General features: G+C 46.9%; 3 protein-coding genes across 3 annotated transcripts; 2 read left to right on the top strand and 1 right to left on the bottom strand.

Annotated features, from left to right (window-relative positions):
* The first annotated feature begins 65,341 nt into the window (after positions 1–65,341).
* LOC119464574 (protein tincar-like) lies at positions 65,342–74,808 on the top strand. Its single transcript, XM_037725593.2, has 5 exons — positions 65,342–65,417; positions 68,707–69,111; positions 70,072–70,346; positions 71,277–71,714; positions 72,429–74,808. The coding sequence occupies exons 1-5, from the start codon at positions 65,378–65,380 to the stop codon at positions 72,573–72,575; spliced, it is 1,305 nt and encodes a 434-aa protein (XP_037581521.1). The 5' UTR covers positions 65,342–65,377; the 3' UTR covers positions 72,576–74,808.
* A 4,705-nt stretch (positions 74,809–79,513) lies between these two features.
* LOC119464024 (uncharacterized) lies at positions 79,514–132,495 on the top strand. The gene is made up of 11 exons (XM_049655466.1): positions 79,514–79,699; positions 91,250–91,407; positions 95,074–95,171; positions 101,234–101,341; positions 103,795–103,866; positions 109,978–110,209; positions 110,989–111,148; positions 114,323–114,438; positions 125,606–125,744; positions 127,052–127,216; positions 132,292–132,495. Exons 1-11 carry the CDS (start codon positions 79,562–79,564, stop codon positions 132,493–132,495), a joined length of 1,590 nt encoding a protein of 529 aa, XP_049511423.1. The 5' UTR covers positions 79,514–79,561.
* A 5,884-nt stretch (positions 132,496–138,379) lies between these two features.
* Positions 138,380–143,130, bottom strand: LOC125940211 (uncharacterized). Its single transcript, XM_049656034.1, has 2 exons — positions 142,673–143,130; positions 138,380–139,295 (listed from the first exon to the last, which is right to left on the bottom strand). Exons 1-2 carry the CDS (start codon positions 142,970–142,972, stop codon positions 138,939–138,941), a joined length of 657 nt encoding a protein of 218 aa, XP_049511991.1. The 5' UTR covers positions 142,973–143,130; the 3' UTR covers positions 138,380–138,938.
* Positions 143,131–144,179: the final 1,049 nt, after the last annotated feature.

Below are 144,179 nucleotides of genomic sequence, written 5' to 3'. Positions count from 1 at the left end.
ATCACAAGAATACTAAGTTATATATTAGTTATTGCAGGCATTGTTATTATTAACAGGCACTCTTGATTACATGTTTACTGTGTCTTCGTGTTCATGTGGCATTTGTGTATGCGCACAAGACTGTTGTATATAGAGCACAGCATTCAAGAGGGACCTAATTCGCAAGTGCCCAACATCTTTGTGAACTTGGTATTGAGAACATTTATGGTTTGTGAACTCATGTATTGTGTGTGAACACTTCAGTGCTGTGAGTATTTATGTTATGTGAACTATTGTGTAGCGCGAACATTTATTTATATTTCAGCTAAGACTTTGTACGTGAATGTTTGTACATGTGGTTATTAGTCCAGTTTGGTGATATTTGACAACATTCCGATGACAACTACCATGCAAGAGAAGAGGAGTAGCCGGCGCCACATATAGGCACCAACCTCTCCTTAAATACATTTATTAAAAAAAAGCCATTACAACTGGGCCACCACCCACAGTCAGAGTTTAGTTTGTTAAGTTGTATCATCCACCGAGCACTGAACGTTTATTTTTAAACGTCAGTAGACAGCCAGCATGTGATACAGCGTTGATATTAGAGAGTTTAAGTATAGCGTAAGTGGTACTACGCTATACACAAAGAAATAGCGTGGTCAAACTGCGCATGCGCCAGACGCAACTGCGGGAATGGCGCGAGCGGCAGTGGGCCACAGTGCGTTTGTTGCTATTAGTCACCTGAGGTCGCTGGTTCCGAAAGCGCTGCAGCCGATTTGTCTTTGTGTGACAGTAAGTGCGTCTTCTTTAATGCGATGACATTTCAGATTACAAAAATGTACCACGGCGATAATTTAGCTAGAGCACCCTGCGGCATCGTCTGCTTCACTGCAGTTGCAACGTCGTGCAGCTGGCCGAGCTTTTTTCTGCGAGATGTGCCTTACCATACACGTTATTTAGGGCTTGAGGTATTGGATGAAACATACTAGACGACACTTACTACAGTATACCTTGTTCTTTTAAACATGAGTGTCATAATTGTGCCACGCGCAACTGCCATACATTGTGCTTTCATTTTTACGTTGCTTTGTCATCTCGATCGGCGCTTGATTTTAGCATACAGCGATCGATATGAGTAGAATAAAGTTATATTCTATGTTTGGCAAGCTGCACGCAGTTGCAGGGACAGCTGTAGCTCGTACGTGTTTATGTAAGACTTCATTCGACTCGAAGCAAGTATGAGGAGAATTTCACACTGACAACGGACGTATAATTGGTAGGCCAGTGTAGCGTGAGCGAGATAGAAGCATTACACTATATATCGCGCGTGCTGTCAGTTACAGGCACTTTATTGTTTCCTCCTTCGCGGTCAATTCAGAACCTACAATATTTTGCATATTCATGTACGACATCGCTGAAGGGGGCACCAGCTCTGTTAGGCATGCCTCAACATGCTTCTCGTGTGGCCGAGTGTGAGCATCGCGTAACTGCGTACGCTCTGCACAACTCTTTATTCATTCAAGTATCAGCGGAGTTAGGCGATGAGTGGCTTGCGATGAGCGGCTTTCTATCTCCTTTCGTATCCGCTAGACGCTGGAAGCTAGACATAGGATGTGGCACGGACACAAGGCTCCGCCCACAAGTTGAGCATCTTACTGGCGAGATATAGTTATCCGTATAAGCTGCCTTTGCCTTAAAGGGAGCATATACAGTAACTTTCCGGCGACAGGTGTCGTCGCGCCACTTTGTGACGGCCACGGCATTTACTCTGCGCAGCCTGCTGCTGCTATCTCGGAGGCTACGCACAACACTCGTGTGTAGACCGGAAGTGCGAAGATGAAATGATTTTCCTGTCTTTTTGAGATCGCAGACGTTTGCATTTTTAACCCTTTAACTCAAAATTGGCAATAATTGTATCACTGAGAATGTTCTCGCGATCACGAAATCAGCTAATAGCTGTTGGGCTGCAGGGTCCAGCTGCTTGTAATGACGCTGCATGAGGACATTGCGGAAGCGAGAGCAAGCGATCTTTCACTGATTTTGAGACGAGATTGTTAATTTCCTGCTGCATGAAGGGTAATTATGTTTGGCTCGTACCTTCATAGGGGCCTCTACTACAGATTGGCAAGGTGGGTGCCTAGGTACTCACAATTCGTGCTCGGACGTCGCTGCATTTAATTTCGCGCAGCTTCAATGTTTGCGTGGTCAATTTGCTTTACGTATCGATTGATTTACGTATTTTAACAGCGGAGCTGTTTAAGTTCTTTGTTAGGCCACGTAGTGCCAACAAAAAACGGCGCCGGGCGGTGACGTCACCACGCGTTGCCTAGCAAGTCCTCGCACAGCTGGTGTTAGGTGTCGCTAGGCGACGCACGTGACGTCATCGCTCGGCGAGGCTAGCACCCTCTCCCAGGTTACTCTCGCCACAGCGCGAGGCGCGGCCGACGTATCCGGCAAGGTCGATTCACATAGGTCGCGAAGCTTCGGGCGAAAAGCGGTTCACCCGCCGCGGTGGCTCAGTCAGCTAAGGCGTTGCGCTGCTGAGCACGCGATCGCGGGATCGAATCCCGGCCGCGGCGGCCGCATTTCGATGGAGGCGAAATGCAAAAACGCCCGTGTGCTTGCGTTGTAGTGCACGTTAAAGAATCCGAGGTGGTCAAAATTAATCCGGAGCCCTCCACTACGGCGTGCCTCATAATCAGAACTGGTTTTGGCACGTAAAACCCCAGAAAGAAGAAAAGCGGTTCAGAACGAATTGTCACCGACATCAGCAAGGGTGCTTATGGGAGCAGCGATTGAAGCGCGACTATGTTTGGAGGGAACAAACATTGGGAAAGAAAAAAGCGTTTTATAATTAAAGAGAGACACAGAGATTCATTCAACGAAAATAAGGTTCCTAATCAATTTTAATACGCATGGCAAGAAATAAAGTGACAATTCTGTTTTACTTGATCATTATCAATAAATACCAATATCAATAATATATCAATACCAATATCAATAATATCAATATCAATAAATAAAAAGTGATAGCGGCGGGCGTTCACGCCGCTATCACTTGCAATGCATTGCAGCTCTTGAAGTGTGCAGAAAGGTTCGCTCGTAAAGCTCACCTGTTACAACACGCCCCCCCCCCCCCCCTCACATGTTGTGTTGTTTTGCTTATCTACGTTTGGCTAAATTGGGTGACGCGGGTAGTTGCATTGTTTTTTAACCTGTTCAGTCAAGAGCAGTAAGTTGCAACTGCCAGATAATTGTTTAATTTAGTTGTTTTCGTGCGACAGTGCTGGCCGACGGGCTTCGCGTCCGACGAAAGGACGAGCACTGTACGCCCAAAGCGTTCGCCGGCCTCCAAAGAAAGTATGTTCCGTGTAGCGATGCGATTTCGACACCCGTACAGCTGACCTTTTCCTGCATCGCTTTCCACGCTGAAAGCTCGGAACGCCCATCAAGTCGGATGGCGGGACATTTGAATGTACAGCTCTAATGGCAGGCCTCCGAAAACAAATTTCGCGCCTTTAAGAACAAAATGACGTCACTTCTGTTTTTAACGGATATGACGTCACATTATTTTTTCTTCCGCCGGAAGTGTTCCCTCCTCACACAGATGGCGCTAAGCCCCATGAACCGCTAGAATCACTAGAAAAAAAATGTCACAGTTTCGCCCTAAGGGCGAAGCAATGAATGCGATAGCAACACGGCAATGTCATACGAAGTAAGGTGAGCGGCTTTGGTAGCAATATGAATTGTAGTAAACATGAGCTGATTAAGCAAGCAGGTGTCCTGCGGCGGAAGTAGACCGACATGAAGAGAGACTCGATGACCACGAGAATGCGCGTGTGAAACGGCGGTGTTGATGAGAAGCGCTTCCCGTGGGCAGCGCGTGCGAAGGGACACACCTGTAGCGCTGCACTGCCGATCCGGGCAGCATTGCATGTGTAGCGTGCATTGGAAAATATGGCACGACTATTACTAACTGTGGTGTGAGCGCGCACAAGCAAACATAAATAGATCACACTGAATGACCGCAGACAACGACTGTCAAAACGCTGGAAGCAAGCGCATATACGTCGCAGCGGGCGAAGGTACGTGCGGTCTATCGCTTCAACGGAAACTGAGCGGCGAATGCACGGCGCATAAAGGTCAGAGCCGTGTGGAGATAAGAGACGGTGCGAGCGAGCGACGAGCGCGGTTGTTGGCAGAGTGGAAGTGCGCCCCCCCCCCCCCCCCCTCCGCTCCCTCCGGCGCTGGCTTCCCGCTTCCTTGCTTGCGCGTGGGAGATTGAGTGCGTGCATACGGCACGCGGCGAAGATTTTATCTATAAGGAACCTCACGGCGACGGCGACGGTGACGATGACGGCGACGACGACGGCGACGCCGACGGCAGAAATCCGGTTGAAGTGTCCATATAATTGCTATCGCAATAAAATTTTAGAGTATCGCATTTGTTTTCCGCGCGCCGCCGCCTGCCGCGGCCACCGGTGATTGGGGTGCTCGTGTCACGTGACCTTTTGCCGCCATATTTCTTCCAAGCCCTTTCAGTTGGCACGTCGAACCCGTAGCGTACGCAGCGCGCACGGAGAGCACGTCGCCGTTTCGTTCAACGCTTGCGTTGCGCTTGCGAACACAGGCGTCAGAAATAACCCATCATCATGCCTGGTTGCTGCGCCTTCGGGTGTAGCAACCGAACGGAGTCCGGGAACGCATTTTTCTGTATTCCGTGCGGGAAGGACGCCGGTGAACGACGTTCTGCGTGGCTCCGCAGAATTGACCGCAAAAACTTCGCGCCCCCGAAAAACACCCGCTTGTGCGAGGTAAGTTTCTTGAATGACTAGTTTGCTGCACAGTTATTGATTTCAGGTGACTGTACTTGCGTGTGACCGCTAAACTTTACCTGTCCAGTTCACGCTCATCGCTCTGGGTGCGGCTATTGAACACTATGTAGCTAGCACACGTGGTTTTGAGTGAGCTGTTCTGTTCGCGTGGCTCGCTTTGTTTCAGGCTATTGAAAATCGCCGAGTACCTATCTTTCAAGTAAGGTCTCCGGTTCGCGCGGCCCGCTCGGCTTTGCGCTATTGTTTCCAGTAAACTGTTCGGTTCGCGCGGCTCGCTTTGTTTTGCGCTATTGAAAATCGCCCAGTACCTATGTTTCAAGTAAGCTCCTCTACTTAGTGCTGTTGAAAACATCGCAGTACGAACTTTCTAGCAAGCTCTCCACTGTTTCATTCGGTTTGCGCGCCGCGTTTGAAGAAAACGTACATACATGTCAAGCAAGCTGCAGTGCTTGATTCGCGCGGCTCGATGGAAACAAAAATGCATTTCAAGTGAGCGTGTTGTGCTACAGAGTAAAAGGAGGCGGTTCCCATGAATAACGTGTTTTAAACAAGCATCAGGTCTATACAGAAAATGTTGCTTCAAAATGTCTTCTATAGATTTCCTGACTGTTTTTTGCGACTACTTACACTTTAGATATTTTAAGCACTGTCACAGGGTAGGGTTAATAACATTCCTATTTTTCTTTGTTTTCTCCATGGACAAACTATAGGACCATTTCATTCCTGATGATTTTGAGAAACCAAGAGTCGAATCGGAAGACCGGTATGCTGTTGTCATGCTTGACGAAATAAATTGTTGTTGTGACTGTTGTGAAATAAATATGTTGCTTGCCTCCACATCTTACTTTGTGACTGCATGCTGTTCTGAAAATGCGAATTTTTCTGACAGCATGAAGCAATTCGGGGACAAATGGTATGGTGTCCCTTATACAGGGAGACTGTAAAATAGTAATTTTTATTGCAAACCTGCTACAGCATGATTACGAATGCTTGTCAACTGGCACAGCACCTCTATAAACAGCCTCATACATCTTTTTATGCCGTGAGTGCAGTGCCAAGAACATCATTTAAAAAATAGAAGTGCTCAATGTTACAATTCCGTTTCAGAAACCTAGTTTTTACCGTGTCATCGCAACTTTTTTTTTCATATACGTCTTTTTGTGTTAATGATCCGATTCACATAAAGGGTATACAATAAAAGGAGCATGACTGGCAATGTCAACACAATACTCCAGAACACAGTAACAGATTGGAAATAAGTGCACTAAAAGGTTGACATTATCAAAGGCACAAAAAAAAAAAAAAAAAAAACGTTCGTACACATTCTTTATAGCCGTATGCGGATACCTGCTTGAGTTTCGCGTGAATTAAAAGCTCTCAACCAGTCGTTTACAACGTTACCTTCAGAGCGCTAATTTCACAAATCGACGAGAGCATTACAAGCACGCATTCGCAAACACGCCAGTAGCCGCAAGACGCGAAGCTTGCTTGCAGAGGCTGCTGGCGTTTTATCACTGATACGTGACAGGCAACTTTATAAATATACATAAAAATTACTGCTTACACTTCGCTCCCATTGTACAGATAAACAAGTGCAGCAGTAAGCTGTTTACATTTGCCTGCTTTTGTACTTCGAAAGGACACGAACGAGCACTATGAAGGCAACCTGAACACCCACTGCACATTCCATCAGCTGTCAAGCTGCGTTTTTAGCGCAAACACAACCTCAAGGCCCAGTTTTCATGAAAAAGACGTTTCAAGCGAATTAACTGGGCGCATGCAAGTATGCTTGCAGCAGCTCTGCACATAGCACTTGACACAAGACGAAGTCCAAAAGCGACACGTAGAGCATCGGAACCATCGCCGCACATTTTATACGTTCCGTCGCTTACCGCGCAGTACGTTCATTTCCGTCGATATCTTGATGTCACTTGTGGCATACACTTGAAGATAAACACAAAAATAATCCAGTTTCGCGAAACTGGACTCGAAATCTAGAGGGGAAATCCGTCAGTTAAGTCAACGCTACTCAATGCATGCTGGCACCGCTACAGCGTGTCGGCGGTCTGGAAGGAACATGGCCGCCGCCACCCAATGTTGCCGGCATGCCGCGTACCTTTGTGGTACTCTGTTTTTCCAGTGACTCTATGAACCGCTAAAACCCCTTGATGTTAGAAAGTAGCGACACGCTTTGATCTACGCCGCAACACCCTCGCCGGCGTGGTCAACCTCCTCTTTTTCTCCCCCTCTTTCGCGGAGGCAGCGCATCCGCCACGCTGAATGGCTGCAGCGCTCGAGACTACCCCGTCAGGTGACCCTGACGTCACGAAAACGGCGCGAAACTTGCTTTCGCGCGCCTTTAGTTTCTCCCGCTCGCCATGAGCAGTCCAAGTGGTGGTCGCCCTGCCGCTCCGAACGTGTGTTTCCCAAGTTTTTCCATCCTTTCGTAGGAATGTGAGATTCGTTCTCCGTGAAAATGCCTTGCTGCTGCGCGTTTCAATGCAGCAACAGGCCAGAGAAAGGGCAAGCCTTATTTTATATCCCCCGAGGTGAACGGAATGTCGTGAGTCGGAAGCAGTGGCTTCATAATCAATCAATCAATCAATCAATCAATCAATCAAATCTTTATTTACAACATTTTGTTGCAATTTGTTGGGGGTCCTTCAGGCGAAAAGCTGTGTAAACAGCTTGAAAGTGCCTGAAGGCCCTTTATGACAGCACTACAGACAGCGTACAACAAAATAAAGCATATAAGCGTATATGAGTTGTAATAATCAAAACATATTAGATATCAGTTTGTGCACAACAGTGGCAATTTGACAGAGTTATTGAAAAGTAAAAAAGCAGAAAAAAAACACAACTTCATGTCATAATGAGAACTAAAGTAAATACCATAAGTATACAAAGAAAGATAGCGATACATTAACAACAGTTTATTAGATCTGCGCGCTTGTTTTCACGCACAGGCGTCATGGATCACTGGAAAACAAAAAATGACGTCTAATTTCTTTCCGGGTTAATGCATGAACGTCAATACCTTCGTTTTCATATTTATTGAAAAGAGAAGGGACATTGTAGACTAGTGACTGCATTAGGTAATTAGTACGCCTTATCGGGACAAGCCATTTGTCCTGGCTACGGGTGCGTTGGTCACTTAACTGCCGTTGTAGTCCTGACAGCGATTTCAGAAGTGAGGAGAACTTTTTAGAGGAAAATAAGTATGAATACAGCAAACGAAAGTAATACACCTCAGTAACTCTAATTATGTTAAATTTGGTGAAAAGGTGTAATGTGTGGAGATATGGAACGTTGGCTATAATTCGAAGTGCACGTTTCTGAAGAACAAGAAGTTTGTGTATGTTAGTATTTGTAGTGGTGCCCCACACTAGCGTGCAGTAGTTAATATGTGACGCAAATAGTGCCTGATAAATTTGCAATTTCACGTTTTCCGGAAAGAAATGGCGACATCGTGACAAGGCACCTGTTGCTGATACCAAGGATTTCGACAACATGTCAACATGGGGTGTCCAATTCAGTACAGTATTGAAAATGACACCAAGTACCTTATGTTCGCTAACAATCTCAATTGGTACATTATCAAGCAGCAGTTCGTCGCATAGATATACCTGTCTACCCCTGGTCCTAAACAGGATTGCTTTGGATTTTTTGTTAATAATTTTGAGGCTGTTGCGGCTGGACCATTCTAATAAAGTGGAAAGGAACGCGTTCGCCTTACGAATGACCTCGTCAGCCACTGGACCAGAGACAAACAGGCTGGTATCATCCGCGTATAGAACGATTGTTGCATCGTTCAGCGTGTCTATCATGTCGTTAATGTAGATGTCGAACAGAAGGGGGGCCTAAGACGCTGCCCTGTGGGACACCTGACCCTATTGCCCTGCTGGAGGAAATACTATTTCCTATGACAACGCTCTGCCTGCGATCAAGCAGATACGAACACATCAGAGAATGAGCCACTCCGCGTACACCGTAGGCCGTCAACTTTGTTAAAAGAGTTTTGTGCTGTAGACGGTCAAATGCCTTACTATAGTCAATAAATATTCCGAGAACTAAGTTTCCTTTTTCTAGGCTATTGATAATTAATTCCTTCTGGATAAGCAGTGCGGTTTCGGTAGAGCGTCCTTTGCGGAAACCATGTAACATCGGGAGAAGGGATTTCGCCCTTTCCAAGCACGCCGTTCTTTGCGAGGTGAATGTTGCAGCTTTCCTCATATTTGTGGATGAAGTTGCATGGAGATTTTAATGCTCTTCGCATAGCCGGACTCTTCGTTCCGTTTAATACAGAGCACCGATAACTGTGCTTACACTTTTTTTTAAAGTGAGTCGGCTGAAATTTTCGTTGACTCTGCGAGCCGTGACAAAGCTTTTTGTGTTTTCGTGCGTGCGTTAGTTTTCAAATGTATGTAATTTGTGAGTTAATGCCTGTAACTCATATTTTGTAGTTGTGTGCGTGTGTGTGTGCGTGTTTGTGTATGTGCGTGCGTGTGTGCGTGCATGTGTGTGCATGTATGTGTGTGCGCGCGCGCGTGTGTGTGTGCGTGTGATCCTTGCGCCTGATACTTGTGAAGCCAAGGAACTATTTTACTCTTATTGCGTGCTTATTGTATCTTTGCAAATTTCAATACTGCGAGCATTTTTTTTTCTTTATGTACTTTATGTTGCGAAGGCATGAACCGCAATATATAGATAGATAAGTGGTATTATGTATTATTCGCGCTTGCTCATTAAGTACAAGCCACACGCTTCCGATAATCTCCCTCAATTCTGATAAACTTGACATCTTGAAGTCTGTAAGTTAATTATCAAGTGCCAGTCTTAGCAGTTTCCGTGTAAGCAATCAGCCTTTCTTTTTGAGAGAGAGACTTAGGTTACTCCCAGAGGTGATGGAATGTAATTTCTCGTCGTTTCATGGTGACGGAATACAGGCGCGTGTGTAAAGTTCTATGTTGGCTGTTTCGCAAACACAGCACGTATTTCACACAGTGGCATTGGTGCAAAGGCTTTTGGCCCACTCATTTGGGCGAATTCACTTTAAGCAAACTATCACATTTCTTCTTGGTCACCTTCTCTGAGCCTTTTAAGAGCGAAAATTGTGAACCGAATTCTCGTTTATACTCTACGCTGCTTATATTGTATGCACCCAATACACCTCCGCGTTACGGACAACCCAAGTGGCGACGTAGAGGTAAACAACTCAGCCACTGCTTGGTACTCATTTTTTCGGAGCGCATCCGCTTGTATTTATCGAAGCGTCCTAAAAAAATGGCACGACGTTCTATCGGAAGCGTACTTTCGTCATGACAGTTTCACAAGGAATAAATGCCCATACAACGCTTCAAAGGGCCGAATAAATAAGCGCGCGCATTGATTCTAATGCGGCTGCAGCGAGCCACTGGAGGGTTCAGCGCCGCCCCGGCCCGGTGAGGGGGAGAAATCCGAGGAGAATTGAGGAGAATGAGTTTCAGGATGATACGAAACTGCGAACTCGCTGCACGTGCCGGCACCAGCATCCATCAGCCTATCTTGCTCGACGAGACGCGGATGCGGTCCATTCTGGGTGACGAGGCCGGCGCGAAATGCAGCATGTCGCATCGATCTCGACGGCGACGAAGGCCGGATATGTCGGCCACGCCTCGCGCCGGAGTGCTGCGCTTTCGCTGGCGTGGCGTCCCCGTGCCGGGCGCGCTCGCGCGTCAACGCTACGTCGGACTATAAAGTCGCCTTTAGAAGACTGCGCGTCGAACCGAGTATCGTCCCGATACTCGGGGTCGGCTAAGTTTGGATGAGAACCAGCCAAGCCAAACCAATTTAAGCAAAGGAAAGCAAAGTTAAAGCTATGTAAGGGCCACCAGCTTCGCTGTTTGCCCACTCTTCGCACCACTTAGTGTGAAGCTGCCCCTAATTTTTGTTTTAGAGCGAAAGCTCCACTACGCCATGTCTCAGAAAGTCATTCATCGCGTCGCAATGACCTTGAGCCGCCGGAGCCAAATCACCGCAGCCAAGTCAAACCAAATCTTTCGTGCTAAGCCAAGCCAAAGTTTTGAAAACAATAGGACGATTTTACTTGTTCTTACATTCACGAGTAGCATAGGGTAGGAAATGTCAGTATAGTGATAGCCCTATACAATAGGGCTATAGGGCGTACAATAGGGCTTGTACGCGCCGCCATGCAATGAAGGACATACGCCCGTTTCTCGCCTTTGTGCGTGTTGCCGCGAAGGCAGCGCCGCTTGTAAAATCTAACTGCATTTTTTAATCATAATGCGCATGTGAAAGAAGCGCCATGCGCCTATCTCGAAGTCTGTATTGAGAGTAACAATCAACTATATATTTTTTGTGCTCTAGTCTGAAAGGGGCACAAGAGTGGGTGTTTGGTTGTACGTGACGCGATCTTTCTTGCAATAACTGATGGTCATTTGACATCAACAGGTTACATAATCTAACCACCAGTACGATAAACAATATGACAGCACACGATGTCTCGCTTCTTCCACGTGCGATGATATAGTTAGAACAAAAAATTAGGCTACATGTTTGTAAAACGTTAAGGCGAAAGCCTGATTGCACCTTTGGCAAACTTCTTGTCACGATTAAGAAACGTTTATAAAGAATTGTGTTAACTGTGTGCCAAGTGTGCAATCAGGCTTTCACCTTCACGTTTTAGAAACGTGTAAAACTTGGTTAATATTTTTGTACCATCTCCTTCGAAGGTTCGTATATTGAAGCGCACGACAGAACTCACCGAAGTCACCGCACATACTGGTAGTCGACTAGTTCCGTCAGCGCCTTCGCAGAGGGAGAGGCGGTATGAGTACGCTGCCATGATGAGCGACATCGGAGCCAGCTACTTACCGGTCAGGTGCTTGGACTTGTGAAGGAGTATTTGAAAGGTTTTCCTTCCAACCCAGTATTGTAACTGACGCCTCTCAGAGGTATGAGAGTGGTATTTGCCCTGCAGCACTGCCATGAGTTCAAGTCAAGATTTAGAAGTATGTGTAGCATAAAATTGCGCTCACTGACTGTCTCTGTTCGTAAGGCACTAAAAATAGAAATGATTCATTTATGAATTGTCGCAACATTTCTTCTTTATTCGATCTTAAAGAATTTTCTTTTTTTCTATTCCTGGTAATTGTCGAGTTGCACACATTGAAGTTTCGTATAGTATGGCAAAAGCGTTGCATAGTGGGCCTGTAGTTCTTTTGGTATTGAACCTTAACTCATTGACTAGCCAAATTCTGTAAACAGTAACAGTGAATTCATCCTTGCCGTAGTGGATTAGAAGTATTCCGCATTTCCTTGGAATATCTGTTCCATGTTGCTCACAACAGTACACGGTGACATTTGCTTTTCTACAATGTCCAATTCTGCACTTACACCTTCACATGAACAAGTGTAGGTTCCTGTTGCGACGGAAAAACCAACATGAGTGCTTCTTGAATGGTCTTCGTCGCCTGGCTGGTGTCTTCTTCAATGTGCGAGACTTGCTTGTAACAATATTGTTGAGTGTTTCATGGGTCGATATGGAATACAATCACTTTCTCCTTTTCCGCTGAAGGTGTTCAGCCAGAAAAATGTTTGACAGCTTGGCTACCTTTTTTGCATGTTTGCCTTAGCTTCTTGTAGATAATGGTGTGAGCAGCCTGTGTTGTGCCTGAAGAGTAATGTTAGTTTGTGCATAATCATATTGTTGCTACTGGCAGGATGACGTCTTAAACACCTTTTTCATACTGTTAACACAAATTCTTCCATCCTTCCTCTTGTGTGTCGATCATAAGTAGTCCTGTTCGCTTCTTAGTTACTTTGTCATTTATTTTTGTAACTATCAGTATTATACACTATCAAGTTTGTGGGGATATGAAGTCATCTGACGTTGTATTCATAGAGAATCCTGGCCAATCCCTCGTCATAGGTATGTGTCATATTTCACAAGAAATAGTCATAAAGTCTGTCTTCTTGTGGCAAGAGCACATCCCAAAGTCCATTTTGGATGCTAGCAGAGCAGTTGAGACTTACAGACATCAATGCCAGCTGACAAAGTATCTCATACGGCAATCAGCCAGCCCCCTCCGCCAATGGGGAATTCTGCACTTTCCAATCATACTGTTTCGTTTGTCCTTGGCAGAGGTTTTGATTATTGGCAACTTAAGGTTGTCGACTCCAGCACACAACAAGAGTACAAACGGGATTAAATTGAAGGTCCATAAAAAGATAACGTGATGCCAGTGGCTATACGGCTGAAATCACAGCAGATTACCACTGCTATTAGCTCAAGCCCTGCTAAAAGTTCTCGGGATGTAAAAATTAATAAAGTGCTGGTTTTCATACGATATAGCTGCTATGTGCACTAAGCTCACAACTGCTTTCTGGGCAACACCATCCAGAAGTTCCCTCTCGAAACACTCTGTCACGTGCACTTCAACAGCATCTGCTTTGATCCACTTAATTGCATATCAGTAAAATGGGCCTAGTTCACTGATAATGGACTATGGTGCATTCGCAAGGAACGGAACACTCAGCCCAGCAGGTTTCGGGAACATTTACTTTGGCAAAATGACAAAATAAAAATTATTTGAAATCAGTGATGCCCCGCTGATGAGGATCGGGTATGAAGTTCAACATGCTTTGCCTTCATTTCCTCTAGTCATAGCAAACGTGCCAAATACACAGATGTCTTGAACGAATGCTTCACCAGGCTCAACTATTTTGTTGTTGCCCTATTTGTTCCTATAGGAACAGTGCACGACAAAAATCTTGTGGCTTCCTGTTGTCTTAACACCCCATAATTGCCTTAGACGTAGGGAATTTGAAATTCACCAATTAATATTTACACGGGATTTAGATGATGCCTTTAACAAGTGTCCCTCGTGCTTAAATGTAAAAGAGTACTGACATTAAAGTGTTGTGCTTAATTTTTTACGTTATTCGGGTTTCCCATGCTAACATTTCAGATTTCACTACGCCGCTGAAAGCTGGGTGGGCTTTGAGCGATTCTAATCGTGTATTAAGTCCTGCTTCACATAATTAAATAATTGTTTCCATCCTTCTCAAACATCTAAATTAAAATTAACTTAATTCTGGTGTTATATCTGTCACAACCATGATGCGATTACGAGGCATGCCTTAGTTGCGGACTCCGGCTTAATTTTGATTGCCTGAGTTTTTTAATGTGCAATAAATCCACAGTACACAAGCATTCTTGTATTCCGCCCCCAACCGTACGCGACCGCCATGGACAGGATTGAACCCGCGACCTCAGCAGAAGAATGCTTCTCAGACATTTCTTTGCATCAAGCACAAAATAAGTCTGCAATACCAAGTTTCCTACGGCCACTTCTCAGGGAACATAGAGCATCACCCTCACCTTCCAAGTAGCGCCTCCCCTCACATGTCAAATGTGCTCCAAGACAAAAAGGAAACGCCAACGTTGTGGTGCAGATAGGGTCTAACATGCTTGGCTTTTCAATGGCCTAATGGCCTAATAATCAATGGCCTAATAATCGCATGTCTCAGGAATAATAGAGCACCACCCTCATTTTCCAAGTAGCTCCCCCCATCGCATGTCAAATGAGCCCAAATACAGAAAAGAAAGGCCAACGTTATGGCGCGGACAGGGCCTAACACGCACGGTTTTTCAATGGCCTAATAATTTCATGACTTGCATGGCTTACTCATGAACAAATAGAGCATGCATCATTTCATTGTGGTCTACCATGCCATGGTGTCACCAGATCATGCAGCCAGAGTGCCTTTGGCACATAGTTAGATGTTTGTGTTAAGGATAATATATTTGTTGTGCACAGAAGAAATTTTAAGCTCCATAGTGTAATTAACTGATTGATAGCTACACGCGAATAAAAAAATACGCCAGGATAAATTAAACTTTGCAACGTTTAAATGAGCTTGACCCACTCTTGCGATTTTACACATTTCGGATGACTACAGGGAACTCATTACAGTTGTGCCAGCTTTTGTAGTGTTTATATCTGCAATTGTTGCCCTGGTTTTATACAGCGCCCAATCGTAGCCACACTACACCATGTTACTCAAAAAATGCCGAAGTAAATTTTAGTAAGATGGGGTAAATTTCAGTAAACCTGCACCTGCTTCGAAAAGGCATCCAGAAGACTCCCAGGTACTCAGCACTGGGGGCCAGAAAAACGCACTTTTCGCGCTTGAGCTTGAGACCGGTGTTGTGCAATCATGCCAGGACGTTGTGCAGTTCTGCAGGCGGTCCCAGTCGTCGGTGCCGGTAACCAGGATGTCGTCCAAGTACACCGACACGTGCCTCATGCCCCTGAGAGTTTGTCCATCTCCCTATTAAAAAGGGCCGGGGCCGAGGCTGCGCCAAACGGTAAGCGCGTGTACTGGAATAGTCCCAAAGTTGTCGATATCGTATACATACTTCCGGGAGGCATCGCGGGGCACCAGGTGTTGGCAAGCGTCTCTGAGGTCGAGCTTGGTGAACTTCTGTCCACCAGGCAACGTTGACCATAGATCTGCAATCCGGGGCAGCGCGTACTTCTCGATGGTTGATGGTAACCTTGAAATCCCGACAGATCCTGACACTGCCGTCTCGCTTGAGGACTGGAACGATGGGAGCGGCCCACTCAGACGTCTTGATGGGCATCAGGATGCCCTCTCGCTGTAACTGTTGCAGCTCCTGGGTGACCCCGTCCTTCAGGGTGAACGGCAGCGGGTGAGGCTTGAAAAAACGACACCGAGCTCCCTCAGGTATATAGATGCCGGCCATCGTGCTGGCGAATGTGCCCACCTCCGGCAGGAACATGTAGTTGAAATCGGTCAGGAGGCTTGGGACGTTTTTCACCACATGCAGGATGGCTTCTTGGTACTCCGGCAGACGAACACCCAGTGCGTGAGTCCAGTTTCGGCCCAGCAGCATTGGTGACGACCCCTTGGTTAAGAAAAGAGGAAGAAGAAAGAAAAGCGAACGTTGACCTGGGCCTGACCCTGGACCTGGGAGAGCAGTCCGGAGTAGCTGCGCAGCATGACGCCCGAAGCCTCGACTGGCAAGCCGGGGAAGGCACGCTTGAACAGTTTCCCGGCCATGACCGACACGCTGGCGCCTGTGTCCATGGAAATGGTGTGCCCGCAGACTTCGACGGTCAGCATGTACGGCGGCACAGACGACGGAACAGGGTCTGTGTGCCACATGTCGAAGATCGGCGGGTCCTCGGCCACGACGTGGAGCCTGGCCACGGAGGAACACCAGACTGCTGCCGCACGTCCCGGCCGTGTACCCTTGCGATGGCTACCCTGGCCGCGGGCTTGTGTAGAACCTGGGCTTGATCCATGCTGCTGCTGCTGTCCGCTGTTCGTCCTCCTCCCTCGGCATACCCCTGCAAAGTGCCCAGTCTTCCGGCACGTGCAGCATTGTACTTGGGAGAACTGGCACTGTGAGGGGGAGTGGGCATCATCACAGCGATTGCCGGCACTGCCCTTTGTCGCCATCTTGTTGACCGCTTCCGCTAACGGTGAGCCGGCCGCACATGCAATCTCGCCGGCGTCCTTGGCCTCAGCGTCCATCGCCTGCGCCGCCTTCGCGGCATCGTCCAGCGAGAGGTCGGGAAGCTCCAGGAGTTGTGTCTGCATGAAGGGGCTGTTTATGCCGCAGACGAAACGGTCCCGGAGCAGCGAGTCCAGCTAGTCCCCAAGGCGGAAGCACTCGCTAACCCTCGTAGCGCAGAGACGAACTGCCCCAGGGGCTGTCCTTCCCGGCGGTTCCGGTTGTTGAAGCGGAACCGCTCCCTTAGTGTGGACGATGCCGGGCTGAAATGCGAGCGCAGTGCGGTGACCAGCTCACTCAGCGTCTTGAGATGCGGTGTGGCCGGCTTGAGGAGGTCGAACAGGAGACTGAAGACGCGGGTCCCGCAGCTGGCCAGAAAAATGTCCCGCTGTTTCGCCTCGGGTGTGTCGTTTGCCCGGAACAACACGTAGACTTGCTCCTCGTACACACTAACCTTTAAAAAGGTGCACATTTTCATAATTTTGTGCACCTATAACTTAAAAGTTACATCAAAGTAACTTTTACATTTGTAACCTTTGTAACGGTTACAACTGTAAATGTCACTTTTGTTTATATAGGTTACACGCCTTTTTTAGGAATGTACCCTTTGCAAAGGCATACAGCCTTCAGAAAGACATAGGTTACTTGCTCCAACATGTGTAACCTTTGTACGGCGCAATGGTTCGGGTAAAACGTACTTTATTAAAATGTACTTGGTGTTTGCTCAAGGTCACAAAACAACTATCCTAGACTGTGATTTGACCCGTACGAATATAATCCAAACAGGAAAAGGGTGCACAAACAAGACGAACAAAAATATCCGTGTGGTATTCAAAAATGCTCATGGACTTCAATGATAGACACAGGTGCACAAAGTGGCGCTATTTCCTGGGTCTTGGCTGTACCAAAGAAAACTTACGTTATATGAATGATGCACACATGTGGTCAAGGTGCTATAATCCTAGAATAGTTTTCATATATAGTGAACAGGTAAAAAATAAATTATGGGGTTTTACGTGCCAAAACCACAATCTGATTATGAGGCACGCCGTAGTGACGCACTGCTGAGCAATTTGGACCACCTGGTGTTTTTTAAACGTGCACCTAAATCAAGGTACACGGGTGTGTTCGCATTTCGCCCCCATTGAAATCCGGCCGCCGTGGCCGGGAATGATCCCGCGACCACGTGCTTAGCAGCCTAACTCCATAGCCACTAAGCAACCACGGCAGGTATAGTGAACAGGTACCAAAGCAAGTATCTATCACAGTAAGTGCGCTGTATATGGCTATATTAGGCATTGTGCAATCTTAGCTCATATTTGTGTTTGCACGGTGAAAAGAAGAACCAGGATGAACACGCAGTTCAATAAAGGAAAAAGCTCACATGACATCTCAATTCCAAAAAACTTGTCCACAACAGATTACGCCTTACAATGTGAAGAAAAAATAGGCATTGTTATCATGGTACAAAAATATGGAAATAAAAAAAGGCACAATGGTGTAAAACGAGGTGTCAAGACAGCTTAACTGCTGCAGCCATATACAGAAACAAAGGAAGAGGGCCATCACTGTAAACATATGGGCCAAATAGCATTTATGGCAGATGCACACACCTGCAGTTCTAACTCGATAGCGTTAAGGGCCCCGTATCGCAGAAAATCCGGCGTCGGCGTTGTCCGTGGCGGAATAAATCATTCATAACCACCGACCGCGCAGGCCCTTCGTTGTGGTGCAGGGTTTTGTTGAACAAAAATTGAATTTCTCACAGTGAAATCCGCCAGAAAAATGGTAAAGTACAACTTAAACACAACCTACAGATATGGTGGCGTCGGGCTGTTATTTCAATGTACGAGAAAACATAATTTTGTTACGAGGAAACTCAAACACAAACCTCTTTTGCCAGCATTTCTACTATAAAAACATCGGCTCACTCGGGAAGCCTACTTGCGAAAATCTTATCCCGATGGCGCTGGCATCCTCGGCAGGGTAGGGAGCTACGGCCGGGCAAATTGGGACTTGGCCGGCCAAATGCCTTTTGGACACGCGCCGGGGCAATAGCAAACAATTAATAAAAGAACTAAAAAAGGTGCTATAGGGCCTCCACATTTTATTATAAAACGACCTATATTACCCCTGGAAAAGTCTTCCCAGCAATGCATTTCTGTTTATATGCGAAGCCGACTTTAAAGGGATCGGTGTAAGCTTGTTCTTTGTAAGCTGGCTCTCCCACGTTTTGTGTTGCAGTGATTGAGGCCTACTTGCCGGTTGCGAATGATGCGATGCGAACGGGTCCCGATAACGCTATCGCGTTCTACTCTTAAAGGCGAAGCTTAATCCTCCTCTATTTTTTCAATGTATCACTTCAGGAAAGAGAGCACAAATCGCCAAGAGTATATCAACATATGGCTGCACTATAAATGCCATAGTAAAATCCTCATACCTCCAATCACCTCAAGAAAGCATAATGAGATCAACTTGAAACTAACTGCTCTATAAGGTGGGAAACATTCACTGCAAAACATGAAGCAAATATACCGTAGTTCAGAAAAAAAGGCACTGCATCCATCTGTAGAGAACATACTTCAGCATCTTCGAAAGTAAGCTATCATAGCACAGTGGTTTCGTGAGCTTAGCACAGATTCCTTTTCAAGAACACGAGAAGATTCTTCAGGCAGTTTGTGAGCAGTTCGCGAGGCACTGTTTTGTCCGGCAGGCCAATCTTCTGCAGCAGGACAAACATTGGTGCGAATGCATGCGGGTACTCAAGGTTTTTGATGTAGTGTGTCCGCAGGCAGAAAGTGAGGGCCTGCTCTATATTTCCATTCCGATCCAGACGATTTGTTCGCGCACTTCCAGCATCAACACTAGTGTGCTCACTGGAGGTATACACATGAAGTGCGGGGATTTGCAGGTCATTAGGCAATGAAATCTGCGGAATGTCACATTAGAGCCATTAGAAAACATACATCTACAAAGCATGGTGAAAATGTTCACCACAGTGAAGTGATAGGTTCATAGAAAACACAACGTGATTTTTGAGCATTCGTATATTACTCAGACGTCATTGAAAATGAATTTTAAATCCTTAGAAAGCACTTGATGCCACAGTAACTGATAGATGTCTGCATAATAATAATTCCACAAACCTCTTTGATGAGTGCGTGCCTTGAATGGCCTTGTAACTGCTTGAAAATGTCGACGAATGTGCATTCACGTTGTTCTTTGCATGAAAACGCTTCCGACACTGCTTTCAGTTTTCTCTCTAGGTCACCAATGTTGCTTTTAAACCGGAGCTCGACTTCGATGCAAAGCTGGAGAAGTGTAGCTACGATGAAGCAAAACTAGTCATTAATACTAACCACAGAATCAAACTTTCTTCTGATATCCCTCATGCCATGAGGGCATAAAGCAATACAATATCATTCTTAACCACTTCATAACACTTGATCACTGCACAAGTCTTTATTAAAGACGATCGTCTTTCTTGGGGAACCTAAACGCTGAAAATTTGGTCGGTCGGTCGGTCGGTCGGTCGGTCGGTCGGTCGGTCGGTCGGACTCAGTGGAAACCCTATTTGAGCTCGAGCATCGAGCTCAACGTCAGTAGAGACGTGCAAGTTCGACGTGTGATTTTGATCAGAACTTGCCGAGGTTTTAGATATCCCACGGCTGCCATCTGAGGGAAGCGAACTCTCTTTGGTATTATGGCTTACGCCTTCTGGTGCTGTTAGCTTACAAGTTACAATAAGATTGGATGGGGTTATATTTATGAGGTTAGCCATCTGAGCACTTATTAGCTGGCATAAGCATTCGAGAGGCAGGCCGCTAATTGACCCTTGCTTTTGTCATTGCCTTTTCAACTATGACTTCAACGGTCTGCGCAAAGGTCGCATCCGTGAAAGAAGGCTGGCGTGTGGTCGCTCCAGCATTTCCCTGGGCCCTCTCCTTTACAATCGTCATAGCATCTCATCCTAGGGCACCTCCTCTTATCTATAACTTCGAGCACTTGGTCTTCTTGCGCAAGAACGGGACAATTTGCATAGTCCGCTGTGTGTGAACTTTCACAGAGGCAACATTTCTCATCTTGTGCAATGCAGTCGGTATTAGAGTGGCCCTCTCCACATGTGCAACAGCGCAATGCGAATTTGCACCCACCTGCACTATGACCGAATCTCCAGCAATTGCAGCCTTGTAGGGGGCGTGAAGCAAGAAGTTCAACCCTGAAGACAAGAAGCCATGTTTTTATTTATGACGGGCACGATGTACCAGCGAAAGTCGCATTAACGGACTCAGTGGGGACCCTAAGGTTGTCCACGATGCGGTTACAGCGGTTAACTGCTACAACTCCGGCCATGGCGAGCTTCTCCGGGGTTTCGGACGGGATTAATTGAGGGTCAACTCCGCGCACGATTTCCTTCGTATGTGCATGGTGTGGTGGTATAAACGAACTCACCGGGACAGAGGCAAATGATGAGCACTTCAGTAGATGCGCTATGCAAGCCTGGTTTGGCAACCTGCAGACTGTGCCACCGTGACCGAACTGCCGGACATCGGTGATGCTCTGGTAATGAGGAGTCACGGCACGAAGTTGATCTTGAATTATTGCTTTAGGGTTATTCAGCCTCATAGAGCCATTACCCGAGGGCACCAGCGCGACGGGAATGGTTCTCACGCCGCTGCGGAGAAAGGTATGGTATGGTATGGTAAAACTTTATTACGGTCCCTCGGAACGCGCGTCAGCACGTAGCGGGCCGCTCCCACGTCGGCACAGAAAGGTCGAGCCTCTCTGCTGCGTCGCGGGCCCGATGGACAGCCCATAGCTGTGCTTCAAGATCGGGGCTGCTGAGGGCAGCCTCCCATTTGGTCGACGTGACATCGTCGCCGTCGTGTAACGCGGGGCACCGCCAGAGCATATGTTCCAAGTCAGCTAGGTCTGAGCATAGCTCGCAAGCATTGGTCGATTGTATGTCTGGGTATATTCTGTGTAACAGTGCGGGGTTAGGGTATGCCCTGACCTGGAGTAATCTGAGTGTCAACGCCTGTGGTCTGTTTAGTTTCCTATGTGGCGGAGGATATCGTCTCCGTCCCATGTAAAAATGTTTGGTAAGTTCGTTATATGAGGAGGGAGGGTCCCGAATGTCCATAACCTCAGCGTCGCGCCACCCGGTAGCTACGCGGTCAACGACTCCTCGCGCAGCTGTGTGGGCCGACTCGTTGAGGTTGGGCGGGGCGCCCTTGATCTGCCCCATGTGTGCAGGGAACCAGATGATCGTGCGGAGAAAGGTCTCCAAAGGTAATTCATCAGGATTGAGAGAGGCTGTCCAGGTGGAACGCCCCTGGCCAGGAGAGTTCCTTAAGATCAGAGTGGCTTCAGATGAGTCGCTGCAAATAAAACTGACGCAAGCTTAAATGCGGCAGAATTGAAAGCAGGAACGAAAACTAACAAAAAACTACCCTGTACTTAACCAACCAGGCGTAGTGTGAGGACAAGCCAAACAAGGCAGGAGCGTCAAACAGGGCTGCGCGCGGCCGAACAAGCACAGCAAGCGTTCATCGGTGTTTATTTGGCGTGGTGAACAATGTTGCCCACCGAACTTGGCGGGCCACCAATCCTTGCGGGCCACCGAGCCTAGCGGGTCAACGGAGATTATAGCCGAGAGGGCGTCACATGCTCGTCACAATTTGTAAACAGACATTTTCTGGTAACGATATTGCAATTTTTTCTAAAATTTGGTATAAGTTAGAGGACGTTTTCACTGTGCTTGCATACAATTTTTTTTGTGTGTACTGGACTCTTAAACATAGCGGAGGCGTTTCAAGGCTGATGTTCTGAGAAATCCACTGCTAAAGGCTTTCAGAAACGTCTTTCATAACTTATAATTGTGGCGTTATAACATTACACTTCCCGTTATCGGTTTCTAGAAGGTGATGTTCTGCAGTTTCCTTCTTTCATAGATTCTCTCTTGGAATTTCTCAATGAATACAAGTATAATTTTAACACGGGCGGTGACTTCCGCGTTAGCTTTCTGGCAAATAGCGCTGCAAAAATAGAACACGAATCGTTATTAAATATTCATGGCTGCCATAATGTCATCGCTACATCAACAAGAGTCATTGAAAACGCAGAAACATTTGTTAAATTTGTTTATCAGAAAAAATAATAGGTGCAGAATAAAAGCTGATATGACTATACGCGCTCTTTGTGACCACTGGCCAGGCTGTTTATCTGTAAATCAAAGCCTCACTATACTGAAACGCATATAAAGGACTCCCCTACATCTCAGAAGAATAATAAACAAATTCGGGCAGAACTCATCTTTGGTGACTATCCAAGTATGCGAATATCCGAAACGCGTCATGAGTGAGGCGTGTACTGCAGCTGAGCTCCACTCTCGTGCTTCGCTCCGGAAATGCTCCGCCATCTACAGGCACATCTACAGGCACCAAGTTTGCGCATAATCAATGAACATACCCAGGGACCCAAGTTGGCGCAAAAGAGGTTCACTCAAGTTTGGCATACGCCCATAGCCCATCATAACACGGAAACAGCCCACATTTGTAGACAGCATTATCTTCGGGATCACACCATACTTTTTGTTAGGTTAGATAGCCGGAAATAAACTGGTCTTACAATGATAAGGGTACTATTCGCAATAATATATTGTTTCACTTTCGCGAAAGCTGACTCATGTACACTGAACTTCGACATGAAGCTGGCGCGAATAGAGGGCACTACTTGTTCAGGGCCCTATTTTTAAATATTTACAGCACTTTTTCATCCTTAAATCTTCTGTACGACCACGTAAAGACCGTAAATAATGGTCTACGCATAAATTTGCTCGAGATAGGAATAAAAGCGGCAAACTTCACAGGAAATTCCTTGAGAACACGTGACTCAAGGTACTGACGAGCATTGCAGCTTTCAGGAGTTGTGTTACGAAGGAGCTTCATCTTCTAAAAAGGCAGCATTACACTAATTAGTTTGTTCCACTTGACGAACAATCAGAGCACACATACGGGATGATCATTTTTTTTTGGTTTTACAAAATTTTTAAAAGTCGCCTGTTGCATATAACATAATTTTAGTCCTCCAGTTGGATTGCTCACAGTTCCCATGACTTGCACAAAAATGTAAACACATATTCTACGAAATGAAATTCATAATTAACTTGTTAATTAATTACTTTGGGCCACATGCTGTAATTTACAATCTTGAAAGCAATCTGCGTTGGGGCCAGAGTCTGGGTGTACTGATGGTTCATACCTTCGCGGTACGATGTTCTCGCCGCTCAGTTTACGTTGAAGTGACAGACAGCACGGAGGTCACTTCGCTCGCATCTGCAACCGCGCTTTCTCACGCAAGCGTTTTGACAGCGAGTGTCCGCGGTCATCGAGGGTGGTGTGTTAATCTTTGCCTGTGCGCACTGACACCATGCTTGGTAAAACGACGCAGAGAGACTTCACCCCGGAGAGCCAGTCATGCGTGCTGAGGAAAATGTAGTTCCCATGGAGCTGCTCTTTCAGCTTACACTGTGACTGTGCGCGCAGGCCTGTGACTTTCTTCTATTTAGATTAAGTTTATTATACATGTAGAGAACTGCGGAAAATGTACTAGCGAAATTTTTATTTAAGAAACAGTTGACTTTGCATTTATTAGAGGGTACAAAACAGAGAGAAAATGGGAAAAATGTAGACATGACATGACAAGAACTTTATTCGAGTCCTGAGGAACTGAGGTCTTGGCGAGCCGAAGGCTCCCCCAGATTAAGTCGGTGGCTCCGCCCACGATGGGACCAGGAGACCAAATCCCGTCGCGATGTCGTGGGCCCTCTGGGCAGCCTGGAGTTGAATTTGAAGATTGCTGCTCTTGAGGGATTCCTCCCATTGCTGTTTCGTGATGGGTGGAGAGGCGTTAAGGGCTGTGCACAACCAGAGCATGTGATCAAAAGAGCATGAGTCATGACCACATTTGGAGCATGACTGTGAGTGGTCCTGTTAAGGGACCGGAGAGTGGGATACGATCGGGTTTGCAGAAGTCTGAGTGTGCGAAGTCTGAGTGAGTGATAATGAATTTTTCTCTACTGTATTCTGTAACAAGTTGTATTTGGTGTGTGTTTTTTGTTAGTCCAGAATTACTTTCACCTGCCCTTTGTTCGTATGTTTTGTTTTTGGTTGTATGCAGATATAGAGATGTGCAGAATTTTTATTGTACAATGTCATGTTTTCCGTTTCAGTTTGTGATGGCAAAATAAGTACAGAATGTGAACACCATGTGAAGTAGGGGGCACAGATCTCCATTAAGGCGAACTTTAGCGGCCTTTTGTTTTTGTCCCTGGCACCGTGAGACATGACTCCGAACGAATGAATTAATGCTGTGGGTTGGTAAGCTGTCGAATTGGTGAGGCCCGTTGGCAGCTGACATCATTGGCGTTTTGAAAGCAGTTATGTATCGTTGATATTCAGTTGATATGACTTGAAGCAGCCACTTGACAGCTGAGTTTGGTTTTGAGGGAAGTGATGGTGACCGGGGTTCACATTTTCATGGAATATGGGCAGTATTACGGGTGCCCCTTTGGTGTGTTTGCACTTTGGTGGAGAAACCGATAGCAATATTTCCATGTGTAATAATTCCTGATTGGTAACGGTATTCGTTTGCGCTTGCATGATATTATGCGTTGGCGCCCGGATAGAGGCGTGGTGATGGATGGGAACAGCCCTCCTGATTGATTTGAAGAAAATTGGTACTGTAATCAGCAGTATGCAGTCAGAGTCACGAATGAATAGCGCCCGAAGTCATGACTACCGGTCGATCTGGTTATCCTTTATTATTATCCCACAGTTCCTCGTGTCAAATCAAGATCACCTAGTTTATTGACTCAAATCATCACACGGACTATGCGAGGTACCGAGGTGGGGCAATCCGGATCAATTTCCGCATGATGTGATTCTAACGTGCACCTAAATATAAGTAGACGAGTGGTTTGCATTCCGCCCACGTCGTAATGCAGTCGCAGTGAGAAGGAATCGGGCCCCCGACCTCGTGCTAAGCCCCCTCGTGTACGCCAATGGTATCTCAACCACTTCTGTACGTATGCCGTCTCTGGTCGCTACACAGTGTTAGCTCAAATCAGACCTTCGCATTTTCTGCTGCTTGTTCTGGCAGACGAGAACTTACGTGGCTCATGATCCATGCCATTTCATTCATTTCTATAAATGTTCCCTGGCAAAACGTGTGATTTGTAGCAAGCAAAATAAACAAGTTGCATCGAAAGCACGTCAGTGGTATCACGTCCGCCCTTTGTGTGCCGTTCGTGTGTCGACAACCCCGCTATGTATCCGCGAAATGGCAATGGTCGCTTTTGTAACGTCTTGCCTCGAGCAGTACCATACATCATCAAAATGAAGACACTCGCAAAAAAAGAGTACTTGCGTTAGGAAGGTATATTTAGTTTTGTAGCTGATGAAGCCTCTGGTATGAAGTTTTTTTCTTGCTATACCGGGTGTTCAAAATTAGGCTTTACGGAATTTCAAAAATCGCCTGTGGCAGATAGCATAATTCTTATCGTTCATCTGGGTTATTCGAAGAGGCGGACGTTAGCAGCACGAGAAATCGAAACACATATTCAACTAATTAACAAAACATTGACTAATGAACTTCTTAGTTAATTGCTTTACGACACGAATTGCAATTTACGAATTGTAGTGGGTAAATTGGCAAGACGCATCCACTGGAAATGAATTTACAGGATGACACCAGTTTCGGGATATTATTTCCCACAGTGTGGGACGAAATACAGTGGCGTTCCAGCTACTCTTGCACTTCAATGTATAAAACTGTGTTTTAATAAAAAAAGTCGGACAATAGCAAATTTTTATGGCGAGTTTGATATTCGAATAGTGAATTCTCGAATCGAATATGAAGTAAAGATCCATTTACGAATTGTAGTGGGTAAATTGGCAAGACGCAACCACTGGAAATGAATTTACAGGATGACACCAGTTTCGGGATATTATTTCCCACAGTGTGGGACGAAATACAGTGGCGTTCCAGCTACTCTTGCACTTCAATGTATAAAACTGTGTTTTAATCAAAAAAGTCGGACAATAGCAAATTTTTATGGCGAGTTTGATAGCCCGTATCTACAAACTGGTGTCATTGTGGAAATTCATTCCATCTGGATCCGCCTGGCAAGTTCACCGGCTACAATTCCTCAATGGCAATATGTGTCGTAAAGTAATTAACTGAGAAGTTAATTAGTGATTTTTGGTTGCTTAGTTGAATATGTATTTCGATTTGTCGTGCTGCTAATGTCCGCCTCTTCGAATAATCAAGCTCAACGATAAGAATTATGCTACCTGCCACAGGCGACTTTTAAAAATTCCGTAAACCATAATTTTGAACACCCGGTATATATTTATATGAATAAGACAATATATTGTACGAATGAATCAAAATAATAAGGGTGCGCGAATATTCAATATTTCGAATATCAATCGAATAGTCTTTGCTCTTTACTTCATATTCGATTCGAGAATTCACTATTCGAAATTATCGAGTATTCCTTTCCGTTCGAATATAAGCGATAAGCTTATTGGTGCCTCGGGTGAGAAAGAGTCTGCTGCAGCACACCTACGGATGCAGCAGTTACCATTTAACGCAAATAACTGCCAATATGTTTGTCATTCACAAGCTCCTTGGTTAATCGGACGTCTAGCTGCGAGTGCCATCAGATGCGTGCATTTTAGGTGATTAATTTTTTTACCAGGCGGAATCCATGCAAACTTCATATTTCAAGTTGTTTAGAATTGACAAGATATTCAACAATAAAATTAGGTGTTTCTAAAATATTCGTATTTGATTCGATAAAGAAATTTCCCTATTCGAACACCCCTATAGTTACAGGATCTATATTTTTAAGCAGGATGGCGTTACAGGCTCTTCTATGTCGTAGTCTAGGGTACGTGCACTAACACGATTTCGACCATGAGTATAGGTCGACATGAAAAGCAGTGTTCTTCCAACCGAACTAAAAAATTGGAGATGGAGGAAGCTGTCAGTTAAGAGTATAAGTTCAATCTAGCAAAACTGACAGGAAAACTTAAAATCGCTCCGACTCTAAAGCCTCGACATGTTCAAGTGGAATCAGTGAGAAAAGATATTGTGACAGAAGTAGAGAAAGAATGCGCTGTTCGTCTATGTCTTCAATGTTTATGCCGTCAATGAGTATAATTTCATTCTAGCGAAAGTGACAGTAAATTTTTAAATAGCTCACACGCTAAAGCCTCGGCAGGTTCACGTGGAATCAGTGAGAAAACAAATTGTGACAGAAGTAGAGAAAGAATGCGCTGTTTGTCTATGTCGCCAACGTCTATGCCGTCAATGCGTCTTTGACCTCTAGAAAAAATGTGCACGCATCAATAGACACGTGGACTTCATGACTAAAGGTACAACAAACTGTTCTGCCGCGAGAACGGTAATTTGCCTCATGCCTCCTTCCAAGGAAGCAAATAGCCGTTCCTGCGGTAGAAAAGACGATCCGAGAAATAAACATCAAAGAGGAACAGCGACTCCTAAAAACAACCTCTCACTCCCCTGTTAAACTGTCTCCAATACTGAGGACACTGATTACACGGCGACAGTGAAAATGTACGCCAAGTTATACGAAGAGATTTCTACAGACGGGAAACGGTAAATCTAATAAACCTGAACAAAGTCTGCCAGATATGAATCTTAATGTGGTCCTATACCACCCTGAGGGCGTGGTGGAAAAGCACAGTCCACGCGGATAGCGTAGCATACGCTGCTGTGAACATCTCAGCCAATATTTGCGGTCGTGCGTGGTGCGTGGAGCTCCCAAGCGGAGCGCAAAGTCACATACTTCTCATACACTTGCTTTTCAAGTAAACCCTTCTCGTCAACCTTTTTCGAACTGCCGGTGGCTGCCATATTTTGTCATTTAGCAGGCTCCCTTAGACGGTTGCTATTGGCCGATAGTTGACATCAATCACGTAGGGCATTCGGATCATTACGTTTCTTCCTACTGTTATCGTGTATATTCATTGAGGCAGTTACCTAAATTGGCTGAAGCCAGAATCAGCGTTTCGAATTTCGATAAGAATTGCGTACTTCCGCAAGAAGCCGGCTATCGTCTGTTCAAGCTCGATCGCGGCCGCCTGTGTAGTAATTACCCTATGGCCACGCTGCTTATCGGTGTCTGGCTAATTTCGATTAGTTTTGAACACTCGGCGAAACTCAAGGTCAGACCACACACACTCTCGCATTGAGCCGTTGACAGCGCTTCCAAATGCGTCAATTTGGATGTGGCTACAATCTGTCGGTCAAGCTGGCGCAGGACAAAGCCGGTTCGCACCACATAGCGTGGCCAGACAGGAGTTAGTGAGCGCGAGCACGCACTTCAGCCCGGCCTTGCACATAGCAGACGATGCGATGTACTGCAGTTGTATGTCCTGCGAGACTAGGCACCCTCGCAGGTATTCAAGGTTCATTTATTTGTCCAAGAGAAAAAGTACCGGGACAAAAAGCTGCCTCGAAGCAACTTGACGGGACCCGGAGCTCATGTACAAAATGGGAGCAAGGAGGAAAATGAAAAAAAAAAGTTCGTTCAATTTCACGTATAGATCATGAAGCAAGGATCAATACACAACGTAGAATTACAAGTAAACTAAATGTGAAACAAAGTTGAAATTAAGATATGCAATGCACTGAGAAGTAAAGACAACGGTATAGGAGAAACAGACGGTTTAAAACATAATTGCAATTCCACACTACGATATAGTAAATAGAGTTCAAACAAAATGCATTGCAGTCGTTTTACTTTTATGCAGTGGCTAATGAAAAAAAAAGTAATTTGGGCTTCAGCCCACCACATGCTTAAGAAATTAGTGAACAATTGTGTTTTTTTTCTTTGCGTGGCTTCACATTTTCTGTGTAGCATTTGCTAGCGTTGAGGGTGTTAGGTACCAGGAAATGCAACATTTGGGAGCCATCAGTTGTGCGAAGTCGAGGTAGATTCCATTTCTCTTTGCGTCTGGTTCTTGTATGAGTGTGCGTTAGTGTCACCGATTATAGTTGGAATAGGAACTTACCCCGAGGTAAGTTCAAGTTATTTATAGCACGAGAGAGAGAGAAAAAAAAGGTAAAGGAAAGACAGGGAGGTTAACCAGACATTATCTCCGGTTGGCTACCCTGTACCGGGGGAGGGGTAAAGGATAGCACGAAGTATGGTAAAGGTCACTATAGATGATGGATGGGAGATATTGTATGCTTATTTCTCCGGCAGTCTCATTCGGCGCGCTCCCAGCCGAAAAAATTTGAAGGACGCTAAAGCTTCGCCTTTAGGAGTGGAACGTGATACCATTCAAAGATCCCTGAATGCTTGTCAAGCTTCCTGGAAACTGCACCTTTCTTTTTCTCTACCTTCGCCTATGCGCGCCGTTACTATTTTACGCTGCCGAGGAGGCGAGCGCCATCTAGATAGTGTTTACGCAAGTAACCTACCTGGGTGCGCTGCTGTTGGTATGGTAGATATGCTGGAGAAGTGGTTTGTGTTTGAGTTTCCTTGTAACATTATTATGTTTTCTCGTACATCAAATGACAATCCGACGTAATCATGTGTGTCGGTTGTGGTTAAGTCCTACTTTACAACTTTTCTGACGGATTTATCTTTGATAAATTCTATTTTGTTCACTACTGTCCCCTCGCAAGGCTCCGTGGGGAGAGTAGGGAGGGAGGGGGGGGGGTCTACGCCGTGCGTGGTCGCTCGCGCCACCGTATCTTGAAAAGCCGCCTGCGTCGGAAACAACAATCCGCCCTACGCTGTGTTTTCGCGGCGTAGTTCTCTTTGATGCGTGCGCCGTTATAAAGGTCAATTCTCTCGCTGCTGCGGCGGCGCTTACTCACTCCAGCGTTTTGACAGCGAGTTTCCGCGGTCACCGAGTGAGATGCGTTCATGTGTTCTTGTTCGCGCGTGACACCATGCTTGTTAATTTATTTAGTATGCATACGTTTAGAAGTCTACATGGCCGATAAATCTACTATCCTTAATTCGTATAGGTGTCCACTAATTTGCTAGCGTAATCGCTGCTTCAACTTTCGAGCGTAATGCGACTTTTTAAAATTTTGACATTGCAATATATGTGGGATTGTTCAACGAAAATGACCAAATACACACAAAAAAACAGGGTTACACGGAAACGAATGTGTATCGGGCATGCGCTGTTTGCGCTACCGTATCAGGACAGCACTGATATCACGCGTGCGTTTGCCTATATAACAGCGTGCCAATAAACTCTGCATTGCTTCTTGTTCCTGCCATCGCGTAGTTGCCTCGATCTTTACCAGACACACGTCATGGTGCACGAAGTGTTCACTTCGGGTCGAAGCGTGGATCCGGCGGAGCCCCAACGATGGAACTGATGAAGTCACCGCCACCCTTGCAATTGACCGGCACTAGAGTGTTTTAGCTGAGCACTTGCTGTCCGCTCCGCTCAGACCGGCATATGCTAGCAAATGCCGCATAACCGCTTAGTGGGAACGCTATTGCGCTTGCGCACAACGCTCGTACCGGCAGCGGAACGAAGACCGCATCCCTCGCTCCGCTACAAAGCCGACTGAGCGGAGCGTGACAGCGTGTCTACTTGGCCTCTTCGTCGTTTTGCAGTCGAGTTGATAGCGCGTCGCTCGCGTCTCGGCAAGGCGCGCTTATCAAATGCGAAATCTACGCAGTTCCCTGCAGTATCTCAGAGCGTGAAATCTGAGCGTAAGTGGTACTCTGCTACTAATATCTCTGAGCAATGGAAGCGCTTCAAACAGAAGTTTGACCTGTTCGTAGTGGCGACCACGACGAAGGAGCAACCCCGCACTGAAGCTGCAAAAGCGGGATCCTTCTGAGTGTGGCTGGTGACGAAGCACTTGACGTGTTCAACACGTTCAAGTTTGAAGCACAAGAATCCAAGGAAGACAACGCAACAATCGTTGAAAAGTTCGAGTCTTACTGCTCTGAGGTAAGTAACGAAGTGCATGAGCGATATCTGTTTCGCTAGAGGATGAAGGCAGATGGGGAATCGTTCGAAAAAGTTTTTCGAGACCTAACAAAGCACGCTGTGCAGCACAATTTTGGAGAACAGCGTGATTCAATGGTCCGGGATTATGTAGTGTTCGGCACGAATAACTCAAAGTTGCGGGAAAAAAATGCTTCGCGAACAACAGTTGACGTTAGGGAAGGCGGAAGAATTTTGCAAGATTGCCGAATCTGTGGCGCAACGAAACGAGGTCTGGAGGGCCACATTGCGGGGCCCGCAACTGTACCGAAAAGCAGAAACGCCCAAGATGGCCACAGGCAGTACCGCTGCACAAAGTGCGACTGGCAGCACAGACCAAGGCAGTGTCCTGCATACGGAAAGAAATGCAACGTATGCCACGTGCCCAATCATATTGCGGTGTGCTGCCGAGAAACGTCCAAAATTGCCGAAGTCAGCAAAGACGACTTTGACGATAAGTTCGACATCCTAGAAGTTGGTGTTGGGAACAAAAATACCAAAGACTGGATAGTGGTAGCTGAGGTCAAGAAGGTCTCCTTCAGGGTAGACACCGTGTCACAGGCCAGCTCACTGCCGTTTTCGGCGTACAGGAAAATGCGTGTGGCGGGACCGTTGACTGCTGCTACCTCGGTACAACAGGCCTACAACGGAGGCGTCATGACACACTTAGGAGTAACGTCGCAGGAGGTGACGGTAGGAAATACTTCCGCCACAGTTCAGTTATTTGTCGTCAAACACGGCAGTCAAGCCATACTACGACTGGAAGCGAGTGAAGCCTTAGGCCTTTTTCAACGCACAGTGGCCATTGTAAGCGCCTCAACAGACAACGAAGCAGTGACGAATTTCCAGCAACTCTTCCAGGGATTAGGCTGCTTGACCATACAGCGTGGTCCTGCAACCAACAGCGGTCCCTGTCGTTCAACTAGCGCTGTGTATTCCCCTGTCCCTGCGGGGCCATCTTCAGGAAGAGCTGCGAAGACTGGAGCGCGAGGCCATCATCGTAAAAGAGAACGACCCCAAGGACTGGGTAAGCCATTTGGTTACCGTTAAGAAAAAGGACGGCAGAATTAGAATTTGCATGGACACCCGGAATATTAATGAGCACGTATAAAAAGACAACACTTCCAGCTCCCAAGGCGCGAGGGTATGGAAGGGGAATTGGTCGGCGCAACTGTATTTAGTTGCTTGGACGCAAACTCCGGCTTCCACCAGATCGCACTTCACGAGCAGACGTCGAAGATATGCACCTTTGCTACCCCTTTTGGCAGGTACCGTTACCTCCGGTTGTCCTTCAGCATGGCCTTAGCACAGATCGTGGTTTTGGCACGTAAAACCGCATAATTCAATTATTTCTGAGCGGAGCGCTTCTCCGAGCGCTTATCAAAACACACGCAGCGTTGGAGTGGACTGACAACCATAGAAAAGAGTGAAAAGGTATCACTCAAATTCTAATCACGACACCCGTACTCGCCATCTTTGATCCCCAAAGGCAGTCCACAATAACATGCGATACATCAGAAGATGGCGTCACGATGATGATAAGTGGCGCCCAGAGGCATATGCATCCCTTGCGCTAACACAAGCTGAGCAGCGTTACGCGCAGATTGAAAAGGAGACTCTCAGCATTTCGTTCGGCTGTGAGAAGTATCACCACTTCGTGTACGGGCACAAAGTTTTATTGAGACTGACCATAAACCGCTCCTATCAATTGCTGCGAAAGGGATCTGCGACATGCCTCCCCGCCTTCAGACGTTTTTTCTAAGACTTCTAAAATATGATATCGCTTTGCAGTACGTACCAGGAAAACCCCTCGCCTTGGCCGATGTGCTGTCAAGATCGTCTCCGACTAGTCACGAGGACATCGCTGGCGCCGCTGATGACGTTGAAGTGCACACAGTGCAAGTCCTGGGCTTTTTGGTGACGGACGCTACGCGACAGAAGCTGGTGCAAGAAACTGCGCGTCACGGTTACTTGAGCACTGTCATCTCCATCTTGTCAAGCGGTGAGAGCCTGCAGGGTGAACTAAAGCCGTTTTCGTCAGAGCTTTCCGCCGTGAACGGTATATAGCGCTATGTTTGATAGGTATGGAATACCTCTGGAGGTGCGCACAGACAACGTGCCGCAGTTTTTAAGTTATGAATTTGCAGAATTCGCAAGAAAATATGACTTCACTCATGTCACATCAAGTACGCATTTCCCACAGTACAACGGTCTGGCAGAGAAAGAGGTACAGATTGTGTAACTGCCTCCTGAAGAAAAGTGAAGATAGCACGCGAAGACTTTTGGCTAGGCTTCTTGGCCTACCGCTCTACACTGCTTGTGGACGGCCGATCACCTGGAAAACTTCTTCAAGGCAGGCGTCTCAGGTCGAATGTACCAGACTTTGGTGACGTGCAGCCTACGTCAGTCAAAAAAGATCGTCATAACAACGGCGGAAAGCCTTTGCCTTTATCACCCTTGGATAAAGGGTGCATCGTAAGGCTTAGGGACGCAACATGGTCCCCGAAAGTAGGGAGCCTACATGCAACGCCGTTTTAAAACGGCGTTGCATGTAGGCTTCCTGCCCGAAAGGTATTGTGATGGATAGAACGTCTCCGAGGTCCTAGGACGTGGAAAGAGAAGGTGGTCGGGTGTTTAGACGTAACAGACGGCATCTCCTTCAGACTCACGAACAGCAGACGAGAGTGATGATGATGATTTCGGTTCGTCCGAGGGCATGTTCGCTGACTCTAGTGCAAGTAGCTCAGTGGATGTTACACCGTGCCAGCCTACGCCGCAGATGGCTTTTCAAGATACGGTGGCGTTGGCGCTGAGCCGTGCTCCCTCAAGGACTGCAGAAGATAGCGCCAACCTTTCCCTTTCCCTCAAGAACCACTTATCATACGGTGGCGCGAGCGACCGCGCACGGCATAGAACGCCCCCCCCCCCCCCTCCGTACTCTCTCCACGGAGCCTTGCGGGGGGAGAGTAGCGAACAAAATAGAATTTCTCAAAGTAAAATTTGTCAGAAAAATTGTAAAGTGGGACATAACCACAGCCTACAGACATGATTATGTTGGATTGTCATTTGAATCTACGAGAAAACAAAAAAAGTTGCAGTTTCGCCCGCAAGGCGACGCATCACTTGCGATAGTAAATTAGTAGAGAGCTATTCGGAGTAGGGGTCGTAGTTTTTATCTGCTGCATCAACTTGGACACATCCGCTGACTAACTGAATTAACAAGCGTGGTGTCAGCACGCACAAGCAAACATGAATAGATCACACTGAATGACCGCAGACAATGACTGTAAAGACTCAAAACGCTGGCAGCAATCGCAGCCGCCGCAGCGGGCAAGGTTCGTGCGGTCTATCGCTTCAAAGGAAACTGAGCGGCGGATGCACAGCGCATACTAAGGTCAGAGGCGTGTGGAGATAAGAGACCGTGCGGGCGACGGCCACAGCCGGGCAAAGTACGAACGGAGTTGTTGGCAGAGTAGAAGCTGCCCCCGCCTCCCTCCCGCGCTGCCTTCCCGCTTTCTTGCTTTCGCGTTGGGAGATTGAGTGGCAAGTTCCCCTTACGCCCGATTGCAAGATACGCCTTTGGTGCCGGAGGCACAACGTCGCCCTGCCTCCCTCCCTCCCTCCCATACCCCCACGGCCTTTCGCGCGACGGTCGCGTTTGCTTTCGGCCGTGCGTTCGCTCTCCGTGATAGCGCGCGCGTCCCCCGCGCGCTTTCGCTCACGCATACGGCGCGCGGCGACGATTTTATCGCCCTTGGAATCTATGCGGACCCTCACGGCGACGGCGACGCCGACGGCAGAAATCCGGTTGAAGTGTCCATATAATTGCTATCGCAATAATAATGTTACGAGGAAACTCAACCACAAAGCCCTTTTCAAACATTTCTGCCGTACCAACAGCGGCGCACCCGGATAGGTTACTTGCGTAAACACTATCTAGATGGCGCTCGCCTCCTCGGCAGCGTAAAACGGTAGCGGCTCGCAGAGGCGAAGGTGGAGAAAAAAGAAAGCTGCAGCTTCGGGGAAGCCTGACAAGCATTCACGGATCTTTGAATGATATCGCGTTCCCCTAATAAAGACGAAGCTTAAGGGTCCTCATATTTTTTTTTGGCTGGGAGCGTGCCGAATGAGACTGCCGGATCAATAAGCATAAAATATCTCCTATCCATCATGTAGTGACCTTTACCATGTAGTGACCATGTAGTGACCTTCGTGTTATGAATAACTTGAACTTACCTCGGGGTAAGTTCATAATCCAACTCTAATCGGCGACACTAACGCACACTCATACAAGAACCAGACGCAAAGAGAAATGGAATCTACCCCAACTTCGCACAACTTATGGCTCCCAAATGTTGCATTTCCTGGTACCTAACACCCTTAACACTAGCAAATGCTACACAGAAAATGTGAAGCCACGCAAAGAAAAAAACACAATTGTTCACTAATTTCTTAAGCATGTGGTGGGCTCAAACCCAAATTACTTTCTTTCATTGGCCACTGTATAAAAGCAAAACGACTGCAATGCATTTTGTTTGAACTCTATTTACTATATCGTAGTGTGAAATTGCAATTATGTTTTAAACCCTCTGTTTCTGCTATATCGTTGTCTTTACTTCTCAGTGCATTGTATATCTTAATTTTAACTTTGTTTCACACTTAGTTTACTTGTAATTCTGCGTTGTGTATTGAACATCGATTCGTGATCTACGTGAAATTGAACGAACTTTTTTTTTATTTTTCCTCCCTGCTGCCACTTTGTATATGAGCCCCGGGCCCCGTCCAGTTGCTTCAAGGCAGATTTTTGTCCCGGGAATATTTCTCTTGGACAAATAAATGAATCTTGGATTCATTTATTTGCAACTGCAGTACATCGCATCGTTTGGTATGTGCACGGCGGGGCTGGAGTGCGCGCTCGCGCTCACTAACTCCTGTCTGGCCGCGCTACGTGATGCGAACCGGCTTTGTCCTGCGCCAGCTTGACCGACGGATTGTACCCACATCCAAATTGACGCAATTGGAAGCGCTGTCAATGGCTCAATGCGAGCGTGTGTGTGGTCTGACCTTGAGTTTCGCCGAGTGTTCAAAACTAATCGAAATTAGCCAGACACCGATAAGCAGCGTGGCCATAGGGTAATTACTACACAGGTGGCCGCGGCCGACCTTGAACAGACGATAGCCGGCTTCTTGCGGAAGTACGCAATTCTTATCGAAATTCGAAACGCTGATTCTGGCTTCAGCCAATTTAGCAAACTGCCTCAATGAATATACACGATAACAGTAGGAAGGAGCGTAATTATCCAAATGCCCTGCGTGATTGATGTCAACTATCGGCCAATAGCAACCGTCTAAGGGAGCCTGCTAAATGACAAAATATGGCAGCCGCCGACAGTTCGAAAAAGGTTGAGGAGAAGGGTTTACTTGAAAAGCGAGTGTCTCAGAAGTATGTGACTTTGCGCTCCACTTGCGAGCGCCACACACCACGCACGACCGCAAAAATTGGCTGAGATGTTCACAGCATCCTATGCTATGCTATCCGCGTGGACTGTGGTTTTCCACCAAGCCCGAAGGGTGGTTAAGGACCACTTTAATATTTATATCTGTCAGACTGCGTTCAGGTTTACTAGAGATTTACCGATTCCTGTCTGTAGAACTCTCTTCGTATTAGTTGGCGTACATTTTCACTGTCGCCTTGTAATCAGTGTCCTCAGTATTGGAGACAGTTCAAGAGGGGAGTGAGAGGTTGTTTTTAGAAGTGGCTGTTCCTCTTTGATGTTTATTTCTCGGATTGTCTTTTCTACAGCAGGCACGGCAATTTGCCTCCTTGGAAGGAGGCATGAGGCAAATTACCGTTCTTGCGGCAGAACAGTTTGTTGAACCTTTAGTCATGAAGTCCACGTGTCTATTGATGCGTGCACATTTTTTCTAGAGGTCAAAGATGCATTGACGGCATAGACGTTGGCGACATAGACAAACAGCGCATTCTTTCTCTACTTCTGTCACAATTTGTTTTCTCACTGATTCCACTTGAACTTGTCGAGGCTTTAGCGTGTGAGCTATTTAAAATTTTCCTGTCACTTTTGCTAGAATGAAATTATACTCATTGACGGCATAAACATTGAAGACATAGACGAACAGCGCATTCTTTCTCTACTTCTGTCACAATTTGTTTTCTCACTGATTACACGTGAGCCTACCGAGGCTTTAGCGTGTGAGCTATTTTAAATTTTCCTGTCACTTTTGCTAGAATGAACTTATACTCTTAACTGTCAGCTTCCTCCATCTCCAATTTTTTAGTTCGGTTGGAAAAACACTGCTTTTCTTGTCGACCAATACTTATGGTCCAAATCGTGTGAGTGTACGTACCCTAGACTACGACATAGAAGAGCCTGTAACGGCAACTCGCTTAAAAATATAGATCCTGTAACTGTAGGGGTGTTCGAATAGGGAAATTTCCTAATCGAATCAAATACGATTATTTTAGAAAGACTTGATTGCAATATTGAATATTTGGTCAATTCTAAACAACTTGAAATATGAAGTTTGGATAAATTCCGCATTAAAAAATGTTCACATGAAATACACGCATCCGATGGCGCTCGCAACCAGACGTCCGATTAACCAAGGAGTAGTGAATGATAAACATCTTGGCGGTTAGTTGCGTTAAATGGTAACTGCTGCATCCATAGGTGTGCTGCAGCAGACTCTTTCTCACCCGAGGCACCAATAAGCTTATCGCTTATATTCGAACGGAAAGGAATACTCGATAATTTCGAATAGTGAATTCTCTAATCGAATATGAAGTTAAGAGCAAAAACTATTCGATTCATATTCGAAATATTGAATATTCGCGCACCCTTATTATTTTGCTTTATTCGTATAATATAGTCTTATTCGTATGAATATATACCGGGTGTTAAAAATTAAGCTTTTTCGGAATTTTTAAAAGTCGCCTGTGGCAGGTAGGATAATTCTTATTGTTGTGCTGGGTTATTCGAAGAGGGAGACATTAGTAGCACGACAAATCGAAACACACATTCAACTAATTAACACCCGCCGTGGTGGCTCAGTCAGCTAAGGTATTGCGCTGCTGAGCACGAGATGAAATGCAAAAACGCCCGTGTGCTTGCGTTGTAGTGCACATTAAAGAACCCCAGGTGTTCAGAATTATTCCGGAGCCCTCCACTACGGCGTGCCTCATAATTAGAACTGGTTTTGGCACGTAAAACCCCAGAAAGAAAAAGATAACTTATTAACAAAAATTCGCAAATTACCTTCTCAATTAATTACTTTACGACACATATTGCAATTTTGGAATCGTAGCCGGTGAGTTTGCAAGACGCATCCACTTGAAATGAATTTCCAGAATGACACCAGTTTGGAGATATTATTTCTCAAAGTGCGGGACGAAATACATGGGCGTTCCAGTTACTTTTTCATATTGTTTCGTGGTGCGCGTGGTTCAGAAAAGGGCCATTATATAGTTAGTGTTCCCCCTCAGTGATATGAAAAATTTTAACCCCCCCCCCCCCGTCTTTTTTTTTTTTGATCGCCCGTGCCTGGGTGCTGAAACATGCGGCCTATGGGGCATTTCGGAACTAGTAGGGTTGGAAGCTCCGCATATGTATGGACAGTTAGATTGAAGGGACGTAGGCTGAACACACTTTCTGAATTTCTTTCAACGACAATGTGCGAGCCAATACTTCTATCAATACAAAACTTCATCTTTAACACGATGCTAATTATGAATCAGTTGATTTGACAGCTTTATTTCTTTATTTAAATACCTTCAGAGTCCGAATGGCGTTGCAGAAAGGAGTAGTTTTGTTCAAACATCGTAAGAAATACTGCAAAGACCAACGAGTTTAACTACAAATACTATAAATCTCCTTCAAGAGCAATGGACCGCACTTTGAGGAGGAAATGGAGTCGGTTCAAGACACTTCTTTTTGCGAAACTGCATTACTACCATTTACATTTGTAGAGCCCCCACTAAGTAGAGGTGTGCGTGGCGATTTGGTTGCGCATAGTAAATGTGAGATTGTTGATTTGGAAGAGTACTTTCTTCTACTAGTCTATGGTGGAGAGTAGTCGACGTAATCGGGCTGGAAACTACATTTTTTTCGAGCATGCACAACATCACTTTTGCAAATGGTTCAATCGCTCATACGCCATCATCTGCAAAATAAGCCTTTGCTTCGATGCACCGTATCCTGCCGCCTGCAGAAGTGCTTGAAATGCAAGTTGGGGCTTTGAAAACAGGCGTTTTGAAACACTTTTAATTTTTCATTTTGTTCCGTGGTTGATGGTTCAAAAAAGGGGCGCTTTCTATATAAAGTAAGCCTTGACCCCCCCCCCCCCCCTCCCAGTGATATGAAAACGGGGAGACACCCACGTTTTCCATGGCGATAGCAATTATATGGACACTACCAGCGCATTTCTGCCACCGTCGTCGCCATCGCCGTTATGTTCCGCATAAAGTCCAAATACGATAGCATTGTCGCTGCGTGCCCTACGCTGCATGTGCGATGAAAGCTTGCGAGGGTCAGACGACAATCTCTGCTAAATTTCGTGCGCGCGAGGGACAAAGATGCCAGGCGCCAAAGATGCCCCGTGCCTCGCGCTCAGTCCTCTGGGGCGCGCGAGTCACGGGAAAAGGGGAGGGAGGGAGGGTGGGGGGCGTTTCAATCGGGCGGCGGCTGCTGCTTACGGCGCGGCCGCGCGGGCGCCGTATCTTGACAGCGTTCTGCGAAGTGCACAAAGTGCGCGCCCGCGCGTGCGTCATCTTCAAAGCGATCTGCGATGTGGACAACCGTACGCCCAGTGCCGCTAGAATCGTATGCTCTGTGCTTTCGAAGTTCAGTTCGCACTGAAGCGAGACAGCATGAAGGTCAATTCGCTCGCTGCTGCGGCCGCGCTTCCGGACTGCATCATTTTGACAGCCAGTTTCCGCGGTGATTGAGCGAGATGCGTTCATGTTTACCTGTGCGCGCATGACGCTGTGCTTGTTAATTTAGTTAGGGAGCGAATGTTTACAAGTTTATGCGGCCAATAAAATTAATATTGTTAATTAGTATAGCTGTCTATCAATTTGCTAACGCAATCGATGCTTTCGCCTTTCGGGCGATATTGCGACTTATTTTAATGCGTAGTTTTCTTTGGCGAGTGAATTTGGAGGGGACATTGGGATGGGCCTACCTGAATTTGGGGGTGACATAGGGGTGGACCAACCAGTATTTCGTGGTGACATAGGGGTGTGCCAACCATAATTTGGGGTGATATATGAGTGGGCCAACCTATATTGGATGGTCATATAGGGGTGGGACAACCTGAATTTGGGGGTGATATAGGCGTCCGTCAACCTGAATTCGCCTGTGACATAGGAGTGGGCCGAGCTGAATTTAGGGCAGATATAGGGGGCGCCAACCTGAATTTGGAGGTGATATTGGCGCGTGCCAGTTTGAATTGGGGGTGATATAAAGGTGCGCCAACCTGAATTTTGGGTTGATATACGGGTAGGTTAACTTACATTTGGGGGTGATATTAGCTGGGTCAGCCTGAATTTGGCTGTGATATCGGGGTTGACCAACCTCAATTTGAATGTGATATGAGGGTGCACCAGCCTAAATTTGGGAATGGGCCAACTTGAAGTTTGAGGTGGGCCAACAGGGAAAGAAAAATGTAAACTAGGCCGTGCTTGTTGACGAGTGTAGGCTGAACTGGAAGGAGCGGAGCTTGTGAGGGCTTGCGGAGCATAATGGTAGTATTTAATCACGTGATGTTGAGGATTTTAAACTCCCTATGAATCGCTAGTATTCACGTTACCTAAAACTCCATATGTTGTTAGTCGGTGAATGACATCATTTTACTACGTTGCTTAGAGGGGTTAGTAAAACGATGTAATGTAGAGCATTTTCCTACAGCATTCCAGAGTTTTCAAAGCGCATGAGTGGCGAAAACTCCAATCTCAGCAAATTTTTGCTAACAGTGCACAAGCTCATTGCGGACGAGGACAAGCGCATTGTGAACAAGCGTATTGCGGACGTCGGCTGCTGCTCACAGCGCGGCCGATCGGCCGCCGTATCTTGAAAGCATTCTGCGATGCGGGGACAAGTGCATGCGCCGATCGAGTGCCGGTAGCTTCGTATGCGCTCTGCTTTCGACGTTTCGTTAGCGTTGAAGCGAGACGAGAGATAGCGCGAAGGTCAATCTGCCCACTGCTGGTGGCGCGCTTTCTCACTCCGGCGTTTTCACAGCGAGTTTCCGCGGTCATCAAGCGAGATGTGTTAATGTTTACCTGTCTGCGCGTGACACCGTGTTTGTATATTTAGTTAATAAGCGAATGTTTAAAACATTATACCACCTATTAAACTACTTGCGTCGGATAGCCCTCTACTAATTTGCTGCCGCAATCGATATTTCATCTTTCGGGCGATACGTCGACTTTCCATTCAACCAGAAGCGATAAGTTGATTATTTAGAATAGAGAATACTCGAATCGAATACGAATCGAACTGTGAGGACTCTCCCATTCATGTTCGAAATATTGAGTATTGGTACGCCTCTGTTCCTGTTTTCATCTTATTCATATTTCGTATTTTCTCACTTTTCATTACTTTACAAAAATAGGCTTACACAATTTGTGTGTCCAAGCACCTTGCATTTGTAGAACTTAATTTCTTGAACGTGAATCCATTCTTCGCAGGACTTGTATGTAATCTGGCGCCTCAATCAGACTCTAATTTAACGTGCAGATCTTGTGGACATACAGTTAGCTTCACTTGATATCATGCGCGGTCATCTTCTCGTGTAATTGGGTGAACTCAACGACACAAGAAATCGCATGGTATTCAACAGTAGTTAAGGTGAGTGAGAGAGCCTCTTTGCCTTAAGACCTTCACGAGGCATTGGACGAGGGCAGGTGAGAAAACAGGACGTCGTCGCCATCTGCAGTTGCCTTGTTTGTGTTGTGCTCTGCTTGCTTGTCCTCTTCGTACGTGAGACCGATGGCTGTGGAGGGCCTGGTTTGTGCTGCACTATTGACTGCTGCGGAGTACAATCAACCTCTGTGTATGGCTTTCATAGATTATCAAAAGGCATTCGATTCAGTAGAGATACCAGCAGTCATAGAGGCATTGCGCAATCAAACAGTACAGGAGGGATACGTGAATATCTTGGCAAATCCCTAGAAGGATTCCACAGCTACCTTGGTTCTCCGCAAGAAAAGTAGAAAGTTACCTATCAAGAAAGGGGTCAGACAAGGAGACACAATCTCTCCAATGCTATTCACTGCATGCCTAGTACAAGTATTCAAAACTTTAGACTGAGAAAGCTTAGGAGTGAGGATCGACGGCCAATATCTCAGCAACCTTCGGTTTGCAGATGACATTGTCCTATTCAGCAGCAATGGAGACGAATTACAACAAATGATAGAAGACCTTAATCGCGAAAGTGTAAGATCTGGGTTGAAAACGAATATGCCTAAGACAGAGATAATGTTCAATACCCTGGCAAGGGAACAAGAATTCATGACCGCCAGTCAGCCTCTAGAGTCTGTAAAGGAGTACGTTTATCTAGGTCAATTACTCACAGGGGACCTTGATAATGAGAAAGAAATTTACAGAAGAATAAAATTGGGTTGGAGTGCACACAGCAGGCATTGCCAAATCCTGACTGGGAGCTTACCACTGTCGTTGAAAAGAAAAGTGTACAATCATTGCATTCTACTGGTGTTAACATATGGGGCAGAAACTTGGAGGTTAACAAAGAAGCTCGAGAACAAGTTAAGGACCGCACAAAGAGCGATGGAACGAAAAATCTCAGTACTAACGTTAGGAGACAGGAAGAGAGCGGCGTGGATCAGAGAACAAACGGGGATAGACGATATTCTAGTTGACATTAAGCGGAAGAAATGGAGCTGGGCAGGACATGTAATGCGTAGGATGGATAACCGGTGGACCATTAGGGTTACAGAATGGATACCAAGAGAAGGGAAGCGCAGTCGAGGACGGCAGAAAACCAGGTGGGATGATGAAGTTAGGAAATTTGCAGACGCAAGTTGGAATACATTAGCGCAAGACAGGGGTAATTGGAGATCGCAGGGAGAGGCCTTCGTCCTGCAGTGGACATAAATATAGGCTGATGATGATGATGATGATGATGATGATGATGATGATGATGAATGACTGCTGAGGGCTCGCAGCCACAATTCTTGTTTTGGTTCAGAAGTAAGTTCAGTGCATCTTAAGTAAGTAGAAGAAATTTCAGCTGCGTACCTAAAACAAGAAATAAAACTTAATTATGAAAATGATCCTAAACCTAGGCAGACCGCTTTATGATTGATCTTCCTATAATTAACCTAATGCAATATTTCTTTGTAATAATTAGCATGTTACTAGAATAGTCATTAAAACAGCCTGATACATTTAGCTCGTTTTCGCATAAAGCAGCCAAGTTAGAGGGAGCCATAGTCGACTGCTTACGCACAACACTTTAGCCGATCATGCGTTTCCGCAAATTTTACGACGCAGGCCTTTATTGTACAATTTCCATTTGAACTTTCTGTGCACTCACACTTGTGAAGTGTGTATAAGTCTTGTGGCTGCGCAAATTCATTTACAGACTGTTTGAATGTTATTGCCTTTTAATACTTGCCACAAATGTGAGTTGACATATAGGATAAAATACATATCTTGTTATACACAGTAGAAGAACGCATGACGTAAATCTAACTTTGAGCACATACGGACCGTTGGAACACTTTCGTTTATTATATTCTGCTAAAATTCTAGCAAGCCAATCTCAGCGCTTAGAAAATAAAGCAATAAAAAACAAAAACAAAAGAAACGTTTGGATAATGAACAATGCATTTCGTCACTTCGTACATATAAAACGCCCTCCGACACAGGGAAGCATTGCATTAGGGATTCCCAGTTTGAAAGCACCATGAAGAAGCAAGCTTATGCCGCACTGATTTTGGCGGCTATATTCAGTATTTCTAGTGCAGAAGACTATAACAACTCCAAGTATGATATAAAAATGGTATGTTTATTTTGCATATTTACTTATAAGTGAACCTTTATTCTCGACAACAGTGTAAGTCTTGAGTAACTTGTGTTAAAACTTAAAAATTCTCGAAATGCACAAGAGATATGAAACGTTTGTAACATAAACATATTGACAACAAAAACAGTTTTGATTTTAGTTGTCATAGTTCAGGTTCGTGCAAATTCCTTTAAGCACAACAGTTTAAACATACTGCCTTCCTTATATCCCTCCCCCTTCCTCACTCCAAGTAAAATACATAATTATGGCAGGCGCTGTGATATCCTCTTTAGACCCGAGCACAATATATGTGATATAATCGCTCTACAAGGTGGTTTTTATTGTCTACTGTTATGTTATGAACTTGAAAACCAATTTTAAAAATTTTAATACCACGGTTAGGTTCCAAAACTGCGTCTCCGTGTGCGTGAACAGCTCCTCATCTTTCATGTTTGCTATCGGAAAAACTGCAGTTCATTGCTTAAACGCAGATATGAGGATGGAATTACGTGTAGTACATTGCCATGTTGCTGGTGCGTCCGGTATTTTCACGCAATCTCAGTGATTTCAAAACACACTTTTGCTTTCGACTGTCTGGGACGACAACGAGGTCTAGATCAATTGAGTGTCAAATTCTTCGAAAGCAGATGACAAGAATATGAGTAAACAACTTATCTACAGTTACACGTGCACCGTAATTTATACCCGGAATGAATATTTTGCATACTCACTTGCGAGTGAATTTATAAAAAATGTAAAAGGGCAATGTCTTGTACAAGAGGTCTTTGGAGGATATACCGCATATCACGGGGGCTCCGGAAAAATTGACAGTCACTTAAGTGTCCTTACGTGATCTGAATGCGAAACCATAACTTCCCTAATTGGTTACGTTAATGATACGTGAAGTCATTCATTGCCACGTGTCCTTCACAACTCCACCTTAATCCATATTGCTCTAATTTTTACCCACCTTCATCCACGTTCATTCACTTTACTTCCCCTTAAATTACTTTACTCCACCTTAAGTCACCTTACTGTAACTTGTTCTAGCTTTAATTCACTTTACTTCACTCTAATTAACCTTAAGTCACATTATTACCCATAATTACTACTGATTAACTTTGTTATACCATTTCTTATCTTCTGTATCACTAGTGACGTTGTACAAGATGCTGATGACGTCACATTAATTTTTGGTACAACTTGTTGCGGACAACGCCGGCTCTTCTGCCTCACGGGACATATAATGATTTCGCAATAATAATTTCTACCACCTTTTTTCTTTAACTTAGAGCTAATTTTAGAAATGAGAGTGTTCTTGAATTTCACGCCCGCATAAATGCGTTGGCTGTGGCCGGGAATTGAATCCAGAGTCTACGTGCTCAGAATCAAAATGGCATAACCACTGAGCCACCAAAGCGTGTCATGCCCATTTCTAAACTTCACTTCCAACTCCGGGCAATCGTCTGGGTTAATTTGCTGACGCGGCACCAGCTAAATGAAAGTTTACGACGATGCTTCGTGGCATATCGCTCGTAAAAAGTGTCGAAATGAAAAATGCTCCCTTAACATGTCGCTCTTTGGAAACGTCAATTTTGCGATTGTTTTCCTAGTGTATCGCTAAAAACATTTAAAATGAACGCAGAAATAAAGCGGCATTTTATAACTTGTGATTGTACGTGTTAGATGACGTGAAAGTCAGGTGACCTACACATTTTTTTTTATAAATCATGGTGTCTTCCGAAACACTGAGCCCGTGGAGAGTTTCGCTATTTGTATGACTGCAGAGCTCTGTATCTGTGGGCATTTAGGGTGAAGCAAAGTAGGTTTCACACATTTGCGTTATTTGCTTTAATGGTGACGTGTGAGCAAACCGTTCGAGCAAAGTGCAACGCATCATACAAAAAGTATCAATACGACGGCGTAAATTCTAGGCTGTGTATGTTATTGTTGCAGTGTTTTAGCAACCTCAAAGGATTCCCGTGCGGAAAGTATTAGAAACCTTGACAAAATTCGCTGTTTAAAATGTTAGCAATTAGTCATTTATTGATCAGCATTTATGCCAATTTCCAGCAGCGTTATATCGTACTCTGGGAGCAATTAGATAGCCCAAATCTACATGTGGACAGTGCACGTGTTTGAGCAAATTTACCGCTGAGTGTCATGGTCGGTAGGAAGACTAAATTTTTTTAATCCCTAAAAGATACACAGAAACGACGAAATGGTGTAACTTCGTATTTTAAAAACTGAAATGTCGTATTCTGTTCACTATGGGGTTCACGCTGACCTTTAGAACGTGTAGCTATTTTTATGTACTTTGCAAACGTCCAATGAACGGAAGCAGTGCAGCGGGATGTTGAAAACAAGGCAAGCTTTTGAAATCCTGTGTACGCGAAGGCGAGCAGTGGTTTGTTTTGTTCTTGATCTTGATTGTTTGGGTGTCACCTATACCTGAGAAAGCGCACCGCACCTCAAAGTGTTTACATACCGAGCTGACCACTGCCATGACAGAAAGTTTTGCGGAACAGTTTTGATCCGTGGGGCGATCAAAGGAGGGTTAATTACTACATTACATCAAACTTATTATTAAGGTTCATTCTTATTGAAGCGTGGGGCCATTGCCAAAATGACCTGCGGAAATAGCCAAGTCGCAACGGTGTTTTTGTTGCTGACCACAAGGTCGTGGATTCGATTCACGGCTGCTCTGGAGGCGTTCTGATCGGAAAGGAATGCAAAAACACTCGTGCACTCGAATTAAGGTGCAAAATAAAGAATCCAGGAAGTCTAAATGATTCCAGAGCATCCCTCGCAATCCATACGGTATCTGTCGTAGCCAGTGCGTTTCTAAATTTAGGGCGTAGGGACAATTTCCGGCATGTCTGAACCTCGAAAACATGCCTTGCTGTGCGCGCTACAGAGCTCAGTCGTAACGTTAACCGACTGCATCTTTCTAACAGGAACTCTTACCCTCCAAAAAGCCGTATACGTATACGACAACTTACTGCGATATCCAATGAGGAGCGAAAGTAACCAACCTAACCTAGTCACCTCGCCGGAAGCACCACAGTAATTGTCTTGTATTTGTTTTTAATAAACATTTCCTGCTCTCTATCTCTTTGGAGCGTAAACCCTATTATTTAGTTTTTCTTTTTTTGTCAGGCGCAATATTCTGCAGTTGCCCTTTCTTCCTGATTGCGCATATGGCTCATCATACCACATCTTAACGTTCCGTATCTTAAAATAAGTGGGGAGAGAAGTGAGTTTAAACAGCACTTGTATATAGGCCACTACCTTGTTCTGCCTGTTTCAGTTTATGAATACATCATGGCGAATATGGACGTATAATATGACAGCACATGATGAATATTCTTGCAAAGTGTATGACGTGGGGAAGGTAACTGAACAATCCGTGAACTTCAGCATATCTTTTCTGACCTCGGAATGGTAAGCAGCGCCTAATATACAATAACGAAGTAATCGCACCTTATTTCACCTAACCTTTCTCCAATGAATAGGGAAACATATAGCATGGAAGGAACGTTCGATAAAAATAACTCCAGCACAGTGCTCATTGGTGTCCCAGGTAAGTTATGAACTGAACCAGATTTTACAATTCTCAACATTTCATCTTTTGATTTGTTTTCGCGAGAGCCTAGTGCTGTCGGGAATTATTATCCAACTATTATTAACGCCTTAGCTGGTAAAGGTTTTTTTAACTCTTTCAGAAACAAGCTCTTGGGCAACCCCATACACTGCACAACCGTCACACTTACATTCCATGAGGAACCATTTCAATGATTAGAGGTGTCCGTGCCCTGAGACCTTATTTCGAATGACGAACCGTATGTTTCGGTATTAAATAATCAAGTCAAAAGATTTTTAATGCTATTGTACGTTTTGATTAAAAAATTGAGAGTTTTACATGCCACAGCCACGATATGATTATGAGGCACGCCAGAATGGGGGACCTCAGAATTAGTTTGGCCACCTGGGGTTCTGTAATGCATACCTAAATCTAAGTTCACGAAGTTTTTGCGTTTCGCTCCTATCGAAATGCGGCCACCACGGCGGGAATTGAACCCGCGACCTCATGATTAACATCCCAACACTATTGTCGCTGTCGACACAGAGGGTTATAGTCTTCGAAAACTTTCAAATATCTGACAAATAACTACTTTATTACTTCCAGGGCCAAGTTATTGCTATGGGCCCAAAATATATCGCTGTATAAATGTTTTTACCATTTTTAGCATCACTAAAAATAGCCACTACAAAGTTGGCTCTAATTTCTGAAGCTTTAGGTTAACGTGATGTCCTCGTAAATGTGAACTCCATGCATTAATTTAATTGGAACACTGTACTCTTTCTACACTGACTGAATCTACTGTTTGATGTGAAGTGCACTTGGAAACAATAACGCAGTTCAGATGCATTTGAATGATTTATTTGATGATTTATTTGAAGCAACGAATAGAATATCGTATACATGATCGGAAGTTTTACAGAACGAAGTCATGAGAAAAAAACCATCAGAAGGCCTCCTAAGAGAAAATGCTTCAATGCAGTGTATAGTTAGTTCCACAAATGGAATACATATGAAAAATGGAACAATGGCGAGAATACATTATAACCGTGACAGCGTACGCAAAGGGTGTGACAGAAAAAGAAACGAATAAACAACACGTAAAAAGCTGAAATGAAGAATAAAATTTTGATTATAGCTACTCAAATCTCATTACTTTTTTAGGAGAACAATAAAAAAAATGTGAAAAGAATTTTTATTGTCGTCCAACCATCAAAAATTTTTAGTTTGCGTTTAGTGGCTTTTATAAGTACTTTATAAGTACTATAAAAGCTACTACTTATAAAATAGTAGCTTTTAAAAAGTACTCAACCTTTGTTGTCTATCTTCACGCGTTAAAGGAGGTTAACACTTAGTTTTCCAGGTGTCCTCAGTGAAGTAACCTTGTCTATATTTGGCTGACATAAAACGCACCTTGATCAGCCAACCTAGGTCAGACTCAATGATAATAGGTAAAACATTGGGGGAGTTGTTGTGTTTCTTGTGACTTATTTTGTGGCCATCGTGCCAGTTTTATGTTATCAATATTCGGCCATGCTGTCCACCTGTGTCTTCTCTCTTTTCCTCGACCACTGATAATCCTCCATTTTCTATTTTACCACAATAACTAGAAATATTATCATGTGCTTGATCATTTTCTGGATGAAGTTTTCTGTGGCATAAATATCTGTTTGGTATGCATTCGTAATGTACAATACTGTGTTAAAAATTAGGCTGCTTTTCTTGTGGATCAGGGAGGGGGGGCAGGGTAGGGCATGGAAATATTGTAGTTCCCGAAGACTGCAAAAGTTTATAAAAAGAATGCGTATTACAGTTAACCTTGTTTATTACAGCCTTGAGCATGTCTCGATTCTTCGAATCGTGTCATGGCGGTCTTGAAGCAGGGCAGAGACGCTTGAGAAGAATAAGAATCGGGTTTATTCGACCCAATCTCGACACCTGTCAAAATACGTGCGCAGACTTAAAAATTACAGCCGAAATTCCCTTAAGGGGAATTATCGTGGTGTGTAGCCATGTAACAGGGTGCTAATTTGTATGTTTCCCGTAATTTTTAAAAATCGCCTCTGGCAGAAAGCATAATTCTTTTCATTGAGCTATATTATTCGAAGAGGCGGACATTACTAACAGAAGAAATTGAAACACATATTCAACTAATAACGAAATGTCCTTAATTACCTTCCTAATTAATTGCTTTACGGCGCAGATTGCAATATACAATTGTACTTTGTGAGTTCGCAAGACGTATACACTTGATATGAATCTCAAGGATGACACCAGCTTCGAGACAATATTTCAAAAGTGTGGGACGAAATACATGAACATTCCAGTTATTTTTGTGCTTTAATGCATAAACGAGCGTATTGTTACATAAGGTGGGAGATCCTACGCCCTGTGGGAATCGATGTTATGCAAAGCAGTGGCGGGGAGCCTACCAAGTTAACGAGACAACCATGAGAGCTCCAAGACGTAGGCGGCTGTTTCATGACCTACATGACACACCTGTCATCACATTCTTGGCATGACCTATCATTTATGTTCGTCATGCACTCTTGTCATACTATGCCAATTTTGCTACACACCAAGTTAACGAAACGACCATGAGAGCACCAAGCCATAGGCGGCTGTTTTATGACCTACATGACGCATTTGTCATGATATTCATGTTATGCCCTGTAATTTATCTTCGTAATACACTGTTGTCATAGCATGCCAATTTTCGTGCATACCAAGTTAACGAAACGACCATGAGAGCACAAGACATAGGCGGCTGTTTCATGACTTACATGACAGGCATGTCTTGACATTCATATCATGACCTATCATTTATGTTCATTCTACACTCTTGTCATAGTATGCCAGTTTTCGTACATACAAGTTAACGAAACGACCATGAGAGCACCAAGAAGTAGGCGGCTAGACAGACAGACAGACAGACAGACAGACAGACAGACAGACAGACAGGACAGACAGACAGACAGACAGACACAGACAGACAGACAGACAGACAGACAGACAGACAGACAGACAGACAGACAGACAGACAGACAGACAGACAGACAGACAGCCGACAGACAGACAGACAGGACAGACAGACAGACAGACAGACAGACAGACAGACAGACAGACAGGACAGACAGACAGACAGACAGACAGACAGACAGCAGACAGACAGACAGACAGACAGACAGACAGACAGACAGACAGACAGACAGACAGACAGACAGACAGACAGACAGACCAGACAAGAACAGACAGACAGACAGACCAGACAGACAGACAAGACAGACAGACAGACAGACAGACAGACAGACAGGACAGACCGACAGGACAGACAGACAGACAGACAGACAGACAGACAGACAGACAGACAGACAGACAGACAGACAGACAGAAGACAGACAGACAGACAGACCAGACAGACAGACAGACAGACAGACAGACAGACAGACAGACAGACAGACAGACAGGACCAGACGACAGACAGACAGACAGACAGACAGACAGCAGACAGACAGACGACAGGACAGACAGACAGGACAGACAGACAGACAGACAGACAGACAGGACAGACAGACAGACAGACCGACAGGACAGACAGACAGACCGACAGACAGGGACAGGACAGACAGACAGACAGACAGACAGACAGACAGACAGACAGGACAGACAGACAGACGACAGACCGACAGACAGACAGACAGACAGACAGACAGACAGACAGGACAGACAGACAGACAGACAGACAGACAGACAGACAGACAGACAGACAGACAGACAGACAGACAGACAGACAGACAGACAGACAGACAGACAGACAGACAGACAGACAGACAGACAGACAGACAGACAGACAGACAGACAGACAGACAGACAGACAGACAGACAGACAGACAGACAGACAGACAGACAGACAGACAGACAGACAGACAGACAGACAGACAGACAGACAGACAGACAGACAGACAGACAGACAGACAGACAGACAGACAGACAGACAGACAGACAGACAGACAGACAGACAGACAGACAGACAGACAGACAGACAGACAGACAGACAGACAGACAGACAGACAGACAGACAGACAGACAGACAGACAGACAGACAGACAGACAGACAGACAGACAGACAGACAGACAGACAGACAGACAGACAGACAGACAGACAGACAGACAGACAGACAGACAGACAGACAGACAGACAGACAGACAGACAGACAGACAGACAGACAGACAGACAGACAGACAGACAGACAGACAGACAGACAGACAGACAGGACAGACAGACAGACAGACAGACAGACAGACAGACAGACAGACAGACAGACAGATGCATACGACAGACAGACAGACAGACAGACGCTCTTACAGTGGCAAATGTTCGCCAAGAAATGCTTCGCATTTAAAAAGTTGAGAAACAGTGCGTTGTTACGGCGAGTTTGATGGCGCATATCTCCAAACTGGCGTTCTTCTGGAAATTCATTCCAAGTGGATAAGCCTGGCAAACTCACGGCTAGAATTAGTAAATTGCAATATGTGCTGTAAAATTAATTACGATGCTAATTTCTCATTTTCTAATTTGTATGCATATGTGTTTCGATCTATCTGGCAAATAATGTCACCTTCTCTGAATAATCCAGCTCAAGGGCTAGAAATCTGTTATCTGCAACAGACGATTTTTAAAGATTCCGGTAAGCTTAATGGTCATAATTTAAAGAACGCTCCTGATTTGTGCGTTTGCGACATAAAGATTCTTGCTTATCTTTTCCAGTTAGATTAGGGTAGCGCTGTCTATCCTTGGCTGTTCGGGCGCACGACGTAGAAGCAACGCACCCCTTCTTCAGTAGACATCGCTTCCATCCATGTTTGCTTTAATGACGAATATTGTTGGAGTGTCTTTCCACTTTATTGACTCTTGTGGCCCTTCAGTGCAAGGTCTTAGTGCAACTGCAAAATAATTTAACACTTGGAAAATTTCGTACCACTCCAGATAATTACGCAGGCCTCATATGCCAACGCGAAAGGTTCAATACGAAACTAAGCGAAATGCATTATTTAACACTTTCAGGTATGAAGAGTTTCTTCGCGGAAACTTTGCAGTTTGCGAGCAGTGACTACACGTGCGGAGTGTTTTTAGTTGATTTTTTACCTGGTATGTATAAGTGCACTGTTATTATTTATGAATGCACATATATGCAGCTTTTGTGTTTTTCACTATGACGTCATTGGGGGCGGTGATGTCTAGCAGTTTAGACGAACTTCTTTCTGGGTGATTTGGTGCATAGCTGTATCGGGAAGGGTTGCGCATACACACGGACAAACACAGGAAAAAAGAGACGTAAACGGACAGAGCGCAAGCTGTCAACTTTTTTTTTCTACCAGTCTTTTTCTTCTACCAGTTGACTACGAGTCTAGCAATCGTAGACACCTGGTTGAAGTTCGTGAGCAATAAGCTTAATAAAATAAGTGCCTGCAATTTTATCAAAAAACGAGTTCATTGTTTCAAGGAGTTTTTAGCGTCGCGAAAGTAGAACTCGAGGGCGATACACATGCAATGATGGACATGGACAGACAAATGTGACTGCATAAGCTAATTTATTCTCTAGTACGACGGTAAATATAAAGTTATGCAATGTAGGGCCTCGTAAAATTTTAGTTTTTACTATTCCGTAATGATATTTGATGTCATAAATGTTTACCACATTTCTGTTGGTTGGATGCTCATTTGTGTTTTTTTTTTGGTTCAGCTTATAAGTTTTCATGGAATCTCGGCTGGCATGAACTCAGGTTTAAGGATGTCAATGAAACCGGAACGCCAGACAAGGAGTGCGTCGACCATTTCAACTCTATTGGCGAAAAAGGCGTTGTTATTTATGGAGACTATTGCAAAACTTTGCCGTGATGTAAGGATACGGCACAAAGTCACGCTGCCTTCAAATCTGGGATGGCATGTGCGTTGAAGAGCGGTGACTAACAGATAGAATTATTCTTCAAACTTGTATGCAATAAGTTCCTTCATCGGGGATAATAAAATTCATACGTTTTGTCATTTCGCGCCACGTGTTGTATTTCCCGGAAGTCCTACACGTACGGGAAAGTCTCGTCAGTAGAATACCGCCATATAGACTAAAAAAGAAACAAACCTAAACAAACTGGCTACGGGAGACATGGTAGCGAAAGGCACCATATTAATTTCGATTTCATTAGTTTCTTTAACGGGTGCATAAGTTTAACTACACGAGTGTTTTTGCATTCCGCCTCCATCAGCACCTGGCCTCCGCGGCCACATTTCGAACCCGCGACCTCGTGTTCAGCACAAGAAAGCCATTGCAACTGGGCCACCACCCAGAGTCAGAGTTTAGTTTCTTAGGTTATATGATCCACCGAGCACTGAACGTTTATTTTTAAACGTCTGTACACTGTTAACATTTCATACAGCGGCGATATTAGAGAGCTTTAGTATAGCGTAAGTGGCACCACGCTATACGCAAGCAAATAGCGGGGTCGAACTGCGCATGCGCCAGACGCTACGACAGCTTTGCGCTTTGCCTGGCTGCGCTATTTTAGGCATTTAGCGTGAGACTCGAACGCTCGCAAAAACGGCTTTGCGTGGAAAACATGGCGGTGCCTTCGGGACGAGAGCCGCCCATATCCTCGGCGCCGCCCGCTTCAGACCTAAGTCATCTTGACGCGCCGCTTGGTCCATTCCTTCCCAACTTATGTTTGTATTTGTTTTAGATTTGTGTCGTGGTGGCTTCGACAGCAAAGCATTAATGACAACACGGCGATGTTTCCGAAGTCCTCATTTTTTCGGCACTTTAGGCTTGACAAGAGTGACTGCACCATGTACTATCGGCCACAAAATTTACGGACCAAAGGATCTGACAAAAAGCTGAATTTCTCCGCAGCCTCAAAACGCAGCCCGGTATTCCCATTTCCAGCCTCTACTGGTATATGCGAACAACAGTGTGATGTACGGTTTTACTGGCTACTTTTGAAAGCTGCTCGGATATTTAGCGTTTTCTCAGATCCCGTGGTCCGTAGACGTTTTTGGTCGATAGTATACATGGCCTCTGAGAATTGGCGGCGCGAACTACAAGTCACACGCGCAGCTCGACCTCAAGGACAACAGATTACGAATCCTTGTAGGTTTGTTTATCGTGAAGGCCATAGCGTTTCATACAATAATTACTAGAGGCAAAACTGGCGCTAGTATCTACAGGGGCTGCAATCAGTCAGCTTCAGTCAGCATAGAAATAATGGGAACTACACGGATTTCGCTGAACTTCGCCCTGATGGCTTCAAACGGCTTTGTGGCTTTGTAAACTCGTCATTTTCAACGAAGTATCATCATCGTCAGTCTATCTTTATGTCCACTGCAGGACGAAGGCCTCTCCCCGCGATCTCCAATTGCCCCTGTCTTGCGCTAGCTGATTCCACTTTCCGCCAGAAAATTTCCTAACTTCATCACCTCACCTTGTTTTCCGCCGTCCTCGATTGCGCTTCCCATCTCTTGGCACCCATTCCATAACTCTAATGGTCCACCGGTTATCCATCCTACGCATTACATGGCCTGCCCAACTCCATTTTTTTTCGTTTAATGTCAACTATAGAATGTCGGATATTTCGGTGCGCCAAAATCGGTAAGGCATTTTAAAGATGGCCGCATCAGCACTGCTGCTTCAGCCGCGGAGTTGTCGCCCTCAGACAGCCGCGAGTGATGCCAAGGAGGATGCCGTTGATGCAATCATCAAAGAAGAGTGGCGAGTAACAATAGAAAATACAGCGTGAGTGCATTCAAACGAGGCACAGTGAAATTCAGGAGATGAATGAAATCTTTGGCTGCCAGGGAAAAACAATTACGGCAGCAACCATCCTCGATTATTTTCTAAGTCAATGTGAAGTATTTCTTCCCTGAACGACCCAGTTGAAAAACAGAACAGACAAGTTCATTTTGCCATATTTTGGGACGTCCTGAGGCGCTAGAATGTAAAGCTATTCCAAACTCTTCTAGTCCATTTCTGCAATGAGCCCTCCACGACTGGTCAAACTTTTTTCGGGACACCCCCACTTCGTTTGTCTGTCACGCGACGTCTGGAAAACAGCGAAAACTCTTCATCTGATATGACTTATATGCACTGATTATGCATGATTAGACCAAACAAAAGAAAATTAATTATTTCCGATTCTACGCCTTGTTCACCATCAGCCCTCCACTACTGACGAAAAGTTTTCATGCTGTGCCCACTTCACCTGTCGATAATGCGACTTCACAAAACCGCGAAAACTCACCACGTCAAAGTGACACGTACGCATTAAAAATGCATTCATGTGCCGAACAAGAACTGAATTTACACCTTCGAATGAGCAAATGCAGGTTCCTATTGCGACGGAAATAACAACGTGAGGGCTTCTTTAATTTTCTTCATCGCCTTGCTGGTGTCTTTCATGTGCGAGAATGGCTTGTAACAATTTTTTTACGCGTTTCATGTGAGAATATGGAATAGAATCACTTTCTCCTCTTCTGCTGAAGCTATCCAACCAGGAAAACATTTTTACAGCTCAGCTACCCCTTTTCCATGTTGCTTAGCATCTTGTAGATAATGGTGAGAACAGCCTGGGATGTGCGTGGCGAGTAATGTTAGTTTGTGCATAAACATGCTGTTGCTACTCGGAGGATGACATCTTAAACATCTTTTTATTGCGATAGCAATTATATGGACACTCCAAAGCAGATTTCTGCCGTCGCAGTCGCCGTGAGGTTCCGTATGACGTCAACGGCGATGAAATCGTCGCCGCGCTCCGGACGCTGTATGTGCGAGTGAAAGGGAACGAGGGACGCGCGCTTTCACGGGGAGCGAACGCACGTCGGAGAGCAAACGCGCGTTCTGCGCCGTGCTCCCTGAAGGGCTGCAGAATCAAGCGTCTCTTTCCTCCTTTCCATATATAGAGAGCAAACGCAACTTTTCCCGTCACGCGAAAGGCTGTGGCGGGACGGGAGGGAGGGAGGGGAGGCGACGTTTAGCTGCGGCACCAAATACGTATTTATATAAAAACGCCGCGCGCGTTCGATGCGAACGCGGGCAAAACGCCACAGTTGTGCGCGTTGCTGGTGCTGCTGCATCATCCAAGTTTATACAGCTGATAAAACTACTATCCTTACTCCGTTTAGCTCTCTACTGATTTGCTATCGCAATTGATGCTTCGCCTTTCGGGTGAAACTGCGACAAATATTTTCATACTTTAACACAAATTCTTCCATATTTCCCCTTGTGGCGAAATCATAAATAGACCTGTCGCTTTTTAGTTATCTTATCGTTTATTTTTCTTACATATAAGTGTTATACACTATCAAGCTAGTTGGAATATGACGCTATTTGATGTTGTATTGATCGTGAATCCTGGCTAGTCCCTCGTCAAAGCTATGTGCCATATTTCGCAGGCTCTTCTTGTGGCTTCTTGATTCTTGTTGTGGCAAAAGTGTATCCCAAAGCCCATTTTAGATGCTAGCAGAGCAGTTGACAATTGCCGACATCAATGCCAGCTCACAAAGAATCTCATACCGCAATCAGCCCGTCACCTCCGCAGATGGAGAATTCTGCAGTTTCCAATCGTACTGTTTCTGTTGTCTTTGGCAAAGGTTTTGATTGTTGGCAAACTTAAGGTTAGCGACTCAAGCGCTGAAGAGTACACAGTGGGATTAAATTTAAGGACCCTAAAAAGATGACGTGATGACAGTGGCCATATGGTTTAAGTCATGGTAGATTACCACCAGCATGAGCTCGAGCCGTGCTAAAGGTTTTCGGGATGTAAACATTAATAGAGTGCTGGTTTTCATACGCTATAGCTGCTATCTGCATTAAGCTCACAACTGCCTTCTGGGAAACACCACCGAGAAGTTCCCACTCCAACCAGGATCATGACACTTTTGCGTGTCATGCTCCCATATTTATTACATTAACAGCGAAGCTGTCTATGGCTAGGGTTGTATGCATTTTTCGTGTCCGTCAACAGAACTGCCCGTGCAAAAACTCAGCGCCCGTATTTGATGCAAAATCGCTTCATTCTAAGCAAAACCGTGTAGTTCTGATGACATTGGTATGCATTTTGAGTAAATTAGTTATCAATAGGCACCATTTTAAAGATCAGTAGACTCTCTGGTAGATAATAAACGTTTTCTCAAAGATTTACGGCGGTGCAGCCCGCGTCAGCCATGTCTAGTTCACACCGCCTTCTCTTTTCGTCGTTCCAAGCTTGGGCGTGCCTAGTTTCCTTCCGCTCGTCGTAATGGGGAGGCCGGGTATAGTGCGCGCTCGCGAACAGCAGCGCGCCCACGAAAAGCGACGGCGACAACAGTTGCGAGAATGCAATCGGCGGTGGCGGACGGTAAACGCCGAGGAAGATCGTTCCTGAGAGGCCAGCCGCAAGCGGCTCGTCATTGCAGACGACGCAAATCGTGTGCTCTTCGTCGTGTGCCAAACAGCTTCGCTGGTCATACACCTTCACAGAGTGGAATGGCTCATGTTTTTTTTTTATGTTTGTGAACCCCAGGTTCATTTTTATTTTTCATAACTCTCGCCTGGTGTGACGTGACGATCTGGAAACGCAACGCAGGGCTTCTATAACGAAGGTGAGAGGAAAGTATCATCATCGTTATCAGCCCATTTTTATGTCCACTGCAGGACGAAGGCCTCTACCTGCGATCTCCAATTACACCTGTTTTGCGCCAGTGGCCGATTCCGAATAGCACCTCCAAATTTCCTAATTTCATCACCCCACCTAATTTTCTGCCGTACTCGACTGAGTTTCCCTTCCCTTGACACCCATCCTGTAAATCTAATGGATCACCGGTTATCTACCCTACGCATTACATGACTTGCCCTTTTCTTTCTTCTTTCTCTTAATGTCAAATGGAATATTGGCTACCCGCGTTTGTTCTCTCATCCACAGCACTCTCTTCCTGTCTCCTAATGTTACGGCTAGCATTTTTCGTTCCATCACTCCTTGCGCGGTTCCTAACTTGTTTCCGAGCTTTGTTAACCTCTGGTTCTGGTGTTTCAGCGAACATTCCAAAAATTTTTAAAGGTTGCCTGTGGCAGATAGCACAATTCTAGTTCATGAGCTGGTCTACTCGAAGAGGGGGACATTACTTGCAAAAACAATTGAAATGCATAATTGAATGATATAACAAATCGCTCGCTAATTAAGTTTCTAACTAAGTACTTTATGGCACATATTCCCATATTGCAATTTGCTAATTCTAGCAGGATTTCACCAACTCACGCTTGCACTCTCTTGACCCTAACTTGAGACTTCGCCTACCACCTGGACTCTCCCGTCGCGAAACAACTTTACTGTGTCGCATGTGGTTGGGCGTCGCATTTACCAACGCCTGTTCGTTCCTAATAGGGATGGCCAACAGTGCTGCGTACAATTTGTGCGGGTTTGACGAGATTCTCGGGCACCTTCGTTGTCACTGTCCATCCTTTGACAGGTAACGGCGCATTCTCCAAGCTATACTCAACCTGTTAGATAACAGAACACTCTCAGAAGAAAAGATCCTTGGGCCATGGCCTATGCATTCTTGCATGCAAAAGGCCACAAAAGCACTTCTGCAGTTCGTGAAGAGTACTGGATTGTACGAACGCTTGTGACAGCGCACATTCTTCTGTGACTGTCTCTGCGATTGACTGACTCTGTTATTTTTCTTTTCTCTCCTTAGGTATTCTTCCCCTTTCCCCTCCCCAGGTGTAGGGTAGCCAACCGGGCACGTCCTTGACCTCCCTACTTTTCCCTCTTCGTTTCTCTCTCTCTTTCTATAGCCGTGGATTTCGCAAGGCTGATCAACTTGGAACGAATTCTCAAGATGACACCAGTTTCGAGATATTACCTCCCGAACTTTGCGCAGAAATGCAGTGGTGTCTCGTGTAGTCTCGTCTGCGCTGCGCCCGAAATGCCTTCCACGGCAGATTTACTGTAATAGTCGACACTCGCGCTTTCAAGTTTCATATAATCCGCGACTGTACGTCGTATATCTTCTAGCGTGATCTATAATACTTCAGTTCTCTCCGATGCAGACGCTATAGTACAACGGTATAAAGAAGAACCGCCAGGCATTGTGCACTATCACTGCGTGTCGCACAGTAGTGAGTCTGGGTGGTGGGATTACGGCTGGGTAAGCTTTAGGTGAGAGGGGGAGAGAAAGAGAGAGAGAAAGAAAGAAAGAAAGAAAGAAAGAAAGAAAGAAAGGAAAGAAACACGAATGAGATCCGAGATTCCTGTTGGTTACCTTTGCACGGGGGTGGGGAAGAGTATTTAGAAGGAAAGGAGGATTACCAGGAAAACAAATACGCCATCTCCTCATTTAAAAAAAAGGAAAAGAAAGAAAGGTAAAGCACGAAGATGCTCCATCTAAACGACTTTCACAAAACTTGGTGGTTCGTAACAACTTACGCGGCCTTCTGATCTGATCATTAGCGACGTCGATCTTGCAGAATTCTCTCTTCCGAAACAGGTCGGAAGTAGAACTGATTAAGCATAGCGAAGAGCGAGCGTACTATGTGCTGAGCACATTGTGTACTAACTGAGCGTTCACTGGCTGCAATAAGTAGTTTTAAGTGTTAGGTTTTAAAAATAGCCCAAATGCGGCTCCAAGTGCCAAATAGCCTCTCACGCGGCGATCTAACACTGCTCTGCCGTTAAGGGCTTGGTGTAGCATTTACGAGCGCGTACAATTTCCGTCTTAGAAAGGCCGATATACTAATGTGCAACACCTGTGGTTCTGAAGAAACCATCAAGCACCTTTTGTGCACTTGCCATTACTAGGACGCCCAGCGTATCTCTTCACAGACCGCACTAAGCTCTCTAGCCCAAATACCGAGTGTCTTGTGGTGCCTTCTTTATTGAAGCAATTGCCAACAATTCAATTATGTGTTCAGGAGAGTGACACAGAACTTCTAACTCAACGTCACTAAATAAGTTCTAAGTCTTAATAAAACGCCTTAAAGATTGCCATCATACATAATGAGAGACCGCAGGTCAAACCGGTTAAGAAAAATGTAAAACGGTGTGTGATAAATTCACAACTTGGGCTACACCAATACTTTCGTGCAGCCGCGCGTATGCCGGACGCGGACGACGACGGAGTCATGACCCCTACAGCCCTCCCCCTCACTCTTTTACATCTTTACGTCAAATGTGGTGTAAGAAGGGGAAGGAAAGGCCGCCGGCATGGGAGGAGAGGAGGTTGTCCAAGCCGTGACCTCCCCCCTCCCCCCGCGCTTTGAGACGTACTGCTGTTTGTGCGCGAACGTCCCAAAAAGGAGCTAGCCCTGTTTCCTTCAAAGTAAAGACGCCCGCCCTGCTTTAGCGACGTGCGGGAGCTTAGGACAGGAGGGGGGGTCCCCTGCCCAAGAAACGGTGAACTCCCCCCAGCGGGGGTGCAAGACTATACCTCGGTCATTCTGCTCACGGAGTGGAGGCGCGTGGCGGCGGCTGCGGTGGCCACCTGGTGCCCCCCAAGGCCGTGCCCCCCGCCCAGCTGGTGGCGGCGTGTGCCAGCTGCCACGGCTGCGGGGCGCAGATGGCGCGCCTTTCTCCAACACCACCCCCCCCCCCCCCCCCCCCCTCCTGCCCCCCGGGCCCGCCCGCCCTTGTATCTCTTGGCGCACACGCGACTGCCACACGCCAGACAGTGCGCCTGCTCGGCCGCTTTGCCTTGCTCTTCTCGCCCCAGGTGCGTCCACGCGACATCTCGTAGAACGTGCGGTATAAGCCGAGAACTTAAAGAGAGAACGCTCAGTTAGCATTCCAGCAGAACACGTAGCTGAGATCTCGCGCGAAGGTCTGCGCGCTAATACTTCATCAGCAGATGTCTGCCTAACGCGTATATAGGCAACATTTTTTTTTATCTGCGAGGATAAAGCAGAATAAATGTGGAACGTTATATTGGCGCGAATACCAATCGGGCCTGTTTCTCCAAGATCGGAGGGTGCTACTGTGCACCTGCCGGCAAACGTTTCCGCAATGCGGTCACGCGGAAAATAGCAGCGAAGAACGATAGAATCGGTGAAAGGAGGTAAGAAAGAAGAGATAAGGCATTTCTTTCCTGTTATGAAGCGGCTCAGTGGTTCTGGTTTTCAGCTGCTGAGCCACGAGGTCGCGGGTTTGACTCTCGGCCAGGGCGGTCGCATTCCGATGCGGAAGGAACGCAAAAACGCCCGTCTACTTAGAGCTATGTCCAGTTTAGACAGCCTCGGGTTTACAAAATCAATCTGAAGCACTCCGCGTGTCTTATGGCAACCGGGGTTGCTTCAGGACGTTAAACCGCATGGATTAATATTTCCTGTTAATCCGATAGCCACAAACGAAACAGTTCAGTACGCAACTCTGCCGGCGACCTACCACGCCTTTTCTCCTAACAGACAGACAAACAGACAGACTTGAGCTGCGCGGATCAGGACAATGTGTGGAATCTCAACTGCGCCCCACCAAAGCGCTTATATAATCCTTGCTGGATAAGTGCCTTAGTGTGACTCTGTATAAATAACTTTTGTGCAAGTGCACTTCGCCCCCTTGTATGTGTTAGCGTGTGTCCTTTGTATCTGTTTTGAGCTCACTCTCGTCCCGTCATGCCTCACCATGTCACTTGGATGATGATGATGATGGAGAAGCATGCCGTGTCGCTATAGGCTAACCTCTCCAAGCTGCGCTTAAACTTTCTCTCTCTCTGCTCCGGTGCTAGCAGTGGCGCACCGACCGGGGGGGGGGGGGGGGTCGGTGTTGTAACCCCCCCCCCCCCTCACGCGTCCAGCCCCACCAGTCCAACGTGCACCTTCAGTGCTCTGTTCACATTGTCATTACAATTCAGGAGGTGGCTTGAGGTCGAATTTTCCTGATTAACAAAGACGGTCTATCACTGTCTTGTATTTAATCATTCACTCTTAAATTACTTTGAGTAAAACGCTGACGAAATAAACATCGTCATTATTATTATACTTATTAGGCACTTAGTTTGCTGTTGGATTCCTCTGGCTAAAGCAAGGAAATTACATATTGTGCAAAGTGCTTGCTTACCCCCCCCCCCCTCACACACACACACACGCACAAAAATCCCCCCCCCCCCCCCCACCTGGCAGAGATCCTGGGTGCGCTACTGGACCGTGCTAGACCTTGCGTGAAACGGGAGCGATGAAGTAGAGACCCGTGACGGTTCCGTTCAGCGGAGCAACAGTGTTCTGTGACTATACTCACAACATGGTTTCGGTTTTATGGGATGAAACAAACCAAAATAGACTTTTTGGGAACGAGTGTTTAGAGGCGGTGACAACGGACAAGCTCGCGTATTCCTCGTTGGACACTGTGCTTCACTGGAGCGCCTTGTTTTACTGGTGGGCTTTAACGTCTTAAGGCAACACTAGGGCTATGAGAGACACTGTCAAAGAGAGCTCCGTATTAGGTTTGACCATCTGGAATTGATTAACGTGTGCCCAAATAGCTCATTACATTAGTGTTTTGAACCCCGCCTTCGTTTAGAGTATTCATAGAAAAAAAATGAAAGCAGATCCACGAGGTGAATGATGATGAGTGGGCGAAGCTCCGGAGGGAATCATCGGATCTCCAGCTTAAGGGGACGCTAGCACAAACGCGTTAGAAACGTGCAGTACTCTCTAGTAAGGGGGAGCGGCCACAGCGTCTTACGCAGCCATTTACACATGCCGGAACGTGCACCGCGTTTGCCGACGCCATCACATGACTGCTGAGAGAGTATACCCCCCGTATTCATAAACGCTCCTCGACTTGAACTTGACTTGCCACCGCTTTGGGCAGCGCGTTCGAAACGCGTTGAAGGTAAGGTGGAGAGGCCACAGCGTCTTACACCAGCTTCTTACACGGGCCGTAACGCGCTAGCACAAACGCGTTAGAAACGCGCTAGAAACGCGGCCTTTCGTTAATGTTGGGTATTTATAGCCATCGTGGTGCGTTTGTCCATGTCCGCTTCGTGGCGTAGTGGGCTAACGCCGCGCGCTCGGAAGCGAGGGGTCCCTGGTTCGATTCCGCGCTACGGACACAACTTCGGAATTTTTTTCTCATTTTCTCAGACTGGTTACACACTACTACTACTACTACGACGGGGACGGAACGGGTGCCGCTATAAGGAGCTTCGCCCCTAAAAGAGATAGGTACGAGCTGTTGTAGGAGTTCGTACGGGCATAGGTAACTTAGCAGAGTTAAGTAATAGCTAGGCAAAATGTTAGACTGCAATTGCAAGACCACAGCCTGATGACGTCAAGCAGGGTAGGTGGATATTTGTCACTAGTTTCTTTCAAAGGAGATGCTACTAGAAGGGATCGTCATGACGACTATACATGCACAGTATGTGAAAATAGAACCCAATGCTTGCATCATAGTTTGTTGGCATGTTGCAGTATCCGTTCAGAGCTCAATGAGGACGTAGTAGCACTGCCCTAGGTCTCGGAATTTTGGAAGAATAGAAGAAAGGTGATTGAACTGACGGTGGCGAATACCGATATATGGCTGGAGTATTGGTGGTGTAAGGTAGCACACGAAAACGAGACGTTACTTTTTCGGGCACTGCATTGCAGGTTCAACAGTGTGTTAGCAAGAACCACGGGTCATAACGACCTATAATTAATGCAGGAGCTTGGTGGATGGGAAGTTCATACTAAACACCCATCAATCCAACCGTCCATCCATCCATCCATCCATACATACATACATACATACATACATACATACATACATACATACATACATACATACATACATACATACATACATACATACATACATACATACATACATACATACATACATACATACATACATACATACATACATAGAGTCGAGGAATAGCTCTTCCGAGTCCCGACGGCTAAATACGCTCATATGCGAGACCCATTTCTGAACTCGGGCGTTACTCTCACATGTACGAAGCCTTTACCCTCGCATTGTGGGACACAGGACAGCGCTTATCCTGCGTTCGTCTCGTCACATTTTTCGTTGTTCACAAGTGCTGTATAACATGTGTATACGTAATCGTGTCCGACCAACTAGTCTGCTAAGTTTCAGCGAATCCTTGCCTGGTCAGACTTAAGTAAAATGCATTTCGCGTAAGCCACCCGTATCTTCACTGAAAGAACCCAAGCCGGTCTCGAAACGTCGGGCCCTCACCCGGCACCATCCCGAGCCTCGCCTGGATTGGGTGCTCCCCGGCGGAGCGCTGCTGTCGCCGTTCCCTTTCCCTCACCCGCGTCGCCCCTGACCGAGGAAGCAGAGCCGGCCGGCGTGGGGTGTTTCGAGCATTGTAGACATGTGCGTCGAGGCAGCCGGACGGCGGCAGCTGAAAAACGGTGAGTGGCGATGTTTTTTTTTTCCCGAGCGTGTCTTCACCCTCGCGTGGAGATGGGCGCGCGATATGACCCCCGCAGGCGCGCCGTCGTGAGATAGACCAGGGCCGTTTGCGGCGCGTTTTGCGTAGCGGTCTCTGTTGCGTGGCGTCGTTCTATGAAGCCAGAATGAGAAGGCATGGCGGCGGCAAACTTAGGGCTGTTTACGGGAAGCGTTTTACCCCCGGATAGATCTTAGCCACGGTTAAAAAAGTGTTCGAGACGTGATGGTTAAATTTCCGCGCAGTAAACTGTCGGGTGACGAAAGTGTGAAAGTTCTTCCGCAAGTGTTGCGGTAATGTCACATCGGCAACTTACTGTGAGGCAATGGACTGTCGATTGCGCGAAGCCTTTTGGAGTTCCAGGCGGAGTTCCAGCCCCGCTCGATCGATGCCCGATGAGCGTCAGGTATTCGTGTCGTCATGTGCTCCATGTGCAGTCTACATCTGCAGCCTTTGTGGGTTCCCTGATGGCACCGGCACTGTCTGTGTTAATTGTAGATGCGGTCTATGAAACTGCCAACAGTGCACAGGGTTCGACATGTTGAACGAGAACCAGCGAGCCAAGCTTAGATCTCTGTGACGCCATATGGACTGTCTCCATGCAAACAACGGTTTTCTTAGACTGCTTGATCTTTGATTGGAGTCGATCCCGCATCGAAGAAACAAGGGCCCTAAGTTGTCTGCCGGGAAATTCATTTGATTTCAGCGACGATGGAAGGGACGACTAGCCACAGGGCCGAGGACTGGAGAAAGCCGGGTGGCAATTCTAATTAATATGGCCTACACCATTTGCACAGTGCTTATTGCAATACAGCACCCTGTTCCCTACGGAGCGAGCAAAGGGATGTGGCTAAAAGTGATTTTTTATAAAAAAGAGTCGACTACGGTTGAACTGCCAAGTGTCTGCTACGGTGAGGTAACTGGTGCCTTCCCCTTCCCATAGGTTTGGTTCGCGCTTAATTGGGCAGTAAATTATAGTCAAGTATGTTCTCGCTGGTGCGAAGTGCGTCGTCGTGAGGTCATTATACCCGATGAGGCAACTGCCACATCATAGCTTTGTGCTGGCTGCTTGAATCGTTGTTCGCAGTCAGGAAATGTAACAATTATCTCGCGGAAGGTCAGCCAAAAATCAATCCCGCCATTTCCCCTTCCGCAATGTCGTCCCTGTTGCCGACTACAGCCGCGCAGATAAGCAAATCAGGTCATACATTACACGATGAAACTACGATGATAAATGTTTCTGCTGTTTCGTTCTATTATTACGTGTTGGTGGCCTACCATGTAGAGAGTTCTTTTTTGAAACGGGAGCGTAATTCACCAAGCTTTTTGTTCGGAAGTGTCATTTGCCATTGACATTGCTACTAGCCTTAGCTAATAATATGCCCAGAATTAGGATTGGCTCAAAACTTTTCTTAAGAACAATTCAATCGTAAGAGCTTTTTGTCAATACGGGTCCTGATTCGCAAATCTATGATGGACACTTGGGGTGAAAACATTCGCGATCGGTGCATTCGCCGTTGCTCAAACAGAAACAGCGTTTGCGAAGATAGGTATGTAGTGAGGCTTCCGCTGCTTATTTGTTCACCTCAAGCACTGAGCTCTTGGCGGGCAAAATGGTTTACCGTGTCGGCGAAATGCAGTGACGAAAAAAGCGCGTGGCGCCGACGCTGTTGACTTCCGGTTAAGTGTGTTTACTTCCGGCTTATCAGCAGCGCGCTTTTCTTGCTCTCATCTGGGCTGTCGCTTGCTATTGATGCATCAGCATTTGTTGTAAAAGAAGTAAAAAACGAGATCCATTGTCCAGTATAAGGTATATACAAGCCCGGTCTCACGAACATAATAGACCGATAGAGGGGGCAGTTGCAGACCGTGTCTATTGTCAGTGCGTCGCGTTACAAAATATACAGTTGTCTGCGTGAAAAGCTGCTCCTTGACGCAGACAGTACAGTAGAGAAGCCAACAGTCACTGTGGACAGGCAATTCAGGCAGCTTGGGCCCCTAACTTCTTCATGCGTGTATATGAAAAAGAGAGAATAAGTTTATAGGCAAGAAAAGACAGCATAGGACAAATGTACTGCTTTGCTGTTTGATCATATACTAAAAGTGATTTGCCCTAAGTCATCAATGTTGATTTATTGATCAATCGGGCCAACCACCCCAAGGCAACACTAGCTCCATGTAACGTTTTCTTAGAGGGTTTCACATTAATTTGACGCCTGGTGTTGTTCTTCAGCTTGCACCCAGACTCTCGTATACACGAGCCTTTTTTTGCATCATGTGTTTTACGAGCGTCATAAAATGCTTCTAGCACACCCTCCACAGACACGTCTTGCAGCATCGCCTACTCAATGTCGTAAGCGGATCCGTAGTCAAGCTGCAGAGTGCGACGTTCAGAATTTGCGGCATCGCTGCCCTCACATTCACTGCAGACAAAACGAAGAAACGTCGAAAAACCTTACGCTGGAGTTAAGTTTTCCCGGAAGGCAGGACTACGCATATACATAGTACGTGCGTGGCCAAGCTTTCGAAAGTTGTCTGTCAAATGCATATGTTTACAGCGACAAATATGGAAGAGAAAGAAGGAAGGCCAGGGAGGTTAACCACGCCCACTTTGATACCCTATACACGTGGGGAAGGGAAAAGTGGAAAATAAAGTTAAGAAGCAAGAAGGTTAAGTGAGCGCACATCCGCACATGAATACTCACCACGTAGAATAGATGCAAGCGCCAGTGTAGTCCCGCTCCCTTTAAGAAGCACATTAGCCCTTCGGTGGCCTTGTGCACATTATAGATTTCTTCAGCCACGTGGGAAGCCTTGCTGTCCAGAGTCGACTCGCGGAGCCAGCTCGATCTGGTCCGGAGTGTGCGTTGATCGGCGATGAGTTGTGGAGTCCTGCACTCAGGACTCGATTATATGTTATTTATTTATTTATTTATTTATTTATTTATTTATTTATTTATTTATTTATTTATTTATTTATTTATTTGAGGCACAAACAACGAAGGTTAGGAAAATCCTTCTACTACACCCATAATTCCCACTTTGGCTCAACTGTCACGTTTTGACATCCGCAGACACTGCTGCCAGACCTCTCTAGTAACTGTTGTACGAAACTCTATGACTCGCAGGAGAGAAACCTTCACTATTAATTTTTTTTTTCAACTCACTCCATGTTAGCTGGGACAACCACTCAGTATATCTCTCCACTGTAAGTCGTCGTCGGAGTTCTCACCTCAAGTCGTATACCGCAGGCCCCGGGCCACTCAACACGCTCGCGTCCCTGTGGCACTGCGTGGCCGCGCTGGCGCTGAGCGCCGCCGCCGTGGTCCACAGCGTGGGCCGCTTCCCGGAGCTGGCGGCGCTGTCCCCGCCCGTCGAGCTGCTGCACGCGTACGTCGCCCTGGTGGGCGTCGGCGTCCTGCTGCTGCCCTTCGTCGCGGCCGCCGCTCTGGTGCGCGTCGGCAACCTGGCCAACGACGGCCTGGCCCTCGACGGCGAAGACGACGAGGACGAGGTCAAGAGGTCGCTGCCGAGGCTCTGCTGGCGTCACGGGCCCCCGACGGCGGCTGCGCTGCACGCCGCCTCGGCGCTGTGCCTGCTGCTACCGCGGCTCATGGCGGACGCGGCGTTCGTGCGCTATGGACTGCGACCTAGCGGTGAGTCTGTGCACTAGGGCATCGGCTAAGTGTCGTACATTTGCTTACGATAGAGAGAGAGGCAGATAAACTTTATTGAAGACATACTGTAGCGAAAAGGCACAATTACACAAAAGATACACAGCCACACGTCACAGGCGCTGAGGCCTGTGTGTCTTCTGTTAAATCATGACCTCGCGCTACAATATGTCGTTAAGCAAACACCAACTTGCCCAACCACAAATCCTTCTGCAGTTTATTAAAGAATAAAAGGCTTATCGGGGAGGAAGCCTTAGTTCAGGGGCCGTACGCATGATATGAATTATGCTTAGTGTTTGCATTCGTCTATGGAGCCTCTTGTCTGAAACCTCTGGTGCGTCATATGTGCCTCCGAGATGTGAATCATGCGAAATTTTACTTGCACTTGTCTCTTTTGCCCTTTTTACCTGAGAATCTACTAATTTTGAAAATGGTGCCTATTGATAGCTAATCTACTGAAAAATGCGTATCCGAACTTGCTGTGCAACTCCTTTCAATCGTAGGTATGCAAGAAGCCTCTAGTTCTTTTTTTTCCCTTCTTTTTCCTTGCAGCAGTCGATTCGTTGCGCTTTATTTTGATAGATTCTCACTATGATGTTTCCTGTTAAGTGTTCCTTTAGGAATAAAAGTTTCAAGCAGCACTTGTCTCTTTTGCCCTTTTTACGCTCATTTCGCGCTTGCTTACACGTTGAATGCCAATGCAGTCGAACCCGGATATATCAAATCTGAAGAGGATCACAAAAAGTTCGGTATATAGATAATTCGATATACAAAATACAGATTTTATACAAACATTTTCAAGGGGATTTTACAGCTCTTCGTTATACACAATAATTCCTTATATGTTCGATGTATCCGGGTTCGACTATATGAACGTGGCCCGTCTGGACTTCTGTAATCGTTGAAAGTGTCCGTCTAAGTCGCCGCCCTTATGATGCGCAGATGACGTGTGGCGGACTGACCTGGACGTGGTGATGTCGCCCCGCGAGCGGCAGACGGCGTTCTTTGCGGCCAACCTGGCAGAGTCTCCCTCCGACGCCGAACCGCCGTCGGTTGAGTTCGTCAACTACGTCCTGGCGCTGGTGGTTTGCGCGCTGCGCTATCCCAGCGTGGTTTGGGACGCCAAGCGCGGATTCGCGGTCCTCTTCGCCTTGTACCTGGCCCTCTGCGCGGGCCAGAGGATACTGCTGTTCCCTGCCGCCTCCGTGCTTTACAAGGTACGCGGTCAATCGCCTGACACGGTGGCATTCGCGCTACTTCCAAGTGGCATTCGTACTGCTTGGAACTGCTTACGAGTAGAACAGATTATAGGTGGTTAAAATTAGTACAGTAGGATGGGTGCCAAGAAAAGGCAGACGCAGTCGTGGACCGGAGGACTGGTCAGTCGGGTCAGGAAATTTGCAGGCGTATAGGATGGACTCGGTTCGCGCGATATCATGAATATCGCTTGCTGTGAGAGCTAGCCTTTTTCGTCCTGCATGAACATAAAATATGGCAATGATGATGATGGCTGATTTACCATCGTAGATAGATAGATAGATAGATAGATAGATAGATAGATAGATAGATAGATAGATAGATAGATAGATAGATAGATAGATAGATAGATAGATAGATAGATAGATAGGTGCTGCCCCACTGATAGGGGTGGGGACAGGTGTTATGTGGCTTAAATAGAAATATGCGATTTCGAAATTTCTTTCACGCCCTGACAAATTAATATTTTAGCACTGTTCATCCATTAACCCTCCATCCTCCTCTTCCTCATTTCCACCTTTGCATATTTATCTACCAGTGGCCGCTTTCAAATTCCTATTGCTTCCTGGTTCTCTGCGCTTGCCTAGTCCACTTTGTCCGAAAGAGAATCACACTTCATTAAAATAGAGTGGCAAATATTTTTCGTACGCTCCCAAGCCTTTACCCGTACCATTCAGTTCTGAAACAATCAACCCTACGCTCAAAACGTGAAGCTAACACTTTGACGTTTACACCTTTATTTCCATCCGGTAATCCCTTCCCCATCTGCGTAGGCTAGCAAACCGGTCGCTTGTGTGGTCGGCTTCGTGTCCTGTCGTTTTCCCCTCTCCCTCCTCCTAATGCTGCCAAACAGCCAATCCTTTAAGAAAAACATCTCATCTCTCCTGCAGGCCCACATTGCCGGCGTGGTGCCCCCGTCACTGCTGACAGACTCCGCCACGCTGCTGGTACTAATGGTCGCGCACGGCGGCTCAGTCGCCCTGTCGGGCCCGGCGCTGTACTGCGCTGCCACCCTGGACCGGCGGCGCGGCGCCAGCGCTGGCCTACTGCTAGTCTTCCTTGTGCTCGCCGCACTCTCCGGGGCGCCACTGGCGCACGACCTTGTGCGCGCGTACGCGTCCAGCCGGGACTGTCTAATGGCGGCGGCCGCGGCCGCCATGACAGTCCAGTGGGTCGTCTGGTCGGCAGCGGCCATGTTGCTGCTGGCGTCGAAGAGGACACCACCTCCCCCATGCGGGTGCGAGAAGAAGCGCCCGGCGGCAACGCAGCGGCCCAACGATGACGAGTACGCCACGCTGCTCGACGTGTGGCGTCCCGAGTCGGACGAGGTAAGGATATTCAGCACGAATATTCAGATTATGGTGGTGATGATGATAATATAGAAGACGTTCCATATATTGGCACATAACCCAGCACGAAGATTTGGTCAAGCGGGTGGTAGAACAATATGAAAAGAGGGGAAAAGTAGTAGTGATAATGACTACAAGTGTAATAAATCTATAAATTAATATTAAAATGTGACGCGAGCAGGAGGTTGCGGACAGAAACAAACATGGTCGCCCGAGCACTGCCTTTAATCTTCGTCTTCCTCTCCTTTCACCACTATTCCACCGCACCGTCCTTGTGCGGTTCGTCACAAATATATATTTTTTGCATTAATAGTTGTCGCGAAGAGAGTGATGGGAGCGCTTAAAGTGATTTTGATATCCTTCTTTAATTTCTACCTCTACTTTGTGCTTGTTTACTTTTGTTGGTGTTGTGAGCCAGCTCATTCGATAGCAGCTTTATAAGATTTATTTCTCTGTGTTAAACATTTTTCTCTCCCTGTCTCTTTCATGATTTTGAAAAGCAAACAGCACAAACATACGAAAATGGAGTTTAGAGACAGAAATAAAACAAGCGCTGTGTGTATTGTAACGATGTCGTCGTCTCTTCGTGCGTTTAGCTTCTTGAGGACAACGCAAATGAAACAAGATATTGCTCGTACAGATATTCTCTCTTAATGAACGGGCCTCTGAACTTTGACTTGTTTTGTTGCACAGGCTGGTCCCTCCGTGCCGTGGATTTCGCATCACCACCGCCACAGTCAGGAAGAGAGGTTGCTGGGCCGGGCTACGGTCACTAGGCTCACCTCGTTCAGGAACGACCGCGACTCTTCGCTCTACTCGGAAGTACACCGCGTCACGTGACCGCCTGGCAATCGCGTCGCCGTGGAACTCTAGTGCAAATTTTTCTACCGAGTCACGGGCTTCGACCGACCGCCCGTTGTTTGAACTTGGGATGACTGAGGCACGCCTCGAAGTGACTGTCTTCGGTGCGTTGTTCATCAGCGAAACCCCCACACTAGTCTCCATCTTTCTGGCGCCGAGAAGCGACTCCCGGCAAAAGAAAATGGCTGTCTGCTTTGTCACGTGCGTAAATAGGTGTGACCAAGAACTACTTGTTTTGCATCATTGCCAACGTATGGTTCAACGGTGTTTATATTCGTCATTGTCTGCTTCCTTGCTGTGACAGAATCTCTCACTGAAGTCATCTTTTGATGATAATGGGGATGATGGTGATCCTCTAGAGTGGCACATTACTAGCCCAGAAAGTGGATTGCATGAGGAAACATAAGACCAACTAGTGCTGCAACAATAGGACCACTTCCTTCTTCTTTTCTGATGATCGCCATCGTTCTTGTTTTAGTGTTCTGTTCAGTGACAAAACGTGTCGGCACCGCTGATTTTGAAAAGCCGCTCGTAGCGCCAAGTTCGGCCGCATGAGCAAGTAGGGTGCCAATCTCGGGATCAAAAGGGCCATAAAATTGCATTTCTGGCTCGACGAAGAGCAAGAAACCTTGCTCGTTTTACGAGAAACATTGTCGCGACAAATTTTTGCCTCTTGACAGCTACTTGGCAAAATTTTCTGATAGGTTACCCAATACTGGGTGTATGACTTATGGTATGTCACGTTCCAATGATTCAATGCGTGCTTAGACGGTGGTCATTGGGGAGAGCTCTTCATTAATATGGTACATTTAGGATTTCTTAGGAATGTCGTTATCTATTGCCTTTCAACTGAGTTTTTGTTCCCTTACGTAAACTTTCCATTGAGATACAATTGAATGCTGAGCATTACTTTGGCAACGGCTCATTAACATGCACATATTAATATAAGAAATATACATAAATTTGTGTTTTTGCAGTCGCCCTCTCATTGCAATCCAGGCACCTGTCAAGCCCAAGGCCTCGTTCTCAGCAGCATAATGCCACATCTACTTAATTTCTTGAGTAGTTGAGATTATTTCGTCATTCAAGACATGAAGAAGTATTCAATTATTGAAAGCAGATAAACACGGCTTTTTCTCTTTTTTTGCGCTGGGATTCAGACCGTATCTCGGCAATTCAAGTGATGACCCATTTGCTCAAGCCCCCGAAAAGCTTATTTTGAAGATATGCAACATTTTCACATGATGCCGTTGCCTCCAGAGTGCTGCAGTTTATTGCAGTTTATGGAATGCTGTAATAAAGAGGCTTTTACATGATCAACAGCGTCAGTAGCGACATCTTGTGCGGGTGTGTTCAACAAAAAAGCATCAGGCATACATTCTGCTTTTTCATGTTCTTGTCGCCGAACGGAAGGAAAACTGAAAGCATTAATTACATTCATTATTATGCTCCCGCCGATAACTTTCGCTCCTGCTATGAGGCAGATAGGCTATCATAGAAACAACAGTTTTATGCCTTCTTGTTAAACTCAATGTCACAAGATGGCATCTCTAGCGCTGCCGCTTCAGGCCAAACCTTACGTGCTCCGCAAATGGTATAAGCACGAGCTGAAACTCTCCAATGGTGGTCACAAAATGCTTGGGACATCTAAGCGTTTCTGTGTCCTTACATGAATGTTTTCATAAGTACTGCTGCTCCTTCCTCTACTTACAGATGATAGCGAATGAAGGAGCGTGTCCATGTACGAACTCTTGTTAGTATTTTATGTATATTTGTAAATAATTTAACAAAAAAATTTGGGAAGAGAATCTTCCTTTCTGTGTCGTTATTTACAAATGTGTGTGTTTTATTTGCTCAGCTGGCAAAAAAAAGTTCATTATGGGTACACGTGGGCAGAGGTTGTCTTGTACTTTCAGTTGCATTTTCCTCGACGAAGAATACCAAGTTTGTCATAAATATGCCTCTCATTTTTATTTAATTGTACAGTTCAACATAAAAAAAGTTAATTGGCTTCATTGTCTGTTAGCTTCATATGTTTGTTAGAGACTTTTTTTTCACTATCTGTCGCATGTTTCTGGTCGGCATTTGTTGCAGCTGTCGCGTCATTGTTTTTTGCCACACCAAGTTGTTCACAAACGCAATGACCAGTTTGCACGCGACCAATGTACGCGCTCGAAGAACGTGTACAAGCTCACAATAAAATTGATCTCATCGCGCTGTTTCATTCTGGGCTTTTGTCTTCTTTCTTTTAAGAACTGAAACATAGTATTATAACATCAGGTGGAGCGTAACCCTCTGCAGGCAGGCGATCCTCTATGATAGTCTTTGTTCACACCAACTGTGACTCATGGGCGATAAAAGATAATATACGCTTCACAACTCCAAACCGGGTTTAAATGGGCATTAAGGAGGAATACAGAAATCACACAGACCCAGCAGCCCCGAGTCAGCGACTGCGCTATACGAAGCTTTACTGCAATGTAACCCTTCACACGACCTAGCTAACCAAATCATACATGCAAGATTACCCTTTACTTCAATGCCACTATTAACTACTCAGAAACCCTTCTGACTGACGGACGAGCAGCGATGTTGCATTACTACATGTTTGTTTGTTTGCCTCCAAGAGTGGCTCGTGCCCACTATGAATGATTCGCCAAAAATCGTGTGAGTTAAGAAAATGATTAGTCGAGTCTAAAAACAAGCACTATTGCATGCCACTAGCGATGGCATCACGTACGGGCCTGTTTATTGCTCCTCCTGTTGTCGTGGCGTTGATGTTGATGGGGACCTCGGATACTTCTTGCAGCGGCATGCGCCACTTGACCAGGACGTCTTCCGTGCGGGCGCTCAAAACGAAACCTCGATCTCGTCGCGATACTCGGGGCATTCAAGAAATGCGTGTTCCCCTGTTCTATAAACAGCCACGGTTGTCACAGTAGGGATCGGTGATACGCCCTATGCGACACCGATGACTGTTCGTGAATGGCACAAGTGGATGTTCCTGACATATGAGGAAATAGCTGCGGAATTTTTGATATTACTCTACGGCCAAGCGATCGCAGTAGCGTCGGTTTCTGTGAAAAAAATGTATATTTGAAAATTTCTCTACCGAAATACATTTCGGGCAGCTTCATCCGTGGTTTCGTTTCCCGAAATACCGGGGCGGCCAGATATGCACTGGTAAGCCCAGCCACGATGGCCTTTTGGTGGAGATAGGCAATATCACAAGCTCCAGGTTGGTTCTTACAGTGCCCGTGCATGTTCCACATACTTTGTAGGGCTGCTTTCGTATCCGTTAATGCGTCCTAGCGCCTTAATGGCTGTCGAATCACATACATAAGGGTCTCCTTCATCATCATCATCATCAGCCTATATTTATGGCCACTGCAGGACGAAGGTCTCTCCCTGTGATCTCCAGTTACCCCTGTCTTGTGCTAACTGATTCCAACTTGTGTCTGCAAATTTCCTAACTTCATCACCCTACCTAGTTTTCTGCGGTCCTCGACTGCGCTTCCATTCTCTTGGTATCCATTCTGTAACTGTAATGGTCCGCAACTATGCACAAATGCCAAGAGGTCAATAACCGTTGATCCAATCCCAAGGAACATACACCCGACCCACAACGAAGGGCGGAGAAAAGCGAGAGCGAAGGCAATCCTTGACAACTATAATCGTAACGAAACACAAGTCCTCTTCGTTGACGCGGCCAGATATTGGAATCGAGCCGAATACGCGGTCTCTGTGGTGGACGCCCATGGCTCACTCGTCAACGCAGCTACGGTGGTTACCAACTTCACTCACGAAGCAGAAGAAATGGCCATCGCGGTGGCCCTTCGAAGCTGCAAAGAAGCCTCCGTCATTCACTCGGACTCAAGAACCGCCATCAGAACCTTCTCGGCGGCCCTCGTCTCTAGGAAAGTAGCTACGGTTGTCAATACAATCTTCCAAGAAACGGGAGGAGACAACCTCACGTCACCACACATCACATGGTTCCCGGCCCACATGGGCAACATTTCCGGACCTCCTGACTGTAATCCGAACGAGCGGGAACACCAACTGGCGCGAGAACTCACATTCCGCGTCTGCGGTCCGCCCCCTCGCTTCAACCCAGCCTGGAGGGATCTAGACAACAAAGACCCGCTCGTATCATACCACGAAATCACTTCAAATCATAGGTTAGCACGAAAAATTTTTCCTCCTCCTCACCATAACCTCCAAAAAGCACAGGCCGTCAGTTACAGACAGTTGCAGACTAGGACATACATCACACCAACAACACTAAGCAGGATCAATCCTGACCTTCCTACTGAATGCCCACACTGCGGCCACGAATACAACAACTTCGAACACATGCTTTGGCTGTGCCCTGCCAACGCGGGCGCGGACTTTCCTGACCAGTCCTCCTGGGACTCAGCGCTCAGAAGCACGGAGCTCATCGCTCAGCTCAAGGCTGTCCAGAGGGCCCGGGCCGTCACCGAAGGACTCTGTCTACCGGCCCCGACCTGGATAGAGCCACCGTATTGATTAGCGGGGCCTCCGGCCCCGCTTTAAGTCATTCTTTTCAGGACCTCAATAAAGTTCGTACTCACTCACTCACTCTAATGGTCCATCTGTTATCCATCCTACGCATTACATGGCCTGCCCAGCTCCATTTTTTCCGCTTAATGTCAACTAGAATATGGGCTATCCCCGTTTGTTCTCTGATCCACACCGCTCTCTTCCTGCCTCTTAACGTTATGCCTAACATTTTTAGTTCCAACGCTCTTTGTGCGGTCCTTAACTTGTTCTCGAGCTTCTTTGTTAACCTCCAAATTTCTGTCCCGTATGTTAGCACCGGTAGAATGCAATGATTGTACACTTTTCCTTTCAACGACAGTGGTAAGCTCCCAGTCAGGATTTGGCAATGCCTGCCGTATTAACTCCAACCCAATTTTATTCTTCTGTAAATTTCTTTGTCGTGATCAGGGTCCGCTGTGAGTAATTGACCTCGATAAACGTACTCCTTTACAGACTCTGGAGGCTGACTGGCGATCCTGAATTCTTGTTCCCTTGCCAGGCTATTGAACATTATCTTTGTATTCTGCATATTAATCTTCAACCCCACTCTTACACTTTCTCGGTTAAGGTCCTCTATCATTTGCTGTAATTCATCTCCATTGTTGCTGAATAGGACAATGTCATCTGAAAATCGGAGGTTGCTGAGATATTCGCCGTTGATCCTCACTCCTAAGCTTTCCCTGTCTAAAGGCTTGAATACTTCTTCTAAGCATGCAGTGAATAGCATTGTAGAGATTGTGTCTTCTTGCCTGACCCCTTTCTTGATAAGTAACTTTATACTTTTCTTGTGGAGAACCAAGGTAGCTGTGGAATTCTTGTATGTATATATATATATATATATATATATATATATATATATATATATTGTAGGAAATTCGTACGTTGCAAGCAGGCTTTATAATGAACAAGAGCGCAGACCGTTAGTGTCGCATAATCCGTCGGCGGTACACACACTTTATAAGGCACGTATCGCTGGCTTCCATAGCCCGAAAAAAAAGGAGCGTGTACGCATACGTAGAAGAACAACACCACGTGATGTCGACTGAGCGTGATAGTTTTTTGGCGCTGGATCAACAAGTGGGCGCGCAACGCAAAAACAATGGTTCAGGAATGAGGGGCGGCCAGGAGAATTCGTGGGGCTCGGCAACATTCCTGCATTGTCTGTAAGCTCATTTGCCGGTTGCGTGTTCGCGCGGGCATCACACGGCGAGCTCCCCGTGCTGTCGTCTCTCCAGGTCCACAAAATATGTAAACATGCACAGACGCCTTTTCAGCCAAAGGGATGAGTTTGTGAAGGAACACTTAACCAGACTAAATTTGTTTAGTATTGCCCTAAAGTCCGTGTATCTCTTTTTTCGCCGATGGTCCTTTTACCGAATTGTCGCTATTTCGGGTTATCGTTCTCGCTTGGTTAATTTTCGCCCTAGCTTGGTCTCCGGTGGGACCCGCATGTCTAGGACAATGACAACGGTGTAATTTAGCATAATGTTACCGTTCTGCACGTAGTCGTCACTACAGTTACCGTCTTCCTCAAAACTGTGCGTGCGTGGTAAACCTTACAAATACGCAGTCGACGGCAGGTGGTATCTGTAACAGTAACGTTAGAGTGGTAGCACTACGCTAATACATGTCCTTGGGAAATGCCTGCCGTCGATATGCGCCAGTATCGGAGAAGTGAAGAAGAAAGGAAGCAGTCATAACCTTACCTAACTTGTCGCGTTTGCCGCTGGGAGGCTGCCCTACAATGATAACATCTCCTAATCTCTTCTCGTGCTATTCTTTCCTTTGCTGCACCGGTGCCGGACTATCGGCCGAACGACATTTTCATTAGTGTCAGTCTTTGTGTCATTGAATCTATTCGGTTAGTAAACTAACTGCGGTTCGTGCGAAACGTTTTAGTTTCTTAGTCATCTGTCTTAAATTTACGTAGAAAATTTTACAGGGGGTCTCAGCGCTATAGAGCGCAACCAAAATATACTGACACCGTCTGCTATAGAGAGGCCACGAAGACAGAACATTTTGAACGATAACCGACGCGCGCCGGTATACCCCGTTTGCTTTATTCCGATGCATACACAGTCAAACTCTGTTCATATGAGGAGCGCAACGCGAATAAGCACGCTGTTGCCAGGCCAAGTCTGTGCCGGTGCTGCAGGGTCACGTGCAGCCTTTAAGTTAGTGACGAATTCACTGGCGCGAAATCACAGCACGTGCTTAGTGCAAACTGCTTCCTTCTCCCGCTAGGGTAGCAAACCGGACGTGCGTCTGGTTAACCTCCCTGCCTTTCCTCTCTTCTATCTCTCTCTCTCTTCTCTCGCTAGGTTGTGTGTTACGATGCTGCTGTTGGCACGCCAAGTTTCAGCTCAGATTGCCCGCGTCTCCGAAGTCCGTCAGGTGACCCGCGCATGTGCCATATCATTGGTACGTTAAGAAGAAAAAGAAGAAATTTAGTGCTCGGCTCTCTGCGCTGTGTTCTTGGTTCAGCCACTCCAAGTCCTGGTACCTTGGCTGTTTTCCGGCCATCCGCTATCTTCGAGACGCCGGTAAGCTAAGCCTCAAGGTCTTTGCTCTCTGGTCACCATGGTCACCTGGTTTGACAGCCCAACAGACCTAACATGCGGATCCGTCATATAAACTGCTGAGGCTCGCTACAGTAGTTCGCGTAGAATTCGCGCAGCTGCGTTCGTTGGTGAACCCTTATCTAGCGTCGTCGAGGTCGAGGACTCTAGCTGCTTGAGGCAACACCCGTTGAAGTCACATGTGGTCTCAAAGACGCACTCGTTGCAGCGTATGCAGCTCTTTTTTGAAATGACAATGAACGCGGACACGTTTCACTGAAACGAGCACGTGCATGTACGTAAGCTATTGCAGATAGCTGACGTGCACACAGGTACGGCCAGCAACACGTTTGCACGATGACGACCGATAAGAAAGAGAACGCCGCTATCAAGCGAATTTATTTGGAGGGAAGCAGGCACATGTATAGCGATGCAAAGAAAACGAAAAAAAAAAAAAACATTGAAACAGAGGCAGGAAAAAAAAAAAAACTTGCGCATCCGAATGATATTGCTAGCCGAGGCTTGTGCACGTGGGAGAAAGATATGCAATTTCTTTCTCGGATAAGGCTGCGTCAGCATGCCGTCAATTCCCAACAAGATCAGCGGTCGGCTACCGCAGACAGCCCATCTTCTTTGCGAACATACCCTGGCGGGCTCCGCGCGCCCTCAGCGGCCCCAACCCACGGACCAGTCCGGTTTCAAGCTTTGGTGTCCCCGTTGCCCCTTTGGTGTCCTGGATAGGGTGGCTAGCTGGAGGCGCAGCTTAAATGTACTAAATAATTACACGTTGTTTACACTTAGTACTTGCGCCGACTCTCATGTCCCTCACGAGTCATGATCGGCCTAACGGATTTCTGCGAAGTGCCGGCAAAATTTCGCGATTCTGCTGGTTGCCGGCATAATAGCGACAGCCTTTTCAAAAAACCTTATAAAAGAAAACTGAGGGCAACTTTTATAGGCGTTTATTTAGGTGGCACTGTGACACCACGGGAATTTCTCGATAACTTCGGGTTTTGCTGAAGACGTGAAAGTGTAAGGATTTCTTCGAATTGACCCTTCTCAATGAGTCAACTTTATTTCAATGCCCTTTGCAGCTGTCATGTCTGACTCGGGTAAGTATTGGCAATCATTTTATTGCGATAAAAATTATGTGGAGATGTCCTAATTTGCCTTTTCGCGCGTGGCCTCATGGTTGGTAATTTAAATAGTAAGAAAATTTGTGCTGTAATATATGCACCCGTTAAAACCACGAGCCTTATTTCGTGTAGTTATCGCTATCAATCTGGCAGAAACTGCGACTTCTGAAAATATGTGTATACAGTCGAGTGGTAGCAAAATTTGTACTGGTCAGCAGACTGAACGGCAGACTGATCGCAAATGCGGTCTGTTCACGTAAATCTGACATAATCGGCTTTATTTTCACGTTACTTTCAGCTGCGAACGAGTCCGGTAAGCATTGCAAAGCACACTTTTGCGTTAACAATGTCAGGTAGACGACACCAGATGCTACACATACGTCATAACCGTAGTCACCGTAACGCTCGCATCCGCTGCTTCCACATATAGGCGGTATATTGTTGTACACGGGCATTAGGATTTTGGTGGTTTCTTGAAAAAGAAATCGCCAAAACGACGTAAGCGACGTGCATGCTTTTATATGCACGAACCATAAGGTAATAATAAGGTGGCACTAACACACAGTATAATGATTTTGTATTCTTAGTTTAAATATATAAATATATAACGAGTAACCACACGTACCGGGAAACACGTTCTTCGTCAGAGTGACATAAAACAAGACATTCGCAGCCTCATATACAGGTTGCCCCAGCTATCACGCAGCACGATTTAAAAAAAGAGGAACGGCGTTACGCAGTGGAGTGTCCGCCAGTAATTTTTTCGTTACTGATATTTAAATTATTATTTGTAATTAATTATCTAATTCGAGAAGTACTGTTCTAATTATCAAAGTGTCAATGAGAAAGTTGTAGAGCAACATGAAAAACTCCCCATACAGCTTTCCGTTGCTCAATACGTGCTACATAAAAGTGTTTTTTCGAGCATGAAAGAAGCCCGCGAATACACGAAGAATTGCCGCACGACTGGCCGCTCTAGGAACTATGCGTGTATTCGCAGGCTTCTTACATGCTCGGAAAGACACTTTTATGTAGCACGTACTGAGCAACGGAAAGCTGTATGGGGAGTTTTTCATGTTGCTCTACAACTTTCTCATTGACACTTTGATAATTCGGATAGTACTTATCGAATTGGATAATTAATTACAATTAAATAATTAAACCTCAGTAACGAAAAAAATACTGGCGGCTACTCCACTGTACTGGAAACAATACGCACTAGGTTTGCTTCGCCGTTCCTCTATTTTTAAATCGTGCTGCGTGATAGCTGGGACACCCTTTATATATATCAGAGAAGCGCATAACACATAATTTTCGTCTGCTTTAGATGCCTCATCACCAACAGCATGCAGAACTGTGATATCGCTTCCTATTGCTGAGCCACAGCTGTACACTTCGTGTTTAAATTTTCTTCAATCTTGCAATTTCTAACAATCCTTATAACACATTTCATGGCCTAACTACAGTGAACTAGACTATGTCGCCTAAATAAAAACAAAAAAAAAAACAATCTGCTCAATACGGTCGGTAGGCATTACTTTCTCTTTTCAACGTAACGAGCCTCATTAAATGCGGTGCAGTAGAACCCAAGGAAAATGGTTTGTCCGTTGCCATTTAGATAGGGAACTAAAGAGTTAAGCTTTCCTCTTAATCATCTATCGCTTTTTGTGAGTTTTCTTCATTGTGCACTCATTAAGCTTCGTTCTTCTTCATTTTGCCTAACAAACAGCGAGAACAAAACGCCACAGAAATGACGCGCGAAAAACAACACTGCGAGCGCGCGTGTTTTCTGTGTGACACTTGTTTGCGCTGTGTTAGGGAAATGAATCTTCACCAACTAGCTCAATTGAGCGTACTCGTTCTTGTTGTTCACGTTCATACTGTACACTGTAAAATAACTTACGCCCTTAAAAGTGAATACGTGTGTAAATTATTTTACGGTGTACGTTGAGAGAATGGCCTTCAGATGTATGTATGCTTATTTGTGGTACATAGCATTGCGTGTATAACTCCGTTCTTTCACTTTCTTTTTAAAACCATGCAAAAAAAATTCAACAGCAAGCGGTAAGCATTCTCACGTGGTCGTCTACCGACGTGATGCATGATTTGTGATACAGTTTAACAATTCGGGGCGATGTCGAGTAGTATTACACAATCGATCACGTGTTGTGTGATGTCACAACAGCATCGTAAGACAAAATATATACGCGCGCTGCTTCCTTCGGACACTGATTGTGGGGCGCAAGAAATTCTGGACGTTTGGAACTGCATACATTTGACGCAGCACATCAGGCGTGGGGCTCAGACATCTCTAAGGAGTTCGCGAGTGAAGTTGTGTGCAGTGAAAGGCGGCTATAGAGAAGATGAAAACGTTAATTGTAGGCAGTCCTTTCTGAACGTTTTTCGACTGCTGAGTACGAGGTCGCGGGTTAGATTAGCGGCCGAAGTGGCCACACTGAGGTTTTAAGGCAAGTTAATTCCGTGCTCATCTGACAATAACTAAAAGCCCCTCCATACACGTTTTCGCCGACCAGGTAAAGTACCGCCAACTTCCCCTCCTCCTCCGCGCTTCGCCCTCGTTCACCCCCTCAGTTTGCTGAGTCAAGCGGAACTTACGTAGTCCCAGCTTCCGGCTTTAACGGAAGCGACGTCACTGCCGCGTAGAGGTGGCGTCGCGGTAAAGAGAGGAGACCGATCCTCAGGCCACGTGGTTGCAAAAGTCACGTGACCAAGTAGGCTAGGCACTTGGGTATTTCTCTGCCTAAAATATAGGGAACGCCTAGGTACAACTGGTGCCCTTAAATATTCGAAAATTGCATAACTGTGGCTGCTGAGAAGGGATCAGTACTGTTCCTAAATAAACGCATCAATGTTTTGATGATACAAATATAATCTCACTATCAGGGAGGGAGCACTCTACCTGACTGGAGCAGTATTTTTTTATTTGGGGTGTTGCTACGGCTTCCACCGTGGCACCGGGGTCCAAACGCGAGCGGTATCTGCTTGCGCAAGAGCGGACGCTCGCATCGTCGGTGGCCGGACGACTAATAAGTATCGATACCCAATGCAAAAAAAAAAAAGTTTCAAGATTGAAAAAAAAAGAAAAGTAATCAAAAGCTGGATTCGAACACACGCCCAGAAGACCGCACTACAACATGAACGCAGCGCCTTACAACGCTCGGCCATCCTAACAGCTCAAATTGAGCAGAACACGCAGCACTATTTATCCCATAGGAGCTCAGTTTACGACATTTGTGGCATTACGGTATCTTTAGGAGCAATCGTTTTCAGTTATGTGCTACAGGAGTGTTGCGGAACAATAACAGCTATTCTTATTAGAGTGTTTTAGTTGAGCGTCTTTACGGTCCGCTCCGCTCCGAGTTGCCCCGCTAAGCCGCAGCGGAGCGGCGGGCGATTTTCACGTTTTAGTTACGCGTGTAGCGTAGCGGAGCGGACCTTTCGTAGTGGCAGCTCCCTCTGGCCAAATTCAGCGTAGTGAAACAAAATCAAAAAGAACGTTTTGTCACTTTTAGAAAGTAAGACGAATATATATAACTTATTTGTTCATTAAGTATCTATACGGGTGCTTGTAATGCGTTAGCGGTCCATTTTATCGAGTGGAAAATGAAACGTCGACTTGTTGAACGCCACGTGATAGCCAGCGAGGTTGCATTTCGAATCCAATCCAATCCTTTCTGACGCCAATGCGCTCGCGACGTTTTTGTTAGCTGTGCTGTTCACTTTATTTCCTTAAATAACCAGTTGGAGGTGTATTACACAAGTTACTCGCGCTCGCACGAGTGGTGCCTCGATGCAAGGCGCTTCGATGCACGCGCGAGAGAGGGCGCGTGCATCGCCCACCCTCGCTAGCGAAAGACGGCAGCAACGCTCCCCGCTCCGCTTAGGCAGCTTGTAAGCGGACCGTGTTTCTCGCTCCGCTAGCCCGCTTACGGCTAATCGGAGGACGCATGCGCATTCGTGCTTCCGCTCCGCTCAGCGGCTAAGCGGAGCGTAAAAACGCTAAACTAAAACTGTCTATTGCTCCGTGGCGTACACTGCAGCATGCAAAGAGCGATAGATTGATTGTGTCGGCACGTCGTTCCACCATCGCCGCGCCACGTCGTGCATATAACTTGGCTCAAAATTTGCAGCAATGCATCACGGCGCGCGAAGTAGACAAAGCGGTCCTAGGCGTAGCACTTTCACAGCTGTCCAACTCAGTGCGCAAGGCGGCGGCGGTGACGGCGGCGAACGTACGTGGGCGACAGCATGCGAAGCTCTAGGTACAGCGTACTCTAGGGCGGCATTGCCTATGGCGGCTTTGTTTTCCCTGTTCCTTGAAGCGGAGAATTCCCTGGAATATGGCGTTTCGAGGTTACTTTCAACCGACCAATGAAAACGAGGATCAGTCTCCTGTGGATACGGCCTCCGGTAGAGGTGCGAGGCGTGTAACAAGCGAGAATTCAGGAACCGGAAATACCGGAAGCAGAAAAACCGGAAACGGAAACACCGGCAGCGGCGCTGCTTAGCAAAAGCGGCGGTGGCGCCTGGATGGAGGGGCTTTAACATTGCTCAAAATTTGTAGTGTACACCGCCGGCAGCATCCGGACCACGTGTGTGTGTGTGTGTGGAGGGGGGGGGGGTAGGGGGGGGTGTAGGCGCGGCATCGCCAGCGTTGCAGACTCTTTAGTAACATGTCACTATTGTCTTACATGGGCCTGCGTTGGAATACACTGTGAATAGGGGTTTTTATCTTCCCCATAAACGTACTACTGCCCTCTGCGGAATACATAACAATGGAGACTCTAAGAAACTTTGAGCAGAACAACATTTTTAGATTTTTAACAAGTCGTTACTTTTTCCCGAAAATGTTAAGATGTTTATTTTCAAGATAACTGTTTCCAGCCTCCAGATGTTTAGCTAGCCTGCAAGTGTGTCATGTTGACCAGCGGCGTTCGTTGCTGCAGTGGCAGTTGAGGTCTCTGTTACGATTTCGTGCCTCAAACAAGCCGGAGTATGGCAAATAAGCTCGAAGGCGTCACGCGAGGTGAAGAAATAATCTGGAAAGGGAAAATCTCCCATGAACCCTGCAGTGACACGTCGTTCGCGTGCTTCCTGTCGTTGATTAATTTGGTCTCTCTCGGCGATATGGTTGCCCCTGGTGAGCTCAGTTGGCCGAGCCCCCCCCCCCCCCCCCCTTCCCGGTAAGTCATTGATACCCGGACCAGCACAAATGTTTCTTCAAGTGCGAAGCATTAGTTGTGACAACCTGTATTGTTTTTTTTTAACACGAAAGTGTTTTATGCCGGGGTCCACCAAGACTTCACTGACGTATTTCCGTCACGGAAATACGTCGTAGAACATAATACAAAGAAAGAAACCAGAAGAAAAAGTTCCACAAACATGCAAAATTTGGAAATCGAGCCCACGACCTCTCGGTCCGCGACGATAGATCGCCGAGCGTTTAACCCATTGCGCCACAAACGCATTTGCAGAGAGCTACACAGACGTGCCTTATATATCTAACACTCCTCCGTGTACCCGCGTTCTTGCTCGGGGCGGTGCCGCCGCCTACGAGCAGAAAAGAGAAGTACTGCATTATGACACTAACGCGCACCGACAGTGAACGCTTCGGTGGTCTCAGCACTACGACGCCTCGATGCCAGCATTCGAAGGGACGCTGGCATCAAGAAGCACTACCAACTAGGTGGCGTTCACCGTACTCAGCACAGCGGAGCGTGGCCTCCGCAATTAGCTCTGAAAATGTTTCTGAAGTTGATCGCGGAGGCTGCAATTACGACGCGCTGTACGCGCTGATTTGACTCGGTGACGATTCAGTTACGTGCTTTGTCTTGCGCGTTGTATTAGTGTGTCAGTTACGTGCTTCGTCTTTCGCGTTGTGCTAGCGTGTGCAGCGTAGTGCAGCTTCCATATGCACGACGGTTGCTCATGGTCATCGACGTTGGTAGTCGTGATGGAGGAGACGTGCCACCAGGCGTCAGCGTGGGTGCATCAACGCCTAAGGGCGCTTTAGCCACAAAACACCAATAGACATTATATATCAATGTGCAATAAACATTACACTACTTCTGTGAAGACACGTTTCACTTTCGTGTTCTATACCGATTCCTATATAAGAGGGATCAACCACATTTTTTTGTAGCTTTGTGGCTACTGGATGACAAGCTTTCCCCGTTCATTAGCCGGAGTGTATTGTGTGAGAATGAGCAGGTGACATCGGTATTTTTATATCGGAAAGGTTGATGTGGCCTATGTGGATAGCTCTACTAACGTCCATTTACGATGCAGTGTCTATATTATATTGCCCATATAAATGGGGTTAATTGTTAGCTTTGACCCATTCACTGTTTAACTACAAATCTCGCGGCTTCTCAGATGACCGGAAGCGCGGCCAAAGTGATGTGGGAAGGATCACTCAAATAACTCACATTCTCTATTTTTAAGCGTGATCGTATATCTCAGCCAATCTATTTTAAAACAATACGTAGTTAAATGAAATCGTGGAGTTGATCAGTGTTCTTATATTCTCCGAGGCACATTTAGTTTCCTTTGTTTGAACCCGTCGGGGCGTTGTTCATGCAAGTGTTCGGAAAAGTGATGAAGGCGATGTTCATGACCAGAAAACTTGTTTTCAGAGGCCTCTTCTGAAGCCACAGTAAGTTATGGCCCTGCATTGCATTTCTCCTACTTTTAATTTCCTTATACGTTTCACATCTGCCGGATTGTCGTCACTAAACAAAAGAGAGAAAAAAAAGAAAGAAAGAAAGAAAGAAAGAAAGCAACCACCGCGGTAGCCTTGTCGCTATTTGGCGTTGCGCTGCTGATCTCGAGGTCGGAGGTTCAATCCAGGCCACGGCGGCCGCATTCCGATGTAGCAGCGCAATGCAAAAAAAAAAAAAAAAAGTTCGCGTACTGTGCATTGTGTGCACGTTAGGCGACTCCAGGTAGTCAAAATTAATCCTGAGCCCCCCACTAAGGCGTGCCTCATAATCAGATTGTAGTTTTAGCACGTAAAAGCCCAGAATGGAATGGTTAACTAAAAAAAAGCAATGCCAAAAAACACAATATTGAAAGTATTTTACATTCACCACCTCCGTATTCAGGACAATATTTTGTCCGAAGTAGTTCGCAACAGTGCGTTACATTTGTTGAAGCCAATTGGTAATAAGTAAATCTGAGTGACGTCAAACACAACTAGAAACAGTTGCGCATGCGTTCAAGGCACTCGTGAATATCCGTTGATGTTAGCGGCACGCACTGAACTTATCGTAAGTTCGATACCACTGAGTGGTATATTGCCAAGCGTCGTCGTATTACTTCCTGCCGGTGTTGGCCTATCAAGTTGCTGCCAAGGTGGCTGTCAAGTTGCTGCTCTGCACAGGACGCACCTGCCGTACCCGATCTTTTTTTTTTTTTTCGTGATGCTCGCTAGTTCTATAACCGAATGAGGTGCGTCCTATATCATATTCGGCGCCCTTTCTGAATAGTGCTGCGCATTCTCGAAAGTATACGTGAGCACCGGCGCTTTATCCGCAATGTACCGTTTTCGGAAAACGGGATCCGAGTGAAATCTCAATTTCATCGCAGCCTGGGAACACGTCCTCGGGCCGAAAGATACAGTTGATACTTCTCCGTGCAATCATCACATTCCTGACATACATTTCAGACTCTGTGGCGAGCTCGTGAGAAAATTTAACTTATTATCATATTATCCGTGTACTGAAAACTTGTGAGGTCGGCTGTACGGTGAGGTACACTGTAAGCCGATCTGCACCCTTAAGGTTGCTTTATGTCTATAACTAACCTCTTACACCCTCACATCATTTAGGTGTGTAAGGGTGTGGGTTATAGGCCGATTTGCACCCTTAAGAACTCGTAAGGGTGTAAATAGGCTTACAGTGTATTTATATACAAATAACGGAGGGACTGGAGTGGCGGATTAGATTTGATGACCGACAACTGCGCTCGCCTCTATCACTGTGACTCGAGTGTTTCTTGTCTTTTCTGGGCACACAGCAATAAAACCAATGCACAGCAATAAAACAATGGAATAATTTACCCAACTCTTTAAGATCATCATCATTCGTACCTTTTAAATGATCACTTACAACATTTATTTTACAATAAATTCGTTCATATTTATTTATTTGCGTCGAGTTATGTACATGTACTAGGTGTCTTAATTGTACTGCTATTGGTAACCTTTTGCTCTTTGTGTTTGTACCTACAAGCTTTACTATCGATGCTTTTAAATACTTGCATATTACTATCTGGATTGATCTTGTTGTTCAGTTGCGTTGATTATTAGCTGTTATGCTGCTTCTAATGTATTGATTCTTTGTATTTTCTGTTGAGGGTCCCGGTGCGATCTTTCATTTTGGGACTCTCTGCTGTATAATATCAATATATCTGCATTTTCCACTTTGCCACGAATTAACCAGTTCGCCCTATACAAAGTAAACGACGCTGTCAGATTGGAAATTTAGTATCACTCTGAGCGTGTAGCACTTCACCACTATAGTGTCACTCGCAGGCTGTCACACTGAAGGATTTAGTGACACTCGCTGTACAGCACATTAGAAGGCGAATGCGTTCATCGAAACCACTTCACTGCATAAATAAATGTATCCTCCGAGAGCAGTGCTTAAAAAATAACGTTGAATGCTGAATGGTCATTGCTAAATTCGAAATCACTCTTTCTTCCAGTTTCAAATGTTATAAGTGCCCCCGTGCCATTTACTATCTAAACCACCAGTGGAAGCCGCCAACGCTTCGCCACTCTGACCTTCACTTCCAAACGTGCGGCCCGTTGATTTGGTGGATTACCTCGTAAAAGCTCGTATGACCTCGCATGACCTCGTGTTACCTCGTGTTACCTCGCATGACCTCGTATGACGTAATGCTAACTCATTCCTCTCGATTTTACCTGAGAGCTAGTAAACTCGAGAGAAATGCGTCAGCATAACGTCGTACATGTTTGAGTTCCGGGATTTGTGATTTAAAGCGCGTTTACATCATTGCAAAATTTAATTCAGGAGCTCGCTCGACACACGCCTTCCCTCCTCGGGTAGCGAAGTGCAAATAACGGTGGCCTGCACCAGACCACCCTCTGTTGTACTGTGTGATATACATATAAATGAACGAGAGTGAACAAGGGAGGCCGAGCGGCTGGATGTTTGTTGATCATGACTATATAGAAAGCCAACAGACAATGAAGACAAGGAAAGCGAAAGGGAAACTAGCTGTGGCCGAAGTTGAAATGTAGAAAAGAATGAAGCGAGAGGGAAATGAAAGTGGACGAAAAGCTAACTTGTCGTCGGCGGGAGACGAACCCGCAACCTCCGCATTACGCGTGCGTTGCACTACCAATTGTGCTACGGCGACGGCCATCAATCCGTCCACTAACGTGGGTATTTATGTTTACTAGATCTAGCCTAGGGCTACATCTGGGAAACTACAGCTAATTTCCCCTTTGCCTTCCGTGCTTTGCTTGTCTGCTGACTTTATGTGGCCAGACTTTATATATATATATATATATATATATATATTATATATATATATATATATATATTAACTTACATTGTGTTTGTGTGTAAGTAATTACATATAATACAATGTAAGTTATTAGCCGATTACATATAATACAATGTAAGTTATTAGCCGAGCGGCTATTAAGTTAATCTGACTATCACTGTCGATCTCTTTGGACCTGGTGTCCTCGGCGCTATCGCGCAGTCATGACACGGTGCAACATTTGCATACACCGTCTAGCATTGAGGCTAGGTTTCATGGCGTTGCTCATAAACTGAAGGAGGGAGAGTAGCCAACGCGTTTTGTGCGGCTAGACTCGCATGTGACGCCGCCCATTTCGAGGCTATATCGTGCGCGTTCCGGCTTTCTTAATGCGGGGGAAGTTGTGATAAGTCTAACTTTATAACATTGCCTCAGTTTCGACTGGAATGCCACTCTATTTTATTGACGCCCTATTCAACTATATCCTGAAGCAGGCGCTAAAGCCATCTATGACGTATGGCCCTGCGCTGTTGTAGACATTTTAAGGTAGCGTCCCCGGTAGCGTGTGAGTGAGTGAGTGAGTGAGTGAGTGAGTGAGTGAGTGAGTGAGTGAGTGAGTGAGTGAGTGAGTGAGTGAGTGAGTGAGTGAGTGAGTGAGTGAGTGAGTGGGTGAGTGAGTGAGTGAGTGAGTGAGTGAGTGAGTGAGTGAGTGAGTGAGTGAGTGAGTGAGTGAGTGAGTGAGTGCACCCTTGTAGTATTACGTTAAAACTGACAAATGTAGTATTGCCCGAATGCACTCCCCATAGCTATCTCGATATATCTGCATTCAGTGCCTCTCTAACTGAAAGGAATCGCCGAATTTCAGTCGCAAGAGCTTCCGAGCGCCGATGAAGACCAAGTGAAGGAGGTGCAGTTGAAGGAGGCGAAGCAGTTCAATTCCACTCCGCCTATTACTCACCGTGCGACCTCCACAACGACCCTCGCGCCACGGTTTCGAGCACCGGCCGCTGATATGCAGTACGAGTAAGTGCGCGTGTGGAGAGGTCTCTATAGTTAGCTCGGATAAAGTGCGCTCTGTTTATCTCAGGAGCTCCCTCGAATGAACTGAGCTATACATTAACAATGCATCATATTGGTCCAGCTGGTGATATCCTATGTTCTCGCGGTAGCGTAGCAGCACACAGCGATAAGGTTAAAACAGGCTGCTTTTCACCTGTTGAAAACTTGTTCCTCAGTGTTCGTCCTCGTGCGATTTGTTTTCTTACGCTATTGCGCAAGACGTTGCGAGCTTGCGTTAGACAAGCGAGCTTTAGCTTTTTCGCAAACTCTTACCGTTTACGAATTACCAGGTTATCGGAGCTGTGGACGGCACTAGCAACGCTGGTAGTGACATCTTGTAACGTTCTGTGTAACTGCAATTCGTTGAAACATTACGAGAGTTTTAGGTTAGGGGACGTTACGTTAGGGTAAGCCAAGCGTTGGGTGACGCTAACCACCTGGCGTGCAGCAGAACCCAGAGCGAGCACAAAAGAGCGCGAAGAGCCCGCAACGGAGTTCGCGTCCCTCAACGCTTGGGGGCGGCTTCCGTCCCCTAACGTAAAACTCTCTATTATTGTTTTGCAGTGAGCGTTCTGTCGAAGGAAAATGATAAAGGAAGCGCACGTTGCCGATTATGTCGCTATACCAACATCTTTCTGAATGGACCGAACAAGCCCAAGCCCCCCGTGGCAAGGGTCAGAACACCATGGAGCGATAGGAGGCTGCTCTGCGCAGCTCGCAACCGGAGCTACAGCTTCGGACAGAGGGCTGGGCCAGAGCGGTCTCTGAAGCACAAGTGTGCCCGGCCATCTAGAGCGGCCCGAGGGCCCGTCATCGTCCTCCTTCCTTTTCTCTCCCCCCCCCTCCTCCTCTCACATTATTCTCTCGGGAATCAATAAAGTTTACCCACCCCCCACCAATGCTTTACACGAGCTGTTAAATGTAGGCTATGGTAGGCGACTGTGGTATTAGCTTTTCGTGCACTTTTGTTAAATTCCGCGTCACAGGATGTTGCTGCTGGCGTTGTTCACATACGCCTTTCTGGCAACTAGGTATTCTCCGTATGGTAATACTTACGGTCAAGCTAAAATTATCTAGTTTTTAGATAGTACGTTACCGTCTTACTCTTCACGGATCGCCGGTTGCAGTAGCAGAGCTGGTTGCGGCATATTGTGGCGTTTTTTCCAACTATATACAATGTATTTGAAACGCTTTTGGGTCTCGTGAATTGTAAAAGGGCAGCGCTCAAACGATTGCGCCGCTGCCAACGCTTTATAGAATATGTTAGGTCACTACAGCGTAAGATTTGCGTGCTTTCTGTTTAAATTTCGCGTCACAAGATGCCGCCACCGGTGTTGTCGCGGCCGCGGCTGCCGTATACCACTCCAGTATAGCCCGGTATTTCCCAGAGGCATTTAGTACAAGCTAAAACACTAGCTCGGAAGGAGTAAAATCTGTTTCCCGCCCTCCTCCCTTTTTTTTTCAAGAAAGCAGGCAGCTGGTATAAACGCCGTGTTTGCCTGACCCTATTGCGCATGCGTGAGTTGCGAGATATAAATCCGGGGGCTTCGCTTACTTACTACGGAGGAGGATACGCTTGGCTCCGTTTGTCCCGAGGCGGTACTAGAGAAGCGGCATAACAGTTTAGGGAAGGTAACCTGATTGTGTGCAATGAATCTTTCCATCCGGCAGAGCGGAGAAGGCACAAGCCAGTTAATAGCCATGTTACCGTATAATGCTACCATATGCTAAAATTAAATTATGGGGCTTTACGCTACAAAACCACCATCTCATTATTAGACACGCCGTAGTGGGGGACTCCGAATTAATTTGTACCACCTGGGCTTCTTTAACGTGCACCTAAATCTAAGTACACGGATATTTTATGCACTTCGCCCCCATCAGAATGCGGCCGCCGTGGCCGGGATTTGATCCTGCGACCTCCTCCTTAGAAGCTCAACACCATAACCAATAAGCAACCACGGCGGGTTGCTACCATATACTGCTGCCGTATACGCAAACTCGGCGCATTTAAAACTGTGTGTCAGAGAGTTAGTTACCACAGTGGTACGTGGCCCAGTGAGTATAGGTCGCCCGGTTCGGCTGAGCGAAGTACGTGGCTCAAACTGATCACCGAGCCCTTACCGGTTTATGAGACGGGTTTACTAGCAGCTACGCCTACAGACGTCCTACTTTTCAGGGGAGTGTTCCTTCGCACAAATGCTTGCTGTGCAAGAACTAAGAAACTGAAGAACAACAAAACTTTCACAAAACAAACCCGCAGCGGTGGTCCCGTTGCCGTAGCGTACAGCTACTCAGTTCAAGTTCGTGAGTTCGACCACGGCCAAGGCAGCCACATTTCAATGAAGGCGAAATGCAATAAACAAACAAATAACGAGACAATCTTGTGTACTTAGCTTTAGGTGCACTTCAGTTAATAAACCCCAGGTGGTAGAAAATAAATCAGGAGTCACCCACTATACGGCGTGGCTCATAATCAGATCGTGGGTTTGGAACGTGGAACCCCTACATTTAATTTGACTGCCAGAAAGGATGCCCGCCCGGGCCATGTGATGGCAGTTTTCCAAAAGGTGTCCCTCCCAAGGGTAGAAGTCTGGTATTGGCCTATACCAGAAGGCTGTCTGTGGTTGGACAAAAGGCGCGCTCAGAGACGCCGAAATCTCTACAGGGCATCGTTTTGAGATGAGAAACAGCGAGCTTTTAGTACGAATGTTCCCTTCCTGCCGAGGAATATAAAGCTGATCAAGTTGTTTTAAACTCTTTTGTTAAATTATTTTTCGGCTTTGGTGGAAACAAATTTAAACTAATTCGTAAAGCGTTGTTAAAGAATGATCGTATTGGTGATTATCGCACAAATTTTGGTGTGTCATTAAGCTCTCTTAGTACAAAGTCCCTTCGTCAAATCTCCCGTTCTTATCAATCTGAAGTGGTCGCTGCAGAAGCGCACTATTTCGAGAACAATGAGGGTTTCTTTGGGTATGCAAGTATGTGTTACCTTTCCCACCCATTTGCCTGTTAGTTTCTTACACTTTGCCACGCGAACCAACATGCTTAAAATTTAGCTTTTCCCCTTGCACAGCTGAACTTTGTAACCTTGTCTCCGATAAAATTCACTTAATGCTTTTTATCCCATTTCTTAACAATCTATTGGAGACGCTTATTGCTGTTCTGGCGCTTATTCTTACAGAAAACCTTTTCCTGCTGTACTTCCCAGTTTGTATAGCATATATTGCCTCTCTTATATACTGCTCGACACTATATAGTTTGGATGTATGTTCACTCCTTGCGCGTCATGTGGTGTTTTATTACGTTGGCTGCACACGTGTGCACATTTTGCCTGCATTTTTTGCGATTCCTGCTACAGCAGATGTGGGCTGCAGTGTGCGTGTGCGCGAGTGAGTGAGTGAGTGAGTGAGTGAGTGAGTGAGTGAGTGAGTGAGTGAGTGAGTGAGTGAGTGAGTGAGTGAGTGAGTGAGTGAGTGAGTGAGTGAGCGAGCGAGCTGAGCGAGCGAGCGAACTGTGTTGTATTGCACTTCATTGTATTGGGTTGCGTTGTATTGTGTTTTGTTGTTTGTACAGAGAATAAATAGGTGAAGTAAATAAACCTTTGATGATGTCTTACGTTCGCAGGATGCCTGGCTCCTCCGAGAATTACTACATTATCGTCGCAGCCCTGGTACTCGCTGTAATGTTCTTCGCAATCATTTGGTTCATGTTGAACGCGCCGGGTAAGTTCGCAAATGCCAGGGTCTCGTGAAAGCCGGGAATAGCAGCGAGCTGCGCGAGCTTTGGCGTCAGTTCATTGTAGAAGAAGCGTGTAAAGCGAAATTAATGAATATATAACGCGGATCCATATATTTCCTTCAGGCCACCGTTAATTCTGTCCATTGAAAGTTTAATTTGGCAACCTTTCCAGCATTCGCCGTATAATGAATAAGCGCACAGCTGCGGAACAGATTAATCTTTTTTTTTTCAGTCCTTCGGTGAGTATTGTCAGGTTTACAGAATCTGAACTCCACGCGAGAACGTTCCGACATTTCTGCAGTAACGCAAGATGCGAGAACATTAGCTACTTCACGTAAAACATACTTTCTTGTAAAGAACGTATCCTAATACTCGAAAAATATGCCTGTTGTAGAACGTTGTGAAAGTGCAATGAAAGAATCATGATGGTATCATGACATACCCGAGAGTGCATGCCCAAGAGCAAACAAGCAGCCCTACACCGAGTGTCCCAACTATCATGCACCAAGATGTAAAAATATGCAAATGCTACGTAGGTGGGCAGAACCAAGGTAATGTTTGTCGCCGCTTGAAGATACTCATATTATTTTCTTGCATACCGCCTAATTAAATAATTAGTCTTACTTAATTCATCAATCTCACAAAGATTATATAGTTAGACGAAAAGTGTCCATGAGAAAATTGCAGAGCAACAGGAGAAACTCCCGATACAACTTTCTTTTGCTTCATACGTGCTACATGCTTTGTTCAGAGCGTGAAAGAAGTCCGCGAATACACGCAAAGTGACTCGAGCGGCCAGTCGCGCGGCAATGTTGCGTGTATTCGCGGGCTTCTTTCAAGCTCGGAAAAACACAGAACCACCGTATGGTATTCTGGCACTAGGGGTACCCTAGTGCCAGATTACTCCTAGTAATCGTTTGTGTAGGAAACTATTTGGGTGACCACTTAGGCCAGACGCTGGAAAGATGTGCCTCGGTAGGGTTGCCAACTCTCACGTGGTCAAAGTCGGCATGAAAGGGGGAGGGGGGGGCGGTACAGGAAAGGAGGCAGCAAGCGACGACTGGCCCTGTCAGTGCCAAGAGCCACCAGTCTTTGCGTGCAACAAAATTGAACAAATTTGTTTGGCCGTGATTTACAACAAGAAATGCGCAACATAACGGCCTGACTAACGCGGCTACCGATACAGATAGAGGTACTGTGAATGGTTAAGGCCGACAACACAACTAGAACTACGACAAACACGAAACGCCTTTACGTTTAAAACAACGCAACAGAACAGAAAAAATGAATAATGCAGAAACGAGCTGTCAGATATTATAAAAGGGACATTTGGTGTATTTATTGTTACACTGCTCTGCATAACATCGAGGAAGAGGAGCACGAGCTTGGGGGCTGAAGAAGACGACGCTTCTGTGACTGACTAGTTGTGTCAATCCTGTCAATCGTGTACATATTGTAAATACATTTTCCCGTCTTGCTTCTTCCCTCCGTCACATATTTGGTGGAGGTGCGGGGTACTACTGTGCATGACGGAGCTCCGCAGCGAACGTAGCCTGGCCACTAACAACATGACGACCGCTGGAGCCGGTGCTGGCCCAGCCGCCATGTTGACAGGAGCAACTGCTACCCCAACGCCGACAGTCATCTTGTCCGAGCCCCGCGACCCAGGCACGTTTTCGGGGGCCGACAATCTTGACGTCGATAAGTGGCTCCACATGTACGAACTTGTCAGCGCCCATAACAGGTGGGATCCAACTGTTTACTGGCAAACATAATTTTCTACCTGCAAGGCACGGCACGGGTCTGGTTTAGAAACCACGATGAAGAATTGACTAGCTGGGAGCAATGCAAGCAAAAGCTCCGCGAGTTACTCGGCAAGCCTGCTGGCCATCAGCGAGCTGCGCAAAAGGAACTTGGGTCTCGCGTCCAGATGTCGACCGAATCATACCTGACACACATCCACGATGTTCTCGCCCTTTGCCGCAAGGTTGACGAGCCGATGTCAGAAGACAAAGTGAACCACTTACTGAAGGGCATAGCGGACGAAGCTTTTAATCTTCTGGTATATAAGAATTTTTGCACCATCGACGACATCATTAATGAATGTCGACGCTTCGAAGAAGCAAAATGTCGCATCGCACACCAGATCACGCGTCTTCCAAATACAGCTGCTACGTCGTCGTGCGAGGATCTTGACTCTCCGCATCAGCCGCCAACGTCCAAGAGCCTCGTTCGTGTCGTTCGGCGAGAGATCGAAGCCGCGGCACCTGTTGGCTTCCAGAGGTATGCTACCGATTCCCGGTAGAGTCTGTCGTACGCGAAGAGTTAGCGAACCTTGTCATTCAGTCGGTCTGTTCCGTCAACCGATCGGATACCTACGCCTTTCCTATGATCCCTTCTTCGTGACGCCAGTACCCCTCTCGGCCTTTTCGCAACCCAGCGGAATGGCGAACATCCGATGACAGGCCGATTTGCTTCAACTGCCGACGCGTTGGGCACATTTCCCGTCACTGCCGCAATACCTGGACGTCATCGCAATATCACTCTGCGTCCCCACGTTACCACCGCCCCCCCCCCCCCCCAGGTACTTGTCCACCATCGGAAGATTCCACAGAGCCATACTACGCTACTCAGGCATCCGCATCTACACGGCAGAGTCGTTCACCCTCACCACGACGTCCCGTGTCTCGCTCACCCACTATTCTCGTTCTCCGTCCCCCATGTACCGGCGCTCTACGGGAAACTGACGCTGCTAGAACGACCCGGACTGCAATACCTCTACAGACCTTACCAACGGATAGTAATTTACTTGATGTGTATGTGGATGGTGTCCCTGTTACTGCTCTGCTTGATACCGGTGTGCACATCTCTGTAATGAGCGACCAGCTTCGTCGACGGCTCACTAAAGTCCGGATACCTGCGGTGTCGTATGTTGTGCGAGTCGCTGATGGCAGAACACTGGCCACAATAGGAATGTGTGCCTCTCGTGTGGGCGGCGCTGGCCGCCAAACATCTGTATTATTTACTGTTATTCATGTGTGTCCCCATGACGCTATTCTGGGCCTTGATTTTCTATCCGCTCACTCCGCACTTATCGACTGCTCCGCTGGCCTTGTTCAACTCGATTTGCCTTGCCCTGACCCACCCGAGGAAGTTCCCAGCAGACTGTGCTCCGCCGAGCTTGTTCGACAACTCCCATAAGTCGATGAGGGCACTGTTGCAGTTTTTAAGGGCAACAGACTTGGATGAACGGCTGTAGCCTGAACAGATGTTTATAGTGCTGCAAGTGCTACTGTGCTGTGCCACCTGTGACCGATTGTGATTGTCTCTGCGCTTCTTACTTTCTGTATCTCTACTTTGCTGTCACTTTACCTCTCCCTCCCCTCTCTCCCCGGCATAGGGTAGCAAACCTGATCTTCCCATTTGGTTAACCTCCCTGCCTATCCCCTTTCTTGTGTCTCTCTCCCACAAGCCATGACCTGCGTCCTCGTCTCCCCCGTTCCACCTGTGCCTGACGGTATTGTTTCTCCTCTCGCGGACGCCTCCTTGCCCATCGCGTTTGTCTTCCGTACGCCGTCGTCACTATCACCAACAACTCCACCAGCCTTCCTCTCGTCAACTTCGGAATTGGGGAACACGTCCTACCGCACGCCATAGCCTTGGGTGCGCTGTCCTCCTCCCAAGACTGCCAGTTATCAGCCTTGACGGCTGATATTAAGTCGTCTCCCGTTGACTCAACTTCTTTGCCGGCTGTCTTTCCGGAGTTCACAAACATGATTGCTCCCGATCTTCCACCTCACCACGCCGGCCAGCTACACCACCTGCTTGCCTCGTTCAGCGACATTTTTGACCTGAATGGTTGTCCTTTAGGCCAGACCTCTGTCACGACACACCGTATTGACACCGGTGACGCACAGCCTATTAACTGGTGACGATACCACCTGTCTTTGCATGAACAAGTCATTCGCACGGAGGCCGAGAAGATGCTCTCGCGAGGTATCGCCGAGCTGTCATCCAGTCCTTGGGCGTCCCCTGTCGTTCTAGTTAAAAAGAAGGATGACACCTGGCGCTTCTGCGTGGATTACCGGCACCTCAACAAGATCACCAAGAAAGACGTTTATCCTCTACCACGCATTGATGACGCCCTCTACTGCCTGCACGGTGCAAAGTACTTTTCTTCCATCGACCTTCGTTCCGGCTACTGGCAGATTGCCGTCGACGACATGAACCGCGAGAAGACTGCCTTTATAACGCTCGATGGCTTATACAAGTTCAAAGTCATGCCGTTCGGATTATGTAATACCCCAGCTACATTTGAACGCATGATGGACACACTCCTGCAAGGTCTGAAATGGTCCATCTGTCTTTGTTACTTAGACGACGTCACCGTTTTTGCTCCTACATTTGCCACGCACCTGGAGCGCCTCTGGCTCGTTCTTTCTGCTTTTCGCATTGCTCGCCTTCAACTTAATTCATCTAAATGCCACTTCGGCCGCCGTCAAATTGCTATCCTCGGTCATCTTGTTGACTCTTCTGGTGTACGCCCAGACCCGGACAAAGTTCGTGGCGTATAGAAGTTTCTCGTGCCAACCTGCACTAAAGATGTCCGGAGCTTCGTGGGTCTGTGCTCATACTTCCACCGCTTCGTGCACAATTTTGCGGAAGTCGCCCGTCCTCTTACTGCTCTTCTGAAGGCAGACGTTTCATTTTCTTGCGGCCCTGCGCAGGCAACCACCTTCTCGAAGCTTATCTCCCTCCAGACGTCTCCACCCATCCTGGCTCACTTCGACCCGTCTGCTCCTACAGAAGTCCGCACCGATGCCAGTGGTCATTGAATCGGTGCCCTTTTATGCCAACATCAGCGAGGTCACGACCGCGAGATTGCATACGCCAGCCGTCTGCTTTCTCCCGCTGAGCGGAATTATTCCATCACTGAACGTGAGTGTCTTGCGCTTGTCTGGGCAGTGGCGAAATTTCGCCCTTATTTATATGGTCGGCCATTTAAAGACACCACAGACCACCGTGTACTCTGCTGGCTTTCGTCCCTGAAAGACCCTACCGGTTGCTTAGGGAGCTGGGCACTACGCTCACAGGAATACTCGTGCACAGTTGCCTACAAGTCCGGCCGTTTACACCAAGATGCTTCATGACTGCTTGTCCCGCCATCCAGTCGACCCTCCCTGATGTTCCTGCGACCGATGCTTCTGCTTCTGTATTTTCGCTATCTGCTTTCGCTGACCTCGCTACCGAACAGCGCCGAGATCCAAACATACGTAGTATCATGGACAAGCTCACATCTGGATCAAGCGATCCCTCCCTTCGCTTGTTCGTACTCCAGGACGGCATTTGACATCGGCGCAGCATGCACCCTAGCGGACCTGAGATGCTGCTTGTCATTCCCCGGCATCTTCGTACCACTGTTCTGTCCAAGCTGCACGATGTACCAACTTCTGGTCATCTTGGGGAATCTCGTACGTACGACCGTGTCAGGCGACGATTCTTTTGTCCTGGTCTGTACTGATCTGTCCGCCGCTATGTCACTTCGTGTGAGTTATGTCAGCACCGGAAGAAGCTGTCTGAGCTCCCTGCTGGTCGACTCCAACCTCTTGACGTTCCTGCCGAGCCCTTCTCTCGCGTTGGTGTAGACCTCCTGGGACCTTTCCCCACATCTACCTCCGGCAACGAGTGGATTGCCGTCGTAACCGATTATACAACTCGGTTTGCGATGACCAGAGCCCTTCCAACCTCTTGTGCAACAGACGTTATCCAATAGAAAAATAACGGATCAAAGTCGAGACATTGGGCAGCCCCGACTGGGTCAAGTAGGGACACGGGACATTTACTCAGAAGTCAGGACTGACCCGCTGAATTCAGGATGGTTGGCAACCCTAGCCTCAAGGTGAAAGGTGAATTTGCTGACGCGAATTGGCATCGCTTGCGTGTGCTACGCTCACTGCGCTGCTGTGCGTTACTGCGGTACCGTCACCACGCGAAGCTTCAGCGCGTTACGTTGCTAAGTGCACGCGCCATATTTCGTGAATTTCAGCAGCTGAAGTGCCCGACCGCCTGGTGGAAGGGTTGGTGACGACTCCGTTTACCCGTGTCGCTTGGGAGCTACCGACGACCACGCCGAGTGGGAACACGACACCGACAGGTAATGAGGGTGACACATCTGGGCGGGTAGAAAAGCAACGATTGTCACATCTGTAACTGGGAGTGGGAAGCACAAATATTCTGCAGACCAGAATTTGGAGTGTTTCTTAGCACATCCTTTTAAAGCATGAAATGCTTTGAGCTCCCGTTGTCGGCGACCTTGAAGCGACCTTGAGCCAAAAGCCAGAACCGTACGTTATCCGGGCGCCCAAACGAGAACATGCCGGCAAGTTGACAAGGAAATTTATTTACCCATAGGCACGCGTACATCTGTTGTATGAACGCAAAGTACAATATAACGTATCACACCTCCAATAAATCGCACTTGATATAAACAAAACAGATGAGCAAACAAAATAGTAAATTGCGTCTGCTTGACGTCGGCTTTGCCATACATCAAAACCACTATGACAGTGTACACGCAAAATCATAAAGGTCAGCCTCGGATTCATGAATGACACCCGAAGCACACACAATTACAGTCTCTACTCAGGCAAACACAATTTGGGCATTATTCTGGCTGCAGCAAAACTTCTCCTCGAGACACGGTTATGTACCGCGTAGACTATAGCGGCGAAGAAACTCTGCTTCACCGAGCTTGAACAGCTGTTCTTCAAGATGACCCCATATTATCACCCGTAGTTTGAGCACTCTGGGGTGCATTGCTGTATTTATCTGCCGGGATCGTTCTACAATGTAGCGGAAGCACCACAAGACGTAGCTAACGCTGTAGTAGACGAGACTCGCAAACCGATCTCGCTGCCGTGGTGCCCGCACGATGGATATTCCTAATAATCTTGCAACCAGCTTGCCAGAAGGTGCGTGCTACAACGCACTCCTTTACTATACATGCGTGTTGGTCTTTGTTTGTGCGCAATGTATGCATTTATCATTCGCTACCATATCCGAGCGTTCAAGTCTGTCTCTTGTAGGTAGAATGCCCCACTGATATTGCCAATGAAAATTCTTCGCTTTAGAAGGCAAATCAGGTGAAGAAATGGCTGTCCATGTTTTTGTAGTAGCGGTCCCTGGAGGCACAGCCGTCTCACGCAACATTTCACAAAGCCTTGAAACTGGTGTCGTACGCCACTCTATATTCCTTACTTGCACAAGCTGGCTTTGTAAGCGCGCAGACGCCGCATACTGCGGTGCTGGCGTTACCGCTGTCGGAAGCAAGTTGCCTGTAGTCAGCGGCATAAGCGTTCGACGGTAATGACCCAGCCAATAAAGGAGCAGTGGCCTACCTGGGTACTCATCATCATCAAGTAGGTTACATGTACTTTTAGTGCACCGCAGCCTACCAAATCGAAGTATCTATCGAAGTATCATCGAAGTACATCTATCGAAGAACATCTATCGAAATATCATCGAAAGTACCATCAATAGTACTATCGAACGTATTTGTTACGCTGCCGAAAGCTTTATAGCGATATATCGTAATATTATCGACCATGTTATCGATAGCAATAGTATTTTTACACATCTATTGAAGTACCGTAGAAAGTACTATCAATAGTAATATCGCACGTATCTGTTACGCTACCGATAGCTTTATAGCAAAATATCGTAATATTACCGAGCGTGTTATCGATAGCAATAGTCTTTTTTACACATCTATCGAAGTAAGATTGAAAGTGCCGTCAATAGTAATATCGAACGTATTTGTTACGCTGTCGATAGCTTTATAGCGAAACATCGTAATATCATCGGCCGTGTTATCGATATCAATCGCCTCTAAGGTACCGTCAATATACTATCGAATGTTTTTGTTACGCTGTCGATTGCTTTATAGCGAAATATCATAGGTAAATGCTATCGACAGTATTATCGATAGCAATAGTATTTTCTACACTACCGATAGTTTCAAAAAGCTGCCGATACTATTGATAGTCATTTTACCGGCAGTTTTACATCACTAGTCGCATTACACACTGAGCGACTTGTGCAGTCATTTTAGGAGACACTGAGCATTCCGAAAACACTCAGCTCATTCAGGTCAAGGCATATACATCCGGGGTCAAATTGAGGCACGTAGCCAGGATTTTTTTTCGGGGTGGGGGTAACGTGTCATTATTCTCTGTTAAGTTCCCCATGCCTGGTGCATAATAATACAACCATTACCTTGAGCAGGCCCTTGCTCTTCCTGAAGGCGTGTACCATCATGTACTTGTCTGGGGCGGGCGTTCGGAGGATAGGCGCCTTTTTTCATAGGAAAGGGAGCAGGGCGCCAGCCGGATAAATTTCGGGGAGGGGGTGAAGCCCCTCAGCCACCCCCCCCCTTCGCGTCTACGCGACTGGCCAAAATGCCTGCACATCGCTTTCTCCTAAGTTTAGGTATACCCGATTTCGCATTTACGTGAGAAAACTTTACTGTCGCACGCGCCGCTGCTATCACTGGCCTTTATTTGGGCTAGAAGTTTGCGCTCATAGATCTTTTCAATATGACCCATGCAGAACCAACCGATGACATGCCTTCCAATACCACGCCTGCGGTAACGACAACGCCTTCAGGAACAACGATAAAGCGTAAGTTTTGCCGCGACGACAGTGCTCTGCAAGTTCCCGGATAGTACTGCTGTTCATTACTCTAAGCATAGTTTTTGTCGCAAATCAATTCTGCGGAATCCCGCAAAGTGGAGGAATGTTCATGAAAGAGAAAAATTGTGATCCATCCGACGTAAGCATGAAGCTACAAAGGAAACCCCTCATACGGATTTCTCAGAAAAAAAAAGAACGTCACAGTTTCACCCGAAAGGCGAAGCATCAATTGCGATAGCAAATTAGTAAACAGCTATAAAGAGTAAGGAGTAGTAGTTTGATCAGCTGTATAAACTTGGACACATTCGCTTACTAACTGAATAAACAAGCATGGTGTCAGCGCGTACAAGCAAACATGAATAGGTCACACTCGATGACCGCACACAACCGCTGTCAAAACGCTGGCGTGAGCGAGCGCGCCAGTAGCAGCGAGCGAAGGTTCTTGCGGTCTATCGCTTCAACGGAAACTGAGCGTCGAAAGCACAGGGCATACAATAGTAGAAGCCGTGTTGCAGATCGCTTTCAAGATGCGCGCGACCGCCCGCCGCCGCTCAAAGTACAGGTTGCTCGCAGAGCACAAGCCACACGCCCTCCCTCCCGCGCTGCCTTCCCGCTTTCCTCCTTTCGCCTGCGTGATTCCAGTTCTCCTTGCGCCTGGTCGCAAGATAGGCATTTGGGGCCGCAGCTAAACGTCGCTTCCCCTTCCTCCTTCCCATCCCCCCATGGCCTTTCGCGCGGCGGAAGACGTCGCGTCAGCTCTCCGCCGTGCGTTCGCTCCCCGTTAAAGCGCACATACACACACAGCGCGCGGTGACTATTTTATCGCGCTTGGACTTTATACGGAACCTAACGGCGACGCTGACGGCAGAAATCCGCTTGGAGTGTTCATATAAATGCTATCCCAATAAAAGCAAAAAAAAAAAAAAACTTCGCAGCTGAAAACTGATGTGACTATTTGGGGATCAGGATTAATTTCCTACAGTTGCAAAGATTTCATTCTGAGTAACTCGCACGTAGATTCGTGCTACAGTCGCGTGGATTACTTTTTTTTCAAACCTTTGGTGGCTTTAAGTACACCACACACACCATGGTGGCTTCGTGGCTATGGTGTCCTGCTGCTAAGCATAAGGTCGTGGATTCGATTCATGGCAACGACGGCTGCATTTCGGTGAAGACGAAATGGAAGCACGCTCGTGTACCTAAGTTTAGGCGCACGTTAAAAAAGATGTCGCACTTTCACACGAAAGGAAAAGCATCAATTGCGATGGCAAATTAGTAGAGAGCTAGCCCCGGGCACAAACAACAATAACCGCTGGAGAAATAAAGTTTATTCCTATCCTATCCTATTCGGAGTAAGAATAGTAGTTTTATCAGCTGTATAAACTTGGGCATGCAGCAGCACCAGCAACGCGCACAACTGTTGTCGACGCCGTCGGCGTTTTGCCTGCGTTCGCAGCGAACGTGCGCGGCGTTGGTGACTGTTGCCGGTGCCTCTGGGGGCGGCTCGGAGGTTTTCGACGAGATCAGAACGGGACACTCGTCGAGGAGCGTCGGAAGTCTTTACCGCCTTTTCGCCTCGCAATGTTTTATTGCGATAGCAATTATATGGACACTCAAAAGCAGATTTCTGCCGTCGGCGTCGCCGTCGCCGTCGCCGTTGCCGTGAGGTTCCGTATGACGTCAGTGGAGATGAAATCGTCGCCGCGCACCGAACGCTGTATGTGCGAGTGAAAGGGCGCTAGGGGCGCGCGCTTTCACGGGGAGTGAACGCACGGCGGAGAACAAACGCGCGTTCTTCGCCGTGCTCGCTTAAGGGCTGCAGAAGTAAGCGTCTCCTTCCTCCTTTACAATCACCATATATGTACAGCAAACGCGCCTTCTTCCGACGCGCGAGAGGCCGTGGGGGAGGGGGGGGAAGGGAGGCGACATTTAGCTGCGGCACCAAGTGCCTATTTATATCAGAGGCTCCGGCAACAGTCACCAACGCCGCACGCATTTTGAGCGAACGCGGGCAAAACGCCGATGTCGTCGACAACAGTTCTCCGTGTTGCCGGTGCTGCTGCATGTCCAAGTTTATACAGCTGATAAAGCTAATATCATTACTCCGTATACCTCTCTACAAATTTGCTATCGCAATTGATGCTTCGCCTTTCAGGTGAAACTGCGACAACTTTTTTATATAAATAGGCATGTAGTGCCGCAGCTAAACGTCACCTCCCCTCCCTCCCTCCTGTCCCCCCATTGCCTTTCGCGCGACGGAAGAAGTCGCGTATGCGCTCTCTCTCTCTCTCTCTCTCTCTCTCTATATATATATATATATATATATATATATATGGTGATTGTAAAGAAGGAAAAAGACGCTTAATTCTGCAGCCCTTCAGGGAGCCCGGCGCAGAACGCGCGTTTGCTCTCCACCGTGCGCTCGCTCCCCGTGAAAGTGCACGTCCCTCGCTCGCTTTCACTCGCACATACAGCATAGAGCGCGCGGCGACGATTTAATCGCCGTTGACGTAATACAGAACCTCACGGCGACGGCGACGAGAGAAAGCCGCTTTCAGTGTCCATATAATTGCTATCGCAATAAAAGATCACCGGTATTCAAAATATCTACGCAATTCTCCACTACGGCGTCTACACTGCGGCGTTCGTAATGTTATATTGCGACAGTAATTATATGGACACTTCAGTTTAATTTTCACTGTCGCCGTCGGGCTCCACATATGTTTATGTAAGGCACATAAAGCGCAAGAGTGCACGTAGGACATCGGAAGGGATGCATAACACAGCGCTAAGGTACATGTTCCTTTACGGCTTATATGCGAGGTAGATGCTATGCTATTCAACCGACAAAATTGCTCAAACCAGCTTTAATGTCTTTGATTAAATTGTTCCTCATATTGTTTAGAAGTGCAGCGCGGAAACAGTAGTCACAGAACATTTCATTAACAGCACATGTCCTTTATCCTAGATATCCTTGGACTTTTAAATTTTGCAACGAAATAGTGCATGCCCACAATCTGCAGGTGATGGGATTCACTGGTGCCACTCTACAACTCTACACGGGCAGCGCAGTGGCGCCTGTGTGATGCCTACAGGCCCTACATGGCATGTTAAAGCTTCAGTGCCAGAAACATCGGATCACCCGCCTAGTCGTGTACGCGTGTATTCCCACCGTCCGAGAAGTTGTGGAGTCTCGCCACTAGGGAGCCTACATGCAACGCTGTTGCATGTAGATTCCCTACTCGTCACGCTTTGTCATCGCTGTCAGTATGCTTGGCCCGAAACTGACAAGTGAGAAGCGGAGTGAGACTGCAATGGCTGTACTTTATACTTGAATAGCATTCGCAACGTTGCCTTCGAAGTATGCAACGGAGTACAACCTACCGGAAGAACGCTCGGAGACATAGTGATTCTTTTAGGGGCGAAGTTCCTTATAGCGGCACCTGTTCCGTCCCCGTCGTCGTAGTAGTAGTGTATAACCAGTCTGAGAAAAATGAGAAAAAAATTCCGAAGTTGTGTCCGTAGCGCGGAATCGAACCAGGGACCCCTCGCTTCCGAGCGCGCGGCGTTAGCCCACTACGCCACGAAGCGGACATGGACACACGCACCACGATGGCAATAAATACCCAACATTAACGAAAGGCCGCGTTTCTAGCGCGTTTCTAACGCGTTTGTGCTAGCGCGTTACGGCCCGTGTAAGAAGCTGGTGTAAGACGCTGTGGCCTCTCCGCCTTACCTTCAACGCGTTTCGAACGCGCTGCCCAAAGCGGTGGCAAGTCAAGTTCAAGTCGAGGAGCGTTTACGAATACGGGGGTATACTCTCTCAGCAGTCATGTGATGGCGTCGGCAAACGCGGTGCACGTTCCGGCATGTGTAAATGGCTGCGTAAGACGCTGTGGCCGCTCCCCCTTACTAGAGAGTACTGCACGTTTCTAACGCGTTTGTGCTAGCGTCCCCTTAAGCGGGAGATCCGATGATTCCCTCCGGAGCTTCGCCCACTCATCATCATTCACCCCGTGGATATGCTGATTTTTTTACAGCAAAGCTATGTACTTGGCTAGCCGATTCGTCCGTCTGTCGCCTGAACGCAGAAACCATCATCATCATCAGCAGCAGCAGCAATGGCTCGAGCGTTGTCTTCTTCCGCGGCTGGCCCGTTGGCGCGCCGAACGCGCTCGTGCCACTGCTCCCGCGTTCGTCGTCGTCGTTTGCTTCCACAGATGGCTCCGTTGCCGCTCATCATTCCAGCGTAGAATTTCGCTTCTCTTCTGTCGTCGTAATGGGGAGGCCGCGTTTACGGGGGCATGATCCATTCATTCTCTTGCGTGATGAACAGATTTAATTGTGAAGCAATTTAATTTTGAAGAAGCGCAAGTGGCAATGCGACAACGGTGGACTGCGGGCATATCGTCAGTGACGTCGTTTTCTCCGTCGCAGCCCAACGTGTGTGTAACCTCATTAAGAAACACAAAAACGTAACCAATAATTGAGAAAGAATTTAATCTACCGTCGGGATAAACCCAGTGATAAACACCGGGGCCGCACGTTTCAGCTTCACTGGTTAACTATCTGTACAGAGTGCTTGGGCGGTGATTTTTTTTTTTTTATTGGTTGCGATTACCTACAGGGTGTCCCAGCTAACTTTAGCCAGAGTGTACAAATATGCCTGTGCACTCTAAGACGACGCGACCAAATGCATGTTGCTGACCACTGTATGCAGTAAGTCAAGATTATTTAAAACTTCCGATTGAACAGATTCTAACTTTGTATCTAATAAGTAATAGTTTTTTTTTTCTTTCGCGCTTACTGCAGATGCCCGCGAAATACAAAAATTAGTAGCCCTTCCCCTGTCGAGGAAATGGGGGTAAGCTAAGCCTGTCGTCCCACGCACGGCTACGAAGTTCTGGTTGAGGAACCCCTGTAGAAACATGGCCCTCGCACCGGCGAAGTTGGCGCTAGCGTTGCCGAGGCGTGCACCACCGTTGTCGGGTTCGTGGAGGGCTAGACGACGCTGACGTTTGGCGTCAACATCGCGCTCCCTCAAATCTGGGTCCGCGGCTCTTCGCTGACGTTTCGCCTATAGGCTTCGGAAGCCCTCGCGCTAGAATCGGCACGTCGACGACCAGCCCTTTCCCGATCGCGTTCATTCTGGATGGATTTCCATGCAATTTCTTCAAAATTTAATCTGTCCGTTACGTAAAACAATGGCTACGTATGAATGGCTCATACCTACTTAAGCAATGGCTCATACCCCTGTAAACGCGGCCTCCTCATTACGACGACAGAAGAGAAGTTAAATTCTACGCTGGAATGATTAGCGGCAACGCAGTCAGCTGTGGAAGCAGACGACGACGAACGCGGGAGCAGTGGCACGAGCGCGTGCCGACCACCTAAATGGTATTATAAGACCTTATGGAAGATAATATGTGTCAATATATGGTCGTATTTGTACACTTGGTATGTCCATATACAAAACAGAGGTATTATTTGTCATATCCGTAAGGGATATGCACTATGTTTTTGTGACCAATCGCGATATTCGAAAGGCAACTTCAGGGGTGCTGTTCGTCGTCTGGTACGACACAACGGTTCACATTGGTGGGAATTTTCACAAAAAACTGGACGGCAATATTGCGTTTTAGCCACTTCCATGCAGTTCGGCGTGCATCAAATTTTTATATCAGGCACGTATACGTTCCGCAATCGCTTTTGAGTTCATTTTGAAAAAAAAATTATTTAGAGCAATGCACCAAATCGGGCATCAGGGCCCGTATTCACGAAAGGTTCTTACGCTAGCAAAGTTCGCATGAACAAGAATGGTCCAGTAGGGACAGAAAACTTATCGTTAGTGATGGCCGCCGACCAATGAGAAAAAAGCTTTTACGAACAAAAAACCTTTGTGAATTCGGCTCCAGGTTCTGAGGATGAAAGTGTCGGATGGTCCATATCGGACTGCATGGATGGATGCTATAAGCGTCCCCTTCGAAACGGGATGGTTGGTTGCGCCACCAAGCTCTTGTTATTATTTTGCCTAATGTCCATATACAAACACAAAAGCACAAATACAAAGAACGCATCAAACTTCATAAGCACTCGCAGCGCTCCCGTGGCCCGCCGGCAAGGTCCCCCTGGTGTGCGCCGTGAGCAACGCGTTCGGCGGCGAGAGCAACGACTTGCCGCCAGATGGCCTGTGCGACCTGCTCTTCTTCGACTCGCTGTACCGCGACGGGCGAAACCTGATGGGCGCGCCTTACGAAGACGGATTCAAGCGGTTCCTGGAGCTAGGTCGCCAGAAGCGCGCCACGGGCATCGGCGTGTCCTTCGACATGAAGTGAGTGCGAGACTCTGGACGTGTAGGCATTTTAGAATGCGAAGCATGTTCTTTGCCTAGGCCGAGCAGTCAAGGTCACAGCCGTTCAAGTAGCTTGTGGCAGAATTCTCCGTTGGTACCAGTTGCTAGTGGGTCTCAGTACGAGCCGTCCGGTAGTGAAATGGTAAAGGGAGAGACAGTGAAGAACGTTCGCTTTGAGGCAAGCACGCGCGCTACTAGCCGCCGGCGATCACGCGAGCGTTTGGACGAAATGCGTGTCTAATTTAACTAGCGGTCAATTTTCTGTGAAAACAAAGTGAAAGGCACAGGGACAAGCTCCAGTGCATGTGTTACGCCGCCAAGTAGTCCGGCAGAGTTTGACAACGCTTTCGGTTTCTCGGATCGGATACTGAAGCGACGATTTCGCATTTGCCCAACCGCTGAAGCGAAAAGCAGGCAGATAATTTAAATTTACACCACTTAGAGGCGGATTTCCTCCTACTTCCCTCTTTCAAATTAGATGTTTGCTTTGTCTTCCCAATAACTCAAACTAACGCGAATGAAAATGAGGGACTAGTTTTAGTACCTCTTTCACTTGCGCACACTTTGCCTCCGTATAGCTGCCCCTTCATTGTTATCCGTGAGTGTAGTAAGTGAATGTTTAATGCAATTTTCGCTGCGCGTAAAACTACGAGACGGAGACCGCGTAATATTCCACTACATTGCCATCGCCGTCAACGCTTCGCCCTTCCGGCAAAACTGCTTCTTCAATGTCTATTTTCTGTTTTTGGTTTGTCCAGAATGAAGCGGTATCATAACAGTAGCTTACCGATCTTCACGCCCTCCATTGAGTACCTGTGGAACGATGGAGTGTCTCACTTCGGTGTTTTGCGAGTGTACGACGATGATGATGAGAGCGACCCCGAGGAGACCATCATCGAATACCTGCAATTGCTCCAGGTGAGAGGCACATGTCGTCCGCATAGTCATTTGTTCCTCCTTTTGGAGCGAGACAAAGTCAACTCTGTTTTACGAAGTATACTCAGTTGTGTAGTTTAGGTGTGGCTCTTAAAGGTCAGCTGGAACGAAGTCTTACTTTGTGGTTGTTATAAATCAGTACAGTGTATACCACTGAAGCAATCTTGGCAAAGCCTCAGGGCTGTTAATTGCGTAGTTTTCTTGTTAGTGAGTGGTAATGGCATCACACTAAAATATTTTTGGCGTAAACAATCCTGTGTATAAGCGTGGCCGAAACCTTCTTAAGCTTCGCTTTAAGAGGTTTCGTTGTATACCCCGTGTTAGAACAAGATATGGCGAACGCCTAAGCTCGTCCTGTGAGAGCGTTGTTTAATGCCTTGCCTGGTTACTTGTACTCACTTGACACACGTAAAAAATCATTCGATCAGCCATTGCTTTTTTTAAATAAGAGCCATCAATCATTTACTGTGTTAAAATGGGGCCTCTTTACGAACTCCTTGTAAATATTCATTGATTTTGAGTGTAATGTATAATTATGCGGATGTGATATGCGTGCTTCGGATTACCTTAACAGCCAAGCACTGCCACTCAAGCCCAACCCATGGCTTTGGATGGCTCCAATTTTCTTACCATGAACCTTCAAAAATAAAGCAATAGTTCTGGGTTTCAAAGACAGTCTTTCTTGGCCTGCCCATTCCCGTATCTCGTATGTTCCAAGACTGTTTCGTGGGCCGATCTAGGCGATGGTGAAGTCTAAATGTGCGCTGATATGTGCTTGGGTATGTGCCCCTGGGGCCACTGGTTGCTGTGACGTTCCGGATATATATATATATATCCAGCACAGAAGCCTGATACTGTATACCATTACGTCACGGACCCTTTTCCCCCACTACGGCATGCCTCATAACCAGATTGTAGTTTTGGTACTCAAAATTAAGTAGCGCATCTTAATGCATAAAAATCTGGGCTGATCCCGAACGTAGTACAGTAAAGGAAATTCACCGACGATTACGATACTCCCTAATGAAAAATTCGAGCGCAGTTGCCTACGTGCTAATTCTTTTCGCGATATATTGGCTGGCGCGACGAATATATCTCGTTCTGCATGGTGCTAACGGAGCGAAGTGGTGGTGCGACGGCCTCGCTAATCGGAAGATAGTGAGAGGAAGCACGGGGGTGACGCTTCGGCGCGATCCACAGCAGGCCGCTGCAGACGGACGTCCGCTCATGCAGTGCTTTGTTTTCATACAGACGAAGCGCGCTACTCGGGCTTAAAGCCCCTCGTGTGCGGCTCTACGCTTCTCTTCTCACGCTTTCGCCATACCGTTCTCCGCTTTCCTCTTCGCGCTGTCTTCCCTATCGCCATCTTTCATCCCCCGCTGCCCTCCGCGTTCGCTGTCATTTTCGCTGTGCTTGTTCGCTCGGTTATAAACGTCGCCCCTCGCCGCAGAAACGGGCTCCTGAGAGCTCCTAAGTCTAAAATTATGCCAGCCCGACTCTACTCCTACTTCCCTCACGCGAAGGGTGATTCGATAGAGTGCCGTGCGCATAGATGCGGCCCAATTGATTCCCACCACCAACTCGCTCAGGAAGACTTTGTCTTTCATTCACTTCAATGGGAGGTTGAATCCCCTTCCGTATTTTTTCTTGTTCTTGCTTACAAAAAGAGATTGGAAGTGATTCATGGCACGTTCGACGCGATGCAAGGCTTAGCTAAAGACAGCTTCTCTTTAAAAAGCTCGTGAAAGTAATCAGTACTAGTTACTCTAACTATAGGAACACAAAAACACTGGGAGCTTCTCCAAGAAGTTGATAAAAACATACAGTGGATTTCATTCGCGCAGAAAACGTCACTTTATTTATATGCGAATAGCATTCTCGGCATTGTAAGACCAACTTTATTTTCAGCTGTCTAGATATCGAAAAAAATGTGGGTGGGTCCCGAAGATAGTGACGTCTCAAAATGTGGGCCTCTCGCGTGGTTATGTGCCGCTGAGTATGTGCCGCTATCCAGTGAACCTCTGTGATGCTAACTTGGATCCCTGTGTATGTTCCACGCGGCATGCGTGAAAGGCGCAGCGTGTTCAGCGAGAAGCGCGAGAGAGGAACCCGGCAGCAGCATCAAGCCTGCCTCATGCATGACAAATTTCGGCTATTCGTGTACCTGAATAGTCGTCGTCGATGAATTCTGCCTGACTGTTACTAATGCGAAAGCCTTAAATGGCTCATAAGGCGGAAACTCCGGGGTAGAAGGCGTGATCAAACGATGGTACAAAAAGGCTACGAACCCTCGACCTTTGGTGTTAAATAAATTGACGTTAATTCAGCTACAGTTAAGACACTCCGAGCCACCACCTTTGGGGCTAATTAAGGCGAGGTTAATTAAGGCACAGGTAATTAAGACAGAGTTCATTAAGGCATTCGAAGCCACGAACTTGGGCTAATTAAGGCGGAAGTTAATTTAGGTACAGTTAATTTGTAAGGAGTTCATTAAGGCACTTGATCCCACGACCTTTGGTGAGAGTAGCACCCACCACCTTGAGCGTTAATTAAGGCGCAATGAGTTAGGGTAGAGATAATTAAGGCATTCGAACCCACGACCTTTGTTGGGAGTTGAACCCTCGACCTTCCGTTGTGGCATAATGTTGAAGCATCGCGTGGTGGTCGCAATGCTTTCGCATTCATCGACGTAGGGATAACTAATTGTGCCCCTTGAATTTTTTTTTCACTCGCTCCACGTCACTTTCGACGGGCTTGTTAGCGCGGTTCCTACTGCCATATATCGCGTTGTACAAGCACGCCGGCTTTGGCAGGTGCATGGTGGGAGGCGATCAGCAGACCCGCGGTTTTAGAGTAGACTATTTTACGGAAGTGTTTAGGTTCCGCCATCTTGGGCCGTTAACGCTGCTGTCTGCTACCTTAAACAACGAAATGTACGTTACTACAGCCGCTTTACAAGCATGAAAATAGTTGTATAGATTCGTTGAGCGTTTCATGACCATGTTACGTAGCTTTGCTTCTCATGAAAATTAGAAATTGTTTGTGTAACAGCCCAAGATGGCGGCGCTCATGAATCAAATATAAAATCGTCTTATATGTATCGCTGTAACCGTTTCGGAATTTTAGGGGGCAAATGCGTCTTCCATACATTCGCAGTCCATCCAAAAGCACCTGACGAGCCAAAAGCGGGACGCCTGCCGTCAGTCTCACACCGTCATTGGCGTGAGGCCGCCCCGAGGCGACGCTTACGACAAGGTCGCGGCATTTCTGAGGTACGTCATTCTTTGCCTGGAAGATATCGAACCGTTCAGCAGGTCTCGTAATGGTTCGACACTACAGAGAAAAATGAACTGAGCTGAATTAGTAAATCGCCGTATGAATTAGTAACCCTAAACGCGAGCGGCCTGAGGGGTGGCGCCACCTGTTGGCGCGGAGCTTAACCCGACTAACACAGCGTTAATGTTGCAGTAAACAAGTGTATCCTACTTCGCTCCTGGGGAATAGTTTCGGCAGCGGCCTATTCGTGTTGACAATCACGCCACTGCCGAAAGTTGCACAGGTTCCAGCAGTGGTGTTGGATTTACATAATTCTTTTGCACCTACATGCGGTCTGAAGACAAAAAAAAAAAAGAGAAGCAGGCACAATGATTCAATGCAGCTTGGCAGCAGCGTCGAGATTTTTGTACAAAGTGAATTTGAATTTTGTGCTGTTCTCCTGTAATAATCCGTTTTCGGTGAACTGAATCGTAAACCGGAACGCAAAAAAGTTTCGGTAGGTGACTCCGGTGCGGAGGGAAAATCTGCACGTTACCCGCTTGGTGCACGCACTACACTATTCACCAGCTACGCCGCAATGCAGGCAGTATATTTACGCTTAAAGCAATAACTGTAGCGTTTACAAGACGGACACGAGAAAAAAGATGACAAGACGAACGCTATACAATGATACGGAACATAAATTTGTTTGTACGAGAAGACGGCGGTAAATACACAAAAAGACCCGCTGTATATAGTAAAAGATAAGGCTTAGCAGAACGTGTTCTTGGGCTAGTCAGTTCATTAAAGGGACACTAATGGCAAATTTTAGGTGAATGTGGACTGTTAAACAACCATTCCAGAAACCTTGCAGTGCTTGTTTCGTGTCAAGAATTAAGAGACATAGTTCAAGAGAAAATCGCGACTGAAGAGGCTGCATTCCTCTAGAGCAATTCAACTTGCCCTCAACGAGCAAGGCTGTGTGTCGTTGCACACGTCATCACTGCCGCCTTTGAGCAAAACGACGCCTCGCGGCTCACGCTACGTTCTTTCTTTCTTTTTTCTTTTTTTCTTTCTTTTTGCGTTATACGCAAGAGCGCGGCCAGATAACGAGCCATCACGTGGACGCTGCATTTTCTACTGCTTGAAGTTAATATGAGCATCGCGACCAAGAAAAATCAGCGAAGCATATACGCGATACCGAAACTACCAACGCGTGCGAGGGGGGGATTCTGGGTCGAGCGAAAACGAAATCATGTGAGCACCCCCGTCGTTTACAAGGTTGACGTCTATGAGTTATTTCTTCTATGCAATTACAATTAATCTTCTTCTATGCAATTACAATTAACCTTTTTGTCAGTAGTTGAGTACTAGTGACACAATTAAAACGAGGTGTTTCTACGTCATCGAGCTTGTACTAGAATCCCTCGGTATAGAGTCCCAAATCGTGCCCCCATTTACCTCATTTTATCGCTTATTAAAGATCTGTTCTCGATAAAACAGGCGCATTAAGACGTTTTTGAGCATTAACCTATCACTTTAGTTGAGTAAATATTTGCCTTTAGGTCCCTTAGTTTACCGGCAGTACCATAAGGGGCAGAAACTTTGTGGTTAACAAAGAAGCTTGAGAAGTTGAGGAGTGCGCAACGATCGAGCGATGTAACGAACCATGCTGGGCGCATTGTTAAAAAATGTCACAGTTTCGCCCTAAGGGCGAAGCAATGAATGCGATAGCAACACAGCAATGCCATACGAAGTAAGGTGAGCGGCTTTGGTAACAATATGAATTGTAGTAAACATGAGCTGATTAAGTAAGCAGGTGTGCTGCAGCGTAAGTAGACCGACATGAAGAGAGACTCGATGACCACGAGAAGGCGCGTGTGAAACGGTGGTGTTGATGAGAAGCGCTGCCCGTGGGCAGCGCGTGCGAAGGGACACACCTGTAGCGCTGCACTGCCGAGCCGGGCAGCATTGCATGTGTAGCGTGCGTTGGAAAATGTGGCCCGACTATTACTAACTGTGGTGTGAGCGCGCACAAAGAAACATGAATAGATCACACTGAATGACTGCAGACAACGACTGTGAAAACGCTGGCAGCAAGCGCATATACGCCGCAGCGGGCGAAGGTACGTGCGGTCTATCGCTTCAACGGAAACTGAGCGGCGAATGCACAGCGCATAAAGGTCAGAGCCGTGTGGAGATAAGAGACGGTGCGGGTGAGCGACGAGCGCGGTTGTTGGCAGAGTAGAAGTGCCCCCCCCCCCTTCGCTCCCTCCGGCGCTCGCTTCCCGCTTCCTTGCTTGCGCGTGGGAGATAGAGTGCGTTCGCTCTCCGTGATAGCGTGCGTCCCCGCACGCTTCCGCTCGGTCATACGGCGCGCGGCGAATATTTTATCTATACGGAACCTCACGGCGACGGCGACGCCGACGGCAGAAATCCGGTGGAAGTGTCCATATAATTGCTATCGCAATAAAACACAGTGGGGTGGAATGTGAGATCAAACAGGAGTTCCCGATACTCTAGTTAACATTCAAGAGGAAGCTTTAGCTCGGGGCTTCTATTTAATAAATGAGAAAGGAGAAATCGTGTTGCTCGCCAACCACTGCATCAAATTTAAAAAAAAACTGAAAATCTAGTGACTATTGGTAGCAAATTCTTGTTTAGGGTGTAGCGGTTCTTATAAAAATTGTTCGAAATTGCAAATTTCCAGGAAGCGAAACTATTATAGGTTTACAACTGTGTAACTCGTCAGTGAAAGATGATAACACAATTCGGTAAATTGCATCTAACAGCGCACAAAAGTGATGTAGTATACATGGCTCTTCTATACATCCCAATTATGTGAGTTGGCCTTTTGCAAAACCCTTGTAAACATTGTAACAAATTTAAATAAGATATAAATTATTATAACAAATTTGGCCGCTTTGGATTTCTAACTGATGCAGTTTACAGAACTACGATATTTGTTTTTGGCACAGTGTTACGGATTTGTACACTTCGTGATTATATTGCTACACGCGTGTGGTATTTGGTTGTTTCAACGAGGCGCGCGGGCGCCTAGACGAAGAGGACGAACTGCTCTGGGCTCTCGAGCTATCGGCTGATCTGGCCAGCGCTGCAGCTATCTTTTGTAAATATACTTGTAAATAGTCTCCTGTACTTAGTCCTTCGTTCGCGTAACATTTTTGGTGGAGCGTGCCCTTCCCCGTCCTCACCACGGAGCTCCGCAGCGGCCGCACCATCCAGCTTTCCGCCATGGCTCCCTGTGACGACAACTCGTCTGCTGCTACTACTGCAACTCCAACCACAACGTACGTCACGGTTGCCACTCCCCGCGATCCTGGCTTATTCTCCGGCCAAGATAATGTTGACGTTGATGACTGGCTACGCATGTATGAGCTTGTTAGCCGCAACAACCACTGGGACCCTACCATAATGCTAGCTAATGTCCTCTTCTACTTGGGCGGAACACCTCGTGTCTGGTTCCGGACACACGAGGAGGAGATCTCTAGCTGGGACGCTTTCAAGGAGAACCTCCGCGACCTCTTTGGCAATCCGACCGGTCGGCAGCAGGCTGCAAGAAAAGAGCTTGCTACACGAGTACAGTCTTCCACTGAATCGTATGTCTCGTACATACAAGACGTGCTAGCTCTTTGCCGGAAAGTCGACGAGAACATGGTCGAAGTTGACAAGGTTGGCCACGTTCTCAAGGGGATCGCGGACGACGCGTTCAACTTGTTGATCTTCAACAATGTGTCTACCATCGATGTCATTGTCAAGGAATGCCGCCGCTTTGAGCTCGCCAAAAGCCGCCGCGTCATTCCACAGTTATCCCGGCTCCCTTAAGCCCGGCCCACATGGAGCGAACTTTCACGGCGAACTTCGCGCGGCCCGCACCAGCGCGGCTGATCGCCAGCGTGCCGCCGCCGTGCTGCACCCACATGCGGCGAAAAACAGGCGGCCATCGCCGCCACGATTTCAGTGTTGCTAGAACAGCGTGATTTCGTTCCCAGTAAAATGCAGTGAAAAAATAGTTTTGTATCTGCAAGTAAACCATTTTTTATGTAATCGCGGTAAATAAAACGACTTATTATCTAGGTTTAATGTCCATTTGACAATTTCTGTCACTTTTTATCAAAACATGGACTGCAGGACGCGGAATAATCGCTGGGGCTGGCCACGCTGTGCAGTGGCAATCGTGTTCAGCCGCCGCGGTACCGTAGCCACAGATGCCGTAGCTACAGTGTACTGTACCGTAGCCGCGATATCCGCGGTTTTATGAGAGGTGCTGCGGTAATTGTGCGTTCTGCAAACATCCGTTCCCAGTTTGCACTCGAAGTAATTGCTCAAGAAGGTCGCGGACACATCCTTTCAGTAGTCGCAGAAAACGCCCAGCTGCGCTGTGAACCGGTCCGGACAACGCCACACGACGATCTTTTTCCGTGAGTTCTTGTACTCTGGGTGGCAGCAATCCCATAATATTGGTCGCGCCTGGACGGCTATGATCAGCCGATCGTTGTACGCGATTCGCGCAGCTTTCGTCGCCATGTTCTTTGGCTGGCTAGCCAAGTCAAATGTGGCGGCCGGAAGTCGGACGCGACCGCGCCCTGATTGGTCCGCGCCACTCGCCGCTTCCGGCGAGCGGCGGATCGCTGGCGAAAATATTTAGCCCACCTTGATCGTCGGCGAACAGCCGCCGGCCGCCGGGCGAACAGCCGCCGGCCGCCAGGTGGACGCCGCGCGCGGCCGTTCGCCAGATTTTCGCAAGAAAATCGCTCCATGTGGGCCGGGCTTAACACGGCTGCGACGTCGTCCTGCGTCGCCCTTACGGCTTCACCCCCCTCCAATGAGACCGTCACGCGTATTGTTCGCCGCGAGCTCGAGGCTGCCAGTCCTGCCACGTACCTTCCGCGCCCCCTTGACCCCACCATTGACCAACCAGCCCCAGCGATCTCCCTCATTCAGGAGGTTGTGCGGCAAGAGTTTGCCAACCTCGGTTTTCCTGCTGCCTGCTCCATCTCCCGAGCTGACGCCCGACTGGTGCCGACAGCTGCGCCTCGCAGCGATCTGTATTCCCGTCCCAGCTACCGCAACCCTACAGAGTGGAGAACTCCGGACGACAAGCTCATTTGCTTTCGTTGCCACCGCATTGGCCACGTCGCTCGCCACCGCCGCACCTCCTGGACATCGCCGTATTCGAGCTACTTTTCCCCGTCTCCTCGCCCATATGCCGACCCTCGCCCCTACTCGCCTCGCCGTATGCCTTCTAGCTCTCACGTATCCGTCGATGACAGTCGTCCCACTCGCTCGCCGTCATCTCAGCGCCGTCGGTCCCCGTCGCCCCAGCCACGCCGCTATTCGTCGCCGACCAATTATGGACCCTCCCGGACGGAAAACTAGGCCATGCAGGTCTTGGAGGTAGTGCTGCATCACGTTCGTCCTGTCCAAATCCTCCGTTGACGCTCCTCACGAACACGAACCTAATTGCAGTAGATGTAGATGGTGTCCCGTTGACGGCATTGATTGATACTGGAGCCCAAGTGTCCATAATGAGCGCTAACCTATGTCGTCGCCTCAAAAAAGTTCTTACGCCTGCCGTCACTCGAGCCGTACGCGTCGCCAATGGCGCCACTGTTGCCGTCTGTGGTATGTGCACTGCTCGCGTAGGAATTGCTGGCCACCAAGTTCCCGTCCTGTTCTCCGTGCTGACCAGTTGCCCTCATGACCTAATCTTCGGGCTCGACTTTCTGACGACGCATTCTGCCCTCATCGACTGTTCCACCGGTACGCTGTGCCTCGAGCTTCCTCTTGTTTCCGACGTTCGCCCCGAACAACCGCACACCCTATGCACTACAGCGTTTGTTCGGTTACCTCCCAAAGCCCTAACCTTCGTCGAATTGGCCTCAACGGCAACCGTGCCTGATGGCGACTATGTCGTCGCCCCTATTCGTGATGTCCTCCTGGCGCGCGACATCTCTGTGCCACACTCCGTCGTTACCCTTGCCGCTAATCGGATGTGTCTACCCGTTGTCAATTTTGGCTTGACGAAGCAAGTGTTACCTGAAGGCATAGCGGTGGCCACGCTCCGGTCAGTGACAGACGACCACGTCACTGCTTTTGCAGCCGACGCGTCTCCAGATCCTCCTGATTACCCGCAGGATGCCTTGAACCTCGACGGCCCATTACGTCCCATGGTCGCTCCGGACCTCGCCCCTGGCCAAGCAGCCGCCCTATATCGCCTTTTGCTTTCCTATCGCGACATATTTGACACTGACAATCGCCCACTTGGTCAGACGTCCCTTGTTAAGCATCGGATAAACACTGGTGATGCTGTTCCCATTCATCGCCGACCGTATCGCGTGTCCACGGCAGAGCGGCAAGTTATTCAGCAGGAAGTCAACAAGATGCTCGCCAAAGGCATTGTTGAGCCCTCGTCGAGCCCTTGGGCGTCGCCGGTGGTGCTCGTCAAAAAGAAAGATGGCACGTGGCGTTTCTGTGTTGATTACCGCCACCTAAACCGAATCACTAAAAAGGACGTTTACCGTTACCACGAATTGACGACGCTCTTGATTGTCTTCACGGTACCAAATACTTTTCGTCCATTGACCTTCGATCTGGTTATTGGCAGATTTCCGTCGATGACCAAGACCAAGAAAAGACCGCTTTTGTCACTCCAGATGGCCTCTACCAATTTAAGGTTATGCCGTTTGGTTTATGCAAAGCCCCCGCCACGTTCGAACGGATGATGGACTCTCTGCTTCAAGGTTTCAAATGGTCAACTTGCCTTTGTTACCTCGACGACGTCCTTGTGTTTTCTCCTACGTTTGAGACGCACCTTGAGCGCGTCGCAGCTATCCTTGACGTCTTCCGCAAGGCTGGGCTCCAATTAAACTCATCAAAGTGCCACTTCGGGCGCCGACAGATTACAGTGCTCGGTCATCTCGTCGATGCTTCCGGAGTACAACCCGACCCGGAGAAGGTTCGAGCAGTAACAGCTTTTCCTGTACCTGAGTCTGTCAAAGACGTCCGGAGTTTTGTGGGGCTCTGCTCTTATTTCAGACGGTTTGTGAAAGATTTCGCAGCAATCGCTCGACCACTCACTGAACTTTTGAAGAAAGACGTGCCTTTTACGTGGGGTTCCCCTCAGGCTGCCACATTTTCATGCCTTATCACGATTCCGACCAATCCACCAATCTTGGCCCACTTTGACCCGTCCGCACTTTCATAGGTCCGAACCGATGCCAGTGGTTATGGGATCGGCGCAGTCTTAGCGCAACGACAACACGGACACGACCGCGTTATAGCCTACGCTAGCCGGCTCCTGACAACTGCAGAGCGCAACTATTCGATTACCGAGCGCGAATGTCTTGCTCTCGTCTGGGCTGTTTCAAAGTTCCGCCCATATTTATATGGCAAGCCCTTCTCAGTAATCACAGACCATCATGCGCTGTGTTGGCTTTCGTCGCTCAAGGATCCTACTGGGAGTCTCGGTCGTTGGGCTCTCCGACTACAAGAATATCCCTACATAGTGACGTACAAGTCGGGACGCCAACACCAGGACGCAGATTGCCTCTCTCGCTACCCAGTCCAAGACCCGACCTCTACGTCTGATACTGACACCGACGCCTGCGTTCTCTCTGTTTTTCCACTGGTCCATGTCGCCGACGAGCAGCGCCGTGACCCGTCCTTGCGTGTCATCATTGACCGCCTGGAATCGTCACTTGCCGACAGCTCCCTTCGCTTATTCACACTTCAAGATGGCGTACTCTACCGCCACAACGTTCACCCCGACGGCCCAGCATTACTCCTTGTGATCCCTAAACACCTTCGCTCGGCTGTTCTCCACGAACTTCACGACCTCCCCACTGCCGGTCACCTCGGTGTGTCACGTACCTACGACCGGATCCGCCGACGCTTCTTTTGGCCAGGGCTTGCTCGCTCCGTTCGAAGATACGTAGCTGCGTATGAGAAATGCCAGCGACGCAAGACACCGTCGACGCTCCCTGCTGGGTACCTTCAACCAATTGACATTCCCGCGGAACCATTCTTTCGGGTTGGTTTAGATTTACTTGGTCCTTTTCCTCTTTCTACCTCTGGGAACAGGTGGATCGCTGTGGCCACAGATTACGCCACGCGCTACGCCATCACCCGAGCGCTCCCTACAAGCTGCGCCACAGATGTTGCTGATTTTCTTCTACGCGACGTGATTTTATTACATGGAGCTCCGCGACAACTTCTCACAGACCGTGGCCGGACATTCCTGTCAAAAGTTATCGCGGACATCCTGCAGTCCTGTGCCACGAGGCACAAGCTATCTTCGTCATACCATCCGCAAACGAATGGCCTCACGGAGCGTCTTAATCGCACTCTCACAGACATGCTCGCGGAGTATGTGTCTTCCGACCACACTGACTGGGACCTCGCTCTACCGTTTGTCACCTTTGCGTATAATTCCTCGCGCCACGACACAGCCGGTTATTCACCATTTTTCCTTTTGTTCGGCCGGGAACCAGCACGGCCCCTCGACACAAGCATCCCTGTTCACGCAGCACCCACCAGTGAATATGCACTTGACGCCGTCGCCCGCGCTGCCCACGCAAGGAAAATTGCCCGTGGCCGCCTTCTGCACTCCCAAGAGAGTCAACGGTGTTTGTACGACCAGCGACACCGCGACGTGCACTTCCCACCTGGTTCTTTGGTGCTTCTATGGTCTCCGTCGCGTCAGGTCGGCCTGTCAGAAAAACTGCTGTCTCGTTACACAGGCCCCTCCCGAGTGATTCGTGCCGTGACTCCCGTCACCTACGAGATCGCCCCTGACGCCCCATCTGCTTCCCAGTTCAGTGATATCGTGCACGTTACATGGCTGAAGCAGTATCACCCTCCCAGTGATGACATTTAGACGCTCCGGGACGTCGCTTCTGCCGCCGGGGGATTATGCTACACGCGTGTGGTATTTGGTTTTTTGAACGAGGCGCGCGGGCGCCTAGACGAAGAGGACGAACTGCTCTGGGCTCTCGAGCTATCGGCTGATCTGGCCAGCGCTGCAGCTATCTTTTGTAAATATACTTGTAAATAGTCTCCTGTACTTAATTCATCTTTCGCGTAACATTTTCTTTGCAAATTTAAGCTTCTCGGCAAAATAAAAAAGAAAAAATCTGGCCATAAATGAAAATTGCGCTTCCAGCAGTCACTATAATTTAGCGTTCTTTCTTAATTGGAACCAATTTAATTAAAATTGGCCCAGTGGTTATCTAAAAAAAGCATTTCTGGATTTTACGTGTATTTCAATAGGCGGGGGGGGGGGGCATCGGGGTTAGGCCCGAGGTACAGCCTTTAAAGGGACACTAAAGGCAAATATTAGGTTAACGTGTACCGTCGAAATGCCATACCGGAAATCTCACAGCGCTTGTTTCTTGCCAAGAAAAGACTTTGCTTAAGAGAAACTTTTGTCGTAAGGGTCCGTATACCTTTAGGGCAATTCAAATCGCCCGCCCCCGAGCGGGAAGTGGTGACGTTGCATACACCATCACCTCACTTTACTCCGTCGGAGAGTAAAAGGGCGCCCGAAAGACGGCGCTACGGTTGTTTTTTCTTTCATTTTTTTTTTTGCGCCAATCGCAAACGGGCGGCCACGGAGAAACCTAGCCATGACAGAGCTTTGAATCCGGACTGCAGCTGCTCTTGGTCCAGGAGCGATAACATGGACTGGAATCACAGGCTTTCTCTTGCTACTTGCAGTTTGTGTGAGCTTCGCGAGCCAATAACGCCAGCGCAGCGCTAAGCGATAACGAAACTGTTTAAACGCGAATGCGCCGTCAGCGTAGAGTCCAGAGAAAACGATACTTCTCGATCGACCGCTCACGACGTTGTCAAGGACACGTCACTGAGTAATTTTTTCTAGAAACCGAATAGAACTGGATAAGTAACATTTTGTTCCGTTTTATATTGCAATGCAATTATCTTTTTATTACGAATGATTGAGTACTGGTGACAGAATTATAATGAGGAGTGCCTAAGTGATCGGGCTAGTACTTGAATGTCCTGAGGGAGTCTCTAATCGTGTCCAGCATTTACCTCAATTTTTTCCATTAATAAAGCTCTGTTTACGATAATATTGATGCTTTAGACATTCTGAAATTTAAAAAAATGATGATATCACCGCTCGCGGTATGTGACGCACTGTCTGGAGGGCTCTTCGGCATTACCTCCGAGATAGGCGGCACGGTCGTGCTGGGACGTGCGTCTTGCGACAACCACCAGATACCCACGTCGTCGGCTGAGGTGCTGTTTCGAGGCTGCTAACAAGAAAATTACGCAGTCATCATCTCCGCAGCTGTGTAAAGATTGGTTTAGTGGTGTACACTACTTATTTATAACAAATTTATTCAAAGTGAATTTGTCTACAGTTGGCCTTTAAGAGGAGAAAATAGAGTCGGGCAGGACATGTAATACGTAGGGGAGATAACCAACCGGTGGTCTATTAGAATTATGAGAAGAACGCTAAGAGAAAAGAAGTGCAGTCGAGGATAGCACGGGACTAGGTGGTGCGACGAAATTAGGAAATTTGCCAGAATAGAAAGCCCTGCTTGCCAGAACAGCAAACAACAAGTTCCCTGGGACCCCCAAGGGAGTCTCTGCCTGCACGCCGCCAACCCGCTGTAATCGCCATGCCAAGACACGTCACCACTGATTCAGCCACCATTATGTCCTCCACAACACTAGCCACAAGCGGCGACATTTCTGTTCAGCCCTTCATTCGTGGGTTATCTCGTCAGCTGACACGAGAGGTGGGCGATTGAACATCACTGGAGGAGGCCTAAATAGGATGAACATGATGACGACGAGAACGATGGGGATGATGACGATGAGCCAACAGGTACAAGTTCAAGCCACACGATGATGATGACGATACTGATCCAAACGGCACAAGAGCAAGTTCTGGTAATTCGATTCCACAATCAGACAAGCAATGTATTTTTCTTGCCACGTATGGGCTATTCGCCCATACATGGCAAGAAGGACAGCAGCACCACCCAAGGTCAGGAAAGGTCAGAAAGGTTCGCAAAAAAGCTTCGCTTAAAAACAAGACGGCGTCCTATGAGCCCGTGGTTGTGCGACGCGTGGCGACAGTGTTGGAGAGGAAGTTCAGTATGTGGTGCTGTAATGCATTTTTTTTATTTGCAGGGACACGTTCAAGCCATCTCTTTTCATTGTAAATGTCCACGTGCCTTACGAAGACAAGAACCTCTCCAACTGCATCATTCTGCCACCTAGCATTTTGGCTAAACCAGACGGAGGCTTTATGGCTTATGAAACGTCCATGGTAAGTGCTTACACACTGAACATTTAACGGCCTTATGGGTCTATAATAGGTGCTCGTTTTTTTTCGTGATTATCATTTCAACCAACCAACATCTGCATCCTGAAGAAGCAATATCGAGTTGCTGGTGGGGACAGATTACCTTTTCTTTGGTGAACTTTCGAGGCGAATTGACATGACAGCTGCCATGGACGACCAGAAATGTGCATGAAACAAACTTCAGCAGCTAAACAATGGCTTTCAAACTCTGCAGTCAGATATGTCGGTACGCGCCAGGTGTTCGGAAACAAATAATTTTGATCTACACAGCTGCTATCACCGCAGGGAATGTTTCAGCTCGCTCTTGTGCAGAGTAAAATTCGTTATAACCGCAAGGGTAAGGGGGTGTTAGCCGTTGGACAAACGAGCACATTTAAGCCCGGCCCACATGGAGCGAACTTTCACGGCGAACTTCGTGCAGCCCGCACCAGCGCGGCGGAACGCCAATGTGCCGCCGCCATGCTGCACCCACATGTGGCGGGAAACAAGCGGCCGCCACCGCCGCCACAATTTCAGTGTTGCTAGAAACAGCGTGATTCCATTCCCAGTAAAATGCAGTGAAGAAAAGGCGAAAGCTTGCAATCTTAAGACGCAGTGAAGCTGGCTGATTGATTGCTTCTCTTGGTTGTAGCTATAGGTTTAACTTGGCTATGTCGAGGTTTAAACTTGGTTGTATAGCTAGGCCTATACTCGTGTACGCCATCTGTACTAGCACTGGAAAGGCTGCGGTAGTACTGGAAAGGTGCGCGGCGGCAGCGCGATGGTGCGGGGGAGCATGACGTCATACCAGCTGTGGTGGCGGCGATAGCGCGGCGGTGGCGTGATGGCGCAGCGCACCTATCTTTTTTTTTTTTTTTTTCAAATCAAAGGCTGCTTGCCCTCCTCCGCGCGGGCGCCGCGCTCCCATCCGGAGAGGTGACGTATATACGCAAGTGCGCCTACGTACATGGTAGTGCTGTGACGTCACTGATAGTTACACGTTTTGTCCTGTAACACGTCATAGTGACAACAGATTTGTTTAATCTTTTGCCTCAATAGACAAGTGAAAGTTTAGAGATAATAAAATATACAAACCGAATGACTGCGTGCTTTTTTTGGTTTACTTTCTACCATAGCAAGATATATGTACTTCCGTTTCGTCTGCTTGTTCCCACTTCGTGCAGTTGTAGTCCGAAGTTTAACCCGAATTTTCACTTTTTCTGTTGATTTTAAATTGCTCGGTGAATATTCTATTCTATTCTACGCTAAGTCATCGGCCTGCTCTGTTCCAGGAGGAGGCGTTGGCCTACATGCTACGTATACATGAAACGGTCGACGCGAAAATGGATACGGCGATCTCTGTCACATTGAGAGCCCGCTACTACATGCCGAGGAACATTTCTGGCGCCGAAGCGTCTACATACCAGCCGTTCCAAGAATGCCAGAGCTACGAAGGCGTGAGCGATACTTATCCTGCAGCGGTATGTTCACAGCACGACGGCACGTTTCGTTAGTGTGTCGGTAAATGACAGATGTGCGCATTTGAATAAACAACCCCGTGACCCTTCACTTGAGTAAGGGTTATCCTCCTAAGACCCAACACGACGCAAATGGCACAGTACCGTTCATAGATTCAATTGTTATTACCAACTTGTCTCTTACTAACCTGAAAAAATAACCCCTCAACTCACGGCACGCGAGTTATTTTAGCGAGTTCTCCAGTAGCGGAAAAAAAAAAATTCCTACCGCACCATACTGATAATGAGCACTGAAAAGCATCATGCTTATTCGCACATGGCGGTCGCAGCGTATATATATTTCACATAAATAGAGCAGACGGACGCAGAAGCATTCTGCTTGTTTTTCGATTTATCTTCGGAAAGCAAATATAGGAATCTTGCCGCGAAGTTCCGAGAAAACGTCGTTCGAGTTTAGTGTGTACTGAACACCACCTGATTGCACCGAAACTGTCCACAGCACCACCGCTCCTTCGTGGCACAATTTTTTTGCAACTTGTGTGAAGCCCTAACGTGACGTCACTGGCGCCATACTGTTCTCCTGTTGATAGTTTTCGCAGCGCCGCTGCAGAGACATGCGGGTCGAGATTGTGCGCATCCTGTCCTCGGGCTAAGGTGTGCAATATCTTGTTTATCGTCAATTAAAAATATGAAATAGTTTTTTTTTTAATTTTGCGTATCCCGGGGCTGCATACCAAGCCACCAACTTGTCACGATACACCAGGCGTGGTCCTTCGGAAATCCCATCATAAAAGACAGAAAACAAGTTGTCAAATAAATGTGAAATCTGGGACGGCTTTCGGTAATTTCCTAATGTGCTCCGTGATTCGTGAATATGCTTGCTCCAATGCAAACAAATGGGCACAACGGTTGCATTGTATGATGCGAACGCCACATTTAAATGGAAATTTTAGCTCGCGGTCAACCTCAATTTCATTATTCAAATACATGTAAAAACGCACAAATGCATTATTGAGACAACCGCAGCACTTATTTGAAATAAATTCATCGTTGCATTTCAGAGATAATGCTAAATTCTAGTGACTTCAGAAAGGAAAATTTTTATTCGCAACCTCGAATGTTAAACAACATTGCCGAAAATAGGCGAGGTTAATAAAACAATAGAAGCACGGCGATTACAAATATGCAACTCTAAACCAAAAACGATATCGCAATTTTGTACTTATTTTGTCCGAGCATCACAAACTAACAAATTTGACATATCAGTTGATATAACCTTCGTAAAACTGTTAAAATAATTACTAAGGTTTTGTATACTTCACAATTTGACGGTTAGATTCAGGTCAGATTATGTATATAATACATTAGTTCGGTCCATATTGGATTTATTATTAGGTGCAGTTTACCGACAGTGATAGTGGGTTTATTGCCAAGTTACTAAGTTTCACATTTTATACTTGAGTTCTTAGAAACATTATATTATTACATTTGTTTAAAAAATGACATCCTGAATAAAAATAAAGTTCATTGCCGGCCTGCCTGCCTGCCTGCCTGAATAAAAAATTTGTTTCATTCAATCACTAGAGTCTGTATTTTCCTTTTAAGTGTAACAAACAGCATCAAAATTCATGCAGTGGTTGCTGAAAAAAAAAAGTCATTTCTCCGTTCCGATATATTTACATAGGAACATGCCGAGCTAAAAGCTTCCTCTGAAATTTCAGCATATGCATGAGCCAATGGGCAAATTCCGAAGCGCAAGTTAGTTCTCTTGAGCTAGCTAACGTTTTCGGGGCGTAAGGAAAATCTGTAATTGGTTGACGTGGAGAGGCGCTGCTCTTGATTAAGTTTCAACTCATTATAGTCATTGACATGGTGGAGTACGTAATACCGACGGATCCATGCAGATTTCACGAAAGGCGATCTTACGATACTTTCGATTTGACGAAGTGTTTTTTTTTTCAAATTTCCCCACACATATTCGTAGAACCCGATGCATTGAAAACCTCGAAGCAACGAAGTGAGCGCAATGTCTTGCCTGATTTAACGAAACTTTAGTGAAAACCATGCGTGAAATGCTTTTATACTGGAGGGGGCCGATAGTGAACGCAGTTTGGCATCCAGATCTACAGCTTCTCGTACTCCTCACTTTTTTTTTTACCTTCCACTACTAGAGCTCCTGTTAACCATACCTTTTCGTGGAAAGCATGGGTGAAATATGGTTGTGCCGGGTTCTAGTTAAAAGCCGGCGGATGCTATTGACCTGTGGGGAACGTTTGCCGGCTCCTACGTAAGAATAAAAGACGCGCTCACTGGGCTAGGCTTCTATGATAAGTACGCACGCCCTCTGCTCACAAAACCCACGCAGGCATACGTTTTGTTACCCTTTTCGCTATTCCGCGACAAATCGATAACCGAAGCGATCTGCTGAAAACGGTCATCGGTAAAAAGCAAAACAATGCCCGCGTGACGGTATGTTATTCATTATGCATGACTTTTCCATTTAACGAAGTTCTGGATCTAATGAAACAATCATTGCTTCCCATCAAGCTCGTAAAATGGAGAATTCACTATCGTGTACGCAGAAGGGGCGTAGCCAGAGGGAGGCGGGGGCACACTGGGTACATACCCTCCCCCCCTCCCCCCCTCCCCCTAAAAATGTGTGTAACAGGATGCCACCAGCTCAGCCCAGCCCCTCCCACCCGTTCCATCCCCAGTCAAATACATGCTCTCCCTCCCCCATCTTCCCCACTCGCCATCTACCCCGAAAAAAATTTTTGGCTACGCCACTGTGAGTACGAGCGCAAATGGGTTCAGATGTTATAGTACTAACTACCGCGGGATCTTGTCATGTCTAAAGGAAGGAAAATGGAAATGGCGCAGATATCGCGATGTTACAAGTAATGGCCAGGAATGTACCGTTATCCTTGCAAAGAAAAGTGGACGATCACTGCATTCACTGCAATCACTGGTCAGAAACATGGATGATCATAAAGGAGCTTGAAAAGAGGTTTATGACCACGCAACGAGTGATGAAACGAAAAATTATGGGTGTCAGGTGTAGAGACAGGAATACAGTGTACGGGGATACAGGAATACCGGAGTAACCGGTATTTTAGTTGAGACGGAAACGAAGAAAACTGAAAACGAGTTGGACAGAGCACGTAATTGGCCTAGAGCTAATACAATGTCGTTTATTGGAGTAACAAAATGTGCCCCAAGGGCAGGGAAATAATTAGGGGAGATGATTAGGCAGAGCTTTAGGTGATGTATGTGCACTTTAGATCCGCTGTGCCACCAACACAGTATTCGCGTTAACCACGCAGTGTTACAGCCTCTTAACGATGACAGATGCGTCATGGAATGTCAAATGTCATTCATTCATTCATTCATTCATTCATTCATTCATTCATTCATTCATTCATTCATTTGCATACTATTGCAGCGAAACTCGCAGAATCACCACGCACAGTTGCAGTAATTAGGCTGTAAACAAAGTGTAAAATCTGAGTAAAGCTGTTTTACGAGGCTGTGCAGGGTTGTGCCCTAAAATTTCACATGTCCCTACTCCTGACGCAGGTTTGCAAAGCTCCCTACACCTCAAACTTCAAGTATTACAAAGATAAGGAATCAGCTTATACGTTTAACCCGGATATGATGCGAACCGTAACGTACGATACGGATGCCACATTAAAGAAAAAGGTAAACTAATTCTTTTTACGTTTCTCCGGAGCAAGAACGTTGCAAGGAACTGCGTACTTGATATAATATACAGAAATGAATGCAATACGAAAAGTTGTAGGATAGCGTGCTCCATAGGCGTATTGATATATCGGCACCTTGGAGAGCTTTAGTCTGAACGTAATGTTTACGGAATACCTAAGCACCGGGTACACAAGCATTTACAGTAGTACTGGTGGTGCCATCTCGTGACACTGACGCCAACAAGAGCGCGAAGAGGAACTTTAATTGCAACGTCTATGTTCTGCCTATGTGCTGATGCAGCAGCGTCGGCAAATACAATCGTTAACCCACAATGAATTTACCAATCGCCCAAACAAACGTTTCTAACGCATTGTGGTTGAATAAAGTGACACGAGATGACGGTACTAGCGCTCCTTCAGTGAGGACCGGACCCGTTACAGGCATAGGTAGCGGTACAAGGTATAGATAGAGAAGTTTTGAGGAAGAGAAAAAAAGATGAAAGAGATGTAAACAAGAATGCTAGGCTGAAAAGCATGTATAGCACACCTGACTAACTCAAGCAGGCTAAGTGACCACTTGTCACCGCCCCGTTTCAAAGGGGATGTCAATAAATCGTCATCATCATCAGTCGTCGACGTCAGATGTGTTGTAGTGTTCCGTTGCGGTACTCAGCTATGGCTGCTACATCGGGCCTCACAAAGGGGCAAATCGCAAATGCATAGGAAGCGACTGAAAGAGCAGGAGCGGGTGCCGAAACGTCACGACGTCCGGCTCCCATGTGATCACCTGCTCCGTCATGACGTCATGACCCAATCACCTCGTGAGAAACGAAACTGACATTGGCTGTGAAAAGCAATCAGATTTTCAAATTATTTAGGCACTGTGAAGCTTGCTTACTAGTATCTTCAGCAGGGTTTCGAGGTCCTGGGCATTCACCGCAAAAAAAAAAAAAAAAGGAAGAGTCGGAAGTGTGCCTTGTCAGTACTACTTTAAGCAAACAATGCTGTGATTTCGCGTTTTAGAAAAAAACTGCGAATACTAATAAAGGACTGAACTTGTTCGTTCCTTTCATATCTGCAGTCATCCGCGAACGTTCAGAGAGCAGGAAATTCGGAAAAAGAAAGAAAAAGAAAATGCAGAAGCATCAAGTCTAAGCATGGAAGCATTCGCTGCAAATTTCAATTGAATGGCGTGCGCATTTACTGCGACGACGATTTTTTTCCCCCATACAGAATTCGTACTTCAAAAGCTCTTGCAGTCGGGGATGCTTTTGTTCTGCGAAAACTTTGTGTGACCGCGTCGTCACTTGCTCAACATGTAACGGCTGATTTTCTTTGTCCTTGTCGTTCCAGGTTTGCACACTGAAGAGGGCGCAACAAAAAATAAACTTTGGCATCGCCGCCTTTGACATCGACTACGACGTTGCGACCAAGCCCTGTCCCCAGTTGCACCTCAACGCTGGTGATTTTACCCGCCTTACAACGTTAGGCGGACTGCGAAACTACATAAGTGACGGTTTCTTAGACATGGATGAATGTCTTGCTGCTTCGATATAAAATGATTTATACATTTCTCACGTGTCGTCCCGGGGGTATATATAAAAATTGCTCCTGAATATGCCAGCGCCAAGCTATTCGTGCTTAAATTATTGCAACGAAAATAATGTGCTGCGGAAAAGACAATCTTATAAGGCTGATGAGTACAAACCAACTTCAAATAATAAGTGCAGTGATAATTTTTTCATTTGTGGGGTCCAATAACTTGCACTGCCCTTTCGAGCCAACTTCGTGATCGCATGCCCATAGGTGGTCAAACTGACCATTGACCGCGCTATTTAATACAAGGTAAATGATATAGGTAAGGCAGAAAGTTGGGCTAGTTGCTAACGTACATACTAAGACATAACTAGCGTAATAACACAAGGACTAAAGAAATAACATTTGCTAAAGAAAAAAAAAACCATTTGACTAAGAATAACTGTCATTTTCCAATACAATGGGACCTGTCCTTCCACCTTTCTGAATAATACTTCCCTTACCTACGTTACCTCTTACTAGCGTGGTCCTGTGATCTTTCTTTAATCCCATGTCTTCTTACGCTAGTTATCATGTCTTATTAAGGTAAATGATTACACCGTGGCGCGCACATAGAAAAAGGCTGGTATTTTTCGTAGTACAATTGCTCCAGCTATCCGTTAAACAACTAACAGCTCATCGATGAGACTATGCGCTAAGCAACAAATCGGTAAACTCGAGGGTCGTATGGAAGTGACGCACCACGGCCGGTGCTTTCGAGATTGCCGAGGATCCCCACAAATTCAGCAACGGTCACCGAGAATCTAGTAAAGAGCATGGCGCGGCTTGCCGTATACTGAAACCGCCATTGGTTCACCGCACGATTTTTTCTCTTCTATTCCTTTGCGCAGTACGAAGTGTGTCACTCCACTTCCGTCATCGGACATCATTTTGTGACGGGGCCCGCGTGGGGAGGTGTTTTGGAGCGCTCACTTTCGCGAGACTTGGTGTGACTCGGCACCGGCCACTGCGAAGTAAACGGCCAACTGCGTTCCTGTCACTACACCACGATCGCTATCTTCACACAGAGTCAGCAACACTGTCGACCGCTAACACTAAAGGAAAACCATATGGGTTCCTCGGAAAGAACGATTCGCATCTGAACGCTATACCATGTTAGTTAATCTATAGGCTGGTAGCGCGAAGTTGGAATAATTGGCCATTCGATGCACTTGTCCGCCGGAGTACTCATCTCCCAAACATTGGCTCATACCCACTACGGGGGATTGGCCAAGAAGAAGGCGGTTTCGACTATGTTTACTAGAGTTTAAACAAAAACTAAATTTGTATAACAGCAATAAAAAAAAAAAAAAACAGATGCCGAAGTAGGGAAGCCTCAGCCTGGCGACAACGTTTCGATCCGGGCACCTAACTTCGTCAAGTGTGTTAGGTTCATTTAAGCGGGAGGAGTACATCTGGCAGTGTAACTAAACCGAGTGGCGCAACCAGTGTACCTGGTGACACTAGCGGCGTGTTTCCCATCAAATATAAACAGCGTTTCGGAGTTTCGCGCTTCTGATACTTTGGTATTTTGCATGTGATGATGATGATGATGATGTCCTCAGCACATGGCTCGTACCCACTTCGGGGGATTGGCCAAGAATTGAGCATCTGAACTTTTACATATGCATTCTGAAACTACAGTTAATGTGCATTTTAGTAATCAGAACAACAGACAGATTAATTTTTCTGAACTGCATAATTTATAATACTAATGCTATAAATTAAAACTGAAATATCTCTCAGAGAATTGTAAAAGTGTTTCCTATTCTTCTTCGTCGTCTTGGTCTTTGTTGTTTTCTGCGTTGACGTCATCGTCGTCGTCGTCGTCGTCGTTGATATGGTTGTTGTCGCACCGAGTGTTCGTGGCGCATGAATACAATAAGGGATTGGCCATCAAGCGTTTAACTAATGAAATGATCAACGGCAAGGCTAAAAAACAATTTGAAATTGGGCATATACACATAAAAATTAAGGGTGTGGGAGAAAGTAGAAATAAAGAAATCGCAGGACTGTGCAGCCCAACCAGCACAGCCGCAGCGTAAGCTGGAGTAGTGGTTCAAAAGGAGCTCCATTTTCGGCAGCCACGCACTTGAGGGTTTTGTAGGCGAAGTCTCCTTGCGTCGTTTTGACTAGAACTGGTCTGAACTGTCCGCCCGGCGTCGACGGCGAGCTACGGCTTGTGCTGCTCTCCGCACAGGGGTCTGCTTTCCCGACGTTGCCTGGTTGTAGCCGTGCGCGTAGCTCTACGATTCGCTTCTTCAGCAGCGCTTCGTACCTTGCGAGGAGGCGCCATAAAGTGTACCGACGAGGCACTTTATGAGACTAGCCTGCTTGATTTAATCAGGTACGCCATACATGTTTTTCATTCTAGCATTTTTTACACATCTCCTTAGTCTTATTTTTCTTTCGCAAGAAAACCCAACCATTTCCTGCCCAATCTCCTATAGTGGGTAGGAGCCTTGCGATAGCTGCGATGGACCGGCGGCGGCTGGTGGTGAACATCTCCAACCGAAACGGCTGCTGGAATGAACACATAACAACTTACGCTCTAAGATAATATTATAACAAAATCTCTGAATTAAAAAAGGGAGATCAGAATAATCAATCTAACAGAGCGATACACTAAGATAATTCCGTCCGCCGAGCAAGCACCTGCGTGGCTAAACCAAACCCTCCGACTGTTCGGCTTGTTGTGAACTACTTCGAGGCTTGTTAAATATCTTGCCGCCCTACAAATCGGAGGTATCCTACGCAGGCGCGTTTTGCGCCTAATTGCTGCATCATAATCATCTATGGTCAAGCATTTTCGCTGGTACTATATTGATCGCAGGCGGAAAATTTATACCTGGTGTTGATGGTGGCGTGGAAGAAGGCGGCGTTAGCCAGGCATACTTAGCCGGCAATTGTTCCGCCCGATCTTCCATTGAGTTGAGACCAGGGATGTGTCACCAGGTGTCGACAAGGCCCGTGTCTCGCAGGAAGAAGGCTATCAGCAGTCGTTGCGCTCTCTTCCTGATCGCCGCGTTCCCTCCGTGGAAAACGATCGACGTTTTCAATGGTCCTGTGCGGAAGACCGCTCCTTTGCGGACTGTCGACCATCGCTTTTCTTTCGGTGTCAAACTGCGGTCCTAGCCAACTGAAATGTTCGAAATGTCACCAAAGAAGGTACAGAGCCGGGAAGCGCAACGCCCAGTCTTCAATAACCAAGCCGGGGTCGGTTCTGATGTGGTACAACAGCATCGCTTCTTTGCGAGTAAGTCCATGAGTCAGGCAGGCTTCGTGTGGAGTCTTGTGGATCATCCTAAAGTGAAAGCGGATTACAGCAAAGGATACAACGTAAAATTTCAATGGATACCATCCCATGCAGGAATTAATAGAGGGAAATGAAAAAGCTGACGCTCTTGCACGCCTATCGCTGACATGTTTCCCAAAAGTGAAAGCGCCAAAAACTCTTCAGAACATTAAGATTTATAGCTGGCTCTGGGCTGTGCAAGCTATACATTAAGGCTCATTGCCTGGTGCCCATCTTCTGTTCCGCTGACTTAGAGGAGTAGTGTGCGTCGCCATATTGGGGCGTCCTGATGTTTCCCCGTAACCCATTTAATTTTTCGAGGAAAATCGCTCAGGAACGTTATAGAAAAGTCCCTGAGAGCTATAGATGGTGTCGATTATTTCCCAATTTGCAGAAACCCAGGAGGGGGATTGGCTGCACATCGGAAATGAATTAACTAGCAATAGCTGTCAAAATTTGACGATAGAAAATGTAATGTAAGTGCAATTGATGAGGGAAAGAAATTAAATGGTGGGGTTTTACATGCCAAAACCCCGATCTGATTATGAGGTACGCCGTACTGGGGGACTCCAGAATAATTTGGACAACCTGGGGTTCTTTAACGTGCACCTAAACCTAAGTCAGGGGTGTTTTCGCATTTCGCCCCCATCGAAATGCGGCCGCCGTGGCCGGGATTCGATCCCGCGACTTCGAGCGCAGCAGCCCAATACCATAGCCACTGAGCAACCACGGCGGGTAATCGATGTCGGATGACAAGACAAGGAGAAAATAAATGCTAATCTAAAAAATAAAAGTGTGGCGAAAAGACATCGCAGCTGAGTCGGCAACACCTCGTGGATGCTTCAATGAACTTCCTGGTGACGTCTGTCTTTTTTTCCCCTTCAACACTTGATTTTTGCTACCTTTCTTTCAATAAGTTGTCTCGTGATTCAATTTCCTCGTATTGTTTTCTTTTCTTTTTTTAACACGAAAGTGTTTTATGCCGGGGTCCACCATGCTTTGTGTTTTTCTAGGTAGCTAGCTAGCTATATATAGGTATAATTGTTTCGCATCTTAAAGTTTTACATCCGTCCGTCCGTCCGTCCGACGGATGTAAAACTTTAAGATGCGAAACAATTATACCTATATATAGCTAGCTAGCTACCTAGAAAAACACAAAGCAAAGTGGGCAAATCTGAAAAAGGAAGAAAAAGCAAAAAAAAGAAAACAATACGAGGAAATTGAATCACGAGACAACTTACTGAAAGAAAGGTGGCAGAAATCAAGTGTTGAAGGAAAAAAAAGACAGACGTCATCAGGAAGTTCAGTGAAGCATCCACGAGGTGTTACCGACTCAGCTGCGATGTCTTTTCGCCACACTTTTATTTTTTAGATTACCATTTATTTTCTCCTTGGCGTGTGCAGCGAGTGCAGCTCCATTACCGACGGTGGTGCTCAGTGGTCTCGACGTGGTGTTGGGCTGCTGCGCTCGAAGTCGCGGGATTGAATCGTGATGGAGGAGACGGCCACCAGGCGTCAGCCGCATTTCGATCAACGCCTAAGGGCGCTTTAGCCAAAAACACCAATGACATTAGAACTACTTCTGTGCACGTTAAAGAACCAAATTATTCTTCCGTCCGTCCGTCCGTCCGTCCGTCCGTCCGTCCGTCCGTCCGTCCGTCCATCCGTCCGTCCGTCCGTCCGTACCGTGTCCGTCCGTCCGTCCGTCCGTCCATCCATCCATCCATCCATCCATCCATCCATCCATCCATCCATCCATCCATCCATCCATCCATCCATCCATCCATCCATCCATCCATCTTACCGTGTCAGTGCGTCTTTCTACGCTCTGCTCCATTGTAGTTATAGTTTTTCTACGTGCTGTACTTGTCAAGGTTAAATAATCTTGCAGTATCTTGAGTACAAATTTTTCGAACTCTGTTTCCTGAATCGATGCCACGATACTAAACGCAAAGTTAAGGTGCTATGATATGCGACAAGCTTCAAAGATTCGTGCCCAAATATGATGTGACGTAAGAGTATAGCAAGACATTTTTCATATAAAAAAAGAGGAAGAGACGGAAGTCGCAGTTTCGGCTGTCGTCACAACAATTATAATGATCACTTTTCATTATTTTTATTATTTAATATTTCTATTTAAATAAAGCTAATACATACCATTAAGTTACAGGGAAGCCAGGCATTCCATTATGTTTCCATTGCGAACCTTGGCCAATGCCGCCTCGTGAGTACATGCCATGCAGTGGAGGCAACAACAAGCGGTGATATCAAATTGTTTTTCCTTACCCGATGTTGTCTAACTCTTACAGGAACTATCATGTTATAGAATATGTGCAAACATTGCCAAGCAGCGTAAAATAATGCACAATATGTGCCCATATATAACAGTGTACGTCTTCCTCTATGCTGTCTATCTAATGAATAGGTACTGGAACAAATTTTTAATTTATCTCTGTTGTTGCTTAAAAGCCGGCGGCATTTAAACAGCCTTCAATCATCAGTTCGAGAATAGCATAATTAACGACTCCCAACAGCTTGCCGCTGCATGACTGCTGTAGTACTGTAGGAAAGAAAAGTTAAACCCGTATGCAGTGGCGCTCGTCACCACTTTTTGGCGCAGCGTCTGCATCGACTACCACGAACTATCTCCTTGCGATATGATAATCACTTCAACATCTACAGGCTCTACGCAGAAGCTGCAAACATCAGGTTTATTTATTCCTCACTCACGCACGAAGAAGTCAAAATACACCTGATAAAAGAAAAAACCAGAAACATGGGAAGACTGAAAGAGTAGAGAAAATAACAGGGCTTCCGCGCACTTAAGACTTAAAAGGAAACAAAAGAAAAGAAGAAGAAAGAAAGAAAGCTAGGGGCGTGGACCTGTGGAATGCTTGGATTCGCAGGCGATCCCTGTTGGGGCGGTCTGTCTTGTCGTTGTTGTTGACATGGGCATAGTGAATCTGCTTGAGAAATACATGTCGCACAAGGTGACGGGTAAATGGCATCCTGGAACGACTGCCGGCCTGCTGTTATCGATGACAATCACAAAAGTCACGAATGGGGGTCATCGCCCCCCGGACTTTGAATAGTTAGCTCAAGCACTCTCTACAATCCTCGTCGGCCCATCCTACGGATCCTCGCGGATGGTCAGCTGCATTAGCCCCATCAGGGTTTCCCAGTCATCTTCGTCATCGTATGACTGGACGATGTTCCACCAGGGACTCGTGAAGCGGGGGCAATTGCGCAGGTGTTTGACCTTGTGCTCGATGCTCTTGAAGAGCACGATGCCACACCGCTGGCAGGAGAGGTCGACGACCCCCGGCTCCACCGTCGACTGCTTCTCGGTAGTGGGTGCGGAAGGAGTGGTCCGAGCCGCTCCCGACCGACCAGCCGAAGTCCCAGCTTGCGAGGGCGCGGCGTCCCCTATGGCCTCAAGGCGAGCCCGGTAATCTTCGTTTTTGAGCATACGTTGGTGATTTTTCCCCTGCAGGATTTGAGGCAAGTGAACTATGCGTCACTGTCATCGTCAGTAGCTATTGCGTCAGTGATCGCCCTGATTCGTTCTAGAACTTCTAAAAGCAAATCAAAACGATCGTAATTATTTAAATATATATTTTTTTAGTGCGAGCCCACACGTTTTCTGTACGTGGGCTTAAAACTAGTTCTTGTACATTTAGAACATGTCACGAAAGTATTCGGTTGCTTCACGTGTCTTCATTCATTCTGGTGATATTAGTACATCCGGAAAAATAAACGCGACAACAGCCGGCAAAAAAAAAAAGGAAAGACGCGACAGACTCCGCATCACAAAGTAGGTGTTTGCGCTAAGCAACTCCAATGTCATGCTCAAACTTGCACGACCTGCCAATCCGAGACATCTGCTGCACGTCTTACAGCGATGGACTCGCAGTAGTTCGAGTCCTCCGCAAGGCTCGCGACCTTCCAAGGGAACTATTTCGGGAAAACGGCGAAAGGTTTCTGTTTCTAGTGGCAGCGAGAACACTTGGTAGTACTCAGTCTGAAGTGAAGATTACTCGGACAGCAAATTCAAGACCGTCTTGTGCCGCAAAACCAAGCGAAGAATTCACACCGCATCCTTGTCATCGAGTGCGTCTGCTCTGAAGTCAATGTCTGAATGCTAACCATACGGTAAACATTCATGTCCTAAACAGGCAAGCTGTATATCGTGCGGAATGAAATTAAGATTGTTAGTCTCAACTTCACAACAAGCATCTTTGTCATGGATATTTCAACGTAAGCGCGCTTGGCACTCTGTTCAATATAACACAACTGTGCAACACCAAAGCCCCATGTCTCATACCTGGAGAGAGAGTGAACACAGCCGGCAACATCCGTGATATTGACACACGTACTTTGACACGCCTACACGTGACAATATTTACACGCATTTACGGATCACCGAGCTTCATACACAGACCATTGCCTATACGCTGCCCTCCAACAACTTATAAAACCTGCTATTGAAGCTACATGTTAAAGACAGGCACATGGGATCCCTCTGGAACACTAGCTGTGTCGTGGTTATATTTAAGGTCGACTCAATACGAGCATATATGTCCAGGTCAGCCGCTTCTGACGTACAGTTCGCCTATTCTTTTCAAAACATCTTCACTCCCACAAATGCCTGGAAATCGGATAGGCGTACAATCTCAGCGGAGTGTGCCTGGTGTGTGAAGTGCGTTCTCGCGACGCCGCTTACAAAGACGGCCCTCGAATTAAATGCCGATTGAAAGTTACGGACAGCGTAGACAGATGCTAGTTACAGACAGCGCAGGCATATGGCCGCCTCCGCGCAAATTGTTGCGTTTGAACTACGAACCGATACGTGACAAAAAGCTCGCAACAGTAAACGTTTTTCATACCGAAAGTTTAAAAAAGAAAATGTTTCCATTACCACTCGCAGATAATGACGCAAGATCCAGAAAGTTTAAAACCAGCGCTACTGCCCGGCAGTTCTGAAATCAGGCGACGTCTGCGATTCGCTGAAAATCTCCGAGGCGACTTGCGGATGTTCAGAGCTCGCGGTCGAGCGCAACTTCGTCGCCAGCTCTAAGTCACGAGGACTAAAGCGATGCATTATGCTTGTCGAAGGAATAACGCTGACAAGAGGTGCATGGGCACAGAGAAGTAAGACAAATGTTTAAATACATTTCAGGGAAAACAGGTGGAATGCGGGAGATGGAAACTGAAGTCGGTTAGCAACACGAGAACAATGGGGAAAGCGGGAGCCAACGTTTCGACAAGTGGGCTTGTCAAGTGGCCTTGTGTCAAGTGACAAGTGGCCTTGAAAAAGACAAGTGGGCTTGTCAAGTGGCCTTGTGTCAAGTGACAAGTGGCCTTGAAAAAGACAAGTGGGCTTGTCAAGTGGCCTTGTGTCAAGTGACAAGTGGCCTTGAAAAAGACAAGTCCACTTGTCGAAACGTTTCGACAAGTGGGCTTGTCAAGTGACCTTGGGTCAAGTGACAGTGGGCCTTGAAAAGGCAAGTCCTTGTGGCAAGACGTTTCGACAAGTGGGTTGTCAAGTGACCTTGTGTCAAGTGACAAGTGGCCTGAAAAAAAAACAAGTGGGCTTGTCAAGTGGCTTTGTGTCAAGTGGCCTTGAAAAAAAGACCAAGTCCCTTGTGGACACGTTTCGACAAAGTGGGCTTGTCAAGGTGGCCTTGTGTCAAAGTGACACAGTGGCCTTGAAAAGACAAGTCCACTTGTGGAAACCGTTGCGACAAGGGGCTTGTCAAGTGACCTTGTGTCAAGTGACAAGTGTGGCCTTGAAAAGGCAAGTCCAAGTGTGGAAAACGTTTCGAAAGTGGGCTTGTCAATTGGACTTGTGCAAGTGACAAGGGGCCATTGAAAAAAGCAAGTGGGCGCTTGTCAAGTGGCCTTGTGTCAAGTGACAAGTGGCCTTGAAAAAGACAAGTCCACTTGTCGAAACGTTTCGACAAGTGGACTTGTCAAGTGGCCTTGTGTCAAGTGACAAGTGGCCTTGAAAAAGACAAGTGGGCTTGTCAAGTGGCCTTGTGTCAAGTGACAAGTGGCCTTGAAAAAGACAAGTCCACTTGTCGAAACGTTTCGACAAGTGGGCTTGTCAAGTGGCCTTGTGTCAAGTGACAAGTGGCCTTGAAAAAGACAAGTGGGCTTGTCAAGTGGCCTTGTGTCAAGTGACAAGTGGCCTTGAAAAAGACAAGTCCAATTGTCGAAGCGTTGGCTCCTGCTTTCACATTGTTCTCCTGCTAAATACATTTCAGGCTTATATACCCTTTGTGTCACAGTGACGCAGGCCATTTCTTTTGGATTGGCCAAGAACGGCCCGGCTGCGCAGACCCAGTGGTCCGAGTTGTCTACTGGGCACCGGCCGTGGTGGCCTAGCGACTATATGGTATTGTGCTGTTAAGCACAAGGTCGTGGTTTCGACTACCGGTTGCGGCGACCGCATTTCAATGGGGGAGAAATTCAAAAACGGCCGTGTAATTTAGGTGCCCGTTAGAGAACACCAGCTGACCAAAATTATTCCAGAGTCCCTCCCACTACGGCGTGCCTCATATAATATCGTGATTTTTACACGTAATAAGTGGCCAGAAGTCTTCTCTTTCTTTTTAATTTCGTCTAGTCGTAGTCGACATGGCAGCAACCAACACCAAGTTTTTTTTTAAATTCAGGAACATACCCACACCCACATACTCATTGATCCAAGTTGTCTCCTCGACAAGTCAGGAGCAGCCATAGCAGCAGGGCCCCGCAAAGTCAGGGCAACAGGCAAATTTTTTAAAACTTCGCCTTCAAAAAGCGCCACAGATGCAGGTGATGTGCTGTAGCCACGCCACCTGCTTATTTTATGCAACGTACCTTGTTATGGATTTCCAAGGAAATTTTCGAGTTCACAGGGACATTGCAGACACGGCAAATTATAGGCCTCGATATTTTACGCCTCATTGGAGGCGCCCTGGGTTTCGGCTCGGAGCTGCCATCACTGGACCCAATGGTGCCGCAGGCAACTGAGGCATCGCCTCCTGGTCCGAGTGCGCTCCCGACCTGTGTCTGCGCTGCCTTCTTGCGGTGCTTGTCGGTTTGCAGGTGAGCAAAATATGGTACCGGGCCGTTGAATTCCTTGCCGCAGTGGGTGCAAGAGAAGCCAGACGAAGCCATGCCTGCGAATCCCGCGGGTAAAGCGGCAAGTCGCAGTGTTCTCGCCGAGAAGATCAATTTCTCGGTACCCTTAGTGGTACCATCAAACGCTTCTCATTTGAACTAAGAGGGAATAGATAGACGCCTTTCAGCCCCAAACCACAACGTGTAATTCGATGTATAATCCTGCCAACGTCTAACGACGCCATGTAAAGCGAACTTTGGGCCACTACGAAGTTTTTGTTGGGCGGTGAAGTTTCGCAAGACTTAAATGAGGCATCCGTCCACTTATAACAACCCGGTTCCCGTCACATTTTGGTTACAACGAACGGAATGAACCGCGCCGCGACAGCGTTCTTGGAGAGCCGGCAGAATGCAGGCCAGGTAGCCTTCACACGCACGCGTGCGCCCAGTCGCTTGAATGTATGCGTGTGCTTTAAAGCTCCGTAAGGGAGACGGATCCACAGCGCCTCCACGCTCCATGCACACAGAACACAGCCACTCAGCGCAGCGCCTACCTTTCATCCTTACCTAACCCCTTCAATCATGAATTGTGATCGACTGTCGATAAATGTATGAAATATACATAATTTTATGCCAAGGTGCTGCACACTCCATGAGCAAGTCAAGGTGGTAGAATGACTTTTTCTGCATTTTATTATGAGTCACCACAATTACACAGGGATTAAGTGTAATTATTGTGCACTCTGTAATAATTGATTTCTTCATAAAAATAACTGAATCACTGGTGCTAATTATCTGCAGAAGTTAATTATTGGTTGCAAGCTTTACTAGGGAAAAAATAATTCGCAATTGCTACCGAAACGTCCCGCGTCACACCTCCCGTCAAACACTGTTGTGCCTTCTCCAAAGCGATCTTTGGTAGCGATAGATTTCCCGAAGAAGTAAAATGACGGTACTTGACGTAAGCACAACGTTCAATTTACCTTAAGATTGGATTTTTTTTGTCTATTCCTTCCGCCAATTGCACAGAAATGGCAAAACTAAGTTGCGTACACAAATGTGTACACCGTCACTGAAGGGGCTAGACAATAGCTTCCTTTCGCTCTTTCGCCCGTATTCGTCATGGTGGTCGGTGGTGGGTTGGCTTTGCACCGCCGTTACAAAAGACGGCAACGCGAAGCGCGTAGGGCTGTCTCGCGCGCAACCCAGTCATGGGGCGCTATCATCGCCGAACGCCAACTATTACAAGCTTTCCGAGATGCAC

This window comes from Dermacentor silvarum, chromosome 9, assembly GCF_013339745.2.
Source record: "Dermacentor silvarum isolate Dsil-2018 chromosome 9, BIME_Dsil_1.4, whole genome shotgun sequence".
NCBI lineage: Eukaryota > Metazoa > Arthropoda > Arachnida > Ixodida > Ixodidae > Dermacentor > Dermacentor silvarum.
Note: the sequence above shows the minus strand (reverse complement) of the source record. Positions and strands in the feature narration are given on the sequence as shown.

Bases quoted from the DNA above. Each gene is read 5' to 3' on its own strand.
- LOC119464574 (XM_037725593.2), top strand. From the start codon at position 65,378: ATGTGCGTCGAGGCAGCCGGACGGCGGCAGCTGAAAAACG. The intron at 69,112-70,071 runs GTGAGTCTGTGC...TATGATGCGCAG, and splicing joins CTATGGACTGCGACCTAGCG to ATGACGTGTGGCGGACTGAC. The intron at 71,715-72,428 runs GTAAGGATATTC...TTTGTTGCACAG, and splicing joins GGCGTCCCGAGTCGGACGAG to GCTGGTCCCTCCGTGCCGTG.
- LOC119464024 (XM_049655466.1), top strand. From the start codon at position 79,562: ATGTGCCATATCATTGGTACGTTAAGAAGAAAAAGAAGAAATTTAGTG. The intron at 95,172-101,233 runs GTAAGTTCGCAA...CGTGAATTTCAG, and splicing joins GTTCATGTTGAACGCGCCGG to CAGCTGAAGTGCCCGACCGC. The intron at 125,745-127,051 runs GTAAGTGCTTAC...GCTCTGTTCCAG, and splicing joins TGGCTTATGAAACGTCCATG to GAGGAGGCGTTGGCCTACAT.
- LOC125940211 (XM_049656034.1), bottom strand. From the start codon at position 142,972: ATGGCTTCGTCTGGCTTCTCTTGCACCCACTGCGGCAAGGAATTCAAC. The intron at 139,296-142,672 runs GTACGTTGCATA...CAAATCCTGCAG, and splicing joins CCTTGGAAATCCATAACAAG to GGGAAAAATCACCAACGTAT.